Raw genomic sequence first — 140,364 nt, 5'->3', positions numbered from 1 at the left:
GCCGTACCTGGAATTAATCAGTCCACAGCACAAGAGTCAGGAAAGTTCTCTGGTTTTCTCCCCAGATATCACTGCTTACACAGGGGCCTGCCATTTCTTGCCTCTGGCCACATTCTCCTCATCCGCACTGCACATAAGGGAGGCGGGGAGATAAGCCAGACTTCTCCAGGGGATGAGGTGATGCACATGTGGAGTGGGCAGGACAGGACCTGCGCAGCCCCTCCCTCTCCCCACATGTAGGCCCTCCAAGGCTGGGTGTCGAGCAGTCACAGCAGTTTCTGGTCAGCTCCTTGCCTGTGGTATTGTAATAAGGGGGTGGTTGATGCTCTGGGGAGCATCTCCAACCCCTTCTGTGCCCAAGGAGCATACATCTTAAGTTCAGACCCGCAGAAGGTTCTGGAGCCTGCATGCCCCATCACAACAGCCCCACCCCAAGGAGCCACAGAGATGGAGCTCCTTACACTGGCCCGGTGCTCTGTGGACTTGACCGGCTGCTCTCCATATTGCACCCGCTGCCAGTCAGAGCCTTCTGACCACTATTTCCTGGGATCTCAGTTACAATGGAGGGTAACGCATGGCTTTTTTCTTTCAGCAATGGACAACCTGCAGGAGAGAGCTCTGCACATCCGGAAGGTCCTCCTGGTCCTGCCCAAAACCACTCTGATTATCATGAGATACCTCTTTGCCTTCCTCAACCAGTGAGTAGATTTCCCAGGGAGCAACTGATTGGGCCTTAGCTTCGGTCACTGGAAGTTTACGTAGGGACCTATGTTGATTCCTCCAGCCCAACAGATACTTACTGAACACCTGCTGTGTGCTGGGCACGGTCATAAGATGTAAGAATACATTGTGAAATAAGAGACAAAAGCCTGGATACCATTTAGCTCGTGTTCCAGCAGAGGACACAGACAATTGCAGAAACATGAGGTAGTAATAAGTGCTTAGAAGAATAAGGAAGTGTAAGTTAAGGGATCGGGGCAGAGGTGAAAGAGGGAGAGACACTGCGGAGGGGCCTTCAGCAAAGGCCTCTCTGGGGAGACGGTGTGTAAGCAGCAGGCCTAAATGAAGTGAAAGAAGGAGCCACGGGGATGGTCAAGGTCATCAAGCCCCAAAGTCATGGCAACAATAGTTTAGATTTGAAGAAGCCATTGGAAAGTTTTAAGCAGAAGAGGGTTGTGATCTGATTTTGTAATATATTTTTGAAATCTGCTTCATGGAGAAGTTACCATAGAGTAATGTGGAGAGAAGCGGGAGAGACCTCACCAGAGCTTATTGTGCAGTCTCGGTCAGGAGTGGTGGTGGCTTAGACCAGAGAGGGAATGGTGGAGGGTGATGAGGGGTCAGGTGTAGGATCTATTTGGAATACAGCTTTGATAGGACCTGCTGATGGGCAGGATATAGAATGTGAGGACAGAGAAAAATTCTACATTTTTGACATAAGCAGCAGGGAAGCCGTGACGCCATTTGTGGAGCTGGGGAAGACAAGATGTGGAAGAAGCAATCAGGACAAGGTGCTGATGTGGCCATGTTAACTCGAGGTACCCGTTAGCCCTCCAGGTGGAGAGTCTAAGTAGGCAGCTGAGCATAGGAATCGGATGCTCAGGGAAGAAACCTGGAGCAGAGATACAGCGTGAGGTCATCGTGTACTGACGGTACTTAGCTGGTCAGCCAGGGAGTGAGTGTAGCTAGAAGAGAGGTCTGAGGATCAGAGGGGCCTTGGGCTTAGCCAGAGTATTTCTCCCTGTCTAAGCAGTGTGTCCTCACCGAGGGCAGGCATGGAGGGCAGCAAAGATAACAAGCAAGGACATGCTTCTCCCCTTAGGCGCCTCTGTCTTTCCACGTTGCTTTCACTGCAGCATCTCCCTCAACAGCCTAGGCCGAAGTCTATCAGTGGGCAACCCGAGGGCCAGATAAGGCCTATAGATGTGTTCCCTTTAAGTCCACTCTGTCTTGAAAACATTGAACCATTTAAATATTGGGAGATTTTACTCTTTAAAAAAATCTAGATTTCTAGCTTCTCTCGAAAACATCACTAGGTCTAGTAGCACTGGATCTGCATGCCCACATGGCCGCAGTTCCCTGTGGAGTACGGGCTGCTGCCTAGATGAGGCGGTCAGTCCCCAGCTCTCCCCGAAACTCCCCATTGCTGAGGCTGAATTCAGTTGCCATTATCATCTCTCTGGCTTTATGGCTTTTCATTGAGTGGGGAAACATTTCTTTAGATCCATGAATCTATTTTTTTTAAAAAGGGAAAACAAAAAGTAGACCAAGGAGCTAGGGTGTTTTAGCTCACATTGCTTTGTGAAAATGAAGACTCTTCCTAGTGGGTTGGTCCCTACTTCAAAGAAATACAAGTTCAGGGGCCGTCTCAGCCTCTGCTTACAGACCAGAGTCAGCCTGACCTTGAGGCATCTGGGCTAGCAGCCCCCACCTGAGACCTTTCAGGGGCCACCACACTGTCCTCTAGCCCTGTTGCTGGCCCTGCAGAGTGACAGAGGGTCCTGGCCCAGCAGCCTGCTGCTTCCACGTGGCTGTGTCTGCACCATTCATTAGCCAAGCCCTGACTCAGTGCCACAACTGCCTTTAGTTGAGAACCCCCTCATGACTCACACAGGGTTTCACAAGCTGCCCGTTTTAGGCAGACGGAAACTCTGGTAATGACTCTCAAGCCAGTCGGTCCCCTCAGGGCCACCAGGCCTTGTCTCCCCTCATTGACCGATACCTGCCCTCAAAGAGCCTAGTCTGCTCCCGCAGAGCGAGGAACATGTTGGTCGTGGGTAAACAGGCAGGGGAGCAGGCAGGTCCTGGGGTGACTGTATGTGTAAGTACAATGGCCTCATCCTGCCCACATTTTCCTCCTGCTAAGTGGAGGGGTGAGGGAGTTTGTGGGTGGGGAGAAACGGTAGAGGAAGCATCATAAGAGCTGGAGAGGGTGGCCACTGTCGAAGGAAACATGGAAAACTGCACCCATTCAAATGATGACTTTTGTTTTGTTTTGTTTCACTTCTTTTTCTGGTTAAAAAATGATTAACTTGCTCATCAAAGTCTTTCATTGAAAAGATGCAGCATTAATAACCACAGTGTTTCCTAAAATAATAAATGGAGTGCAGGACACAGGCGATAGAGAAGACCACCTGCCCACACAAGAAGGTGACAGGTGATAAGTATGCAGACTGGGCCCAGTCTGGAAACTCTCCCTGGGCCCAGACTTTTAGGACCCCTCTCCTTTGCTGTTACATGTCCTGACAGTGTGTACTTTATTTCTGGCTATTGTCTTTTTTGGGGTTGTACATATCCTCCATCTCAAGGAACCCCCAGAACTGAGATATATGTGTGGAACTCCTTACACAGTGCACCAGTGCTGTGTCGACTTGACCTGGTTCCACATGTATCTATATAGCTAGTGTTCAATCCACTCCATGAACCTTGGGTACATGCCTGTCCAGCAGGCCTTGTTAATTGTTAATTATTAATGTTATCCTTTCTTAGCATCTGCATTGATGATCAATTGCTGTGTAATAAATTACCCTAAAACTCAGCAACTTCAAAACAATAAGCATTTATTTTTATGTCACAGTTTCTGTGGATCAGGAATGTAGGTACAGCTTAGCTGGGGCCTCTGGCTCCAGGTTTCTTGAGGTTGCAGTGAGTGTACTGGGGGCAGGGCTGTAGTTTCTTCTGAAGGCTTGACTGGGAAAGGATCCACGTGGTGTTGGCAGGATTCAGTCCCTTGCAGGTTGTTGGACTGAGGGCCTCCTTTCCTGGCTGGCTGTTGGTCAGAGGCCTCCATCAGTTCTGCACCACATGGGCCTCACCATAGAGCTGCTCGTGACATGGCAGCTGGCTTTGCTCCAAGCAAGTGAGTGACAGAGTGCCCAAGAGAGCAGCCAGTCTTTGTAACCTAATCTCAGAAGTTACGTCCCATCACTTCTTCCATACTCCATTCACTAGAAGCGAGTCACTAAATCTAGCCCACACGCAAAGGGAGAGAACTACACAAGAGCATGAATACCAGTAGGCAGGGACCATAGGGTTCATTTTAGAGGCTGCCGGCCACAGCATCTGTACTACTCAGTGGGTTTTCACCCTGAAACAAAGTGCAGGTAGCTCCCCCTCACTGCCGCTGACCCTGCTGCTTGCCTTTTGTAACCTGATTTCTTCAGATGTCAAACAATATAGACTTTTAGTCTCTTGCTAATCAAGCGAGGTCCATAGACCAGCAGCATCAGCATCATCAGGGAGATTGTTAGAAATGCAGAATCTCAGTTCCTCCCCCACCCCACCCACAATGACCCATGAATCAGAATCTGTATTTTAACAAAATCCCCTGCTGAGTCATAGGCACATGAAGGTCCGAGAAGCATCACTCTACATCCTCAAATATTGCTCCATAATCTGAAAGAGGGAATTGGTGGTGCTTCTTTCACTGTTAAGGCACCTCAGCAGCTCTCCAGAAAAGCTGAGTCTTCCTCCAAACTTCACCATCTTAGGTGCCTCCCAGTTTGGAAAGATTCTGTCTGTGCTGCTCTTCTGACTTTCACAAGGAGTGTTTTAGCTTCTGTATGAAAATGGACAAGTAGAATTGTGGCTGGATTGTCCTAGAGTCTCACAGATGCTCATGTATTTATTCACTTATTTATTTAACATGTATTTTTTAAGCATTTACTGTGTGCTAGGCCCTGTTTTAGTTGCTGGATATCTAAGATTGCACCCAACAGTCAAGGTCTCTGCCCTCATGGAGCCTACATAGCACATAGAACTGGAGGAAGACAGGCAAAACTGCTAAGAACACATGTCATGGGACTTCCCTGGTGGCACAGTGGTTAAGAATCCACCTGCCAATGCAGGGGACACGGGTTCAAGCCCTGGTCCGGGAAGACTAAGCCCATGAGCCACAACTACTGAGTCTGTGCTCTGGAGCCCACGAGCCACAACTACTGAGCCCACGTGCCACAACTACTGAAGCCCACACGCCTAGAGCCCGTGCTCTGCAAGAAGAGAAACCAACGCACTGAGAAGCCTGCTCACCACAACAAAGAGTAACCCCTGGTCACCGCAACTAGAGAAAGCCTGCACACAGCAGTGAAGACCCAACACAGCCAAAAAGAAAGAAATTAATTTAAAAAAAAAAAGGCTTCCCTGGTGGCGCAGTGGTTGAGAGTCCGCCTGCCAATGCTGGGGACACGGGTTCGTGCCCCGGTCTGGGAGGATCCCACATGCCACGGAGCGGCTGGGCCCGTGAGCCATGGCCGCTGAGCTTGCAAGTCCGGAGCCTGTGCTCCGCAACGGGAGAGGCCACAACAGTGAGAGGCCTGCATACCGCCAGAAAAAAAAAAAAAAAAGAAGAACATATGTCAGAGGATAAGGGCTGTGGAGAAAATTAAAGCATGTTATGGGGGTGCTTCCCTGGTGGTGCAGTGGTTAAGAATCTGCCTGCCAATGCAGGGGACATGGGTTCGAGCCCTGGTCCATGAAGATCCCACATGCCACGGAGCAACTAAGCCCGTGTGCCACAACTACTGAGCCTGAGCTCTAGAGCCCACGAGCCACAACTACCGAAGCCCACGTGCCTAGAGCCTGTGCTCCACAACAAGAAAAGCCACCGCAATGAGAAGCCTGCGTACCACAAGGAAAAGTAGCCCCTGCTAGCCACAATTAGAGAAAGCCAGCGTGGCAGCAACGAAGACCCAAAGCAGCCAAAAATAAACAAATAAATAAAGCATGTTAGGGGACTGGAGAGTGTAAGGGGTGGGTGTGAGGGTTTCCTCTTTAATATACAGTGGTCAGGGACACCTCATTGAGCAGGTGACAGTGGGCAGTGGTGTAGGAGGAAGACCAAGAGGGAATGGTGTCCCAGAAGCTGCATAATGTGTTTCAAGGAGGGTGTGATAACTGGGATAATATGATGACAGGTCAGCTAAGAAAAGGACTGAGAACTGATTTAGCAGCGTAGATGTCACTAGTGACCTTGATGGGCGTTGTCTTGGTGGAGGAGGAGGGGCAAAATCCTGATGGTGTCAGTTCAAGCGAGAAGGGGTGCTGATGCTGGATAAACAAAATGTGGTAGATCCGTACAGTGGGTCGTATTCAGCTGAATGCTACTGGACCGTACACTTTAAAATGGTTGAAAATGGTAAATTTTCTGTTGTGTGTATTTTACCACGATAGAGGGGTTGGGGGACCGCACGGGAAGAGAGTAGGTGTGTGAATCTGCTAGGGCTGCCGTAACAAAATACCATAGACTGGGTGGCTTAAACAACAGAAATTTGTTTTCTCACAGTTCTGAAGTCTGGGAGTGCAAGATCAAGATGCCAGCAGGGTTGGTTTCTGGGGAGACCTGTCTCCTTGGCTTGTAGACAACCACCTCACTGCGTCCTCACGTGGCCTTTCTTCTGTGCACACACTGGGAGACAGAGCTCTGCTCTCTTTTCCTCTCCTTATAAGGACACAAGTCCTGTAGGGTTTGGGCCCCACCCATATGACCTCATTTAACCTTAATTACCTCCTTAAAGGGCCTGTCTCCAAATGCAGTCATTACAGTCAAGTTAGGGCTTCAACATATGAATTGGGGGGCAGGGAGGACACAACTCAGTCCATAACAGAACCGGTAAAGAAGAATGAGAGAATCAGAGACAACTCTCAAAGAATTTTATTATAAAGAGAAGAGAATGGGACCGTAATTCAGTATGGATATGACTTAAGGGAGAATATTGTTTTTAAGATGGGTGGTATTGCTGCACATTGGCATGCTAGTGGGGTGACCCCATAGAGATGAACTGATGATGGAGGAGAGAGCAAGGTAATTGCGGGAGTGCTATTCTTGAGGAGGTGAGAGGGGATGGGATTGACTGCGTAGGGAGGAAGGCAAGTCAGTTAATAGATGTGGGAGCATGGAAGTTGGGGACAGGGGGCTTTATAGGCAAGGGGAGTGAGGGAGCACCTTTGAAGGGCCATCAGGAAGAGTCAGCCACAATTACCTTCCACTTCTTATCTCTTAAGGAGCCTTTTGGGAAAGTCTGTTAAACCATGGATTTACAGATTCTCAACCCCACGTTTTGCCTGGGGCCATGGTGAAAAATAACAATTTCTCTTCATCCCTTTCAAACCTGAAATCAACCCTGATGCATAATATGTTACCCATGGTCTGTTGGGTGTTGTGAAATCAAACCCCTGGAGGCCATGAAGTTGAAGGTTTTTAATGGAAATGTCATATGTTTAAAACAGTGTGTTCAAAGCTATGTGCTCTCCCTGAGGATTTAAGGTTTTGATTTGGGGATGCAGAGCCCTCAGCTTGTTAGATTATGCCTGTCAGGAGAAGAAGACGGTGGACACCTGTAAGTCAATTACTGCCAAACGTCAGCGGCCCTGCTTTTCCATTCCCTGACTGAAATCAAAGGTCGTGTGTCGGGCTTCCCTGGTGGCACAGTGGTTGAGAGTCCGCCTGCCGATGCAGGGGACACGGGTTCGTGCCCTGGTCGTGGCACCTCACATCCCACATGCCGCAGAGCGGCTAGGCCTGTGAGCCATGGCCGCTGAGCCTGCGCGTCCGGAGCCTGTGCTCCGCAACGGGAGAGGCCACAACAGCGAGAGGCCTGCGTACCGCAAAAAAGAAAAAAGGTCCTATGTCAAGAAGCAAACAGGACATTAAAATGACAGAAAATATTTCTTAAACATCACCTATGTGCCAGGCACAGTGCTAAGTGCTTTGCACATATTACCTTGTTTAATCTTCACAACAGCCCATCAAGGGGGCGCATAATTGCCCCCATTTTATGAAGAAACTAGGGAACTAGTACAAAACGATGGTAAGCAATGGAGCTGGGACTCAAAACCAGGTCTGCTTGACTCTAAAATTCTTGGGATGTTTTGTTTTTCTTTTTAAATGTAATCAGAGATACAAATGTGCATCGTGTTTTTTAAACATCTTTATTGGAGTGTAATTGCTTTACAATGTTGTGTTAGTTTCTGCTGTATAACAAGGTGAATCAGCTATATGTATACATATATCCCCATATCCCCTCCCTCTTGCGTTTCCCTCCCACCCTCCCTATCCCACCCCTCTAGGTGGTCACAAAGCACCGAGCTGATCTCCCTGTGCTACGCTGCTGCTTCCCACTAGCTATCTATTTTACATCTGGGAGTGTATATATGTCAATACAACTCTCTCACTTCGTCCCAGCTTCCCCTTCCCACTCCCCGTGTCCTCAAGTCCATTCTCTACGTCTGCGTCTTTATTCCTGTCCCGCTCCTAGGTTCTTCAGAACCGACAAATGTGCATCATTTAAAAGTAAAAAGTCCAGAAAAATGCATGATGAAAAACAGTTTTCCCACGCCAATCCTGATTTTCTCATTCCCCCCAAAACCCACTACACTGGACCTTTTTAAGGTGCTCAAAAGAGGATGAGTTCAAATCAATTAGGAAAGTTCACTCGTGTTATGGACAGAACCTAAAGAAATATAGTACAGTTCTTAGAGGAGATGGCATGTGTAGAAGTCGATACCAAAAAAATATTTTTTTTAAAGAGGGAGCTGTTACCAGTATTATCCATTTTAGATATTTCTTCAAAAATAAAAATCCAGTATTTGAGGTCTTATACTAGGTACAGCCATCAGAGTCTTCAAGGATTATTAGCACCATTATATTATATACAGAATTGTGTGCATTTGTTATGTGCTCATATATGAATTTCCCTGGGGAGAGAATCCTTAGTTTTTGTCAAATTCTTGAAGGAGCCTGTGTCCCTCAAGTAGTTAAGCACCATGGCTTTACCCCCAGAACTTAGGTGTTCCAGTAGATTGGAAGAGAAAGAAGGATCTTGGTCTGTATTTTAATGGGAATAAGAAATGGACCTGGACCCATGAGAAGTGGACCCCAGTGCACAAACACAGGTCCTCTCTGGCCCTGGTCATTGTAGCCACCTAGGAGTTGAGCAGTCCTTGCCTTGGAAGGCCAGGCAAGATTCCTCTTCTCTCAGTGAGCTTAGACTGGGACCCTCAGGCCTAGAGTTTATCTCCCTTTGACCACCAGGCTCCCCAGAAACTACTGCTTTCCTTGCATGTTACCAAAACGTTGTCAGATCACACTAAAGAAATGGGCTTCCTCCTCCTTGTCCCTCCATGACTCGAGGAACCAGCCAGCCTGAGATGGGCTACAATTTTAGCCCTGTGGCACCTCATGCCTCCGTTGTCCCTGCTAAGGTTCCCAAGCTAATTATCTCTCCTGTCTCTCTCCAGTTTTTATTTGACCAAGAAGTAGACTTGGAAACATCTACCAGCCTTTTCTGAATCTCTGCTCTCTTTTAACTCAGGAGCCAGAGAAGGATTATAAAATTAAATCTTTAAAACCTCCTATGAAGCAGTCCGGCCACTGAGATCCATCAACGCACACATCTCAGGCCTCCCTGCATCTGACCGGGTCCTACAGAGCAGTGGTTCTCAGCCATGACAGTTGTTTGTCACTGTCCCACTTCATTGTCCCACTTCACATGTTCTGCAGTGATTCTGTGGGGGGACCGGGGACGTATCTGAATCTTCAGGGAAGGAGAGAATCATTGAGATAGAGACCAGCTTGGCCATTTGAGTCTGGATGCTGGATACACTAGAAGTCAACTCTGCTCAGTTCTGAAGAACAGCTACTCAGATGAAGACAGCTGAGTCCCAGGCCTCTGGCTAAGCACCATGGCTTTGGTATCCTCTCAAGATCTGTCAGAATCCAGATGCCCACGAGGGAGGCAGAACCCCGTAGCAGAGCTCACATTTCTGCAGACTCCTAGGGGCGGGGTACATCCAGAACTAGCCCAGCCTTCAGTGCCTGGACAGACAGACCAGTGGGCACTCACCACTGAAGGGCTTGGGTCCTTGGCCAGGGTTGGAGGTATGGCTGGAGCAGCTGCTGGCTGGAAAGGGGGAGTTCCTGGAATAAAATACCCAATAATGAAGTCAGACTGCGTCCAGGGGAAGCCTGAGCAGGAGCTGAGCTACATGCTGACCTTTTCCTGAAAATCCTGAATGTAATAGTGGAGGAGGATATTATGAAAATGGAAAACAATTGCATTAGCTATTCCAGGAAGAAATTCACGGGCTTGATGGAATACAAAAGCTAATCGGTTGGCTATTTTTTAAAATAAGTCTAGAGCTTAGAATGGAATATCCCTAATAATTTGATTATTTTGCCATTCAAGAAGGTACACAATGCACAATGCCTGCGTCTTCTGACCGTGTCATTACCAGGGCAGCCCGAGGGGCTCCGTCTGTTCTGTCGGCTTAGTGGGTTGGTCTGTGGGAGCGTATCCAGCTCTGCAGAGTGGTGTGTTCTCAAGGCAGGGTAGATTTGGTGGATATGGTCTAGGGTTGGGGTGGGGATTGGGGAGTAAGTAGGATTTGAACAGGGAGCTAGAGAAAGAGGAGGGGTGAGATCTGCAAGGAGGGACCTCCACTTGGCCTTCTCTTGGCTCCTGAATAGTGTCCTGGTGGTCATTCTCTTCTCCCCCTACCGGCTTTCTAGAAGGGCTCTGACGCCCAGAAAACCAGGGGGCCGTCTGTGCTGCTTCTGTTCTTGCTCCTGGCAGCGCCTCCTGTGATTGTGTTTTCTGGGCATTCATGCGAGTGCTTTTCAGCTTGCCCCCTTTTCCTTCTCCTCCAGTTTATCACAGTTCAGTGAAGAGAACATGATGGATCCCTACAACCTCGCCATCTGCTTCGGGCCCTCGCTGATGTCAGTGCCTGAGGGCCATGACCAGGTGTCCTGCCAAGCCCACGTGAATGAGCTGATCAAAACCATCATCATCCAGCACGAGAACATCTTCCCAAACCCTAGGGAGCTGGAGGGCCCCATCTACAGCAGAGGAGGGAGCACGGAGGATTACTGGTAGGGGGCTCAGGGTTGGAGGAGGGGAAATGTCACCAACACGCACTGGCATGGGGGCCAGATGGCCAAGCGAGACGGAGGGAAACACCCAGATCCTCCCCACCTCCCACTCCTAGGCACTTCAAGCTGCCAGGATCGGGGGTTGCTGTAGGCAGGGCCCCACCTCGACCCAAACTACTCAGTGCCACTTCAGGCTGCCTCCTTTTTTACGAGTTCTGAGTGATGAGAGACCATTCTGAAAGATAACGACAGCAATAACAGGAACGTTAATGATCTCCGGGAAAGGAAATTTGATCAGGTTGTACACAGAACTGCCGTTCATCCGGCAGCAGTGTCTCTCTGGCTCCTGCTCGAAGCTGGCTATTGTGAGAAGAACAGTCCTGCGTCCCAGGGAATTTCTGTCTTATTGGGAAGATTTCAGTTATGAAGCGTAATTTCCTGACTGTGAGTTTATACAATGATAATTTAATAATGATCTCAGACATTTGTGATGAGAAAGTGGGGTAAGGTCCATTTTCGGCAGGTTAGGCCCAGTGCCCCACTGAAGCAGGTTCGTCATGACTTCACCTGGAAACAGAGATATAAAAGCAATCCCTAGGGCACATCTTTGCTAGACCCTTCCGTTAGACAAATAACAGATTTCCATTTTGTAGATTAAGTCATTGCAATCTAGAGAGGCCAGGGACGATCTTTGAGGCCACCCCAGTGGTGGGGATCCCAGCCCTGACCCCTTGACTGTCAGTGCAGGGTACAACCCACTGCCCCACACTGCCCCCATCGTGCCACTTACAGGGCCATTTTCCCAGTAAACGCAAAGACAACTGCCTCTCTCTTTTACTCCCTAACATCCCTTACCTCTTCCTCCTCCTCCCTTTCCCTTCTTCCCCTAAACAGTGTTTCAGCCTGGGCTGAAAGCATAAGCCAGCCCAAATCGGATTCCATCTGAATTCAACATCTGGAAGCAATTCAGCCAGCCCCATTGCTATGGACTGAGGTAGGGGAGGACAGGGGAGGTTGCTTACTTAATGAGAGGCCAGTCAGTCCATGCTTCTCCCTGATCCCCACAGAAGGAGCCTCCAGCCCAAGGAGTGAGGAAAATGCTATTCATGTGTCTGTGAACATAAAAATACCACTGACATCGCTGAGTTCGGTCTTCTCTGCTGTCCTGTAGATCCCGGCATCTGAGACTGAGCTGGAGAAATCTAGGCTCACCAGCTCGGAGAGAAAGCTTCCGGTCACTGACAGATGGCTGGTGGGGACTAGGGATGTTGTTCGAGTCTCAGCCTACTGGCTGGTGGGCTCCAGGGAGCTGTCCTTGTGCATGTGACTTGGAGAGTTGGTTTCCCTTGCATGAGTGTTGAAAAGCTGTGGAATCGTGTTCCCGATTCCTGCTTCACCTGCCTTCTCACATATCAAACCGCTACAGGCTCTGGACCCATTCCAGGACACAGAGCCCCACCTCACGGCCCGGTGCAGCAGGGCCCTGGTAGGGCTCACCGGGCACAGATGGGAGGGCACCTACTTCTCAGTTCTGTCCAAGGTCTTCTCCCAGCACAACACCACCCCCACCCCCAGCCCCATTGGTTGTGCATCTGCCATTTATTAGCAGCCTCTGGGAAAACCACAAGATTAGTCAGGGCCTGTTACTACCACAGACTGGCTGGGAGGCCAGAAGCACCCCAGGATCAAGAGTAAATGACCTTGGGTAGGAGGGACCATCTGACTGCTGGGTTCATAGCCACTCAGAAGGCTCCCAGCCTCTCCCATCAGAAGAGAGAAGTGCCAGCAAAGTGAGCTAAGATGGATGAAGGAGGGGAGGGAGGGGTGGCAAAGGGGGAGTCAGAGCCTAAGTATACTGGAGATGGGCCAGGAGACCAGAACAGCCAGGAAGAGGGAGCACCAAGGCCGCTTGGCCTCCCCGCAGCCCCACTGCACCACACTTACCAGCCCTGAAACTGGAACCCAGTTTTCCAGGACTGCCTGTGGTGTAGCATGCTGGGCTGCTTCTGAGACCACAGGTGTTAGGTAGGCTGGGGTGTGCGTGTGGAATGAGAGAAGCATAGCATTTCAGGGCTAGAAGGGACCTTATAAAGCATCAGCTTGTCTTTACCTTAGAGCAGTGGTTTTCAAAGTGGGGTCCCTGGACCAACGGCACCTGCCTAACACCGGCTGATTAGGAATGCAAGTGCCCCGACTCCACCCAGACCTAGTGAATCAGAAACTCTGGGAATGGGTGAGGCAGTCTCTTTTTAACAAGCAGTCCAGGGCTCCGTGAAATTTGGGAGCTGCCGCCTTAGCGGACGGCCAAAGAAATGAACTCAGAGGTCTGGGGAAAAGTGAGCCTTTGCCCTGCACACCCCTGGGGTCCCAAGGGTTTCCAGAATGTCACCAAACTCATTCAGAGGGTTTTGAGGCCCAGAAAACAGTGAGAAAGTGTGCCCACATTTTCTGATAAAGAGGAATCCCTGTTGATATTCTCCCATAATGTTCTCTGGGGTCTGGAGAGCCTCCTTGGAACTGCCTTGCCTCACACGGGGTGAGTTCTAAATTAGTCCCCTGGTCTTTGAGGAACTTTCTAGGAGCGAAGGACCCGTCCGCTGAGGAGGGAGAGGCTGTAGGCTCAAAGGTAGAAACTGAAGCCAGGATGTGGGGTTGAGGGGTGATGGTGCTTCCATAGAACTGCCTGGAAAGTCTCACTTGTTACTACCTACCACCAGAGGAAGAAACTTTAGAAATGAACAGGGTTTTTTCTCTACTTTTCAGGAAGTCAGAACTTCCTGGTGCCCTTCCCCACGCACTCTGAAATCCAAGAGATCAGGAGTAGAAATGACTTTCCTAATAACTTCCCTGCTCATTCTCGATTCTCCACCCTGGGTAATTTGAGGCTCCATGAATTCTGTCAAGAACTTGACCCAGCTCTCATCCGCTGCCCTCTTGCAGTGTCCAGCCCACAGCAGACTTTCTTCCCCTGCTTGTGTTTCCCACTCATTTCTATGACTCACCTCCTACTTTCTCACCAGTACTAAACCACAAAGCAGCCAGAGGCATCAAGCAAAATGAGAAAGAAGGAAAGAAAGCAATGCTTATTAATCACTCCCTCTTATTTCATTGAATCCTAACACAACTCTGTGAGATATATAGACCATTATCCTCGATTCAGAGATTAGGTATCTGAGGCTGAAAGAGATTAAGTAATTGCCCAGGGTCGCACAGCTACCAGGTGTCAGAGCTGGTATTTGGATCCAGTTGTATCCGATGCTAAAGCCCAGTGTTTCCCTTCCACCATGCTCCCTCCAGGAACTAATTCACCTAGAGAAATAGCCCTTGAGGAGCTAAGTTATTCCGTATTTTCGAAAAGATTTATAAGTTCAAATGGGGTTCCTCTTGTCTCAAGATGTTGTAAGTCCCATGTAGTCTCGAGTAGTTTTCGTAGCGGGAGCTAGCCTAGAGAATCCCGAGAGCCTTACATTTCATTATAAGCATCTGTCTGGAGTATGTGATCAGGATCTAGAGAGTCTAGGATAGATCCCATGTCCAAGGAAGCTGTGTGAAAGAGAAGACAAGAATTTTGTAAGCAAATGCTGAGGTCCCAGTTACTCTTGGTTCTGTTGCAGTGACAGCCCTCACGGAGAGACTACCTCGGCTGAAGACTCCACCCAGGATGTGGCCACAGAGCACCACACAAGTGATGACGGTACGAGGCCCCACTTGGAGTCAGTGGGACTGTGGGGTGGTGAAGCAGAAAGGAGAGATTATATATCCTGTGCTCCTGATGACCCTTCCTGTCCAGCAGTCCCCTCAAGACGAGCAGGGAGCTCTCCTGCCTCCCAGCTTCATTCCTTCCCTTTCCTGGAGAGACAGCCCACCTTCTCAAATAGAGTGGTCTCTGTATTAAACCAGAGGTGAAGAGCTAGACTGTAGCCCTTCATCCTTCACCCTTCTCGCCCCACCTCACTGCCCCTCATCCACCTCCCAGTTCTTTTTCTCATCTGGCTGTCTCACCAGCATACTGTCAGTCCCTTGTCATGGCCCAGACTCCTGCCAGGTAGCTGGAGACCAAAGGGAAGGAGAGCTCATTTGAAAAACAGAGGGCCCAGGGAATAGTGAAGCTGGGTGCCAAGAACCCGGCAGAAGCAAGCCAGAGGGGGTGGGAATCAGGATGCAGAAACCACATGCCCTCACGCCTGCCGACTGGAAAAATTGACCCTTTCCAAAGCACAGCCACGCGCTGCACAGCCTGGTGTGTGTGCGTCGAGAGCTGGAATGCGCAGCTGTCGTCCGTGGGCCTCGGCGATGCCCATGATTTATTAGGGTCTGTCCAGCCAGCACAGTCCCCCTCCTGCCAACAGTTCTACACCTCCATTTCTGGATCGCCTGGGCTCTGGAAGTCTCAGCAGCTGACAAGGGGCCTCAGAATTTTCTGGGCACAAGAACAAAATGGCACAGGCTGCAGTGTTCCCTGCTCCCTGCCTTGCTATGAATTCTGCAATCCTAGGCCAGCTTTTAAAGGAGAAAAAGAAATTAGGATTGCTGATTTGGCTCTTAAGGTCAGATGGATCAATATGGTAATTTACCACACAATGGGAAGGGATTTGGTGAACCAGGGAAAGTCGTATTTGATTAGAGCCTACGTGTGCCCAGCACTGCTAGAGGCTGTATATGTCTTATCTCTTAATCCCTAGTGAAATTGATACAGCTGCTATTTAATAGTTAAGAAAACTGAGGCCAGAGAGGTCGAGTGACAAACCCGCAGCTGTATGGAACCGACATTGGGATATTTAGACAGGCCCCCTGTAGTGAAGTCCCCAGCCCTGCCCCGGCTGTCTAGGCATAGTCTTGTTTGCAAGTAGCCTTTCTCTCCACTACTCAGAATATCTGATTTTAACCCTGGGTTCCTGATTTGTGGGAGCCTTCTTTTTGCTCTCTGACCTCTACCTGCAGCCCAGAACAGATAATGACAACGGTGACAGTAATAACAGTAGCTGACACGTGTGTAGCACTTACTGTGGGCCCACACAGTTCTGAGCACTTTTACAAATTGTTATTTGTTGACTCCTCATACCAACTTCCTGAAAAAGGCACTATTATTATCCTCATTTTATAGATGAGGAAACAGAAGTGCACACAAAAGTAAAAATACATTGCCTTTGCACACCCCTTTTAATTTTTCAAATCACTTACATGTGCATTTTTCCATGTATTGACCACAACATATATTTCCATATTTTGCTCCTTGGAAAGTTGATTGGGCAAGTTATTTTCTCTTTATAGCAACTAAAAGCTCATGTTCTAGTAGGGAGAGTATATAATGTAAATAAATTATTCAAAGTACAATATGTTAAGTGTTCTAAATTAATGGAGTTATTTTATAGTCAGAAAGGAAGTAATGCTTACAAGTACAGTATGGCATAAAGAGCTGTGAGAACACCAAGGAAGTTACTAGAGGAAGCAGGTGAAGTTTGAGTTGTGATTCAATGTGTTTCATCAGGCAGGTGACAGAGAGAGGGATTCCAAGTGGAGGGAACAGCATAAGCAAAGGCAAGGAAGGGCATACAAGTGCTTTCAGGGGTTTGCACAGTCTGCGTGGGAATACCTGCTTTATAGATCATCCGTGACTTATTTTCACACTAGGTTATCTTCCCACCACTGTAAGTTCAGCTAACTGGGCTCTTCCACCCAGTTTCCTGAGTCTGTGAGTCCCAACAGCATGTGTTTCCTTCTTTTCCACCCCTCTCAGAGTGTGAGCCCATCGAGGCCATTGCCAAGTTTGACTACGTGGGCCGGACAGCCCGAGAGCTGTCCTTCAAGAAGGGGGCATCCCTGCTGCTCTACCAGCGGGCTTCCGACGACTGGTGGGAAGGCCGGCACAATGGCATCGACGGACTCATCCCCCATCAGTACATCGTGGTCCAAGACACGTACGTTAGGCCCCCTGCACCTTTAGGGGTCCCTGGCTGCAGTGTGGGAGTGATACTTTATTTCTGGAGCCCAGGAGGATGAGGGAGCCCAACCCCTAGGGGGCGCCGACACAGTCCTGAAGTGTCACAGTTGCTTTGAAGGGCCCCCAGACTCAGAGACTGAGTGGAGAATTGTTTTTTCATCTCTCCACTCTCTACTCCCCCGCCAATCACATCTCCACCACCTTACCCCACCCCCAGTCATTTTAGAAACTTGCCAGCCAGCACTCATCCACATTTATACCTGATGAGTGATAATGAGGGATTATTATTTGACCACTTATATTTCCTTTCTGGAAAGATCAGGTTGGGAAAACATTTTGATTTCTCTGTCTTTTTTTTTAAACAACCTGATGGCACTTTTCCACTTGCAAATGAAAATGTTGAGTTCGTTTTCTAGTAGAAATCTAGCTTAAGCAACCTTGTGGAAATAACCCAGTTCATTTAACCGAGATGAGGTTGACTTGGAGAAAGACAGGGGAGAGGAGGGGAAAGGATGTCGGGGAACAAAGGGAACATGGACTGGTTCCAGAGAGACTTCATCACATGGGCTGTAGGTTGGTTCCTGCTCTTTGAAGCAATGTCTTTGCATCAGGAAGGCTTTTCCCCGTGGCCCCTCAAATCTGCCTCCCTGCCCCATTGCCCTGCCTCTGACCCCGACTCCCTCCCCTTGGATACGATGCTGTCAGTGTTTTTAGTCCTTCCCTTAATATTATTTTTTAAAGGTTGATATCCTGAATGAGTCTGCACCCTCCCAGCCTCTCCCCAGCTCGTTCTGCGGGGAAATCCTCCCTCTGTTGATAACATCGCATACCTGGTGGCCATCTGTGCGTGGACCCTCCCAAATTTAGCATTATGACTTCACTCCAGGACCGAGAGAAGATGAATTGTGGGGGAGAAGGGGCTTTCTTTGTCATCAGTAGCCAGAGGGGCCGGGAGAGCCATGGAGAGACCTGGGACCGGCTTGGACGCTCTAAGCAGGGCTAGATGCGCTACGACAGAGTGTGGCAGTGTCCTGCCTCAACGCCGGCATCTCCAGAGCCACGGCAGAGCTGACTGCCCTTGCCCAGCTGTGCTCGGGACCTGAGCACATAAACGGCCACCTGGACCTCCTGCAGGAGGTGGCCCCGGCACAGCTGCCCCGGGAAAGCAGCGAGGGGTAGAAGGCAGACACCTCGAATCCAGGAGTCCCCTAGCCCAGCTTTCGGAGGATCTGAGGACCCCGCAGAACTCAGCAGGATTATTTATCTTTATTTAAATGACCCTCCAAAGGCCCGTAGCTTTCCTTGCCTCCGCACCCAGAGCCCAGCCAGGCGTCGCTGCTGCCTCAGAACCATTGTGGGGTCGCGTGTGTGTCGGGGGGGCCATCTTGCCGATTTAACACTGCTTTTTGTGTTGTTGTTGTTTTCCCCTCCTCCCTGCCTGCCTGCCCCTTCTCCCCCAGCGAGGACGGTGTCGTGGAGAGGTCCAGCCCCAAGTCTGAGATTGAGGTCATTTCTGAGCCACCTGAAGAAAAGGTGACAGCCAGAGCGGGGGCCAGCTGTCCCAGTGGGGGTCATGTAGCCGATATTTATCTTGCAAACATCAACAAGTAAGCTCTGCTTTTCATTTTCTGCTCCCCTGAATGACTTGCGACACCCCGCCTCACCCTCTGGCCTAACCGCCCTCTCCATCCCTGTGCTGCATCCCCCCACTTCCCGGCCCGACAGCTTGCATGTGCTCGTGGCTGCTCCAAGGTGGACAGGGCCAAGGAAGCATCCACAGGCCTCATCAGCAGGCCCAGGTCTCCGGCTAGCGGCCGTCACGCTAAGGACGGGTGTGCCCCTCTGTCCCTGCAGCGTCTGTCCGCTCAGACCTTCCTGGCCATCTGACTGCTGAAAATTTGGCCAAAGCTGTAGTCACTTCACGTAACTTGGTTTTGTACTGTTTCTCAGAGGTGCCTTCTCTTTTCCAATTCTGACTCAAATAATAATCTTTGATGTCTTCCTTGGCCCTTGTCTGTCCAAAGATCCAAAGTCTCGTGCATCTTCTACCAGGTTCATGTCACCCTAGATGGTTTATTTAGATATCACATGTCTGTTTCTCCCTCATCCTGCATTCGCTCCCCTGGAGGAAAGGCGACCACTACCCCCACCAACCCCCACAAGGAAAGCTTTGTCCTGAGCTCTTTCTTCACTGTCTAACCCCCCAGCTCCCTTTTCTCTTGCCCTTTCACACCAGTAGAAATAATTTGCCATTTTTTCCCCCTATTGCTTTGGCCCTGTGTATTATCCTTCCCCGTTAGTCCCTTTGCAGATTCCCACTTCTGTCCAGCAGGCTCGTAACTGTGCCCCCCAGCTTTCACAGTGGCTGTTAGCAACATCCTGGGGTTTTAACTCCACCCACACCCGATCTGGCCGTCTAGAGGGATTCCACGCCTGTGTGCTGCTGCCTCCCCTAGAGACATTCAGGTTATTGGAGAACTAATCTCATCTCAAGGGGCCAGACACCAAGCCCCAAAGCCTACAGACCTCTTTCCGCCAGACCCTGAACCTTGGCCCAGTGCCAACAGGATGACAAGCCCCAGGGCGCTCCCGATGAATATGGATTGGAGATGATGTACAGTTTTTATTCCCCTCTGGCTTTGGAGGAATGAAATGATTTGCACATTGAAAACCTGTTAACCGTAGCCTCTGGACACTGAAACTGGAAGGAGAATAAAAGATGCTTGTTGTTTTTAAACTGCACCAGGTCGCCCAGATCTCTTGGCTTTTTTCCAACCAGACGGTAGCATGGGGAGTGTTTGGGGCACATGGTTCTTTTCCATCTCTTTCACCCTCTACTTAGTAAAGTAGCTGATTCAGCGCACTTGGTCAGTGTAGTTACAACTTCAGTCAGACCGGTAAGAAAGATCGAGGATTTAATTGATTTCCCTCCAGCATAGTGTGCCCTGTTGGGGGGCCAGCTAGTAAAAAGTTAACTGTGGGCCAATGACATTTTCTTCATTATTTACAAGTCTGCATTAATTATAAGCCTATAATCATAAGGTTGTAAGCCTGTAATTAACCCAGAAACCAAGGCGAGGTTGGTGGAGAGAGAGTTAGCTAATTAGTCGGGTACAGATTTTTAAGCCATCATATATTTGTTGCCATTTGTACAAAGGAATTGTAGCGAGTAATACCTTGAATACTCAAAAGATGAACATCTGGTAGAAAGTCAAGGCGGTTCCCGTGAACTCCTTGGTTGGTGGTATCAGGATGGGGTCTTGGAGGACGTGGTCTGCCCAGACGCCAGCTGGTCCGTGGGTGAGCAGCCGCCCCCCCGGGATGTCTCGCCCTTAGGACTGATCGGCCTTCGAGCCACACCTCCTGCCCCACACAGCTCTCCTCCCGAGCTCCTTCTCTCTCCTGAGTACCCTGGGTTCTCTTTCACCCCTGGACCTTCACATCTGCTGTCTTCTCACCTGGTCGACTCCTCTCCCTTTGAGACTCAGTCCGAAGATTTCTTTTTAGGGAAGCCTTTCTGACACCTCTGAATTCCTCAGGGCTGAGTTAGATGCCCTTATTCTGTGTTCCCGGGGCAATCTCAGGACACAAGCTGCGCTTGGATCTCCCACCGGGCTGAGCTCCTTGAAACCAGGAACTCTGTCTTCCTCCCTCTATATCCCTGGGGCCTGGCCCACACCAGCCACTCCATAAATCTGCCTCATTAGCAGTTTGGGCCTTGTAAGTCAGCCCTCCTCACAAGAAGGAAAAAGGAAATCAGCAAGGAGTTGTTAGGGTGCGGCCTCTCAGTTCAATTCCACACACTTACTGAGCGCCTCCTGTTGTGCCAGGTACGCCTGCCGCTTATTCAGGGACGAATAAGATGATCCCTGGCCTCGGAGCTCACAGTCGGGCAAGGTGAATACCACAGAGACAAGTCACTAAAAAGCGGTTCCATAGATGCACTGAAGGAACAGAAGGGGGAGTGATCAAGTCTGCCTGCCCATGGGGGAGGGAGGTCAGGGAAGAATTTTCAGAAGAGGAAAAGTCATTTCAACTGGACCTTATAAGACTCTGCGAACATCCTTTATCCACTGGAGAGTGGCTGACCCCCAAGGCTAAAGCTGCCGAGCAGGCAGCCTCACGGAGTGGCTGCTGTGTGCCAAATCCCGAACGGGGCCCCGGGCATGTATGATGAGGAAGACCTCCGCAGTGGCCCTGCCCCAAGGACCAGCTCCTTATCTTCAGGTCCTACCCCTTCCCTTCTTCCATCCTCAACTCCCACCTCAGCCTCAGTGGCCCTTAGTAGATTCAAGTTCAGAGCTGCCCAGCTGCCATCCCAAACCAGAAGTGTCATTGCCTCTTAGATTAGGTCCTATAGTATCTGATTCCAAGAGATAATGAGATTATTGAGCAGTGGGCAACACCCATATGAATAAGATTTTGCCAGACCGTTTCATCTGAGAGCTTTAGTGGTCTGAAACAGATCGACTCAGAGCCAGGGTTCAGCCCAGTGCTGGGTGACTTAGGGTCACGTTGATGTGTTTCCACCCTAGAAAATGCACAAACGTGACCCGAACTCTGCAGCATTGCAGCCTCTTGAAAAATATTCTGTTCCATGTCTGCAGAATAAGCAACCACAGCCTCTTGCCAAAGCCCCAAATAATCACTCTTGTCAGTGGACCAAGAAACATGCTAAAATTTGGAAAAGTCAACTCTCCTCTTACCAGCAATTCCCTACCTCCTTGGTGATGGTGAGACTTTTTCTCCTACCTGGGGTCTGGGGCCTGCTTTCTATGCAGAACAGGTAACGGAGGGTACCTTTTCATGAATCTGTCTCCCATTAGAAACTTTTGCTTAATCAGACATTTTTCCTGACAGCACCTTACACATTGAGAACTCAAAGCCCACGACCACCAAGTAAGTATCTATTTCTCCTTTGCCCAGGTCGGGGGTGGCAGGGAGACAAAGACATGGAGAAAGCAAGGGAAGGTGACACAGGAGAGGACATGCTCTGTGTCCTCTCCTTCCAGAAGTCCCTGGGTACCAACATCTGCCCCTCCCTCACTCATCCTAGCTTCCTCGGAGCCAGGGCTCCCTGATCAAACCGCCCTTTCTGTTTGTCATTGAAGGCAAAGGAAGCGGCCAGAATCTGGGAGCATCCGGAAAACATTTCGGAGCGACGGCCATGGGCTGAGCAGTTCCCTGACTGATTCCGCGTCCCCGGGGGTGGGGGCAAGCTGCCGCCCATCTTCCCAGCCCATCCTGAGCCAGAGTCTCCCCAAGGAAGGGCCAGATAAGTGTTCCATCAGTGGGCATGGGAGTCTCAACTCCATCAGCCGTCACTCATCCCTGAAGAATCGGCTGGACAGTCCACAGATCCGGAAGACGGTGACAGCAGGCAGGTCAAAAAGCTTCAATAACCACCGGCCCATGGACCCTGAGGTCATTGCACAGGTAACTGGGGGCTCTTGGACAAATAGCTACCACAAATCTACACTTGTCACTGCTGCTTAGTGCAGCCCATGCTCATTATGACGGCACTTGAAAGAGAACGGTGCTTTGTACATTATACACGGAGTTCAGGGACTGTTAGACATCTAGACCCGATAAGATGGCTTTCCAAGAAATTTGCCAATCCCTCTCTCCCCAAAAAGAACTTGAAGACAAAATAAAAGAAGGCAGGCTTCTTGCTCATATATGGGCTATTTGCAAGCCTGTTGTAATTTTTAAAGCCAGTAGTTACAGACTCAGTGTTTCTGATAGAATCCATTCAGCCCAATTTTGAGTCTTGAGACCCTGGTAGATTTCAGTGAAGCTGCCCGAGTGGTGAGGCTCAGAGGTAGTTCTGGCCACATTTTCATATCAATGTGCCATCGCCATCATCCCTGAGGCTAATCTTTGGTCCCTAGTGATAGATCAATGATCAATCAACAATCTGCTCCTGGTTGTGAAGGCCCCAAATTACTCTGCCACTGCGCACTCCGGTACCAGAAAGGTTTCCAGCCCAAGCCTCCAGAGGCAGTGGAGATGAGCTCCCTCGCTTGCTACAGGGTCTTCCTTCCATGTATGCATCACACTGAAGTCTCTGTTTTCCATGAAATATTAGAGATCCAACCCCACCTCTAAAAATGCGACTCTCGGGGCCACTCCAAGCAGTTCACTCAGACGTCTCTCCCAACTCTATAATTTTCATTAGACCAGGTAGGAACTAAAGGCTCATCGTTGCCCTTTTATGTCTCAACTGAGTTGAGATTCTCCTCACCCCAACTTCCAGGGTAGAGGCTGGGTGTGGCCTCTGTTGGCTTAATCGCAGTGCTCTGCTTAGGGATGGTGTACCTGGCAAGCACAGTATTAAGCTACAGGCCTGAGATGTCTTGCTTTGCTAGCCTTCTGTTTCTGTGCCTCTCCTTAAGCTCTTGGCTGCAATCTGCCTTGCACCACGGGAATCCTCCCAGCTCCCTCTTTGGCCAGGTGTTAGGAACGTCGGAATAGCTACATAACTGGGACAGACTCTAGCTGCAGAGCGGGACTGAGGAGGGATATGGAGTTCTTTCTGCACAATTTTAAGGTTTGAGAACATCAGAGGGATGAGTGACATTGAACCACTCTCGGCAGAAAGCATGGATTACCCTGTAGGGCAAAGAAGCCTTCACCAGGGGCCTTTGCTAGAAACATGCAGTCTTTCCATGTGAGTTTAATCCCAAGGGAGGAGCCCTGCGGTGGTTTGGGGGTGCTAGACACAGTGTGTGGAGAGGTGGGGAGGGATCTGGGAGGTCTCCCTGGGAGGCAGCTGGCTGCATACAAAGGGTCTTTGGTTCTGCCTTGAGCCCCTGAGCTAGGCCTGCTGTTTCCTAAGATCTGGAGTATTGCACTGTGAAACTCAGTGGAGATTCACCTACGTGGACTCTGGCTCCCCCTCCTGCTCACTCCTTGGTCCCCTCTTATGGTGATGGGTGGAAGGAAATGGCTTCATCAAGATGAGCACTCTGGATGGGGTGGAGCGGGGGCAGGGGTGGGGGGGGTGTCCTGATGGATCCTCAGGGCCAGGGCTCTTGAACCTTCCCTCAGTCCTTGAGGAGGAAGGACTAACCCTCTTAACCTTTGGCCTTTAAAGTCCAAGATAACAAAGATCATACTTCATCTGTACCACTTTTTTAAAAAGTTGTTTATTATGTACAGTTTCAAACAAACGTAGAATATGAATCCCATGTACTCATGACCAAACTCCTGGCCACCCTTAGTTCATCCACCTTTCCTGTCCCTGCTGGATTACATGTCATCTCATCCATAGATACATCCGTGCATGTGTCTAAAACCTGAGTGCTCTATTTAAAAAGCATCTCAACCACTCTGTCTGAAGGGTAAAAAAAAAAAAACCCTCATGAGAACGAAAGTCCTTTTTGCCCCCCTTCCCTCCCATTCTGAACATCCAGATGTTCAAAGATTTTGGCCAAATAAAATCATCTGGACATCTCCTTACAGTCGGTTTCTCCATGATTTGGCCCAGGTTGCTGAACTAGGACCCTGGGGGCTTCTCCCTACGTGAGCCTCACTCTCTCCTTTCTCCTGTCCGCAGGATATTGAGGCGACCATGAACTCTGCCCTGAACGAGCTGCGGGAGCTAGAACGGCAGAGCAGCGTCAAGCACACCCCGGACGTGGTTCTGGACACCTTGGAGCCCCTCAAGACCTCCCCTGTGGTGGCCCCCACATCGGAGCCCTCCAGCCCCCTGCACACTCAGCTCCTCAAGGACCCTGAGCCCACCTTCCAGCGTAGCGCCAGCACTGCTGGGGACATCGCCTGCGCCTTCCGGCCTGTCAAGTCTGTCAAGATGGCGGCCCCAGTCAAGCCGCCAGCCACACGGCCCAAGCCCACTGTCTTCCCCAAAACAAATGCCACTAGCCCCGGTGTCAACTCCTCTGCCTCCCCACAGTCCACTGACAAGTCTTGTACTGTCTGAGGGATGTAATTTAATTGTTCTAGACAAGGGGACTGGAGGGACTGACTGTTATTAAAATCTTCCTATTTAACTAGCTTGGGGACTTCAGTTGAAAATTAGGTTCTAAGTTGTTCTTGCAGGAATTAGCCTCCCCATCACCCAAAACCTTGAGAATGAAGCCCTCGTTATCGCCCAGCCCTCCCCCACCCTTCCCGCTACCTTCTGCTTCCCCCAGTTGTAATCCAGCCAGCTACAGTACATACTGTTCTTAGGTTAGCCAGAGATAGGTTTTTCCATTATCAGGTCACTGTGAAATCTGGCAAGGCAAGTCACAGGGCCGTGGGCTGAAGTCTCAGTCCCCTCAGACACAGGGGATGCCTAACCAGATGGTTGGCTGCTGACGGCCAGCTCTCAGTGGCATCTTGTTTTGGGTACTGATTATAGAGAATCACATACAGTTCATTCTCTGTTTTACACACACACACACACACACACACACACACACACACACACACACACAACTTTTTCTAGTCTCTGGCATGTGTAGCCTCTCCTGGTCCTAGATAGACTGGTCTCTTTGTAAGCTATTGTGGCAATTCACACAGGAGCCACCAGGGGTCTCTGTTTCCGTTACAAATCTCAACTCTGTCTGGGCCAGAGAACCTAGCCTTTGACTCTCTCCACCGTGTGAAATTTAGCAGGATGGGACTCAATCCTGTAAACTGTTTGGGGTTGGGGGCTTTCTCTCTGTCTTCTTTCTATTGGTGTGAATTGATCATTGGTGTTTGCTTTTGCTCTCCTCCATTCTCTGGAACTACAACCCAATCTTCTTACAGAACTTCTAAAGTTTTTCTGAATGTACAGACATTTCTCGGGTTCCTATCTTTGTCTCTGATGTACCGTTTTCCATTTAAGACATTTTCCTGTGTAAGACAGTTTTATAGTTGGTTGCTTTTAGGGTAAAGAGGCTTAAGACAGTTTTATTGTGTTTTTGGCAGGTTTGGAAAAGGTAAGAAATGGGTCCTTCCTCCCACTTTTTTGGGTACTTAAGACATAAAATTCATAATCCTCTTAAAAATTAAATTCAGCTTTGCTAATCCTAAAATTGTTCCCAAATGAAAATGTATTCTAGGTTTATCCCCTAGTTGGGTTATTCCACAAGGCCTCTCTTTAGGGACCAGTGGGGGCTTAGGGAGCCCTAGTTAGATTAAAGAGAGACATTGCTCCTTAAAACTGGTCTTCAGGGGCTTCCCTGGTGGCGCAGTGGTTGGGAGTCTGCCTGCCGATACAGGGAACATGGGTTCGTGCCCCGGTCCGGGGGTTCCCACATGCCGCGGAGTGGCTGGGCCCGTGAGCCATGGCCGCTGAGCCTGCGCGTCCGGAGCCTGTGCTCCGCAACGGGAGAGGCCACAACAGTGAGAGGACCGCGTACCGCAAAAAAAAAACAAAACTGGTCTTCATTTATCCAGACAAGCACAACTAAGAGAACTCTTCGCCCCTCGGGCTTTAAAGTCTTTCCAAGGCCCGAATCTAAGAAAATCAAAAATTGGATGCTGAATATTTTGGCCTTCCTTCGGCTATTTTTCTGGTTCACCTCCAAAAAGCAAAAATAATACCCTTGTCTGCTTTAATTTGCTTTCCAAATCTGGTGCCCATGGTCCCAGCTCCCCTAACATCATGCTATCCCAGGAGGACCAGGGCTGGGGACAGTCAAACCCCAGGCTCATGGGTCTCAGACAACTACTTGAGTTAAAGTTGAAACTCATTCCTCTTCTCTGTTTTCTGGTTTTAAAGCTGTGCTTTTTGCCTTATTTTCCACCGTTTAGGAGAGATAGCGGGTTGCCATTCAGATAGGAAAATCTGAATTTTCTTATCTTTGGCCCAGAAAATGCTCTTCAGACCAACATTTTGAAGTTGGTAGTTGGCTCTATGGAAAGCAGTAGGATTTTCCTCCTTTTGTGTGAAGGAAAAGAGAAGCTTTGTAGGAAGTTGCTAGTTAGAAAAGTAGCCTGCAACACCAGGAAAACCATCCCAAGAGCCAGGAGGGAGAGATGAAGAACTCCTTCAGTGCGTGTGTCAACCTGCGAGAGGCAACCCACAGTCCTCCGCATTCTTGGCTTTTGTTGATCTGTTTAGTGGCCTGTCCTTGTCTGTCACTGGACTTACACAGGTCCTGAGCCAATAGGGGCCTTTCATACCCAAGGATCTGTTTCCTTGCTGGAAATGAAACCCTACCCTTCACTTGACATTCCTTTTGATCCAACTGGTCAAAATTGGTGCCCATACCTGCCCTTTTCCTCCTTTTCCGGCACATCCTTCTCTAAGAAAAGAAAGGCAAAGCTCCTTAATGACAACACCTTGGGCCTGTTCTGTTGCTCCTGCCTTGTTTCTCTTTCAGCCCTGTACATGACTTGCATTCACCATCCCCTCGGTCAGTGTCCATCTGCTGATTTGCATCATGAACTGGACAGTGTGTGAGAGGTCACCTGCTACCCCCGCTCTGGGAGCCGAGTTGTCTTCCCCTCTCTGGTGCTCCTGACACCTGTGAGATGGTCCTGTCCAGAGGACTAGGAACCCTAGGAGGAGAGTCCTTCTCGGCAGAGCTCATTGCAATCAACTGGAATCTAGGTTGCACACTGTGATTTTTACACCGAAAAGCCAAACGGAGCTGGCCACCCAGGGCCTAGGGAGACCAGTCTTCCTCGGATATGCTTCCTAAACCAGCATGATGCTTCGAAGAACCCCAGTCTGCCCCTGGAGGCATGGATCCTTTTCCCGGTGTGGACTCTGATGGTCAGTCTTTGGGAAGCAGAGGTGGGGCGGGGCTACCAGCATCCCAATTTGGAAAAGAGAGGAGTTTGCAGCCAGCAGCCTGTAAACTGGAAACACTGGTCTCAGCCAACCTCCTCAGGGTGCCCTGGTTTCTCCCCAAAGAGATGAGAGATGATGCCAGCAACAGGATGAACAGACCACTGGAAGGACTGGTGTATATGTACTTCACGTTCAGAAGAGAAGTTAGATCTTCCAGGGAATTGCAATTTTGTGGCGTCTGACTTGTATGTCACGTTTGTGTAAAATGGTATATTCTTTAAAATAGTGTTGATAACTGGAATATTGTATGTATGCTTGGAGATGCTTTGTGTGAACCTAAGACTGTCACTCAACAGATGTTGGATTGGGGAAAATCCAAAGCACAACTTCGAAATAAAATACGTTTTTAGGTTTCGATGCTGCAGTTTATATCCTTTCTCCACTCCCTGAAATCTCCAATCCAGGAGTCCCGCTGCCCAGGAGGGATTTTGATTCGTCTGTGGTTACGGAGCCCTGCCTGGCAACAGAAGGAGAGTTGGGGTGACCGCAGGAGCCAACCATCTTCTCCCTCCCCCAGCAAGACAACAGCAGAGGTGCATTTAGAATGTAGATCCCCCCGCCCCCCGCACCCCAGCATTTTCCTTTAGCCCATGTGTGGAACCTAAGGGATTATGTAGCAAGTCTTCCCGCTCACCATTGGGCAGTCTGTTGCCATGAGAACCATTTCCTCCACAGAATCCACCTCCCCTGTTTTCAGTGAGGACTGTTCTCATTTCTGTCACTAGTCAGATTTCCCCATTTGCAGGAACGGAGCCTGTGCAGTTGCTTGGAAGCTTTGTCAGCCACAACTGAGGGTGACTGAAGGTTTTAGTTCCTCCACAACCAAAGCCCTGGGTCATTCTGCCCTTGACAGCCCACTGCCTCTGGAAGAAGAGCTTACCCATGTGTTTGTGCTGTGGGTGTTGAGTACGGGGGTGGGGTGGGAGCATACCGAAAATGCTTTCTCTCCCTTAGATTTTGATTCTAGCAGATCATATATTCAAGGGTGAAGTTATTCAAAGGTGATCGTTTGAAATGCATCCTGGAGCCCCTAGGGCCCACACTTACGTTTTGTGGGCTTATTCTAATACCAGAGGCCCCTGGGGTGGATCAAATCTCTCATGCCCAATGTTCAATGGTAATACAAGGAATCCTACCCCAGACACGTTACATCCTCTCCTTAGGTTTGCCATTGCCATCTGTTATTTGTATATTTTTTATTCGACTTTCTCATGCCCTTCTAATGTGTCATCTTTTCTAGCTCCCTCACTTTATGGTAGAGCTCCAGCTTGATCTTCTCTTGCTGGTCCCTTGGTCTTAGCTAAGTCAAAGCTGAGGCTGTTCTGCCGCCCTGTGCTGTGGAATGTAGGTGACGAGCTGTGAGATGGAGCTAGTGCTTAAGCTGTGAACAGAGGACCTAAAATCCTTTTCAGAGAGTCCTAAGGCAAAGGCGGGCTATCCTTTCGGGGTACTCTTAACTCATCTCATATATTCTGATGGGAGCTTGACGGAAACCAGTGACAGTCAAAACAGACCCATTCAATCCAGATAGAAACTATAAAAGGAGACCAGGTGGGTCTGAATTTAGGAAACGGTCTTGATGATGATCTAACCTAAATGTTTATATCCATAGGCATATGAAGCTTCCTTTTACTCAGGAGTTAGAAACCCTGGCATATTACGTATGCCAAAGACTCGTTCGTTAGTCAGTTAAGCCTGACCGTGTGCCAAGCACTGTCATATAGTATTGAACAGAGGAACAGATAATGGAGCTTTCTGGTTTCAGGGAGAACAGATAAATAAGCAAAATAGTGTTACTCTAAAAATGAAACGATATAATAAAGTAGTGAATACCTGGGGGAAGAGGTAGTACGGTTAGTCAAGAATTCTGCTTGGCCTGGTAAAGTTGAGATGACTATTAGACATCCAAGTGGAAATATCAAGTAAACTCTTGGATATATGAATATGGAGTTTTAGGGACAGATCATACCTGAAAACAAATTTAGGAGCTATTGCATTATAGATGTATTCAAACTATGAGATCCCCAGGAAGAATATACAAATGGAAAAAAAGAGAAGGTCCCAATGATTAGAAATCCAATGGATAAGAAGCCAGCAAAGAGGGCAGACGGAGCGAGTGACAGAGGTAGGTGTCTGGGAGAGTCACAGAACCCGGAGAAGGAAATGTTTCAACAAGGAGGATCGGCTGGCAAATGCCCATGGGGTAAGATGAGGCCAGTGAAGAAAGGTCACCCTTGTCAATAGCACTTGCCGTACAGGGGAAATGAGCTGACTGGAGTGAGTTGGGCAGCACGTGGGAAGGGGGAATCAAACTCCTGGCAGCTCATCCAAAGGCTTTGCTTTGGATGGGGAGCGTCAAAAGGGGTCAAGGGCCCAGGTTTCTCTTTTTACAATGGACAATATTGAGGCATGCTTTCTCAAGGGCAGGACCCAGTAGAATGAGGGTGAGATCACAGAGCATAGATGCAAGGGCCAGCAAAGGCTAGAGAGGAGGCGCTTCCTCATTTCCTCCATCTCAGGGGAGGGAAGGCAGGCAGTGGATGTGGGGCGAGAAGATGAGGGAGTTCCTTCTTGATCGCTTCTTCTGTTGCAGTGGAATTAATTGCAAATCCTTTAGCTGAGAGCGTGGGAGGGAATGGTGAGTAGGGGGTTTGAAGGGTTAAGAGAATGAGTGAAATACTCACTTTCCCATACCAAGAAAGACAGTACACAGTGGCCTGGTGCTGCCCTCACTGCATCTCTTCCTGCTGCCTGGGGGTGGTGCCAGGTCTGGCTGCAGTGTTTGTTCCTCCTTCCGCACCCAAAGCTCCTGGCCAGAGCTGACCTGTGAAGGCGGCAAGGAGCAAGGTTCCAAGGCCTCAACACTCAGCCCTTCAAAAATGCCTGGGCACGCTTAGTACACACTGCCCACCTCTTCCACACGCCCATTGGCCCTTGTCCTTCTCTCCCATCTTCTTTAAGGCACTGGACAGGTGAGGCAGCTGTGACAAACAGGCTCAAGCCACGTAGGGGCAGAAAAGGCACCTAGTATTTATTCAGGACCTACTGGGTAGCAGGCACTGCATCTCATTTTGGTTTTGCACCAAGTCAATGAGAAAGGTTGAGTGACTTTTTCTCAAGTCAAGACTCAGACCTCTGACTGTAAAGCCCTGCCCTTCCTATGACACCACTTGGCCTCCCTCTGGAGAAGGCAGATGTGAGCTTTCTCCCTGAGAACTACCATCAAAGACCGCCCCCCATCCCTCCCCGTGCCTCTGGTCCTAGCGCTACCTCTGAATTGTCACTTCTATTTCTATGAGTCCTCAGAGCCACTCAGGAAAATGCGGTGAGGCCTCTTATAGGCGTCCTCTTCCCCTCAGGAGCCTGCCAGGCTCCTGTACCTCCTCAGATGAAACAACGGACATGCTGCCCAGCTCGGGCCAGCAGCTCAAAACCACAGGCAAGACATTCATTCCTTTTGTCCACACAGAGGATGTGACCTCACAGAGCATGCCCAGCGAAATTTGGTCTGTCACCACACAGCAGCTCACTGCCCACCTTGTACTTCTGAGCCTGTGCCTGTGTTCCCAAGACCTGGGATGCCATACCTCTGACCCCCTCTTCTCTGCCCAACTCCCCTCCCTTCAAAGTCTGGTTGAGTATCTTTTCTTCTTGCAAGCCCTTCTTGGTCATCAGCTGCCCCTTCCCGCTGCAGTCCCCCTCTACTGGGCTCACAGAATCACTCCCTGCTGAAGTATATATCTCACAACATTCACCATGCTGTCCTGAACCCCGGCTCCTGGCGGAGGGGGTGACTAAGTCTCCCCTTTGTGTCCTCGGCACACAGTGCCTGCTTCCTAGTAGATGCTGGACACACAGTCATTGCACTCCAGGGTGCTGAAGACTCTGGGAAAGAGAGCGGGCTTGCTGCAGAGAGAGCAGAGTAGGGATGCTGGTGAGGACCAGGGAGGTTCGTCGGGCGGTTGGGCGGGGGGGTGGGGGTGGTGGAGGGGAACAAGTAGAGCTTTAGCCATAGGCTGGGTTAATGTTGAACATCCCACTGGCTTAAAACAACAAAGGTTGGGGGCTTCCCTGGTGGCGCAGTGGTTGAGAGTCCGCCTGCCGATGCAGGGGACACGGGTTCGTGCCCCGGTCCGGGAGGATCCCACATGCCGCGGAGCGGCTGGGCCCGTGAGCCGTGGCCGCTGAGCCTGCGCGTCCGGAGCCTGTGCTCCGCAGCGGGAGAGGCCACAGCAGTGAGAGGCCCGCATACCACAAAAAAATAAAAAGGGTTGATTTCTCACCAAAGCTACATGTCCCTTGTGGGCCAGCAGGGGAGCTCTGCTCTGTGGTCACTCGAGGACCCAGACTGAGAGGGCAGGCAGTCACCACATCTAACAGAATCACACTGTCACAGGGGCTGGCGGGGAGCAGGGTGTCTTGCCTTAGCAATTAAATGCTTTTGGTTAAGAAATCACATGGCCCCGCCTAATCAAGGAAATGGAATTCTACTGTATGCCAGGCAGGGGGAAAACTGGGAATCCTGGGTGAAGAACAAGAGGTCTAAGGGACGTTTCTCCTAGTCCTGCTGTCAGACACGGCAGGACAGCATCTCTGGGTCACACCCAGCAGCCCTGGCTGCTTGCGAGGAGGGGGGTGGGCACCAGTAAGTGTATCTATGTGAGCACAAGGCAGTTCTCAACTGGGCTCCCCGTTCTGGTGTCACTGTACTAGGGGTGGGGCTGCCAGAGGAAACCACCAGGTGTGGCCATGGGGAAGTCCCTCCAGCTTTCTATTGAAACATGGAATTTCCTGGCTTTAACCATTTCTTATCCAACTGCCATCTTGGAGCTGACCAGAGCCAGGCAGACCTTTTCAGCCTCCTGGGGAACTTGGTTTGAGGCAGTGAGTCCTGAATGGGCAGTTGGCACACCTGCGTTCCAGCCCCAGGAATCTCTGAAGATCACAGGCAAATTACCGAAGGTGTATGAGCCTCAGTGCCTTCTGTAAAGCACTTTCCAGTTGCGCATGCATTTCCAAATATACTGTCCCATGTCACTCACACAACCAATGGTGTCATGTTACCATTCTCATGCCTTGGGTGAGAAGAGTGTCTGGCAGGGGTCGTATACTGTGCTCAAGGTCATAGTGGAGGGCAGTGCTTGCTCTTGGACCTCTGCAGGCTCACTGGGAAGATGAGTCAGATCCAACTTCTAGAAGTGTCTGGTCATAGGTCCTGGACCTCCCTGGGACCCCTGGGTGTGGGAAGTTCACTTTCCCAGGCAGCTGTCCACTTGGTTAACTGGAGCAACCTGCTCTGTAGAGGCTGAGTCTGAACTTCCCTCCTCCAGTGAACCACGGCAGGTACAGAAATAGCATCCAGCGGCCCACCACAGCCACTCAGCCTCAGTGCCCGGACTCTCTGTGGTTCAGACTCTGGGCCTGTTGCCTCCACTTGGGAACTCAGAGCATCCTCTTTCTCCTTCCTGCCCGGGGGGGTAGTGGCGGCAGCCCAGCTGCCTCTGTCTCTTTAAGAGAGAGAAAGAACGAAATCAGGAAGTGAGAGAACTGAGAGCCGGCAGGGAGCTGAGCTGAGTGTTGGCCTTTGCTCCCAGTTCTCCCAGCTCCCAGGGTGGCACGCGGCCACTTCAACTGGCCCATCTTCAGGTTCCCAGGGCCCGTGGCCACCAGGATGCTATGGGCGCTGCCCATGAATGACAACAAGCCCTGAAAGCTCGGGGGGCGTCACGCAGTCCCACAAGCCTGCATGCCCCACAGCCGAGATGGGGTGAGTCCATGGCAGGGAGGGCGTTGAATGGGGAAGCCGGGGCGCCAGGCAGCTGCAAGACAGCACTTAGCAGAGTGCTGGGGAGCTGGCCTGTCACAGCTGCTCTCCAGGCCGGCCCACGTCCCCTCCCTGTATCTCTCTGCGGCGGAGGCTCCTCCCTACGCCCCCAGAGGTGCCCTGTGCTCCATCTCAGGTGGGCACCCTTGCCAAGGACTGTTTGGAGGCCCATGAGAGGCAAGGAAGGAGTGGCGTAGAGGAGAGCTGCAGTCCACCTACGATGCTCCCTTCCGGGGCTCTGCTTCCCAACACCCGAAGCCAGCCTTCAGCTCTGCCTCTGTACTATTCTTCTGCCTGGCTTCTTCTGGTGCCTGCCCTCACCTCTCCTGGGGTCCTTCCCACTGGCCCAGGTCCTGGGGGTGGGAGTGGCGAGGAGAGTCTCCTGGAGCTGGGGAATTGGGCTGGAAACCCCCAGCTCTGTGGGGGAGGGTGACAAACAGGAAAGGGTTAAAGGGCTGGGGCCGGGGGCCTTTGACGGAGGCTGAGAATCAAACGGCGCCCAGGGGTGCCTCTCATCCGCCTTCCTCTTTCCGGTGTAGCTCAGCTCCTGGACTTGCCACAGACAGAAAACATAACACACACTTGCTGGGGAGAGTCTTTGCCTGATCCGGGGCTGCTCAGAGCACAGGGTAAGTGCTTTTAGGTACTGCAGAGCCCGGAGGAGGAGGAAGGTGGGTGGGACTACGGGGGTTCCTGGCTCCCATCCATCCAACCGCTGCTGTAGGATAGTGAGCCCTTCTGTGCACCAGCTGCTGGGCTGGGAGGCACAGAGCATGCCGACCCGACCAGATGTGCTGCCCATCAGCTCCTAAGCATAGCCCTGGCAGGGCCAGGAGCAGAGGCCAGGGCATGCCAGCCTGGCTAGGCTCTGCCCTCTATGCCACACTGCCCATTCCTTAGACCTTTGGCTGTGCTCTGCCCCAGCACCAGCCCCGGGGAGGATTTTGAAGGTGGTGAAATCTCTCCTGGCTGGGCCCTTGGCCTTGATTTCAGGATGCTCTACCTGGTTTCACAGCCCCAGGCCCACGGGCCGATTCCTCCTCAGCCTCAGAGGGGAAAATCTCACCAACTCATTCCTGCTAAGCTATTACATTGTCTTCATAAGGACTCTCAGCCCCTCAGCTGCTTCTAGAAAATGCAAACACTAATACATCTTCTGAAACTGGAATTGACCTCTGATCTCTCCAAGTGGCCTCTGGCTCAAACAATCGACCTCCTCAGGATTTCCATTTAAAAAAAACAAACAAAAAAAGATTACAGAGAGAAGGCTCAAAGCTAAGGAACAGTGAGATTCCAGGCATGGTGACCCTAGGATTGACAACCTTTAAGGTGATGGAAGAGGAAGCAGCCCTGTCTAGTTCAGCCTTATTTGAGAGTATTTAAGGGGTGGTGGCCCTTCTTATGTTCCTCCCAGCCATCCCATAAAGACCAGCCATGGCCCTATTCTTCAGAGAAGCACCGAATGTAACTTCTGAGGCTACGCTGTCTGCAGCCAACTGCTTTAGAGGAACTGGCCTTTGGAGAGAAGAGGATGAGGGCAAAGATGGGAAACAGAGTTGTAGAGCGGTTTCAGATCCTTCCACAGGCTCCTGAGCTTTTCGATTTGATGGCCTCCTGCCTCTCCCACCCCCTCCACACGCACACACACACACACACACACTCATAAGTACACACATACATGCTCACTCACACACACTCACACTCACCCACACGCTCTCTCCACAGCAGTGCTTTCTTCTCCTGAGCAGCTCTGACCTGGCCATGTTAGCTGACAGCAGCAGGAAGTGGTGGGCCCAGGCGAGCAGTGGGGAGGGGCTCCAGGCTCGTGTTGCAATCCTGGAGATTTGTGGTGATGTGGTTGACACTGTCTAACCTGGGGCTCTTGCTTCAAGCACTATTTCTGCTTCCTGGGACAATCCCAGGCCTGGATGCCAAACCCCCCAGAACTCACAGTGCCTGGGAGAAGTGACAGAGAAAAGGGTTTGTCTCTGCAGAACGACCTGTCTGGGGAGGGCGTTGACAGGGACCTGGGGAGTCGGGACAGGTAGAATGCCCTGCAGTGGGACAGGCCCCAGCTGTGGTCTGAGGGCCCAGTGGCTGTGCTTCTTTTTGGAGAAGTTACTTAACCTTTCTGTGCTTCATACTTCCCCTGCCCCCTTGCCTCTGGAATGGCCACATGGAGCCCTTCATGGGGTGGTCTTTGGCAGGGCTACTTGTCAGGCCACCAGCGTCCACCCCAGGTCAGGGGTGGAATCCTAGACCCCAGTATGTTCTTTTTCTGAGCAGAAGGTGGCCGGCCAGCTGGGAGCAAGAGATGCAGAGTACCGTCAATTACCTGTGGCACACGGATGACCTGCTGGGTCAGGGGGCCACTGCCAGTGTGTACAAGGCCCGAAACAAGGTAGGATGCAGCCCAGCCCACCCCGGCCCCCTCGCAGCCAGGAAGTCGGCCCCCGGTGGGCATGAAAGGTGGTGTGAGATGGCTGGGCAGGGTTCTCTGACTTTGTTCTGTGCCCTCTGAAGTGGAGCAGAGGTGTGGGGATCTGAAGAGGGCTCCTTGGGATGAAGCTTCTGTCAGGCACGGTTGCGGGCTGGAGAGAAAGGGCTGAAGACACAGCCAACATCCAAGGGAGGTGGCAGCAAATCTAGGAATAGCAGAGGTGGGAAGCGGGACTCGTTTGGATTTATCCTGCCTTTATTCTGATGGAGAGCTGCACTGAATATGAGACACACTGCACTATCTTGTACTTGAGAGCTGAAGCCAGACAGACGTGACTGCTAAGGCCAAGGAGTATTAGCTGCCACCGTAGTTACTGCCAATGGCAACAGTAGCGGTAACAACAAACCACCCCCTGCAGGGTCCCAGGGGTGCCAAGCTCCTGTCATCTCCCAGTGCTGCGGGACGGGCTGTGCACCCTCTGAGGAGGGGAAGGAGCTGAGGGTGGGAGCCCCCAGCCCCAACCAGGCTGCCTTCGCTCATCCCTGGGGTTAGGCTGGCGGGAGAGGCTGAACGGAGGCCCGGGAGGGGGTGCGCTCCCAGGGCAGGGGTGCCATTTATGTTATCCCCCATGGCAGAAATCCGGGGAGCTGGTTGCTGTGAAGGTCTTCAACACGGCCAGCTACCTGCGACCCCGCGAGGTGCAGGTGAGGGAGTTTGAGGTCCTGCGGAAGCTGAGCCACCAGAACATCATCAAGTTCTTTGCGGTGGAGGAGACGGTGGGTCCAGTGCTTGGTCGGAGGAAGACGGTTTTGTCCTCGACTCTGACAGGCGGGGAAGGGTCACAGGTCACGTAATAATAGAGACTTGGGTACATGCTCACCTGCAGGTCGGCCGGCAGGTTGGCCAGAGAGGGGTAAAGGGTGCCAGGGGCCTGGGGGCAAAGTAAGGATGGGGAGTGAGGCCTAATCAAAGAAGCCTTCCTGAAAAAGGTGACCTTGGGCTCAGTTTGAGGCCAAAGGAAGGAAGGCCAGCTAGAAGCGGAGACCTAGAGAAATGGGGGCTTTGGGCTCTAGGGTGAGCCACCCCGTCTTGAGGAAGGGGAGGAGAAGCGCCCTCCTCCCCAAGCCTCCCTCTGTCCCCTACAGGGGGGCAGCCGGCAGAAGGTGCTGGTGATGGAGTACTGCTCCAGCGGGAGCCTTCTGAGTGCGCTGGAGAGCCCTGAGAACGCCTTTGGGCTGCCCGAGGACGAGTTCCTGGTGGTGCTGCGCTGTGTGGGTAAGCCCCTCCCTGACTCCCACCGGGGACCCCCCTCCCCACCTCAGGCCAGCCACAGACCCAGCCCTCAGCAGCAGGTGAAGTCCCAGAGGGGTATGGTATTTCTGGAACAAGTATCCAAACACAGTAGAACATTGGAAGCTAAGAGGCTCCCCATCCACAGACCTGGCACAGATGCTAAGGAACAGACAGAACCCAAGTGTCTGACTCCTCTAATCAGCAGTTTAAAACTCCAATTTCAGCATAAAATTTACAGGAGGTTGTACACCAGTGTTCATAACAGCATTATTCACAATAGCCATGAGGCAAAAACAACCCAAATGTCACAGACAGCCGAATGGATAAACAAAACATGGGATATACGTATGATGGGATACTAGTCAGCCTTAGAAAGGACACGCGGATGAGCCTGGAAGACATTGTGCTGAGCGAAAAAAGCCAGCCACACGAGGACAACTACCATATGATTCCTTTTATGTGAGGGACCTAGAGAGGTCAGGTCCCTAGAGATAGAAAGTGGAATGTGATTGCCAGAGGCTGGGGTGGGGGGATGGAGAGTGAGTGTTTAATAGGTAGAATTTCTGTCTGGGAAGTTGACAAAGTCCTGGAGGTGGATGGTGGGGATGGTAGCACAGCAGTGTCAGTGCATTTAATGCCCCTGATGTGTACACTTAAAAATGGTTAAAATGTAAATTTTATGTTAGGTATATTTTACCGCAATTAACAACAATAATAATAATTTTTAAAGACTGGTAGGGAGGAGAGTGCCCTCCTCTGGGAGACACAGCCGCCATTCCTCTCAGTTTCTTAGGGAACCCCAATGAGACCTCGACACCCCACCTCCTTGGGACCCCCATCCTTTGCTCTGTGCCTGTCTCTGTTCTCCTGCTGCTGCTGGGGCCCCGGTGGCCCGTGAGTTGCCACTCTCTGTCTATGTGGATCCTTCCCCCGAGATGCGCCTTGACACTGGGCTGTCCCTGGCCGGAGCCACTAGCGGTCTTCCCTCTGTCTCAGTGGCCGGCGTGAACCACCTGCGGGAGAACGGCATCGTCCACCGGGACATCAAGCCCGGGAATATCTTGCGCCTGGTCGGGGAGGAGGGGCGGAGCATCTACAAGCTGACGGACTTCGGGGCAGCCAGGGAGCTGGATGACGACGAGAAGTTCGTCTCGGTCTACGGCACCGAGGAGTACCTGGTGAGCGGAGGGCTTCCCCTGCAGCTGGCTGCCCCTCACCTTGTGGCTCTCAGTGCCCCTCTGAGGGGCTCTGTCCAATCTTCCTGTGTCCGGCAGGGTTATCTCTCTTTCACCCCCTATCCCCAACCAGAACAATTTGTTCTGTTCTCTAAGGCCGAAAGGCAATGCTGCAGCCTGCCCAGGCCTCCCCTGTTCAGTTAAGTCCTTGATAGGATACTCATGGAGGATGGAGCACTGATGGTCACCTCTTCCCTCAGGGCAGAGGCTGGGATTGGGGGGAGGGGTGCTTTGGATAAGCACATGCTTATTTTTGAGATGACAAAGGAGATGCATTCTGACGGTTCTGTTTCCTCCTGAAAGTGGGAGAAGGGGGTCTGAATGGGGTGTGCTCAGGTGCTCGCTCCCTTTCCCCTCCATGACAGCTCTCTGGTTCCCCCTCCTGCAGCACCCTGACATGTATGAGCGGGCAGTGCTTCGCAAGCCCCAACAGAAAGCTTTTGGGGTGGCCGTGGATCTCTGGAGCATTGGGGTGACCCTGTACCATGCAGCCACTGGCAGCCTGCCCTTCGTCCCCTTTGGAGGGCCCCGACGCAACAAGGAGATCATGTACGGTGGGCCGCCGGGCAGGGGGCGAAGGGGCGGACCCTGGGCCTTCCCTTCTAGTCCCTGCTGTGTCCCCTATTCTGCCTCTGACTCTGCGGTCCTCCTGGTCTGCCCCCGACGCAGGCTTCTTTTGGATCCTTGGATATCAGTCCATCAAACAAGAGGCTGAGCCCTGTCCCTTCCTGATGGGAGAACTTAGTTCAGGGCTTCCCTTGAGCACCCCCCTCCATTTGTGGCTCACCACATCTCAACTGAGGCTCCCAGAGCGACTTGGCCAAGGTTGCAGAGCCTGCCAGGGGCAAAGGGGAAGGGCAAGGACCTAGCCACCTGATCCCAGGTCCTGGCTCCCTCATGGTTTTCTGCTGTCTGATACAGAAGTAGCTGGAGACCCAGAGCAACAGAGATTTAAAGTGGATTTGCAGGAAGGTCAATGCCCCTTCAGCTCAGGGGTCAAGCTGTGACTTGGATGGGGGCTGTCAGGGTAGCTGGACTTTGGAGGGAGGGGAGGTTGGAATAGTGAGGTGGAGGGGAGACTACGGGGGCCGACCACAGTGCAGGCGCAGGTGTGGAGGCAGGTGGGCACGGATGTGTGGTGAGGGGGCAGAGGAAATGGACAGAGGAGAGAGTGGAGAACTTGACTGGGGAGCATCAGGACTGCTAGCCAGACTCTCAATTTCCATTCTCAGGGTGCCTCGGGGCAGCTGGGTGACTTGCCCCTGTGCCCTGAGCCCTCCGGGCTGAGTCCATCATCCCTTGAAGTGTGATGGGCTGGAGGCTCCTGCTGACTTGGTCCTGTCTCCCCCCAGGTACCGGATCACCACGGAGAAGCCAACCGGGGCCATTGCAGGCACTCAGAGGCTGGAGAACGGGCCCCTGGAGTGGAGCTACACCCTCCCCATCACCTGTCAGCTGTCCATGTGAGTGGGACCCTGCAGAAGGGGCAGACACAGACCCGAGTCTGGGCCGATGTCCTTCTCTCAGCGGAGGCCTGGTCCGGCGGAGCACCCTGTGTGCTGGCAGCTTGGGTACACCACTCTCCCTTTCTAGCCCCAGTTTCTCCATCTGGATGCTGGAAGACCCTTCCAGCTCTTCCTCTCCATCCCACCCCTTGGCCCTGGCTCTTCAGGACATTCTCATGGAAGGCCCCTATTACCTACTTGAGGAGGCCAACTCCGGGCCCTGGCCCCTGACAGTCTCCATGTCCCGGGGGGCAGGGGGCTGCAGAGCCAGCTGGTGCCCATCCTGGCCAACATCCTGGAGGTGGAGCAGGCCAAGTGCTGGGGCTTCGACCAGTTCTTTGCGGAGACCAGTGACATCCTGCAGCGAGTTGTCGTCCACGTCTTCTCCTTGCCGCAGGCTGTCGTGCACCACGTCTACATCCACGCGCACAACACGTGAGTGGGCGCGAGCGAGGGCGGCGCGAGCCTTCTCTCCCCGAGCACAGGGGCGTGTCCTGGGCAGTGCTCTGTGGGCAGTTTAGATTTGGAAGCTTCTGGGTCCAATCTTACTTTGGAAAAATACTAGTTCCACCAAGTTAATGTTAAACAGGCCTCCTTGCTGCTGGACTTGAGAGATTCGGCAAACTTTATGAAGCTGATGCATTATAAATCTCCTGAGGGGTGTGAGTGTGTGTGTGTGTGTGTGTGTGTTTGTGTGTATGGCAGTGCATTTCCCCAGTGTATTACTCATGGAATCCTGTATGTCTGGAGCATGCTCTGGGACTAGGTGAGTTTTAATGGAAGTGTGGCAGGAAGAGATGTGAAGGCTTCTTGAGTTCTATCCCCACTTTGTCTCCATCCACTATAAGACATGAGCTCTGTCCTTCATCTCCCCGCCCTAGAGAGAAAATCACCCAGTCCCTCCCTCTGAAAAGCAGAACCCAAAGTCTTAGCTGGGCTTCGGGTCACCCTGACCCTGTATCCTGCCTGCTGACATGCCCTCCCCTCCCCCTCCCCTCTCTCTGCCTCTGGTGTGTCTAGGATAGCCATCTTTCTAGAGGCCGTGTACAAGCAGACCAACGTGGCCCCCCAGCACCAGGAGTACCTCTTTGAGGGTCACCTCTGTGTCCTCGAGCCCAGCCTCTCAGCACAGCACATCGCCCACACGACAGCAAGCAGCCCCCTGACCCTGTTCAGCATGGTCAGTGAGACCCCCAAGGGGCTGGCCTTCAGGGACCGTGAGTAGGGCCACCCAGGCTTTATCTTTTCTCCTCCTCACATTCTCTTCCAAGGGGCAGGGGTTTATAATCCAGGATACTGATTCATTTTCTTGTGGGTGTTTCTTTGGGTCCCCAGGGTGTAGAAGGCAGATCTGGGTTCTAATTCTGCATGCGCCTCTGAAATGCCATGTGACTCGGGCTGGTGGCCTGCCCAACCTGCTTCGCAGCGTCCAAAGATCTGGGAAAGAAACTCCAATGGAAACAGGGAGATGTGGATTCAATGTGGTCTCCACAGTCTGTGGTTGGTGGGGAAGCCTCCAATAGTTTGGTTTGGAGGAAGCAGGAGCCTAAGCTGCTGGAGAGAAGAGAAGGTGGTCAGGGGTCCAGAGCTTTGTCCTCCAAGTTCTAGCAAAAATATCCCTCCTTCTCATCTGAATGATGCCTCCTCTTCAGGGTCTCCAAGGCTGGGAGGGGAATTGACCTTGAAACCCCGGAGTGTGAGGGGTGCTCTTAGCCTATTTTCTGCTGTTGAGATGGGGCCTTGGGCATGAGGCTGTAGTTCTCCAGAGTGGACACAAGGGGGCAGTGAGGGACTGCAATTGTAAAGAAGCCCATTCAGTGCCTTTAAGGCTTAGAAGGTCGGGGCTCTAGGTGAGTTGGGAAGCTTGAGGTGGCAGATAGGTGGCGAGGGCTGAGTGTGAGCTGGAAATAAGGAATGATGAGCTCAGACCTCATCCGGGGCCGGACAGGCAGCCCCCCTCAGACCAGGTCTTTATCTGCAGCTGCTCTGGACATCCCCAAGTTTTTCCCCAAAGTGGACCTGCAGGCAGATTACAACACGGCCAAGGTGAGGGGTGGCCCCCAGGTGGCAGGGAGGGGGTAGTTCATGCAGGGGTTCGGGGTACGGGACCTGACCCTGCCCACCTCTGTGCTCCAGGGTGTGTTGGGTGCCGGCTACCAGGCCCTGCGGCTGGCACAGGCCTTGCTGACAGGACAGGAGCTGATGCTTCGGGGGCTGCACTGGTTCGTGTGAGTACCCCCAAGGGCTGGGTGGGGAGGGCAAGGAGGGTGGGCAGGGTAGGACAGGCAACCCAGACCCCTTCCAACACCGCCCTGGGGCTGTGCCTATGGGCACAGTGCCCTCAGTCCCCTGGGAGAAGGCAGCTCTGACTCAGGCTCCCCTTGGCAGGGAGTCACTCCAGGCCACGTGCAGGCGGACGCTGGAGGTCACGAGGATGGCCCTCCTCTTCCTCAGCAGCAGCCTCGGCACTGAGAGGTGGGTGTTCCGTCCAGGGTGGGGGCCTCAGCCGGCATGAGCCCCGCTCAGACCCATCAGCCCTTCTCTCTGTCTGTTCCTCACCCCAATCTTTCCAACAACGCCCCTTGTCCCCTCCCACCCAGAGCTCCCGACTTCCCTGCCATGCTAGAACGGAGAGGGCGCTCCCTCCCCATCCCTGCCCCCACCAACCAGTCCCTCACTTCAGGGGGCCGGACCTGTGAGGGCACTGCCCCGCCAGGTACCGAGGCAGCCTCCCTGCCCCAGGAAGGGGCCTCTGTCCTACCAGTCCCCCCTCTGAAGATTTAAACTGCTCACCTGCACAAGGCCCTGGAGCAGGGCTCTGGGAGAAGCACTCACACTCGCACACGGTCCCCTGGACTTGACAGGATGGAGACCTAGGCGGTCTCATCCTCCACACACCTCCTCCTGTTTCCTCTGGGCCTGAAACTGTCCCCGCCTCCCGGGATCCCCTGCCCTAGTCCTTGGAAATCCACACCCTCCACTCCTCTGACTTGGGCTAATTAGGCGTGATGGGTTACAGAAAGGGAGAGACTGGGGAGGAGGACATCAAGCTGGAGGGTCTGGAGATAAGCAGGAAGACTCCACTGGCCAGCGCGCTGCTGAGAAGGCGGCAGGGGCTACGGTACAAGTGAGAGGTGGGAGCCCTGTGGCCCAGGGAAGCTGATGGTGGCTGGAGCCTCTCCCGGTGACAGGTGGTGGCAGAAGAGCAGAGACTGTGCCAAACAGGCCCGGTGTGCTACCCGTCACGTCCCGCAGCCCTTGTCCTCAGGAAGGTCCTGGGAGTTTCCCAGGAGCAGGGCGACTCACTGCAGACTTGCCCTCCACCTGGTGCTCGGCAGCAGCGACACTGACCGTAGGGTAGACAGGGTGGTGGCCAGGCAGGGAGGAGAGTCTCCAGATGAGTCCCTGGCATGGCTGAGCCACCTTCAAATAGGGACAGAGAAGAGGGGCTGCAGAGGGCAGGATCCACCGGCAGCGCTGTGGTGGAGTCCCTCTGAGCAGACATCTGCCCAGGCACAGAGCGGGCTTCCAGGGCTGGATGTGGCCCCAGGCCTGCAGACGGCCCTGGAGGACAGCCCTTCCCCAGCATGTGCGCATGGCAGGACGGTTGGGTAAAGAGAGACGAGAGATGGGCAGATGCAGCCAGGAAGACCCGGAAGAAGGGAGGCTGTCAAGGCCAGAATGTGAGCAAATACCTGGGGTGGGAAGGCCCTATGCAGAGACGTGATGGGAGGGGTGGGGAGGTGCTGCTGAGGTTTGCTGAAGCCACAGTCATAGTGGAGCACGTCCCAGAGTGGAATTGGAGAGGGACAGAGGGAAGAGGAGAGTGCAGGCAGGTCCTAGGGTCCAGATGAGAGGTTGGACCTCGCTAACATGACCAACAAGGATCTATTCTAGGTTCTTGAATGAGAAAGAAATGTATAGAGAGAGCATCTGGTTGTTTGCCCGCCTTCCCTGGGCTGACGAGTGTGGAGAGCGACAGGCTAGCCCCAGGGCTGGAGTCCCGGGGTCTGCTGGCCGCTGTTTCTCCCGTTCTGGCTCCAAGACCTCCTCTGAGGTGTGGTGGGTGTGGAGAGCTCAGGGTCAGGCAAGTGCCTGCTTTGAGGCCTGTTTCATTCTCCCACGAAGAAGAGCACTGGGCCGAGGGTCAGAAGGCCCGGCCCAAGCTCTTCATTAACTCACTGTTAGCCTCAGACCATTGTCGCCTTTCCTACCTGGGCCTCTATTTCCTCATTTTCAAAATGAGGGGACTGGATTACCTCGGAGGCCTCCCAGCTCCCATGCGTCACAGTCTCATTCTTTTCTGAACACGCTCAGACCTGTCGGTTCTTCTAAGGTCTGAAGCCACTAGCTCCTCCCACAGCGGAACCTGAAATTTTTTTTTTTTTTTTTTTTTTTTTTGTGATATGCCGTCCTCTCACTGTTGTGGCCTCTCCCGTTGCGGAGCACAGGCTCCGGACGCGCAGGCTCAGCGGCCATGGCTCACGGGCCCAGCCGCTCTGCGGCATGTGGGATCTGCCCGGATTGGGGCACGAACCCGCGTCCCCTGCATCGGCAGGCGGACTCTCAACCACGGCGCCACCAGGGAAGCCCTACTTGCTGTTTTATAACCTGCTTTTCTCAGCTTATGATCTCTGCCCCCTCTGTGTCAAAACATTCCATCTCCTCTGTAGTACCCATCCATACTCAAATTTGGTAATCCCCCAAGTGTTCTTTTCTAGCTGTTTTCATCCCAACCAGGATCCAATCCAAGACACACTTGGTGTCTGGTTGTCATGTTCCTCACGTCGATTTTAACCCTTCCCTCGAGGTTCAGCAACGTGGCTGGGGTGCCTGAGATCCAGGAACTGAAGAGGGCCGCAGAGCTGAGGTCCAAGCTGCGGACCGTGAGTGAGGCTGGGGTTGGTGAGGGGCTGTCAGGCGTAGAGCGGGCTGCGGGGAGGCTTCCCATCGGAGCCTCCAGCTGAGGCCCCCATGGGGGTCTGCCTTTGTGTCCCGCAGTTGGCTGAGGTCCTCTCCAGATGTTCCCATAATATCACAGAGACCAAGATGACCCTAAGCAACCTGAGCTCTGAGCTGATGAAGAACCGGGATCAGGTACATGCGGACAGAAGGTCTGTGGGATTTTCTTCTTGGTGGGGGGGTTTGGGGGGTGCACAGAGCACAGAAGGCCCAGTAGCCTCTTTAGGAGTCAGCCTGCCTTCTCCCTTATCTTGGCAAGGATGCTGGGGCCTGGGGCTGGGGGTAGGGGATCCAGGAATGTACAAGACCCTCCCATGAGACTGGCCAGAAGGAGAAAAGGATCTGGGGTCTCGCCTCCACCTGGGAGTTAGAGAGTGAATTACAAATATTAGCAGGTGCAATAGTTCTAAGTAAAAGAATAATTGAGTTCCCTACCTCTTCTGAACCCTTGCTCTGCGTCAGACCCTCGAATAGGTCCTCCTACTTCTACCATTTAATCCTCAAAACAATAACGATACTACTACTCTTATGCTCCTTTTATAGGTGAGGAAGCTCACTCAGGGAGCTTAGTTTGCCCCGAGTCACAAGGCAATAAATGACAAATGACAGACATAAGGCTCCGGCTCAGGTCTGCCTACCTCCAAAGCCTACGTGCTTGGCCTGCGCCAGGGATTTTCGAGCTCTGAATCCCCAGTCTCCCTTTAAACAGACAGAAAAATCCCCAGCACCCCTGCCCTCACAGCCCGGTGTGTGGAGCCCCTGCCTCCCGCTCTGCTCTGACCTGGACGTGGTCCGGCTCCTCAAACAGCCCCATACCCCCCGCAGTCAGCGCCCTTGCAGAGCTGGATGCCTGGTCCTCAGTTCTGAATTCAGAAAGCTCTGAAAACCACAGGGTGTTTCTTCGCTGTTTTGGCTGTAAAACCTGACCTCAACTGACACGAAGCCCTTCCTAGTCTTTATTTATCTCACTTAGGGTGAATATTCTTTCAGCTCTCTAAAGACTTGAGGGTATGTGATGAGGGAGTACTGCCCCAGACCATGCCCTCCGAGGGAATTCCACAGTATAGTGTATGTATACTGGACCACCTGTCTCAAATCAGAAGATAGTTCTGAATTTAGAATACATCTGGCTCAAGCCCTTTGGATAAAGACTGGACCTGGGGTCTTGTCCACCCCAGGTTCCAGGAGGGCAGGAGTCTGGGGTCCGCAGAATCCTGGGAACACGCTTGGGCTGTGCCCCAAGTCCAGCTTCAGAAATAGCTGAGACAGGGTCCTGGGAGGAGCTGCAGGGAAGAAGTGGAGCTAAATAGGCCCGAGGATGAGGGATAAACCCCCACCCACAAACACCCCCAACATCTCAGACAAAGTGTTTGTATCCTGAAAAGGGGAAGGAAGAAACAATAATGACCTTAAACCCCAGGCCAAGAGGGCAGAGAGGTCATGTCCCGAATTCCCCTGCCTGCAGGCAGGACCAAAGACCGTGATCCGTTCTTGTTTTAAACAAGGGTTGTTGATGCACGATTGAAGTCCCTTCTATGTACCGGGCGTTGGGTATTCTCAGAAAGCACGACTTCTGCCCTTGCCAGGTGACAGAAGAGACGTTCCTATTCTGCTCCCACACGCAGCTGCCACCACCAGGCTCTCCTGTTTCAGGGTCCAAGGCTCCTTCCCGGAGCCGGTTCTCAAGCCCTGTTGTATAGCAAAGGCCACTTTCCTGTCGCCTCTCCTGCTTGGCTTCTTCCTGTGTGTGTGTGTGTGTGTAAGAGAGAAAGAATAAACACAGGAATGAGAGGTGACTGAATGGCTAACCCGAGGGTACCTCAAACAAGTTTAGAAACGGAAGAGTCACCCCCACTCCCAGATTGGCCCCCAAAACTATGGCAATGAGGCTTCTATTGCAGGGAGACAGCTTCCCTCCTCCCACCGCTATCCCTTCCCCTCCCTCACCCCTTACCTGTGCTGTTTGATTCTTCCATCACCTGATCCCTGTCTCATGCCCACAGCATCCAGCAGATTCAGTGCTGTTTGGACAAGATGTATCTCATTTACAAACAGTTCAAGAAATCCAGGATGAGGCCAGGTGAGCCACAGGGAGAGCAAAACACTCCTCATGCTCTCCCCTCCCTCCCCCCTTCCCTCCCTTGGGTTAGCTGGCTGTCCCTAACACTCCATCCAGTGGCGCTGCTGGAGGCCCACTACGCGGGTGGTGCTCCGTGGTGCCCGGGTGCCGCTGGTCTAGGGCAAGGTCGCTGCCTGCACACCAGTGAGGGACGTGAAGCCTTTCCACCTTTGCCTGTTGCCACATCGGGGCTCAGCTGAGGCCTGGATGCTATAGACGTGGTGGCCTTGAAAGAGACCCCTCACCTTTGCAGGGCACTTTACAGTTTAAGGAGTGTTTCCCTATCCGTTGTGACTTTGGCTCACTGAAGCGTTAGTCAGGCTTTGCAGAAAAGGGAGGATCGGGAGAAATACCATAGAGTCATTAGTCCAGGCACTTGGCCCGCATTATCTACGGAGCGTCACAAAGACCCTCTGGGCAGGGGCAGCTCATTTACAGGCCCAGGGATGGGAAGCTTCTCGTCCATCCTGGGCTAGGGGAGGGTCAAACCCAGGGCTGGGGCTGACGGCAGCGGGGGGGTTGTGGGGGGAGCCTGGGGAGGCTCCAGGTGACTCTCGGGGTTGGGGAGCTAACACTCCAGGAACCGACCACCGACACTCTCGCCCACCCATGCCCCCCAGCATTTCCTAATGTGCAGGAAATCCATACTTGAGGGCTTGCGCCTGACTGCAAATTCTCTGCTGTCCCTAGGATTATCTAAAAAGCCCTGTCCCATAGGAATACAATGCCAGGCACGTTTGTAATTTTAAGTTTGCTAGTAGCCAAAATTTAAAAAGTGGAAAGAAACAAGGGAAATTTATTTTAATAACATATTTTATACAACGCCATATATTCAAGTTGTCATTTCAGCACGTAATCAATAGAAACAATTATTCAAGAGATATTTTACATTCTCTTTTGTGCCAAGTCTTCACAATCCCACGTGTGTTTTACACTCATTGGCCATCTCTATTTGGAAGCTCATTTTTTAACAAAATGAAATGTAGTCTCAGCAACATAATAAAGCTGTGTTTGATGGGGAAAAAACATCGTACACTGCTTCAGGTTTAAAATTTAGTCGAATTCATTAAATTAACATTAAAAATTCGGGTACTCAGTCACATTAGCCGTACTGTCCACATTTCAAGTTCTCAGCAGCCACATGGCCACCACATTGGACATGCAGATTCTAGAAGATGGGAAACTCAGTCCCGCCTCTGGATCTGACCTTGGAGGGGGAGCGTCACAGGAGACAGGAGAACTGAGACTCCCATGTTCCCTGAAACCAGGGGGACCTTGGGCTCAGGAAGCCTGGCCTAACACCCAGTTGGCCACCTTTGCTGTGATTTTAGGAGACCTTCAGAGGCTTTTCTGCCTCCGTCACTGGAATTCCGTCATCCTATGACCATGACATTTCTGAGCACCTCCCATGTGCTGGGCACAGTCCTATGGGCTTTGCATGTCCTTAATTTATTTAATGCTCTAGACACTGTTACCCTCCCCGTTTTATAGATGAGGAAACTGAGACACAGGAAGGTTAAGTAACCCAACCTAGGTCCAGGTGCTTTTAACCACCCCATTTTACAGCCTCAAAAAGAGTTTGATTTGTATTGGTTTGCAAGAGTCCTTTATTAAAGTTAAAAATGAACCGGGAAGAATAACACTTAACCGCCAACACTTGGGGTGTGGAAAGATGCCATTCTGGAAAATGCTCCATCGTTTTCAGGGCACTTTCTCACTTTACCCTCACACCCATCCTGTGTGTTACATGTGATGGATGAGGCAAAAATCACTTGCCTATAGCCTCCCGCTAAGAGGGGGCAGAGCTGGGCCTCATCCCAGATCAGTCGCTTGGACTTCATAAGTCAGCTGCCTGAGCGCAGGGCCCAGGAACAAGAGGCCAGGGAGGTGATTCTGCTATTAGGGGAGGGGTGGGGGCAGGCAGCAAGGTGAATCTCCTCATCGCTTCATCTTGGCCTGCAGAGGCCATTCCCCTGAAGCCCAGCAGGGGGCAGCATCTCCCTAGCGCAGAGAGCATCAGGAGAAGCCAAGGTAGTGAAAACTTCAGCCCTACTGGCAAAAGTGGCTGCGCTGAAAAGTGGAGGTCGAGGGTGGTGGCCTGGCTTATCCAGCGCATTGCTGCAGAGCCCAGGTGGCTCTGCCTGCAGCCTGGATATTCAGGGATGGGGTCAATAGGCTGTAGGCATCAGCCACACTGGGAAGGGGATTGGATGAGGGGTCAGGGCTGACCACACATCCTTCAAGCCCCATCTCATCCACCACTGTCCACCTGAAGTGTTCCCCGAGCACCCATCCCTCCACTCCCTCCACTGCGGGCTTGCCTGGCCCAGGTGGACCCCTACCTGGTCATAATGCAGTGTCTTGGGCTTGTTTCCCTCCGTTTGTCCTTCCTGGCTCCGCTGGGCTGTGAGCTCCGTGGAGCAGGGCCCAGGCTGCTGCCTTCGCTTTGCAGTTGTTGCCAACCCTTGCGCCATTCGGTTCTGTTGACTGCTTGAATAGGTGACCTTGGCCCTGTCTGTTTCCTTCAGGGCTTGGCTACAACGAGGAGCAGATTCACAAGCTGGATAAGTGAGTGCCTGTCCCCCTGGCAGGCGGGTGAGCGGGAGGGTGGGTTTCACCAGGGCAGAGCGAGTCTCTGTGCCAGACAAGAGGTGGTAAAGGGCCCTGGTCCCAGGCCACAGCTGGGCAGGGGGAAAAGGGGTTAACTACCTCTGGGGAAGGTTATCTGGGGCCAGGGGAGAGTGGTGTCTCAGCAGCAGTCTTGATGGAACTGGATTGACTTCTGGTATGAACACGATTGTTTGAAGGATTTCTTTCCTTAGGTGTCCTCGCTGACTTACCACCTACTACTTTCTGCTTCTGGCCTCTGCCTGGGCTCTCCTTTGGGCTTCCCTCTGCTCCTCTGTCTCCTGGACACTCTATTCTTCCAGGAAGTCCTCCATGATTTTATGCTTTTTTGGAGACTCACTCCCCCAGTTCTGCCCCCACCCCTGACTCCACACACACACACACATACACGACCATCTCTCCTTCCCTCTGGGGGCTGAGCTCAAGAGTGTGTGTGTTCCCTGAGGTCCATTGTCCTTCTCCCACATCCCTCTGTTGGAGTTGCTTTGTGCCAGCCACTCTGCTGGCCATGATGCACATTAAGTGGGATAGGCGCCTTGGGAGAGGCGGCCCTGCTGTGGAGCCAGGGGCTGGACATTTGGGTGAGGAAGACCCAGGGATGCTAGGTTTGTGCTCAGGTGGCTCTGGCTTCTCATCTCTGTGCCTCTGTTTCTGTCTTTTCAGGGTGAATTTTAGTCATTTAGCCAAAAGGCTCCTGCAGGTGTTCCAGGAGGAGCGTGTGCAGAAGTACCAGGCATCCCTGGCCACGCATGGCAAGAGAATGAGGTAACATTGGCCCTCACTCTTGAACTCATGGTCCTCAGGGCCCTCCTGGCCTGGCCCTTCCTGGCTTCAGACAGCCCTGGGCTTTGCAGAGCCCCAACTGAGAGGGAGGTGGTAGTAAAGGAACAAAAGCAAAAAAAAAAAAAAGGGGGGGGTGGTTTTTTGGCCCTGGGTGGACCAGGTAGTATGCTGGGTGATTTCTATACATTAACTCATTTAATCCCGCAATGTCTACCCTATGCAGTGGATACTGTCACCCCATTTCACAGATGAGGAAACTGAGGCTCAGAGAACAGGTTGCTTCCTTAATACGACACCGCTAGTAAATAGCAGACCCAGGACTGGCATATGGGTATGACTGCCTCTAAAATCTAGATTCTTTCCATGTCCCAGGTGGTTGTGTTCAGAAGCCCCCTCTCTGGGGAAAACACAAGATCCCTCTGGGATGAGGACAAGTGGTCTGGGAAGCAGGGACAGGCAGAGGCCCTTATATAGAATCCCCCTTGCACACTGTCCCTTATAGGAGTTTTGGCTTCTGCCTCTCAGACAAGCGCCTTCCCCCTTCCCGTCCTGAGACAAGAGGACAGTTTCCCAGGTGCTGCTGGTTCTGTGGCCCACGTGACCTGTGGGCTTATTATGGGGCTGAGACTCAAACACTCACCTACCCTTACATTAAAATACCGTTTCCATCTCCCCAACCCAAGCCACCCCAAATTCTGACTTAATTGGTCTGGAGTAGGGCTTGGATGGCAGTATTTAAATGCTCCTTGCGTGATTCTAATGTGTAACCAGAGTTGAGGATCGACCACTGGTAGAACCCCTCCAGGACTTGGTGTACGTTCTGTGCCATGGGGCGATGTTCCTCCTCTCTCCCTCCACTTAGAGAGAGAAGAGAATTCATAACAGAGTCTTGACTTTGATCTGCCCTGGAAATGGGAACGTGGGCAGTTCCCGTTTTAAGTGTCCCAGTGCAGGCGGTCCCTGCCTCTCCAGAGCCTGACCCGGGCCCTTGCTCACCCTCGCCGGCTTGTGTGGCCCGGCCTGAGGCAGGTGTATTTGCAGCTCCCACTGTGGTTCCGCCAGGACCCTCACTAGCCCCGGTCAGAGTGCTCATCAGCCTCCTTAGCTGGGACAGGTGAGGGCTGAGGGCACAGCTGGAAAGGCAGAGGCAGCGAGGGAGGCCAGTGCCTGGCACCCACCAGCTCCAGCCTCTGCCACCTGGAAAGCCTCTCCTCCGTGTCTGTGTGGTGACCGAACTGCCGGGTGGGCCCCGGTGAGAGTGAGTGGGCCGGGCTCTGACATTTCTCTGCTCTCTTGAGGGTGGTGCATGAGACCAGGAACCACCTGCGCCTGGTGGGCTGCTCCGTGGCCGCCTGTAACACAGAAGCCCAGGGAGCCCAGGAGAGCCTCAGCAAGGTGGGGAGCTTCGGGGCCCCGGGGCTGCTGAGGAGAACTGGACCAATCGGGCACCTGGAGGGCATCCGGGCCATTCCCCTGCCTCGGGGCAGAGCTGCCCTTGACCAAGTCCAAACACTTTGGTGTGGATGGGAGGTCTCTGATCCACCAGTGTGGACGGCAGTTCCTAGTGTTCTCAGACTGAAGGCCACTCGCTGCAAGGGCAGAGGCTCCAAAATGCTGAGACGTCTCCCTCTCTGCCCTGTGCAGCCTGGGAGGCTCCCTGAGGGGGGCGATATGAACGCTCCTTGTCTTCTGATCTGCTCTCCTAGAAGAGACCAACTCAGGCCGCTCTGAGAAGCCACTTGCTTTGCCATCAGGGACAGAGAAGGGCTGTTCTTCAAGGAGCAAGGCCCACATGCTCTTCCCCAGCCCCCAGCACAGGGCACATTCTTTCCGAGACGGTGCTGGGCTGCCCCCACCCCTTCTCCGCAGCTCCCGGCTCCAACTGTGTCATGACAGGTGCAGGTCAGACACAAACGGGAGCTTGGCAATCTGCACCCCTAAACACAAGCACACACAGTGATGGTGCTTGTGCCAGCTGTGCTCCCAGGATGAGAAGGAGGGGCTTGTGGGAAATTCCTGACACTCCAGGGATGCGGGCTGGGGGCCATTGTATCACGGATTTCTTACCCCTCCCCACACCTCCGCTGCCCTCCACACATGAGCTGGCTTATCCTTTCTGACTAACGTGTGGTTCTTTCAGATCCTTGACTGGCTATCTCACCAGCTCCTGCAGGACAGAACAAAGGAGGCTCAGGCCTCACCACCCACTACAGCTCCTTATCCTAGCCCTGCACTAAAGGACCTGGTTTTCCAGTAAGTGCCAGAGAGAGGGGTGTGTGTGTATGTGTGTGTGTGAGGGGCTTCGCCTCTTGCCAGGCCCAGGAGGCAGGAAGGAGGCTCGGTGGGGCTGTGGAGGAAGGGGGGCCTCCCTGGAAGGGGTCTGGGCAGAGCGACTTGGGCCTTAGCCACCGCCGCCTCTCTCGCCTCTGCCTTGGACAGCATGCAAGAGCTCTGCAAGGAGATGAAGGTGCTGGCGTCTGACCTCCAGGACAACAACCGCGTCATCGAAGGGTGAGACCCCGCTGTGCGGGCAGTGGGGAGGCTGGGCCCTCAGACTGCCCTCGCCCCTGGGGCACAGGCCCCGTGCATGCCCAAGCAGGCTTGATGACGGGGGCCCATATTCCAGTCACATCAGGGCCTTGTGCACAGGTGAGTCGGTGTCCTCACCAGGTGTAGGCTTTCACCGTAGTCTGGAGGACATGCGCCTCGGTGCAGTCAGAGATGGGGGCTGGGAGGCACGTGGATTTGCGGCTGTGTCCAGATCTCTGTGAACATGGACTCTGCCTCACGCCCCATGCAAACCGGCTCCTGTCACCTTTACGACCATCCTCAGAATGGTGATGAACCAGGAAACGAAGCACAGAGCTGGGGAGAACTGCGCAGGGCTGCAGGCCCAGTATTAGAGTCTCTGCATCATCACCTGATCGAGTCCCTTCCTTGCGGGGCAGGGGGAGCGGGCAGGTACTGGGGAAGATGCTGGCGGATGCAGCAGGGCTCAGCCTTTTGGATTTTGTACAGCAGTAAAATTCACAAAAGAAAACTGGAAAATGACAGAGTGACCAACTTCTCATATTACGCAGTAAGCAGAATTGAAAGGGAAAAAACCGTGCCATCTAGAAGTCCCCCTTTATAAGGTGCATTTTAACACCAAAGAGAAGGAAGAATACAATCTCAGAATCAAGGATGGTCCTCGCCCTGAAAGTCAGCCCTGTTTACACATATGCACACTCACGCGTGCGTGCACGCACCTCCCACATCCTCCCCATCATCCTTATGTCTGTCACTTCCCCGTTTGGGAACCAGTGGCACGGTGGAAAGAGTCTGCAGAGATTCCAACAGGGTTTGGCCCTGACTCTGCTTCTTACAAACTGTGTGACCCTGGGAGGTTTGTTTTGCTCTGAGCTGAAAAATAGGCCTAGTGATTCCTACCTCATTGTGTTAATGCAGGGATTAAACAGGATGAGATATGCAATGTGCTGGGGCGGGGAGGGTGCACAGAAGGGGGACTCACCAAATGGTAGGTGCTCCCCAGAGGTCACGCCAGTCTGGGGTGCCAGAATTGGGGCCAGGAGGTAGGGAAGCCAGGAGCAGAGCTCATGGTTGTTCCTAGAGTTTCAGAGGGTCCTTGGGTTGAGGACATCCCATGTTCCATTCCAGCAAGGGGAGAACCCATCCTCTTAAATGTCTGCAAAGAGGAAATTTGACAGCTTCTTAGAAAAACTTTCCAAATTAGCCCTCAGGGGCAGGAAGTTATAATTTTAGTGCTGACATAAATTTCTCTCGCTGTGATTTGTAGTCTATTTACAGATAGCTCAAAATTTTATTTTAGTGAATTTTTGCTTCCTTGTTCAGAGCTGTAACCAAAGAGCCTAAAGAAACAATTTGAATTCCTTTTCCCCTCCTCTTAACCCTTGGCTGCGTTGGAGTCACCAAGGGAGCTTTTAAAAGTACAGATGCCTAGGTCTTGTCCCCAGAGACTCTAGGTGCAGCTTGGATTTGGGGATTTTTATAAGCTTTCCAGAAGATTCTAACGTGTAGTCAGGGATGGGAACCAGAGAGTTCCTGTCGGTGGACACAGATGCTACAAGAGGAGAGCTGGGGATTCGAATGGCTTGGTGTTCTGGAAGTTGATTGTGTTGGGCCCTGGAGTATGGTCTGCAGGCTTCTCTACCTGGGCAGAAGTTAACCTGAGCCTCTCTTTACAGGTTAAGTAGGGTCCCATCGGCTCCTGACATCTGAACTCTGGGGGGTGCACGAGGAATCCTGAAGCATTAGAATCGTTCAGACACTGCTCTCCTGCCTGCACTGGGGGACCCAACACAGGACGATACCTGGTCACATCTCATCAGCCTACCTCTCTCCCGCCTGACGGCCAGGAGATTTTGCCAGCATTACCTTCCACTGCCTCTCTTCGGGAAGCAGCACAGCAGGACCTGGGGCACCAGGCCATCTCTGGATCCTGGCCCCACTGCCCAGGCTGACCTTTGAATCTTACGTAGACTCAGGTACAGCTCCTCTGTTGCCCTGGCCTGTATAGCTGAACCTGGCCGGGCTGTGGGGAGAAGAGGCTCCGAAAGCCCCTCCCTCCCACCCCCTCTGGTTTATAGGGCTTTACTCCTCAGGGAACAGAAGAGGAGGCCTCCTGGGGTCAAACAACCTCATCTCAGTCTTCCTTCCTCTTAAGGTGTTCTACATTGAACACACAGCCCTCTCCCTGCTCCCACGATATCTGAGGGTTACCACACGTGGCCCCAGGCATGACAGAGCCCAAGTTCCCTTCTCCTCTGGTCTGGCTGAGCCTAAGGCTGAGAAAGCAGGTGGTCGAGGCCGGATGCCAGTGTCTTGGGGACCCTTTCCCCTGTCCCTCTGAGGCACCACCAGGTTCTGGGGTTTGTAGCCAGCAGTCTCAACAGTAGCCGTGCCAATTAGCACAGGCCCGTAAGTCCAGAGCCCTGAGGAAATCAAGGCCTGCATCTTCAAGAAGTGAAATAAACTTGACATTCTTTTCTATTTGAGTGGCTCTCACGGGCTGCATCTGGGAGGTGGGAAAGGCTCGTCTGGGTGTGCTTGGCAACCAGTCAGGCACTGCACAGGGTGGGGATCTGTGAGGGGGAGGATTGGGAAATGGGGGCAGGACTGCTCGCTTCCTGATTCCTGCCTCCCCCCAGATGGGCCCTGATTTCAGAGAGGAGCCCAGGGACCATGCCCTCCTGCTGGGAGGGCTTGCCTTCCCACTCCTTCTCTTTTTCTGCTCCCTGTCATCTGGGGAGCTCTGTGAGGGCCTGGAACTTACAGAGAAGGGTCTTTTTCTTTTTTTTTTTTTTTTTTGCGGTACGCGGGCCTCTCACTGCTGTGGCCTCTCCCGTTGCGGAGCACTGGCTCCTGACGCGCAGGCTCAGCGGCCATGGCTCACGGGCCCAGCCGCTCCGCGGCATGTGGGATCTTCCCAGACCATGTTCCCTGCATCGGCAGGCGGACTCTCAACCACTGCGCCACCAGGGAAGCCCCGGGTCTTTTTTTTTTTAACCTCAAATCCACCATCTAATTGCCTATTCCTTTCCCCCCACCCCCCGCTCCACCGTTCAAAACATAGGCTGTGTCCTAAATGTCAGGTGAGAGTAGTACTATGGGTCGTTTTGAACATTCCTCATTTTGCCTAGAAGCTAGAACGATGCCGGGGTGAGGCATTCAGATTTGTGCAGGTTTAGTCCTTCCCCTGCAATATATCCAGCTTTCCCTTAACCAGGGCTGGACTACCCACCTAGCCTGGGGATGGGGAAAGGGTGATGCAGTAGAGTAGCCCCACCGTGGGAGCGAAAAGAGTGAGAAGCCCTACTTTGTGCTTTGAAACATGAAGACAACACTATGCTTTACCCCCAGATAACCCTAGAAATCCTTCCTGACAATGTTTTTGGAGCCTTCGCATCCTCAGAGGCTGTTCTAATGGCCCAGCAGGGCAGAGGTGAGGAAGGCTGGGTCCTGGAGTCTGACATCCTCAGGGCTGCTTCTCTATGGAAAGATCAGCGCCCTCTAAAGACCCGGGGGAGGGTTGCTGGGTTTGCTTGCGTCGGGCCTAAGTGGCTTCATGTGTGCCATTTGGGCCTCATGCCCATGGGTCACTTAAGCCCAGTGGGTTCAGGTTCGGGGTTCTCAGGAGCCAGCTGCGGCTCCCATGGCCCTGGACACTGGGCCACCTCTGGGCGGCTCCGCCTGCATTCAGTTCAGGCTGACACTCACGGCTCTTCGATGGCCCTGCAGGGAAGTCCCACAGTGGACTTTCCCTGGCAGCTGAGGCTGCTTCTGGACCCCACATGCTTGGTGGAGCTCAGCAGAGGAGCTAGGGGACCCCTGAAATCCAAGTGCAGATTGGCTCTGTGATCTCACCAGCAAAGCCCAGCAGGGGACATACTTGAAAGCTTCAATTTGTTCCTGTGCTGCAGGGCCACTGACATGGGTGACCCCACCGCCCCCCCAATAGTTCTGCAGAGCTTCTGATGCCATCTCAGTAGGGAGCAAGGAACTGGACCAAGGCCCATGACCTTGTCCAGTTCCTCCAGAACCTTGTAAGGTCCTCACGTGTCTGACAACCTCTGTTCTCTGTAGTGATTCCTAACATGACACTTAAAATGAAGAGCCCGTTCAGCTGCTCAGATGTGAACCGGGCACCTGCAGTGTGCCAGGGCCCGGGCGAGGGGCTAGAACTACGTGGGTGACTAGGGTGCCATGCCTGCCGCTGAGGAGCTTACCTCGATGGGGAAAGGCCCTTCAGTATCATGGGCGCGTTCAGAGATAGGAATGCACAGCTCAGGTGTGGGACTGCGTCACCACCCTCACAGGGGAGGGTGCTCAGGGCGCCGGGAGGGGGTCAGGGAAGGACTTGGGGAGCAGGCTACTCCAGAGTGGGGTCTTGGCAGGTAAGCAGGGTTACCTAGCCGAGAAGGTACGGAAGGCACCCCGGCAGTGGGAACACCACCAGCCCAGGCATGGAAAGAACCACAAGTGTGTGCGTCACTGGAGAACAGGTTGAAGTGGGAAGCGGTCGTTGGGAAGAGGGAGGGGCCAGACCCAAAAGCTCCTTGTGGGCCACACGAAGGAACCTGGGCGTTACCTCGGGGAATCACAGAAACGGGTTTTAGGTGAAGTCCAACTGGTATTTTAAAGACAGAACTCTTGGGTGCCCGTGTGGAGGGTGGATTGAAACTCCATGCCTCAGGTCCTCATTTGTAAAATGGAGATGATATCTTTCAAAGTTATGGGTAGGGATAGATTCTGTACTTCCACAAGGGGCCTGAAACACCACGTGGGTTCTCTGCACACCCTCCCAGCCCCACGTCCCAGGGCTGAGGCCACCATGCAGGGTGGATGGAGAAACAGGAGCCCTTGTCTCAGAAAGGCTCAGTCGGTGGCTCAGATCAGTCACAAACATCTGGGAAGAGTCCACGCAGCATTCAGATTCATGGTGCGCATGCCCTTAAAAACGGGCCGGCTCCGTTTAAAGGGGCCCAACTGGAAGGAAGCAGGGGCACGTCGGGCTCCCCGGGGGGCTCTGGAGGGGCTGGTGCCTCTTTCCGTGCCCTGGAGCCTCAGGGCGATCGTTTTTGCATCTCTCTCAGCATCTACGCAGTTCCTTCCCCCTCCTTTTTTTGAAATTAAATTATTTATTTATTTATTTTTGGCTGCGTTGGGTCTTCGTTGCTGCGTGCAGGCTTTCTCTAGTTGTGGCCCGTGGGGGCTACTCTTCATTGCTGTGCACAGGCTTCTCATTGTGGTGGCTTCTCTTGTTGAGGAGCACGGGCTCTAGGTGCGTGGGCTTCAGTAGTTGCAGCACACGGGTTCAGTAGTTGTGGCACGTGGGCCCTAGAGCACGCAGGCTTCAGTAGTTGTGGCACACAGGCTCAGTAGTTGCGGTGCATGGGCTTAGTTGCTCTGTGGCATGTGGGATCTTCCCGGTCCAGGGATCGAACCCGTGTCCCCTGCATTGGCAGGTGGATTCTTAACCACTGCGCCACCAGGGAAGTCCCTACGCAGTTTCCTCTTTACAGACAAGCATTCTGGTTCAAAATCCAGATTCTGTGACCCCACCCACCTCTTGATTTCAATTGGTACGGGTGTGGCCCAGGAACTGGCATCATTGATGAGTTTCCCCAGTGATTCTTCCACAAGCTAAAGTTCAAGGATACTGAGGCAGAGTTTTCCGTGTCCAGCAGAGGACATGTGAATACCCAGTATAGACCTGTGGGCAGTGGGTGGTACACTGGACCAGGTGCCACCCCCCAACCTGACAACTGAGGCCAGGGAAGCCAGTCTAAGGGATAGCGACGTGCCCTCCCTCCTCCTGGGCCCACCATTTGCTTTCTGGGGCCTCCTCACTGCAGCAGGGGCAGCCCCAGAGGATCACCACAGCTGGTCATCAGGGATTCACTTCCAAACTGCTTCAGTGATTTTGTAAAGGGTGGAATTCCTGACTTCTTTTTCCTTCATCTCACAAAAAACTACATAATCAGGCAACCCCGATGGGAGGTGGTAAGGAATGGGCCAGTGTGACCTGAAATAGCTTCAGTTTATTCTCCTTGGAAGCTCAGAATTCCAGGAGCCACTTGAAGCAGTCAATCCTTTCCCTGCACACTTCACGAGAGAGAAAAAGAGAGAGAGAAAGAGGGAAGAAGGGAGTGAGAAGAGCTGCGAGTGAGGAAAGGAGAGAGGGTAGGAGAGAAGGATGGAGAGGAAGGGAAAGATAGAGGGATGGAGAGGGAAAGACAATGGGAGGGGAGGGGGAGCAGAGATAAGAGGAACAAGACAGAGGCCCAGAAGAGAGACAGGCGTATCGTGTGCATGCACTCACACATGCTTCTAGTGGGAGGTCGTCCAGGCCACTCTGCTCGCACTGGTCTGTCACTGCTCTGGTCCATGGCCGCCTGCCACAGCGATGGCTTAGTGCTGGAACGTCCGTGGCTGTGGCTTGGAGCCTCCCCTCTGGCTGAGGGCAAAAGCTGCTGACAAATCTGCCTGGAATATCTGAGTTTTTCCAACACAGAAAGAAGAAACACACACACACAAACCAGTCTTATCATATGCCTGGCAGCTGGGGATGGAAAAATTCCATAATTGAAATGCAGATGGAGGAGGCACCACTAAACGGCTGGACCACAAGCCCCACCCCACCCCCCTTCATGGTGACACCGTTCCAGCAGCCCTCATGTCCCTGATCACATTCTCACCCTGGTTTGCCCTCTTGTCCCCAGGCACGGTCAAGGACCTAGATGATCCCCATAAGAGCACTGGTGTTGGGTGACACACAACCCAACCCTCTGAAAGGAGAGATGGTACCCTACCAGCCCTCACCCTTAGCCAGTCACTAGCACATGAAGACAGGAAATCCCCCCGCAGTGACCAGCAACTTTGGAGGATGTTCATGAGTCTTAAATGGAGCTCCCAACACCACCCCACTTCTACCCAGCCCCCTCAGGGCTTTGACTGCCTTCTATTCTTCCTGAACCAGACAATTCCTTCATCTCCCCCTCCCTGGGTACAGAAGCCATAGCTTGAAGGGATATTAAGAGATAAATTCTGTATTAGGTACAGGTTGGGAGCCTCCAGCTTTCATTGCACTAAACATTTGATGAGCACCTCTTATTTGCCCTGCACAGTGGGATCAGAAAGACTGACAAGACCTAAGTGAGGGAAGCAAAAATGTACAAACTACATTTGTACAAAATGTGAATCCTGTTAGGACGATGTGGATGCCAAAGGCACAAGCAACTTGCTGTGGGATCTTGGGAGAAAGAGCTGTGAATTAGGTCTGGGTGACTGTGGGAAGGCTCTATGGAGGGCCTGGTATTTGGATTACACTTTGAAAGTTGGACAAGATTTCAATAGAGAGAGGAAAATGGGGAAAGATTTTGCTGTCTTCAAACAGCACCTACAAAGTGAGATCAGAGATTTTAAACACTGCTGTTTTTACCACACCCGCTGGGCAGTGCAAAGGCAAAATCACAGATTGCAGTCCAGACTGTGACACCTTTGGGGGCCAGTCACATGCCTTATCTGAGCGTCAGTTTTCTCATCTGTAAAACGGGAATGCTGACCACTTCACAGAGTTGCCGTGAAGATGAGGTCATTCGAGCCGAAAGTACCTGCCACATGGTAGGTACTCAATGTGTGTTCCTAGAGTAAATACGTATAACACATAGCAGGTGGCAAACATTTTAATTCCCCGACAATGTTTTGTCACAGTCCCGGCTCACAGTCTAGCAATGGAAGGTATTACTGACTTTTGGTGGGGGGGGGGGGCGGGGCTGAACTCCATATGCCAAAGCTGCCCAGGCGGGAGAGGAAGCAGCTCAAAGAGCTGTCATCCTGTAGCTAACAAGAGTTAAGAGCGTTTTTCTTCGAATGTCTACGAAGGGGCTCACACAACCCCACTGCCTTGGTCCCGTTTTCAAAGCGTGGTCTGTGAGTCACATTCATCAAACTCACAGAAAATACAGGCCAATATCCAGGCTTACAGAATCAGTCTCTGGAGGGAGGGTCTGGGAATACATATTTGGAACAAACTCATATTCACAAAGTTTGGGAGAGTCTGGGGGCTGCTGTGCCCGCTGTTCCTTCGTCCTGGGCCACCTTGCTCAGATAGACAAAGGGCTGACTCCACTCAGGTCTGTGTTTAGATGTCTGGTCCGCAGAGAGGTCCTTCCTGACACCGCCCCGCCCCAATCCAATACAGTAGCCCCTGTTGCTTTCTATCCCTCACTGTACTTTGTTTGTCATCCTAGTGTGTGTGACCTGAGGCTCTATTACACTTAGGTTGGTGTGTTTATTACCTGGCTCTCCCACTAAACGTAAGCTTCAGGAGCATGGCTACTTCACTGTTGCATCTTTAGTGCCTAGAACAGCACCTGAGATATAGCGGATATTAGGTAATTACTTGTTAAACGAATGATTGCTCTGTGCCCTTAAAGACTGCAGAGAATGGTGCTGTTCGTCAAATATTTCCGGCTCTTTCCCCATTCTGAGCACATGGAAAGAATACACTTCCTGCTCCCCTTGTGGAGGGTGGGCTATAGAACTAGTTCTGGCCAATGAGTTGCGAGCAAAAGTGACTGGAGCTTTTCCATGCTGGTTGGTGTAGGAGCCTCCGGGCTCTCTCGGTTTTCCTCTGGCTTGGTGATGGGCAACATTCAACGTGGTAGCTGCTCGATCAGCCTGGGTCCCTGCGTGAGTCTCATGACCAGAGTCTCCCTACCAACAGGCAAAGGACATGTAACGTGAGTGAGAAAGAAGTCTCTGGCTTACAGGCACTGGGACTTGAGGGTTGTTTATTACTGCAGCGTAACCTAACCTGTCCTGACAGGTCCATTGATCCCAGGCAGATAGTCGTACTGTCAGAATCACTGGGAGGTCCCTAAATTCCTTGGGGATTTCAAGCAACTTCCAGTGCCTCAAAGCCAAACAAACCCAGAAACTTCCCCTTTAGAAGGTCAGGCCACATTCTGTCCTCCCCTTTTCCTTCCTACTGGGAAGCTCCCCGGGGGTGAAGGGATAGCCTTGAAACAACTCACCCAATAAGGGACCCGACAGCCTCTGGGACCACCTCTGAAGTGACCTCACACACTGACCACACACTCAAACTCACTGTCACCATCCTTCCCTTTGGTCAAAAATAAAAACAACACACCCACTCTTCTGGGAGTGAGTCACAAACAGAAAAAAAATCAATGGTTCTGAGCCAAGAGGATCTGCTAACAAGGGGAAAAAACTCCCAGTGGAGGTATCTTAGCAGACGCTGTGGTCTCACCCCCGTGGCCTGCTTGACCAAAGACCAGTCCAAACAATTTTGAAGTTCAGCCATCAGACATTATTACCCCAGGTCCTAACCCTACAATAAGACTGGAGTTTATTTAGTACTTCTTCCCTGATGAAGGAGGAATGGGTTGTGTGTGTGTGGTGGTGGTGGGGGGGTGTGTGTTGTGGGAGGGGATGCTCTTTTGGGGAAGAAGGAGACTGGGCTGGGAAAGATGACATCAGAAGAGGCAAGTTCCAAGCAGAGAGCCTCCTGCTGGGGTTCAGAAAAGGCAGCTGCCTCTCCGACCTCAATTGCTTGGCTCAGGGAGATGAACCTTAAGATAAACTTGATAAACTTTTTGGATTGGTTACATGAAGTTATGTTATCTCCATTCCCAACCCAGAAGCCAAATGTAGGGCTCTGGCCCTGCTCGATCTCCTCCCCTCTGCAGTGCTGACAGCAGCTCGTATTACTCCTCCAAATCAGGGCTGGAGCAGGAAAACAAAACCAGAGCATTTTTCTGTACAGCTCAGGCAACTGGGAAAAAGGGGTTTATGCCTGATTATTCCAGATGGTCCTCAGTTTCCCAGGGCCAGAGGAGATACTCATCCCATGAGCCTCCCTCTCCTGGGAATCTGGGCTGAGCTCCCCAAACTCATGCTTGGGGGAGGGGGATACAGGACAGAGATGGAGATTGTTGGCAATTTCACAAATGGCATTTCAAAACTGGCCTTCCAGGGATGCAGTCTTTGCCAGGTCCCTTCTTCTTGCCACACCAAGCTGTCACCAGAGCACAAGCTTGGTCCACACCCTGGACCTCACCCAGCCCACTGCTCTCCCAAAGTTGGAGGGAGTGATCTCCGAACAAGTCTCAAGCCTGTGAAAATGGATGGATAACAGAGGGTGGATACAAGCAAATATTTAGATGCGATACAGGTTTCTGCAACAAAACCGCTCACAGAAGAAGTGGGAGAGATGGGAAAAAGAGACCACAAAGGCGAACTGTGCTTTCCTCTTTCAACGTTCAGCAGAAAGCATTGTACAATAACACCCCATTGGGTTTTTTCTCGCTTGTGTCCCACTGAACTTCAGCTGCTCTGTGGAGCAAAGAGCAGAGAAGCCCATTCTCTTATCACCAAATCTAAAGTAGTGGGGTCCTGGGACCAGCAGCATCAACACTGCCTGGGAACTTGTTAAAAATGGAAAATCTCAAACTATTATATAGAGAATGGGTAAACAACAAGGTCCCATTGTATAGCACAGGGAACTATACTCAACGTCTTGTAATAAACCATAAGGGAAAAGAAAAAAATGCAAAATCTCAAACCTCAGCTCCAGACAAACTGACTCAGAAACTCAAGGGGGTGGAGCCCAATAATCTGTGATTTAACAAGCCCTCCAGGTAATTGTGATGCATGGCAGCTTTCGAAAACCACTGATGTAGAGAAAGCAAGGGAGACAGGGGAGAGGAGAAGTGGAGGGGGCGGGCAGAGGGCGTGGCTCCGGCTCACACTCCCCCATCTCAACTCCTTCTGCTTCTTAGCACTGTGCTATTGGCTCCTGGGGGTCATTCTTCTCAAGTACCCAGAAGCCACCTCATGAGGTGAGAAGCTCCAGCCTCTGGTGAGACCCAGGGGACCAGAGGATTCCATGATTGTCACCACCATGAGGGAGAAGCCATGGGCCAAAGCAAGTTTGGAATTCCCTGACCACTGGACTCTTGACATTTTAGGAATTACCTAAAAATTACCTCCAAGGGGAAATCGAAAAGCAAAAGTGAAGATTCCCCTAGGAGACACTAGGGGGAGACCCATCTCTGGTCTGGGAAGAGGAGGGAGCAACTCAGGTCTAGAATTTAGGCTGCGTATTTCCAAAGTGGATTTGCTGGTGACTTCTTGCTAAATCAACCAAACTGAACCCCAAGTTTTGAGAGGACAGTCAGTGATCACTGAGTCAGAGTGGTGGAACCGGAGAGGATGGGAAAAGCATCTACCTGTCTCCCCACTCCCAGACCAATTTACAGCTAAGGACACTGTAGAAGCTAGAGCGGGTCCAGGGTCATACAGTGGGTCTGACGGGACACACACAGGTTCAAAGATCCAGCAGTCCCGTTTCCCCATCTATGAGAGATGGTCAGGACGGGTTACGCAATGCGTGGGACCCAGTGCTAAAAGAAAATGCTGGCCTTTTGTTCAAAAATTATTAAGGTTTTCAAGGCGGTAACAGCAGAGCATTAAACTCGAGAGGAGTGGGGAGGTTATGAAGCTTCCATATCCAGGTTACCCTGGATCTGGAACTGATAGATGGGGATCGCTCTTTGGGCCCCACAGGTGAGCTGTCCATACCGGATACAAAATAAGGCTTTTGCGGTCGGGGGTGGTGATGGTGGATGTATTTCCACAGTAATGACTAGAACAGCTATGGGGAGAGGCGGGTTTGACTTAGGAAGAAAAGCTCTCCCAACCCAGGCGCGCTGGAGCGTTCTCACAGTCTAGGACCCAGGACCACTATAACTCCAGTCTTCCGGGAAAGGACTATCCTACCCGACAGAGCTGCTGAGAGAGGGGAAATCCAACCAGAGTGAAAGTGGCGCGGGGACAGCCTTGCGCGTCGCGGAGGCGGCTTCTCGCCAGCAGCGTGGCAAGCGTTCCCCGCCGCGCGTCCCTCCGCGCCAACGGGACTCTGAGCTGCTGCGGGCCCGCGAGCCGGAGCCGGGCATCCCCTACCCACACCTGGCTCTGCGCGCAAGGGGACGGCGAACGGCGGAGAGGGGAACAGCAGGGGAACAAATCCCTCCGGTCGGCTAGAAAACCGGAAGGGTGGCGGGCGGACACTGAGCCGGTGGAAATCTTTCTAGACCCCATCCTCAGCTAGCTCCTAAAGCCTTCCCCTCGGCCCGCTCCCTCCCCTGGGTGTGTTGGGGTGCGGGTTGCGGGGGATCTGGCGTTGGGGGAAATGATGAGAGAGGGAAGGAGGCAGGGCTGAAGGCAGGCGACCCCCAACAGAATGCCTCTGCTGAGTTGTCCTGTATAGAGCCTTTCCCATACGCAATCCTTCAGCTGCCCCAGCTTCCTGAAGACGCCCCTAAATCCACACTTGCTCAGGAGCCCCCCGCCGCCACCCCGGCCACTTGGTCGGGTCGGTTGTTCCTTCGGGTCTTCCTTCCTGCCTCTCCGAAGTCTCCCCGCCCCCGCCCCGCCCTGCAGGCTGCGGTCCCTTTAAAGGCACGCTGGGCTGGGGCCTCCCTTCTCTCGAGGCGGACTCGGGAGCAGCGCAGACGCCGAGAGCTGCCGGCGCCGCCGCCGCTAGTCCGGCATGGCCATGGCGTCCCCGGCCATCGGGCAGCGCCCGTACCGGCTACTCTTGGACCCAGAACCGCCGCGCTATCTACAGAGCCTGAGCGACCCCAAGCCGCCGCCGCCGCCGCCGTCCCCGGGCCGGTCCTCGCGCCGCTGCGCCCCCGCGCCTCTCTCCACTGCGCCCGGGGCGCACGAGGGACGCGGTGCCAGAAGGGCTGCCCGGGGGGACTTGGAGCCACAGCCCCGGGCTTCCCGACCCGCTCGCCCGCTCCGGCCTGGTCTGCAGCAGAGACTGCGGCGGCGGCCTGGAGCGCCCCGGCCCCGAGACGTGCGGAGCATCTTCGAGCAGCCGCAGGATCCCCGCGTCCCGGCGGAGCGAGGCGAGGGGCACTGCTTCGCCGAACTGGAGCTGCGGAGTGGCTGGGGCTGGTGTGACCTGTGCGGACGAGAGGTGCTGCGTCAGGCGCTGCGCTGCGCTAGTGAGTGTGAGGGCAGGGTAGGGAGGGGCGCAGGGGAAGACCGCAGTCCATGGGCGAGCAACTGCGAGGGGGCTGAGGCAGGCAGAGAGGGGGCACTGCCCTCTCTGGCTCCAGGGGAGACCTCGACTTTAACTGAGGTAGGTAAGTCTTGGAGACGCTCTGCGCCTTAGTCCCCTGCCCGGTATCCTCTAGTGACTGCCTACTGCGCAGGTATGCTTATGAGGTCTTTAACAAATACTTCTTCCCCAGACAGGTGCGCGCCTCGCTCCTCCCCAGACACATATGTACACACACAGACACACACCTGTAGGTTGGGGTAGATACCTGAAGCTACAAGGTCATTACCTAGTCTCCCGTGCACCTTCTTTCTTTTGTTGTAAGTTCTTGTGAGTGGGTTGTAAGGGCTGGTATTGAGATGACCGTTTGCCCCGTGCTTATTAGGGTAATGGCAGAATGACTTGTGCGTCTGCCTGTGGTACAGGCCCATGGTACACGCCTGCCTGTGGTACACCCCTCCTCCAGGGCGACCTGTTGGGTTAGGGAGGAGATCTGGTTAGGCTATGGATGGAAACAGGCTATGAGGTTGAAAGAGCCTGAGGTGACTCTGGATCTGTGCCCTCTCCTGCCTTCCACCTCTGGCCCCTCAGACCTTTGGACTCTGCTCTGATGTTTGGCTGTGCCCTGCCTCCTCCTAGGTCACTGGTGGAAAATGACCCAACTACCTGCCCTGTCCCTTCCTCCCCAGAGTTCTCAGGTCCCTCCAGCCTCCTCCTCAGCCATACTCTTCTCAAAGCCTGACTAAAACACTGGGCATCCAGTGTATAGATTTTCTGAGCAAATTTGCAGTATTCTTGAGGGTTTATTATTTTTCTCTTCCGACAGTTAGGTGTGTGTATTTCTTTAAGAGATGTCCTCTTCCTACCCCCCACCCCACCCCACATTTGCTGTTACCATGTTTGGCAGAGGATATCCATACCCATGTGTTTATACAGATAGTTTAAATATCTGGAGCACAAAGCACAGACAATGGTACAACCTCTAGAAAGCATCCCTGGAAATGGCTTGTGGCTTGCATCTTTCAGCAAAGCCTCTTCCCGCATGACAGCAGCCCCACAGCTACCACCCAGCTCCAGCATTGTACAGCAGCAACTACATCCGCGTCAGGAAAACCCGACCTTGCCTCTCTCTGTGGCCAAGGCTGTGCAGTGTGCCTCCCACTGCAGCTGGCTTCAGGGAAGGAGAGCTCAGACTCTAAGCCAGGGTCAAGTGGAAGAGGACGATGGGAGGGGAAAGTGGTTACTGCTCCCTCCACCACCAGAACTCAGTTCAGGTGCTAATTAAAAAGGAAAGGGCTGGGCTTCCCTGGTGGCGCAGTGGTTGAGAGTCTGCCTGCCGATGCGGGGGACGCGGGTTCGTGCCCCGGTCCGGGAGGATCCCGCATGCCGTGGAGTGGCTGGGCCCGTGGGCCATGGCCGCTGGGCCTGCGCGTCCGGAGCCTGTGCTCCGCAGCGGGAGAGGCCACAACAGTGAGAGGCCCGCGTACCGCAAAAAAAAAAAAAAAAAAAAAAAAAAAGGAAAGGGCAAAAGATATAGAGGTGTGTGACGTGGGTGGAAGGGCTGCTGTCACTTGGCAAATGTCCCCGACCTTCAGTAGAATCAAATGCAACTTTCCCACAGATGTGTTGGCAGCTTTTGCCCTCTCAAGGGTCCTGGGGTGCTTTACTGCATCCACCAACCCTGTCAACACAGCGAGGGGCAGTATCCTTGTTGTAATGGGTTTTAATGTGCCGGAATCCTGGGAGAGCCGCTTCATTGGAATTCTAGTGTGTATGAAGACATTGGGGGAATTCCCTGGCCGTCCAGTGGTCAGGACTCCGAGCTTCCACTGCAGGGGGAACGGGTTTGATTCCTGGTTGGGGAACTAAGATCCCGCATGACGGGCCACGAGGGAAAAAAAAAAAAAAAAACTTTACAAGCAAGAGCGAAAAAGATATTGGGGGACTATTTGGCCTATAGTTTTATGATTTGGGGGGTGTTGTGGATAATGGTGTCCATGTGTGTGTTTGTATGTGAATATGCCTGATTCTCCATAATTAAATGAATTTATGCCCACTTCACATTAGATAGTTTCTGGTGGCAGGAAGCACCAGATGCACGGGCATGTCCTCTGACTTTGTGTGTGACTTGGTGGTCCCCAGCCAGGTGGGTTAATACCAGCCAGGGATGTCTGAACACCAGAGAGGGAGCAGAGTTGGAATCAAGGGGCTATAGAGAGGAGCCTCTGTTTGTTGTTATTAATATTTAACTGTGGACCTGTGGCTGGATGGGAACAGTTGAGAAATGTTCTGATGGCTGGCAGGTAGAGACACAGCCCGCCAAGCTCACCAATCATCTTTCTTTCCGTTGAAGTTCTAATTCCATGGTGGGGTTGGTTTGTTTCATCTTTGTTTCTAAAAGCAAGGGTCAAAACCATGACTTTTGAAAGGCAATACTCTGCAGTGCCTAAGCGAACGGCCTGGACCCAGAGACCTAGGTTTGAATCCTGACTCTGCCTCTTGGTCTCTGTGTGACCCTGGGCACCTCTGTGTTCTGCTTCCTTGTTTTAGAAAATGGGGATGATTGGGAATTCCCTGGCGGGCCAGTGGTTAGGACTCCGTGCTTCCACTGCAGGGGAAATGGGTTCGATCCCTGTTTGGGGAACTAAGATCCCACAAGCCTAGCCTCGCTCCCCCCCCAACAAAAAAAAATAATAATGGGGATGATAACATTACCTTCACGATCGTGTTAATGTGAGAATTAAATGAATTAATGTATGGAAAGGTCTTAGAACAGTGCCTGGCAGAAGGCAGTATAAATGTTTAATGCAATATGAGTGGTATTATCCCCTCTCCTCAAGCAGCTGTAACAATTTGGGCTCCTGACGCTTCTTAGGTTCACCTTTCCACGCAGTGAGTAGTTTTCCACCTCTGCTTGGTTGCTGAGCTGAGTGGGAAAGAAGGTGCCTTGAGCATCCCAGGCAGTGTGGACGCTAATCGTCCTCTAGCATTGCCACTCCTGCCTGCTGAGGCTGACAAGCATTACCCATGGCTTAGAGGTCACGAAGACCCAGGCGCCTTGTCTTTGTACCACTTGGCCCCAGCACAGCACAGTCTCAGTAAGTAGTGGTTGATGAGGGTGGTTGCCTGTTGTTACCATTAAATCTCCCTGCTCTTGGAAACGAGCAGAAGAGCCGTGGGTATATACGTGACATCTGTCTGAGCAGGAGGCTGACACTGGGTGGGGGCCGTGTTGGCAAAATGGGCTTTTAATAAGGGAAGCTTTTAGAAAACTGTCTTCCCACTGTCTGCCTGCCTTTTTAGTGAAAATCCCTCTAACTTAAGCTTACCCCTACTTCAAGGTCTGTAACTGAGCTCTGGTTAATGCTGGATTTGCCAACAGGAAAAGTTCAAAGTTAATATTCATTTCCAGGATTAAAGAAGTCATGTTTGTTAGATAGAGAAGGAAATCCAGTGGGGATTGGGAGGGGGAGAGAGAGGTAGATTGTATGAATTCGTGTGTGTGTGGTGTGTGTGTGTCTTGGGGTGGGGGCAGTTGCAGCAGGGAGAGCCCATTTCCAGCCTTCCAGGAGGGATGGTCAATAACAAACAACCCTTAAAACTCTCACAGGCTGCCCTATGGCTTTGTTCTCAGGGAATGTCCCTTACAGGTTGTGGACCCTTTCTTCTATAGAAGGCACATGGAGTTGACCTTTTACCTTTCATCACATTTTGGTGGGTATGTTAGCCATCCTGGATCAAGGAATGCTCTGGAAAATGGGGAAAGCTAAGTCCAACTCAACATTCAGGGAGGGATGTTTAGACATGCCTTGCACGTTGCTAGTGGAGCCGGTCCTCTTTCGAGAGGGTGCCATTCAGAGCTGTGAAGTGTTACGTGATTGGGATTATAGGGTGGAAGGGGGACCCTGGGGCTCATCATCCTGACCTTCCCCTCCTGTGATAGACTTGAATTATGGTGTGAGTATGAGGTGTTTGCCACGGAGCCCGCAGGGATGGGGACAGGGGCCTTCTTGGTGAGCGAGGCTGGTATCTCACAGAGCCCCTTGTCCAGACGTTGTAGCTCTGTCTCGTCGCTGCGTCAGTGGTTGAGCTTAACCCACCTCTCTGCACAGACTGGACCCACTAATGTGACAGCCACAGGCTCCTACAAACCCACCCCCTGTCATGGGTTCTTTGTAGGAGAGGCTATGGGGACATGGACATTGAATGTCCCTGCGGCAGACCCAGGAACCTTGGGCACTTGGAAAGTGTTTTATTTGTCCAGGATACTAGGTAGCACTGAAGTATATGACTTGAAGTATTTTCATTAATTCAGGACCATGTTTGGCTTTGGAGGTTAGGAAAATTAAGCCCTGAAATGGTTGTTTTCTTGTTAAGAGACAGTGGAATCCCCAATCCCTCCCCTGCCCCTGGCTCTGATTAGGGTTTTCTTCTTGGGGAACGTCCTAGTGGAGTGGGTTGCCGGGGGACAAGGGAGGACAGAGAAAGGACCTGGAATGCTTTGACAGAGGCCGTTTGAGCTCCCCAAGCTGTTACTCTGTTTCCTCTCCTCCCTGCTTCCTGTATTTTCAAAAGATGAAAGTGAAAGGATTAAATGTGGGTTTAATTTTTTCCCCCCTATTCATCAGAGCATGAAATTTTCTGATTATTCAGAAAATTACTTATTCGAGTAAGAGGGGCTCGAATCCCAGGTACAGTCAAAAATGATTAATGCCACTTGTCTGCCCGCCTAATTAGACTTGGTAATGAACGTGCGTGCTCTCCTGCTGATCCTGCGGAGTCATTAGGTGGAAGTAAATTGACATCTCCCCTCAGCACTGCGGATTTGAGCCGGTACCCTCTCTCTTTTCCCCAAGTTTACCAGTGAATTCAGCCGGTGCCAAGCCTGGCAGGTAGGCCCTGAGTGACAGGGAAAAGAGAGCCCCCAGCTGAAGAGCCCTTCCTAGCTGGTGAGGTGACCCTCCTGCCTCAGGAAGCCGGCTTCTGCGTGGTGACAGGGGCCAAAGGCTCAGGAGAGCGGCTGAGGCTCAGGGCAGACCCAGCCTAGAGAGTGAGCACGGCAAGAATTCTTCGCAGGTCCACGGTGCCTTTTCTCTGAGGAGCACAAAGCGTTTGCATACTGCTGCCACGCTCATCCTCAGAACAGATTCATGAGGTCAGAATGCCGGGAGGCTTCTGCCGAGGTCTCACGTGGAGAGGAGTCGCCCGTCCATCTGGCCAGGGGCAGGGGAAGGTTAGACCCTCATGTTGGGCAAACCCGACTGGCCTTGAAGATGGCCTCTGACTGTCTCGGGCTGTCAAGCCATTTCCCTCCTTTGGTCCGTGCCCAGCACCTCTGGGACAGGGGCCGCCCCCCGCTGGGCCGGCCGTGGGAGCGTCCTGGGTCTTGCTTCCCAGGTGCTCTCCCACGGGGCTCTCGCTGGCTCCCGACACCCACCCCTCCCCCCTCAGTCTCCCCGTGGAGGGAGCTGCGTGCCGCCTTTGCCCTGCCTGCTGGGGTGCTATGAAGGCTGATGAGGAAGCTGGAAGCACATCTCTGGCCTGACCAGGGGCCCTTCCTGTTTGCATTCCTCTGATGACAAGGTGAGAATTCTTTGGCAGGTGAGTATTTGTGGGTGTGCAAAGCATGCAGACAGAACGTTCCGCCTCCCTCCATCCCGGCTTCCAGCAGCACCAGCTCGTGTAGTCCTCTCACCCACCATGGGCTTGCAGATCTGCCGGTGCCCGTGGCAGGATGCTTTCTGACCCTCCAGAGGGCCTCGTCCCACCCTGCCACCCACTCCTCCCGCAGGCTCTGTTCGGCTCTCCCCTGGCTGGGTCGGGAAGTGGTGGGAGGCCGCCGACCCTGGGAAGGCCAGCCCTGACGGGAGAGAGAGCTCTGCATTTAGTCACTTTCGGTTTTTTTCCAAGAGTCTTGGCAAGTTTCTCTACATCTTCAGGGCTGGATCTCGGGGCTAGGAGGAGAGCAGAGCCAGCTTTTAGGCTTTGGGGAATGAGCAAGGAGGCCGAGGTGATGACGTCAGGCAGGGCAGCAGGCTCGGTTCCCGGGTTGAAGTGGAATAACATCGGTACCAGGGAGGAGTCAGAGGGAGAGCCACTCCAAGGTCAAGACTGTCTTGACTCAGACCTAGGGGGTGATATTTGGGTGTCCTTTGAGGTACCCCAACACCATGCCGAGGAGACATGGGCAGGGCCTGATGGACCCCGAGAACTCTCCATGGTGTGGTGGTGTTGGCCAAAGTGGCCAACAAGTTCATGCAGGGCCTGTTCTAGCCCGCCCGTGGTTCCTGGCATGGAGAACATTCTTGAGAGATGCACCCATAAGAAAAGCTGTGACATTTGGTTCTCTTTTGCCTTTTTGGAGAGGAAGGAGAAAAAGCAGCAGGGGTCTGTCCTGGCACAGTTGCCCTGTGCCCAGCCTGCTGGTGGAGAGTACTCTGTGCTAGCTGAGGGGTCTGTGACCCCTGGTTGCTGTAGTGCATCCCAGATTTTCTTCAGGATATTCCTACCCACCCCTATTGCCCTAGCCTCATTGAGGGCATCAGGGGGAAAGCACAAGCGGACATTGTGCTGCGGCTTGGGAAGAAGGGTGGTGTTGGAAAGTTCAGTCAGTTCCTGTGTATCACTGGGTGGGCAGGCAGGTGACCGGTATGTCCCTCACCTGTGACCACAGTGAGACTCTGTCATGTTTACCCTTCAGTGGAGGGCCTGCACACCACCTTCTGCTCCCCATCCCTGTTTCTTTCTTTCTTCTTTCTTTCTTTCTTTTGCGGTACGCGGGCCTATCACTGTTGTGGCCTCTCCCGTTGCGGAGCACAGGCTCCCGACGCGCAGGCCCAGCGGCCACGGCTCACGGGCCCAGCCGCTCCGCGGCATGTGGGATCTTCCCAGACCGGGGCACGAACCCATGTCCCCTGCATCAGCAGGTGGACTCTCAACCACTGCGCCACCAGGGAAGCCCCATCCCTGTTTCTTGAACAAACACTTCCAGGGCAGAGCAGATCTCACCCAGATGTCTACAGTGGCTGTTGGCTAGCGCTGCTAGAACGTGAAAATGTGGCTTACGTGAACCTTTCCGAAATCAGACCACAGGTTCAGAAAAGTCAGCCTTGAAAGAAGAGCGATGTTTCTCGCCCATTTTGTTTTTTATCCTTTTATGGTTTGTTTCTACCGGATGCTGGATCTGGGAAAGAATTGTCGTGTTTGCTGAAGATACAGATTGGTGTTCTGTGAGCCTGCAAGGATGGAGATATTCATGTGGAACAAGAAATACTGAGAATGGCCAAGAAGTTGTGGGAACAGAGATTACTTTTATCTCAGAGATGACTTGGCTGTATCTAAAGTGTTTTCTTGCCTACTGGCTCTGCTGTGCCTTGCGGTGCCCTTGTGAGGCAGGCAGGGCTGGGTGAATCATGGCCATCTCACAAATGAGGAGAGAAGTCACTCCCTGGCATTCAGGGAGTCAGTGACTTCTCTGCGATGACCTGGATCATTAGCAAAATCAGCACCAGAACCCGACATAGCATTTTGCCCCATGAGCTAATGTCATTGAATATGCACGTTAATGGAGTTTCCTCATTCATCTGCTTCCCTTCTGCCAACGAACGCTGAAATGTCCATAAAAAGAGGTACAGAAAAAGAGGAGGGTGAACCAAGGGGCGGGTAAGCCATGTGCAAGCTAGAGGATCAGTCAGGTCCTGGACAATTGAGAGCTGGCGCACTTCAGCCTGTTTTCCATGTGGGGTTTTTAAATAGGTTTTCAGCATGTATAAATCATGAGGTCTTGAAACAAGAGGTGAAGTTTTTCTTAAATCATAAAAGAATCAAGTGTGTCTGTCCCCTCCCCACCCCACCCTTTGGTATTAGGTGTGTGTAGGGGAGGTGGGCGTGGAAATGCAGGTTGAAGACCTTTTCCTGGAACTGAAAAGATCCTCCTTGTCAGGACCCAGGGTTCATGGCATAGGACTAATCATGAACCAAAGAAAAATTAGGTTGTGTCTCAAAGGGGACAGCTACAGGGCAGAAGAGTTGGATCGGGCCTGGAAAATAAACTGAGGTTTACACGATGGCCCTCCGCCCTGTCCCAGGCAGTGTTGTGGCTGAGCGAGGGGCAGCAAATCTGGGGAGAGCCCCCCACTCCCACCCCAACTCTGTGTGCCTCCAGGTCAGGCTCACATTTGGGTATCGTCACTTTTCTTGCTGACTTGGAGGAAGCTGTTTTTTCCATTCAAGTTGAATAGAAGCTGAAGGTTTTGTGGTTTCTGTTGAAACAATTATGTCCTTTCTGCAACTGAGGAAAGTATTAAAAATCCAAAAATAAACCTCAGAGATGCCTTACTATTCAAATGGAACAAAAGAGTCCAGCTGTAACTTGAGAGTTTTTAGAAAAAGGGGTTGAGCGTACTCTCTGTAAATGTCTATTCTAGTGATGAGTGTTTTAAAAAGCAATCTGGGAAGACCTTTATATGAATAGAGTTTCAAGGTGAGAATATGTTGTAACCCCAGCACTTAAGATGGTGAAGCCTGTTTCTTCGAGTTAGGTTCGCCCTGGCTGGAGGTCAGAGGGTCAGTGCTTAGATGTTGGGGCACCAGGAGGTCACTGTGTTCCTCCTGAAATATCCGTACAGCAGAAATTCTATCCAGGTTTTCTAAAAGTCAGGAGTGAAGATTCTAGAACCTCCCAAAGCCCCATCTGGATTCTCAGCCAGTTCTTTCCTGCTGGCTTCCCCAATGGCTTAACCTGTCCACAAAATCATCTCTGATGAGGAAAAGGAGAAGTGAGATCAGTATATCCTCCAGCCCAAGTGGGGCATTCAGAAGGGATTTTCCCCCGTGACACATGACTCATGATTTAAAGTTTCCCAGCATGTGCGTGTCCTCCTCTGTGAGCATGGGAGTGGGAAAGCCACCCTTGCCTGTGCTCAAGCAGGTGGGAGTACCTGGGCCCTCGTGAAGATCTCATGTCCCAGTGGGGCCAGGAATCTGGGCTCCCAGCTTCACGTGGCGGCCCCGGTGTCATCTCAGGACCTGGACTCACGAGCCTCGTCTAGGCAGAGCTCCTGGGTAAGCTAGATGATCACAAAACAGACCACTGGCAGCCCAGTCCCCCCCACCGCCCCGCCGCACCAAGGAAGCATTAGGGAGAAAGACCCAGTGTCCCAGCCCGAGGAAGGCGGCATTTGGGGGCATCTCTCTATTAAATAGATGACTTGTAAACAGTGTGCTTTATTGTTCCTGCACCAAGGACTGAGGGCCTCAGCAGGGAGGGGTGATCTAGCTGGGGCCTCCTGGCCAGAGATCCTGTGAGGGGGCAGGTGATAGGGGAGCCTATTTGGAAGGTCAGGTGCAGCTTGGGTTTGCTCTACCGTTTTCTTCTCTCAGTGGCCTGAGGGCCTGGCCTCTGGGATAGGATGCCGTTCAACATTCTCTGTGGCCTGGGGAAGAACCACAGCACAAAATGGTGGAAGCAGGTTGGCAGCCGCACAAGGGCCAACAGGGCTCACATCTGGACTCATGAGTGTTCACCTTCTGGACCCAGCACTAGGTGACCAGCCCCCAGAGGTGTAAATGCAGCTTCATCGGCCCTCTGTGGTGCCTCTCCTCTAAAGGACAGCGCCCCGGCTTCATCTGAAGCTGGCCCCCAGTGGCGGTTGGCGTGTGACTTTTGGAGTCTCTGGGCAGCGTGGGAGCAGGCTACCCTCTTCAGCGGTTTTCCTGGAAGGCTTTGCTGCCTGTCCAGTGCCAATCGCCCGTCTTGGCCTGGGTGACAGGGCCTCTGGGAACTTCCCCACCAGGACTTGGTTGCTTCTGGGAGTCACTGTTTAGGGGACACCCTGTGAGCCCCATGTTAGGGCAAGAGAACAACCTTTCTGTCCTCTTCATGAGAGACTCTATTCTTCTCTTCTCTTTCTTATTCCTACTCCTGTTGCCTCTTCTCTGCGCAGGTATCTGCTCTCAGATAAGTGGTCTGACCCTCTTAAGGCAGCACCGCTTCCTATGGGCCTGGGCAGCTGAAAGCCCTTCCCCCGTCCTGGGCTTAGCATAGGAGGATGTGAATTAGTGCGGTTGTCCCTTGGGAGCCTGTACAGCTGGTAAAGCGTTATTAATCCGACATCCCCAAAGAAATCCATTAAGGAGTTCATGGGCCAGGCACCAGCGTGAGGTAACGGATCACTTCTGTCGTCTGTTGAAACTTTGGAGACATTGATTTTCAGACTCACAGGCGCTCCTGAGAAGTGAGGCCCAGGGCAGGCTCTTTCTGCAGCCTGTTTGGTGGGGGCATGTTTATCTTATCAAGCTAAAAGCCCCAGGAATAGAAAGTTTTCCGCTGGGGGGAGGTGGAGGGGATAGGACCTCAGCTGGGAAGAGAAGGCATCGGGCAGGCTGGCTGGTGCCGGCCCGGGGTCCCCAGTGCCCGTGACTTACTTCGGAGGAACAGGGAGGCTGGGCTGATTTGAGCAAAGCCTGGCTCACACGAGGCCCGGAGTCCTCCCCGGGCCAGTGACTCCCCCCTTCATCACTCTGTCCCTGATGCCAGGCCTGGAGAGAAGCTATTGATATCCCGTAGCCCAGCGGGATGACCGAGGGCCGGGCTGAAGAGGCGGCCTCCACCTGCTTCGGAACGGTCACCTCACGGCTCCAGCGCCTCTTCCGCAGGCTCCCTAAGAGTCATTTGGGATCAGTAAAGCTCCAGGCCCTCCAGAGGTTCCATCCCAAGGCCCGGCTTCCTCGAGGTAGGTCTAAGTCATTCCAGGTGGGGGTGCTCAGGGGGGGCTTGGATTCGGAGGCCAGGCCTACCTAGTGGCCTGTCCCATGGACAAGGCAGTGCAGGAGGCCCCTGGCAGCCCGGTACTTAATGCTGCGCTCAGCACCACTCCTTGGCCCCCCTGACTCCCCAGGCCCAAAGCTCAGGTGCTGCCACCCTGCCAGGTTTAGGTGGAACTTCAGAAGCCTGTGTTGGCCGTGGGCTTTAACAGCCTTTCCCTGACTGAGAATTAGGGCCAATCAGTCATCCTAATCTGGTCCCTGAGCAGGCAGAATATAGATGGGCATCTTGGGTGGCCACTCTTTTCCATGCTGCCCATCCTGTAGCTCCCAGGGGCGTCACACCTTGCGAAGCTGCTGAGCCAGCCTTCCGAGGACCCCTGAGCAGTGACGTTTCCTAGGCAAAGGCATCTCACCTGCATGGTTAGTGGAGGTGCCTATGGGGGGCACACAAGCAGACTGTGTGGGGCTACAGAGGCTGCAGGCAGAACACAGCTGGACAGGAACTCCAGCCTCAGGCAGTGACTGGGCTGCAGCCTCCTTCCCGGAGCACTGATTAGGGTGAGAACAGCCCTTGCTGGGGAAGGATAACGGGACAGTGTGGGCTGAGTGAAAGGTGGGGAGGAGAGACTGTAGCAATTCAATTTTCATAGAATCTGAGGTCACTTACTCCTTTTTTCAAACGAAGGAGGCTGAGGCCAACAAAAGTTGGTGGCAGCTCCAGGACCAGGGTCTCGGGCACCTGCCTTCCAGCCTAGCATTCTTCCTGCTGGATCAGACTAGCTACAGCATCTTATATTTCTGCAGTGCTCTTCTGCTAAAGATACAAGGGATTTGTGTTTGTTTGGGTTTTTTATTTGTTTTAAATATCATTTATTCCCTCCAGATCTCTGTATGTTAGGGGTGGGAAAAGGGTTATTCTGTTTCACAAATGAGATGGCCCAAAGAAGTCAGGCCCCTGGCTAAGGCTTAGAGCTGCACAGTCAGAACTGGAACCCCTCACTGCCAGGTTCTACTCATCTTACTGGCCTCTAGCTGCTTCTCTCTGATGGCTGGATCTTTGGAGCACATCAGCTTTCCTTGGGTTCCTGGCCCCATTTGTCTCCGTGCTGTTCTCACACACATTTGGGGACAGGTGGACATTTGGGTGGGTCCCAACACTGAGCCTTAGGGATGGAACTAAACTAAAAAGTCATCTCTGGGTTAAGTTTGTGAAAGCAGCGTTTGAAAGGCAGTGTGATCTTAACTGTGGAAAATGTAATTTTCTTGATTGCAGTTTTACATCTTGAAAGGTGGGAATTTCACTTCCACTAGATCTAATCCCCATTTGGAGACAAATACTGTTTAGCCAGCCTGAATACTTTATCCTCATCAATAGCCCGATACATACTGTGACCCTCACGCAGAGGACAGCTGGAGACTGAGTTCCTCGATTTAATGTTCACTCGTGTCTTCATGTCCATCCTCCCTCCTGAAGAATTATTCAACAGAGCATTTCCTTTGCCCCTTTGCTCTTCAGCCCAAGGAGTTACAGATTTAATGAAATCAATCAGGCCTGGAGTGGCAGCATTAAGGTCTGGGTAAATACTGCACCGCAGCCTCTGCTCGTTTAACTTATGTTAGCATTTGGGTTGAACTGATTGGAAGAGGAGGGGTGAGACAGGATGCTCAAAGATGATGGGAGTGGTAGGCTGTGGACTGTGGACTCTGCAGTAGCTCTGTGAGTGACCTGTAATGTAGCATTTAAGAGAATGGGCTTGGAGCCAGGTCAAATTTTTAAAAACATTTTATTGAAGTATAGTTGATTTACAATGTTGTGTTTAATTTCTGCTGTACAGCAAAGTGACTCAGTTATGTATATGTATTCTTTTTCATATTCTTTTCCATTATGGTTTATCACAGGATATTGAATATAGTTCCCTGTGCTCTACAGTAGGACCTTGTTGTTTATCTATTCCATATATACTAGTTTGCACCTGCTAACCCCAAACTCCCAATCCTTCCCTCCCTCACCTTCCCTCCCCCTTGGCAACCACAAGTCTGTTCTCTATATTTGTGAGTCTATTTTTGTTTCATAGATATATTCATTTGTGTCGTATTTTAGATTCCACATATAAGTGATATCATACGGTATTTGTCTTTCTCTTTTCTGACTTACTTCACTTAGTATGATAATATCTAGGCCCATCCATGTTGCTGCAAATGAGCCAGAGCAACTTGAGCCTGGACTGTGGATGCCAGGTGGTAGGGCCTTCCTTGTACAGATTAACCTCTCTGAGCCTTAGTTCTTCCCATTGTAAAATGGAGCAAAGAATCCCCATCTCAAGCAGGTGTTGTGTGTTAAACGTGACATTGACGGAAACCATCCGACATGATGCTGGTCACTGAGCAGGCCCCTCGTCGGCAACTGCTCCCAGAAAGACTTTTTTTTTTTTTTTTTTTGCGGTACGCGGGCCTCTCACTGTTGTGGCCTCTCCCGTTGCGGAGCACAGGCTCCGGACGCGCAGGCTCAGCGGCCATGGCTCACGGGCCCAGCCGCTCCGCGGCATGTGGGATCTTCCCGGACCGGGGCACGAACCCGTGTCCCCTGCATCGGCAGGCGGACTCTCAACCACTGCGCCACCAGGGAAGCCCCCCAGAAAGACTTTTAATGATGGCTCACACTGGGTCATCCGTGCAAGCCCCCAGCACGCTGTCTGCTCTTCTGTCTTACCTGGGCCAAGGTGGGCCTCCCACGTCTCAATGAAAGAGATAGGGTTTGAAGGTTTGCCCAGGCAGAAATAGAGGAGGAGCACAAAACTCTTAAACACATTCTCTGGAAAAATTCCCATCATTGAGTTTACTATGTCACTTAATTAACAGGCAGGGGTTGGATTAGCCCACCGGGCGTCATTAGGAGCTAAGCAAGCATGCTGGCAAGGAGCAAGTCGTATGTCATTTTAAAAGGCTGCTCGGGGGTCATTGGGATACAGGCCTGGCTCTCTCCAGAAGTCTCTGGTGGTCCTGGCTACAGGGATACAGCTGTAAAGAAGCCTTTGTATGTCTTCTGCAGAGAAGGCCTCAGACGTAATCTATTTACTTTTCTCCTCCTGCAAAAGTCTCCTTTCACCCGGTTGGTTGATGGTCAATTGATGATTGGCACTCTGAAATCAAATGACATCAGAGCAGGTGTGGAAAAACCAGTTGGATGCAGCAGCCTGGCTGTCCCATAAAGGACTGAACCTCTCTGCTCCTGGCCTCTTGTGACCTCCCGGCACTCGGATCGGGCGTACCTGTGCGCATGCACCTGTGTGTGCATTCACATCTGCACACCTGTCGAAGCTTCATCCCCTGCCCTGTGGTCTGCAGATGCCGAGGTGGGACTTCTTGCAAAACTATTTGGCTGTCCTTATCTTTGGGGTCTGTGGAACACTACCAGAAATATACTCAAGCTTAGCAAGAGGCTAGGCAACCCTTTGCCCCCTCTCTAAGATGGTGTTTGCTTTAAAAACAAAAGCTAAAAACCAAAAAAAGCCTTCACGTTCCTCACTCCACCTCTGCCCCTCACTACTAGGCCCACGTCCTTTCTCTGCCAGCTGCCCAGATTCCTCCGTGTGTCTCCTCAGGGGCCCCAGGGATGGGTGCAGGGGGCTCTGAGCCCTGGAGAGGGGGACCCCACCTGCTTTGTCTCTCCTACACCCAGAGCGGAGTGACACATGCTTAGAGGGAGCGGATGCCCCTTCTGAGGTGACCTGAGCCAAGAGGGCATCTGGCAGCTCCACACTGGCCTTAGTTTTCATGGGCTTGTTGCTGTTTGTAAAATTCCCTTAAACCCAACTGTCTACAGTGTTTTATTTTATTTTTTTAATTTCTATTGGAGTATAGTTGATTTACAGTGTTGTGTTAGTTTCAGGTGCACAGCAAAGTGAATCAGTTATAGATATACATACATCCACTCTTTTTTAGATTCTTTTCCCATATAGGTCATTACAGAGTATTGAGTAGAGTTCCCTGTGCTATACAGTAGGTCCTTATTAGTTATCTATTTTATATATAGCAGTGCGTATATGTCAGTCCCACTCTCCCAATTTATCCCTCTTCCCTGCCAACCCCCCCTCCGCTTTCCCCCCTGGTAACCATAAGTTTGTTTTCTACATCTGTGACTCTGTTTCTCTTTCGTAAATAAGTTCATTTGTATCATATTTTTTAGATTCCACCTATAAGCGATATCATATGGTATTTGTCTTTCTCTGTCTGACTTATTCACTCAGTATGACAATCTCTGGGTCCATCCATGTTGCTGTAAATGGCATTATTTCATTCTTTTTTATGGCTGTCTATAGTGTTTTAAAATATTTTTTCTTAAGGTACTCTGGCAATAGGATTTATCTTTTCCTGTGGTGACAATCAAAACAGGATTTTAATATCTGTATTAAAATATATAACTTTGAGTATATATAGACATATATGTATATATGTGTGTGTGTGTGTGTGTGTGTGTGTATATATATATATATATATATATATATTCCTTTCATCCACTTGTTCCGTTTACACAAGCCTTTGGATATAACTGGCTGTCCTTTGGAACAGTACTTGACCTCTGGTAGGCCCCCAATAAATACATGTTGAGTGGATGCATGCTTGCACACATGAAAAACTGACTAGTAATTAGGTAGGTGTGGAAAGATAAGAGACATAATTGTCATAAAAAGGTTTAACTCTCTCTCTCTGAGTATGTGTGTCCTGGTGGGTGCACATACTTTAATTGTCCCTGTTCAAATATTGTGCCATGTCTTTGCACTTCTATCTTCATGGTCACACCCTAAATACAACTTGGACCTTTTTGGATGTGGTGTCAGAGGGTCCAGATGACAGGTCTCCTACAGACACTTGCATGTGAGGAATGAGGTTCATTTGGCTTTCCCACCCTGGACCCCACCTCATGTCATTTACTTGTACATTTTTCCAAAATCTGTTGCCTGCTACCACTATCAGCCAAGGGGAGCTTTTCAGAGATGCTCTGTAATATTGCACTGAGGGCCTGCAGACTCGCGTATCTCTATTTTCTCCATCCACATCTCCTGATCATTTTCATGCATAAGGCCCCAGCACCACAGTATCAAAATGACAATAAAATGGGGCACATCTCTTTAAGGTGCTTGAAGCATCATTGGCAGACATAAGGCATACAAAATATAATACCAAAAATTTCAGTCAACTAAAAGAATAATTAAAATTACAAATAGTTTTGCTGTTGTAAAAAAATGGAATTAATTTAAAAGTAGAGTTAATTTTAGACAACCATGCAATTTATAGTTACAACAGAATGTAAATATCATAAACATTGGAAGTGTAAATAATATAATAGAGTGAAAATCAGGGCGTGTGGGCAGCGTTGACAGGAGGGAGAGTTCTAGCGTAGTCCTGGCAGGGAGTTAGTTAATACTATCTAAAGTGGAAGCATGAATTGTTAAAAGTAGATTCAACCCTATTAATTTTTTTTTTTTTTTTTTTGCGGTACGCGGGCCTCTCACTGTTGTGGCCTCTCCCGTTGCGGAGCACAGGCTCCGGACGCGCAGGCTCAGCGGCCATGGCTCACGGGCCCAGCCGCTCCGCGGCATGTGGGATCTTCCCGGACCGGGGCACGAACCTGTGTCCCCTGCATTGGCAGGCGGACTCTCAACCACTGCACCACCAGGGAAGCCCAACCCTATTAATTTTGTTTATAGTTTTAAACATATATACACATCCACACAAGACAGGGTGAGGGGCATGGTTCAGGGTGTAGCGCCCCCAAAGAGTGAAGTGGCATGAAACAGACCACACGGGAAGGTGCCCTGGGGTCAGGCCCTGTCCCCTGCCTCGCTGGTCACAGGGCGGACACACCTGACACTTCCTTTGCTCCCTGCATCATCCATCTGAACTTGCCGGGAACTGTCCTGCCCTCCCTCCCTCCCCCAGCCCCTTGCACTGAGGGCCGGCGGACTCGCCTATCCCTGTTTTCTCCCCCACCCAATACTTTTGGCCTGGCATGACCGCAGTGGCTTCCCTTTGTTGGTGCTTTCAGCCTAGGGGTGTGTGGTTGTGTTGGAGACAGATGAGTAATGGGCCTGCCCGAGAGGCACACCCACCCCCGTGGGGCAGGATCGTGCCTCTGCAGGCCAGCTCGTGCACCAAGTTTGGGAAGAGGGTGCAGGGGTCACATCTGGCCTGCTTAGAAATGTGACCACCAAGAAGCCAGGCTCAGGGAATAAAGAACGGACCCTTTAGATCCAGGGACCAAGGCCCCAGGAAGAATTTTAATACCTGCTTTGGCCCCTGAGCAACAACTCAGCAGGACCTTTTGCCTTTCCCTTGAGTACAAAAGGGTGGCTTGAAAGTGCATGTCACCCCTCCAGCCCTGCCACACGCAATGCTGTTAGGTGATTTTGTGAGAGAGTGTGGCCCAAGGTCTCGGGGTGGCCTCATGTCCTCAATTCATTCAAGGCTCCTCAGCACCACCCTCCCCGGAGCACTTTGTCCCTCGACCTGCCTGAGCTGGGCGCCTGCTTCCCATAAAGCCCACCCATCCCCGCCCTCCATTTTACCTGGGGACCCAACATCTGATCAAGACTTGAGCGCGTTCAGCAGCATTCCCTTGCGGCTCTTTGCACAAAGACGACACCCCGGTGAGTCCAGCCGTCCACAGGAAGGCTGGCTTCTCTGACCCGGGACATGGGCCTGGCTTCCAGGCCACTCCTCTACCATAACATTGACCCTTCCTGTTGGCTTCCTGGCCTGCCTTCTGTCACAGTCTGTAGGGTGTGTGTGTGTGTGTGTGTGTGTGTGTGTGTGTGTGTGTGTGTGTGAAGTGTGCGCAGGGGCAGTTGTGTGTCTCCAGGCCCTCCAGGCTGGGGTTTGGGGTGCTGGGTGCCCTCAGGGTTGGCCTGTCCTCTGAAACGATGAACTACATTATATGGTCTCCCTAGAGCTGGGGTTCAGGCTCCTTCCTGGAAACATAAAGATGCAGATGTCCTGAGCTGGATGTCTGACCCCAGGAGTGGGGAGTTTCCATTCTCTTGCTGCCAGCCTCACTAGAAGTTTAACCAGGAGTATGAAAAATGTATAGATTGTGTTGATTTTGGCAATGGCCACAGCCCTCCAAGCTTGACGAATCCGTCTGTCTACCTTCCCTCCCTCCAGCATGACTCATCCTCTTGTGTCTCTGCCTCACTCCCCTGGGCCATCAAAGGCAGGGCTGGAGGCAGGTAGGGGCAGGTAGGAGGAACTTAGGTGAGCAAGAAAGTTCATGATTCTTCTTAGTTAATACGTTGGAAGAGGACCCCAAACTGAGAGATTTGAGGGCTAGCATCACATGCTAAGTCGACAGGAATCCGGCTACCCAGACTCAGGAGTCCCAGGGTTGAAAGTGACAGCTACCATCTGGTGCAGGCACTGTTGGATACTTCACATTCACTCTCTCTAACTTTGGCAACACATCCGCTGGCAAGGAAGATATCATTACTTCCATTTTGCAGATGAGGAAGTTGAGGCTGAAAATAGATTCCATATTTTACTAAGTTAAGTAAATTGTCCAGGCATCTCATACCCAATTAGAAACAGGGCTTGCATTCAAACCCTGATCTGTGTGGCCCTGGAGGCCAGATTCTGTGTACTCCGAAGCTCCTGATTTAGTGTTTTGCCACTTGCACCCTTTCTAAAAGACCTCTATCATGCACATTAAACAGTGTGCTTCAGGGGCCACACGGCCTGTCTGAGGATGCCTGACTTGACAGATGCCAAGTGGGTGCATTTTGGTGCTCGGAGCCTCTGTGCATTCTGAACTCTCCCACCATCCTCATCTCTCCACGCGATGGGGCAGGTGGCTCTGTTTGGGTGTCACGGGGAGCAGAGTTGCAGAGGCTGGGCCTCTGCGTGGGGAAGGCCGAGCGCCCACTACTTGTGGCGCTTGACCTTGACTGAAGAGCTGGCCTTTCTGGTGCTCTGAGGAGCTCAGCGCAAGAACCTCCGACTGCTGCCCAAGTAGTTCATAGTCTCCCAGAGATGAAGGGGCCATGGATGGAGGACCAGTCCAGAGCAGGCAGACAGCCCATGTGGGTTCTCCCAGGCCGAGTGGCTTGGCTGAGCTGGGACTCAAGCTGTGAACTGGCACTTCTCAGAATGAGGCAGAGGCCTTGGGGAGGGACGTTCTTGCTGTTACCTGCTGGGCCGAGGAGAAAGCACTCCTTGCCCAAATCCCTCTGACCCATGCTCTCTTCCGGCCTTGGGCCCCCTAACCCCCATCCCTAATAAAGCCCATCCCTGGCCTCAAATAGTGCATGGTAGGGAGGACCAGGACCAAACGGAGGAGATGGTTTCCCAGAAAACAGGGCTATTGAGAAGCAGCCACGTGTGATAGATTTCCCTTCGCAATTCTGCCACTCACCAGCCGTGTGGCTCTCGACAAGTCTCTTAACCTTTCCAAGCCTTAGTTTCCTCATCTCTAAAATAGGAGTAGAAGAATGGAACTGGAAACCTACATCCACGTGAAAACCTGCATGCAGGTGTTTACAGCAGCTTTATCCATAATCGCCCGCTCTTGGAAGCAACCAAGATGTCCTTCATAGATGAATGCGTAAATAAACTGTGGTCCATCCAGACACTGGAATAATATTCAGAACTGAAAAGAAGTGAGCTCTCAAGTCATGAAGAGATATGGAGTTACCTTAAATGCGTATTCCTAAGTGAAAGAAGACAATCTGAAAAGGCTACATAGTGTATGATTCCAACTATGTGACATTCTGGAAAAGACAAAACTATGGAGAGAGTAAAAAAATCACTGGTTACCAAGGCTTTAGTGGGGTGAGAGGGATGAATAGCGCACAGAGATACTTAGGGCAGTGAAACTATGCTGTATGATACCAAATGGTGGATACATGTCATTATATATTTGTCCAAACCCATAGAATGTACAACACCAGGAGTGAACCCTAATGTAAATGATGGACTTCAGGCGATAGCGACAGGTCAGTGTAAGCTCATCAGAAAAATGTGCCACTCGGATGGGAAATGTTGGTACAGGGGGAGGCTGTGCACGTGGTGGGGGGGCAGAGGGTATACAGGAACTCTCTCTATACTTCTGCTCAGTTTTGCTCTAAAAAATAAAGTCTACTTTTTAAAAAACAGGGGTAGAAACATGTCATACAGGCATAGTACTGATAACGTGAAGTCATGTATATAAGCTGTCTAACACATTGTAGGTAGTGAATAATGGTAGCCGCTGTCACCACAATGTGGGTTCATGATTTTTCTTTGTACCTTTAGTAAAGAATATATATTCATTATAAAAGAATATATATTCATTATAAAATATATATTAGTAAAGAATATATATTCATTATAAAATTATAAAGAATAAATATTTATTAGGACTCCCCTGGTGGCACAGTGGTAAGAATCCACCTGCCAATGCAGGGGACACGGGTTCGAGCCCTGGTCCGGGAAGATCCCACATGCCGCAGAGCAACTAAGCCCGTGCGCCACAACTACTGAGCCTGCGCTCTAGAACCCATGAGCCATGACTTCTGAAGCACGCGTGCCTAGAGCCCGTGCTCTGCAACAAGAGAAGCCACCACAATGAGAAGCCCGCGCACTGCAATGAAGAGTAGCCCCCGCTCGCCGCAACTATAGAAAGTCCGCGCACAGCAATGAAGACCCAGTGCAGCCAAAAATAAATTTAAAAAAAACAATATATTATAAAAATTTAGACTATAAAGAGAGGAAAAACACTTGAAATCCCATTACTCAGAGCAAGCATATCACCTGCCTTCCAAATTTCTCTCTATGCATAATATATATGTAAGTATGTGTATGTTTTTATATAATTAGGATCACGAAACACAGCCTTTTTCTCTTTCAGTAATATGCTTGTGGACATCTTTCCAAGTTGACCAATCTACATCATCTTATATAATGGCTAAATATACCATAATTGTAGCTGGCCCCCTGTAGATGGGTGTGCAGTATTTCTAGTATTTTGTTGCCATAAATAACTGTGTGATGAACCTTTTAGTGGAGACGTATTTAGATACAAATAAATACACACTGAGGATAAATTCCTGCAGGAAATTGGTACCACCAATAAGGCAAGAACCTTCTCATTTACCCACATCCTCTTTAATACTGGAAGTTATCAATTTTGGTTAACAATTTTCTTTTCTGAAACTAGAGCAAGATTTTAGAAGTTCAAGTATTGGAGGGGATGGGTAGGAAGGCAGAGAGGAGAGACATCCCAGGTGGGCAAAGGTGCCTCTCCGAGGTGGGGGAGAGTTGCCCCTCACCTGGCTGCATACACACCTGGCACCTCACCTCTGCAGGGAGCCGAGACCAGGGGCCTCCCTTCCTCAGACTGGGGAGAGGGGCTCAATGGGGTCTGAGGATGCATCAGAGCCTTTTTTATCAGGACTCAGTGGAGGTCTGGAGAAAGGTCAATGGGCAGTGATGGGATGTGCACAGACGGGCTTCCGGGATGAGGATGCCAGATGCTGTGGCTACTGGTGAGATTGACTAGGATTTTAGCCAGTTAGTATGAATAGCTAGTATTTATTGATCTCTTAGTTTGTATCAGGTGTTGTGTTATGATTTACGTAATTACCTCGTCTAATGCTCTTAGCAACCCTGTGAGGCAAGTACTGCCATCGGCTCCATTTAGAGAGGAAGCTGAGGCACGCAGGAGTTAGGACACTAGCCTAGGGGTAGGTCAGCACTCACACTCTGGTCTCTCCACTTCAGCAAAAGGCAGAAGACCATTCATTCCTGCCTCTGTTCACTCAACCAATTCATACTAACCCCCTTCCAAATGCTTAATAGTGGCTGGTCCTCTTGAACACTGAGCAGGGTCCAGAGCAAAGGGCTGGGAAAGGGTGGACTTCAGGAGCTGCAGCCCTGGGGGCTTAGAGGGGCGTGTGGTCGCAGAGGACACTAGAAGGCCTGAGGTCCGAGGGGAAATCTTGGACCCATGTGGAGAGAGGTGCTTCTGGCTGGGGGAGCAGGGGGTGTCGAGGTTGCTGGGTGCAGTGGGGCTGCAGGTGGTGAAGCAGGGCTGGGCCGGCCTGGGACAGACAGGCACAGAGAGCATTCTAGGTGGTCTCTGAGTGGACATGGTTGGTCTTGAGTGGAGGGACCCCCAGCACAAGAATGGAGGACTCTTGAAGAAATATCTGAGAAGGGAGCCAAGGCAAGACTGAGGACTGTTCCCACTGACTTGCTCGGAAAGACCTTACTCCTGCTTTTTAAAAACTTTTGTAACATTGTAATTTTCCAATACACTTTTTTGTGTGTGTGGTGGTGGTGATAGTGGTTTTTGTTTGTTTGTTTTTTAATTTATTTTAAGTAATTAATTAATTAATTTGGCTGCTCTGAGTCTTAGTTGTGGCAGGATCTTCATTGTGGCATGTGGGATCTTTAGTTGTGGCATGCAGGATCTTCATTGTGGCATGCGGGATCTTTAGTTGTGGCATGCGGGATCTTTAGTTGTGGCATGTGGGATCTAGTTCCCTTACCAGGGATCGAACCTGGATCCCCTACATTGGGAACGTGAGTCTTAACCACTGGACCACCAGGGAAGTCTCTTTTTTAATTTTTTAAAAATTTATTTTATTGAAGTATAGTTGATTTACAGTGTTGTGTTAATTTCTGCTGTACAACAAAGTGATTCAGTTATATATATATATATATATATATATATATATGTATACATTCTTTTTCATATTCTTTTCCATTATGTGCTTTTTCAGATTTCTCTGTAGTGCCTAAGAACAAAATTATTTTAAAACTAATCTATTTGTGTGCTTGGTTTGGAAACGGCTAGCTAGGGGGAGCTGGTGAGACTACAGATGACCCACCAGCAGCTCGGTGGGGCGGGAAGGAATCCACACCGCAGAGTAGTGTTGGGAGAGGTGGGATGGAACATTAACTGGGGGCCTCTGTTCCCAGGCCTCCTGTGCAGTGCTTTACCTCATGGACCCCATTTAATCCTCATGGCAGCCCTATGAACAGGCTATTATTCCCACTATATAGCCGAGTAAATTAATGATCCGAGGAGTTCAATAACTTACCCAAGGTCACAAAGCTGGTTGAGCAGTGAGTGGAGGCCAGGCCTTCCTCCCAAGTCCATCCTCTTTCCATTTTCCCGTAGCACAGGCCAGGTCCTGAGGGGGAACGGGGGAAGTGGTAAGTTTGTTCTGAGGTTGACCTTGTCCAAGAAGGCCTGGGGTACCCAGAGCATGGACACAGGGCTCCTGGATTCAGAGGCTGTCATGCTTCCCCTTGGGCCTCAGTAGTGGCTTTGGCCATGCAGGGTGAGAAGCTGCTCTTCACTGACCTGGGAATGACCGCAAGGGAGGCCTATGAGCTCATTGTAACCCAGGCTCTGAATCCTGGGAACCTGCCCCATCCTCACCCCACATCCTGGCTTCAGCTGGAGGAGGGGGAGAGTGAAGTGGAGAGGGCCACACTATCTTGGGATCTTGCATACAACCCTGGGGTGAAAGGGCCTTAAGGGTTCCTTATCAACAGAATGCCTCTGGTTCAGAAAAATTAGCCTCTTTGTGTGCCTGTGTGTGTGTGTGTGTGTGTGTGTGTGTGTGTGTGTGTGCATTTGGCAACTGGGGTCAGGCAGGAACTAACTAGGGCAGCCCTGGGGACTAAGGGGAGGTTTGTAGCTTTTGCATTTTGGAAAACAATCTCCTAGCACAGTTCCATCTGCTGAATTCACCTCCTCTGGGCTGAAGTGGAAGAAAGACTGTATCTTTGGACATAGGTTGCCATGGCCTCTGGGCCTGACTTCCTTGTTCGAGATGGTGCCTTTGGTGGTGACCTTCAGGGACCGAGAAGGCCAGGAGCAGGGCTAGTAGAAGTAGGGAGGTGGTCCTGGCCTCAGCTCAGCACTTCCTGGCCTCCTTCCTCTGCCAGTCTGCTGCTGACCTCTGGAGATGGTGTCCATGAGAAACCCGCATCCGTTCGAGACTAAGGGCTCTGGGTTCCCAATATGGCCCAGGGTCTGTGTTATGGGTCGAATTGTATCCCCCGCCTCGCAAAAAAAATATATGTCGAAGTTCTAACCCCCAGTACATCAGAATGTGACCTTGTTTGGAAACAAGGTAGTTGCAGATGTAATTAGTTAAGAAAAGGTTGCACTAGAGTAGGATGGCCCCCTAATTCAATATGACTGGTGGCACGTGAGGATGACCATGTGAAGACACAGGCATACAGGGAGAAGGCCATGGAGATGGGAGTGGTGCAGCTGCCAGCCGAGGACAACCAAAGACTGCCAGCAAACCACCAGAAGCTGGGAAGAGGCAAGAAACGATCCTCCTACAGGCTCCAGAAGGAGCGTGAGCCTGCTGACAACTTGATTTCAGACTTCTGACCTCCAGAACTGAGAGACAATAATTTCAGGGTTTTTTTTTTTTTTTTTTTTTTTTGCGGTACGCGGGCCTCTCACTGTTGTGGCCTCTCCCGTTGCAGAGCACAGGCTCCAGATGCGCAGGCTCAGCGGCCATGGCTCACGGGCCCAGCTGCTCCGCGGCATGTGGGATCTTCCCAGACCGGGGCACGAACCTGTGTCCCCTGCATCGGCAGGCAGACTCTCAACCACTGCGCCACCAGGGAAGCCCCAATAATTTCAGTTTTAAGCCGCCTAGTTGGTGGTGCTTTGTTATAGCAGCGAGGAAACCAATACAGCCTAGGTCTGAGGGTAGCGCACAGGAGCCCTCTCTGCATCCTGGCATACAGTTCCCTCTTTGAGAAGGGCCCCTCTGTGCTTGTGTCTCCATCATTCCTCCTATCTTGAGGGAAAGATGGCCTGTCTCCAGTGGAGATAACCCTGCCTTGGCAACCTCATGAATGTCCCCACTCAGAGCACATGAGGCCTGCAGGCTACTGGTTGTGGCTGGGGGGGCTTGCTTCTGTGTGTGGAGAAGGGATGGGGACTGTGACCTCATCTCTGCTGGCCTAAAAGCCCTGGGCTTAGCATTTCCAGGGGCCAGGAAATATCAAGACGTGCTTCAGTGGTTTTGCTACAGTCTGTGATTACATGGTCTGATGGGACAGGCTCATTGGTGCTCAAATGTGCTTTTTATAAAATCCCAAACCACTCCTCTTGGAGTCTTCTGTTCCCCCGCTCCGTCCAGCTCAGCGTGAGGCTGTAAAAAAAAAAAAAAAATGTTCCTGTGGTTTTGGTGCTCTGTGTGTGTGTGTGTGTGTACACGCGCACGCATGTGTGTCAGCGAGAGGCAGAGCACAGAGAGACAGACAGAAATGGAGAGATTCAGATGCACAGGTGGACACAGAGTGCCTGTGTCTGCAGCACACAGAGTTGAAATAGGAGACTGGAAGACTTCTTCCTTTCTCAAGACGCTCTCCCCTTTGGGAGCCGGTGGCAGCTCTCACTTGAGGTAGAGCTGGCGAGTTTCCACTCCTTGGCAGCCCCGGAGAATTCTTCATCGCTCAGATTGGCCAGGAGCTGGATAGGTGTGTCCCAGGAGCAGAGCCCAGACAATGCCTCTCTGTGTGGGCTCTGGCCTCTGTGCTCCCTTATCAAAGCTCTGGCATTTCTGGGCACTGCGGGCAGGGGAGATGCGGTCTGCACGCCACCTGTGCCCTTCACCCCCACCAGGGGTGAGGCCGTCCTCATGCCGGGCAGAGATCTCCTACTGGGGGAGCCCAGGAATGCGTGTGGGCGTGGGCGGGGTTACGGTGCGTGGCTCAGAGTGAGCTGTACCCATCCCCTCTCCAGGTGAGAGCATAGCTCCTCCAGAGGAGAGCTGGGAATGCCCAGAAGAGGGTGGGGTGTGAAGGAGAGGATGTCGCGTGGGCCTCACCTGCAGGCACGAGGGAGGTGAGCAGTAGGGCTTCTAAATGCCATCCCAGAAAGGTGGTCAGGACTTCAGACCACTGAGTCAGAAGGTTGCAGGCTTCTGGAATCTCTTCATGTCCCCACATTTGCTGGGTGCTCCCCTGCAGGCATTAATGGCAAAACCTGTACAAGGAGTGTGGTCCAGGTGCTCATCTTTGGGGATGTAAGGGAAGGGAGCGTGGGGGTCTCTTTCCAAAACTCCCCGAGAGCGTGGGGAGAAGAGGAGACCCACCCCTGCCGCCACCCCATGACGGAGTGCGCTTCACAGCTTTAAAGATAGTCCCAATGTGCCGAGGTTTTGGAACTTGTTAAAAGGAAGGAAAAGAGTGTCAGGAGGCTCAGCCCTTATCAGCCAAAAGTTGTCCCCTCGTCCCCAGGTTATACAAACAAGTCCAGGCTGTCGTGTCCCCTGCCGCATCCCCATGCACCTGGCATCACAATCGAGCAGCCTTCTCATGGAGACTCCGGCGGCCTCCCTCAGCTGGGCCTCCTGGCTGAGCTGTGGCACCTCCGGGACAGGTGACCCTGGCGGGCCCAGCAACTTCTGTGAGAACCGACCTCAAATCTGAGCATGTTGCCTGCTGATGGGCTTGTGTTGATTTCTCTTGCTGTCCACCTTTTCTTCACTCCCATCCTCCATACACACTCCCCTCCCCTTGCCTGCCCCAGCCTCTCTGCCTCCTGCGCCCTTCAACTTCACCTCCCTTCTGCCGAGGAGGCTCCAGAGAGAGCCCTGAGGAAGCTGGAGACTGCTCGCGGCCTTGGCTCTGCCACTGAGCTGTGTGTCGTTGGGCCCCTAACTTTACCTCTCTGAGACTCAGCTTCCCCATCTGCGAGGTAGTCCCCCAGACTCTTTGCAACTCTGATCATTAAGTCTTACTTCCGTGGAGGTGAACATTGTCTAGGAAATAAACGTGTGCTTTTCCCCGAAGCACCTAGTTTTGGACGTTGTCTGTAAGCTATGTCAGCTGGGTTAGAGAAGCCACCCCACATTTCTAGATGGGGCAGGGTCAGAGACAGGTGACAGCCCTTCCTGTGGATAATAATGCTTTTGTCCCTGGAGGCACCTCTAATTTATTAAGACCTGTTCTCCCCTATAACTATAAACGTCCTTGTGCACTAGGCAGGGTACTTAGTACCTATATTTTACAGACTGCAGAACAAGGCCCAGAAAAGTGAAGTCCTTCCCCAACGATCCGTGACCCCTGGTGATTAACGTAAATTAGTAGAAAGAGAGCCAGCCAGAAGCCAGATGATCTGCCCTTAGAAAATCACCAATATCCCTAAGTCCCCAGTTTCCTGTCTATAAAGTGGCAGTAATAATGGTTGCAGGGTCACGCACAATAACAGAGGTGCAAATAGTTTGCAGACTCTAAAGCACCTGTTCACCTTCACCATTCATGGTGGCGCAGAGAGCGGGTGACATTCTCACGGTGTTCTCCCCCCTCCGCTTCCCTCCTGCGTGCTCTTCCCTCCAGGAGATACACGCCATCTTCCAGGGTATTTCTCTGGGCCTCCTATCTGGCCCCTAATCCCCCTATGGTTCTCTCCCTCCAGACTGTAAATTCACCTGCCACCCGGAGTGCCGCAGCCTGATCCAGCTGGACTGCAGTCAGCAGGAAGGCCCCTCCTGGGACAGACCCTCTCCAGAAAGCACCCTCACTTTGACCTTCAGCCAGGTAGGCAGCAAGGGCTCAAGGACCAGGCTGTGAACAGCCTCCGAGGTGTCCCGGGCTCCCCTGTCCCTCCCAGGAGCTCTGGTGAGCGGGAGGTGGCATGAGTGTTCCACATACACTGGATGTTGAGGTAGGTCCCCTTCTGGCTGGATGGGGTCCACAGCACACGCTCTGATTCTGCCCCCAATTCTGATGTGGGGGGCGAGGGTCCCACACCACCAAAGCAATCATCTGACACCCACTGGGTGTCCTTCAGTTCACCTCAATAATGGCACTATCTGTGCGCCTCCCCACCACCACTTCAGATACCAATTGCAAGGCCGTGTTGTCCCCTTCTACAACTCCCTCCTTGGGTTCAATTAATTTGCTAGAGCAGCTCACAGAACTCAAACATTTTACCTACTAGATGATCAGTTTATTATAAAAGGATCTAACTTAGGAACAGCCAGATGGAAGAGATGCAGAGGGCAAGGTGTGTGGGAGGGACACAGAGCTTCCATGCCCTCTCCAGGCGCCACTCTCCCTGCACCTCCACGTGTTCACCAACCCAGAGGCTCTCCAAGCCCCAACTTTTTGGGTTTTTATAGAGGCTTCATGACACAGACATGATTGATTAAATCATTGGCCATCGGTGATTGATTGATCCTCCAGCCCCTCTCCCCTCCCCAGAGGTCAGGGGCTGGGACTAAAAGTTCCAGTCCTCCAACACTTGGTTGGTTCTCCTGGCAACAAGCCTGCATCCTTAGGTGGCCTCCGAAATCACCTCATTAACATAACAAGAAACACCTTTGTTGCTCTCCTCACTTAGGAAGTTCCAAGCGTTTTAGGAGCCCTGTGCCAGGAAAGGAGACAGAGACCAAATATATATTTCTTATTAAAAAAACACAATATCACACACCTTCTTCCAGGTGGCTGGGGGGATGGAACAGAATCGGTGACACAGGGAAGTCTGTCACTATTGAGAAATGCCCTGTAGTCCACCCCAAGCACAGAGCCTGCTTTGGCCTAGGGCTCCAGCCATAGGTGTGGGTATGGGTAGGGGTAGCGGTGGGGGTCCCAGAGAAAGCTCCTGAGGATCCTCTGAGGCCTCGTAGCCCTGGGGCAGTGGGGATGCTGGGGCTGAGGCTTCTCAGCACATCATCGTGCCTGCCAGTCAGCCAGCCAGACCAGATCAACTTCAGAGGGACTGTGCAAATGTTCTTTCCCTGTGTCAAAGGACCAGGAAGTTAATGCCCAAAGCAGCTCTTGGTTCTGGGCTTTGCCAAGCCACTTGAACTAGGGTGTGTCTGACCTTTGATGTCGAGGATTTGGGAGGGAGACAGGAGAGCGTTGTTTTTAATTCTTGCATTGATGAAACATTGATTATCTACTATGTGCTAAGCACTGGTAAGAGTGGGGATAATAAATGATACATCATAGTTCTGGTCCTCAGAGAGCTTACATGCTGGCAGGGGAGGCAGAATACAACCAAATAGTATATAGTGTGATGCATGTTTCAATAAAAGTATGAATGAAGCGTTTTGAGTATGTGGTGCAATTGTTTCTGTTGGGAGAAATCAGGGAATACTTCCCAGAGGAGGTGACATTTGCTGTAAGCCTTAGTGTATTGGTCAGATGTTGCTGGTTAAGGAAGTCAGGAGTGTCCATCCTTAGTGTAAGGACATCGTCCATTTATTAATTTAACAAATGTGTTTTGAATGTAGAGCATGTGCCAGGCCCGGGAATGCCAGGGACTTAGTGATGCAGTAAAGTAGGGGAGCAAGACTTTAATTAAACCCCACGTTTCTGAGAGAAAAGCCCTGGGTGCTGTGAGAGACAACACAGATGCTGAATGACTGGTTATTTCCTCAAGAGAATACAAGTGGGCCGGTGGAATCAGGGTCCAGTCCCAAGTCCCCAGACTAGCCATCCACACGCTTTTTCTGACCATGATGTACATGTTCAACAATGTTCAGTCACCTGGTCCACCCATGGGTGCTACCGGCCTCCCTGCTGTTCCCCAGGCCTTTTTCTCCCACTGGGAAAGTAGTACTAGAAAGCAAATATGATGTGTATTTTTATAAGAATGATATTGAATTCGTTCTAAAAAATATATTTTTTAAATTCTGTGCATCCGAAAGAGACTTGGAGCCGCCCCTCTCCACTGCTCCCGCGCCCCGTGGCCCAGGCCTCACTGAGCCCTCAGACACCCTGGCCGTGGGGCGGCCTGGGCCATCCGCAGTGTGAGAGCGGGCAGGCGGGAGGCATCGTTCCAGCCTCGGGCCCGGCCACTGCTGCCTGCCCCGGCTCCCAGCATCATGCACACAGCCGTGGAGTTCCACATCCGGCACAACTACCCCTGGAGTAAGCTGCCAGTCCACGTGAGGCAGCGTCTTGGAAATTCACAGAGAGAATACGAGAAGCAGGTTGTCCTGTACATTATTCGCAGTCAGTTACAATATAGAAATACTTAAACATGTCAAGAAGGTGAACCCAAGTACTATGGGGAACTGTGCAGTCGTGAACATCTCATGCTGTACCCTTGCCATTTATCAGATATGGTAAAGGGCCTGAGGATAACACCATGTTCGTATTATCCACCATATTATCCTGGGATCATGGATGACATTATGAACAGTGAGAAAACTTATGATTCATTGCCCAGTTTTACTGCTGCTGCCTGCCTAAGGCTTCTTGGCATAGGAAGAAACCAGTACATTGATCTGATGAACCCGTGTAGATCATCAACATTTTTTTTCACAAGGAAAACGGCCCATGATCTTTTACCAGTAAAGCCAATGGAAATTGCCATAGAGGCATGCTGAGTGGTGTAGCCTGGCTATATCACAGAAGATGACATAAAGATATGCAGTTTGCCTGAGAAATGTGCTATTGATAAGGTCATTGATGCAGGCCCTCAACTCTCTGGGTCACTAGATTACAATGTAGTACATAGTTCATATAACACAGGATTTATTTATCTGGATGTGCTAAAATCTGATGACAGCTATGTAGTAGTTCCTCCTCTTGCAGGTTTTGTAATGAATCGAGTGAAAGGTGATTGTTTTGAAACTCTGTATCTGTTTCCATAGATGAGCATACTAGTATTGTGGGTCTTGCAAATGCACTTGAGATAGACCTATCCCTGGTTAAGGATGCTGTGTCATTCGGGGTACTGCTGATTGGGGTTTGCCCACAAGATAGGACTTCCCTGGCGGTCCAGTGGTTAAGACTCCACGCTGCCAACGCAGGGGGCGCGGGTTCGATCCCTGGTCAGGGAAGTGAGACCCCACATGCCGAGCAGTGCAGCCAAAAGATTTAAAAAGAAAAAAAAGGACAAGCAATAAATTTGGATCAACTTCGTTCATCGTGGAGGAATGCTCCATCCGTAAACAGAATAAAGTAACTCGTTTATTTACTATGAGAAAAAAATTATGTACATCCTCCACACACTTTGGAATTGGAACTGTTTATAACGTAGTCTGGATGTAACCAGACCTCTTGGGAGGGCCTTGCCCTGTCCAGAGTGAGAAAAGGAAGGGAGACAAATCTGACCCCCAAAGCCCTGGTGAATGATGCAGATTTTTGCTGAAGGTTTTCTTTAGAAGATGGAGGAGGGAAGTTACATAGCACACCATATAACAACATTTACCAAAAATCTTATTTAAACGACTCTTTATTTTCCCAATTTTCTTTCCCATTGGGAACTTCCAAGTCTCTCTTCTTTCTGTTCCCCTCGAGCCTACCCATCCTCCATCCCAGAGCCCGCTCACCCCACTCCATCCTGCATTTCTACTTTGGGTCTCTATTTCTTCCTCTAGAGCAGCAGGTCTCAAATGGGAGGGGGTGATCTTGCTGCCCTCCACCAGGTGGGACATTTGGTAGTTACTGGAGACATCTTTGGCTGTCACAGCTTGGAGGAGGCTACTGGCACCTAGTGGGCAGAGGCCGGGGATGCTGCTAAACAGCTTCCATTGCACAGAAAAGCCACAGCCCCGCAACAAAGATTCATCCGGCCCTAACTGTGAGCAGTGCGGAGGTTGAGCAACCCTGCCCTAGAGTGGCTTGGCCAGCTCTCACGTGGGTGGGAGGGAAGGCCCCAGAGCAGGGCCTGGGGTTTGCTGCATGCCTTGTCTCATTCCCAGAATTTCAACAGTGAACAGGTGTTTCCAGATCTGAGTATTGGAAGCAGAGTGACTCCCTTCCCTCTGTTGGAGAGATGAGTCAACCTTGGAATTTTCTGGCAAGCTAACTCAGGGCTGTGTCTAGAGCAGAACCACCACTGAAGTATAGAGGACACATAGAAGAAGCCAAGAGTCCCTCGTGGGTACAGCAGAGCAGCACGCCCACCGGCAGCCAGCCTGGAATGGGGTTTGCTCCCGGGCCGGCTGGGTTGGGCTGCAGTGTTTGCCTTGGACAGGCCTGGCTGCATGCTTCAGGCACAGCTGGGACAGGACCTAGCCTTCTGTCAATAAAACCTGGGCCCTGCTCCAGGCTAACTCGCCTTTCTCTAAAAAGCTTGTTTGTGCTGATTTCTGCCTTGGCTCGATTTTCTGTTGCATACCCGGATGGAGCTTTCGTTCACCTTGACCTCGTCACCTGGTCTGAGCTAACCAAATGTACGAGTGCCGTTTTCGGGGTGGGGGTGGGCATTTGTTGTGGCCCGGGCCCTGGTCAGAGCTCCGCTAGTTTGGAGGCACATGGCTGTTAGGAGGTCTCTCCGCTTTGTTCTTTAAGAAAAAGAAAATCATTGATCTTCCTCCATCCAGAAGGAACCACTGTTAGTTAACATTTTTATATTTTCTTCCTGTACATTCATACATTTTTCAGTTGAGATCATCCTGTAGGTGAGTGTTTGGCCTCAACCTTTGAAAAGCAGTAATCCCAAGGTTCTGTCTGTCTTCTCTCTGCCATGCCAGACAGGCGGGGAGGGAGGAAGGGGAGGGCGTGTGAGGGGGCAGGGATGGGCTCAGAGCCCCAGCTGCACTCACAAGGTGTGTGGTTCGTGCATGTCTCTCTCAGGTGGAGAAACAGGAAGAGTGGATGGGAGTTGCCTATGTTTTTGTCAGTCTCTGCTTGGAGATCTCAGAGGTCTGTGATGTCTGGTTTTTCTCCTGGGCACCCATGCTGACCAAGCAAATCCCCTTCAAGTCTACCCCAGATCCCTTCTTCAGTTTAAGCCTGTTTCCTAGAGGACATGGTTGCCATTGGCTGAAGATCACAAAAGAGCTGCAGTTCTTTTATTTGGGGGCATGCTCCAAAGATGTTATACTTCAGGTGGTCCTAAAAGTGCTCTTATCCTGTCACCCCTGTGACAAATAAAACTCCCAGTAGCTCCCCAGTGCCCTGGGGATGAAGTGAGACCTCTGCTGGTTTGGTTCAGTCCTTGCCTTGCCTTTGGGGAAGCAGATCCCAAGAGAGGAAGCCCTTGCCCACAGCTGTCGATGTTCATCGTAACCCACGGCAGACCAGGGGGGTCCTGGCAGCTCTGTTCCACAGGCCTTTGGTGCCACTTTTCTTGGTACATGGAATGCACAAATGACAAGACCAAAACATAAGCACTCTTCCTTCCACTCAGATCACTTGCAGCCAGGAAATGAATCTTACATCCATCAGGCCCCGATTCCATCCCCTCCTCCTGACCCTCCAGAACCCAGGAGCAGCATTTAGAAACCAGGCTCCCAGGTCCCCGCCTGCCAAGTCCAGCCCCTCCCACAGCAGTTCCCAAACTTCACTTGGGCACTTTCCACACTTGAGATTCTGGCCATATCAATATTCCACCTATGCTACTATTTACTTAATATTTCTCTTTACATAGATTTATTTGAGTAAACTTAAACTGTGTTAAAGGAAAAATTCTAAATCCTTCAATCACCATTGATGTACTTAAGATTTTTTTCCTGACACACATTAAATTAATATTTAATCTCTAAAATTAAAAACACAGTATGGGGCTTCCCTGGTGGCGCAGTGGTTGAGAGTCCGCCTGCCGATGCAGGGGACACGGGTTCGTGCCCCGGTCTGGGAAGATCCCACATGCCGCGGAGCGGCTGGGCCCGTGAGCCATGGCCGCTGAGCCTGCGCGTCCGGAGCCTGTCCTCCGCAACGGGAGAGGCCACAACAGTGAGAGGCCCGCGTAACGCATAAAAAAAAAAAAAAAAAAAAAAAAAAAAAAAAAAAAAAAAAAAACACAGTATGCCTAAGGACTGTCTCAGATTCCTTCCACACATAGTTATGGAGCCAGGCATCGTTCTAAAATCTTTTCAGGTGCCCTCAGTGGGAAATGCTTTTCTACAGAGGCTGCACTCTGGTCATCTGGTGCCCTGACTACCAGGGCACTGGGTCCAGCCCCTTCCTAAGGCGCACCGTGAGCAGTGGTGAGAGCCGCGGGGATGCCGGGAAGGAAGTTCCAGCCACCAGCACTAAGGCCAAGGTGCTTTACAAAGGAGGGATGGATCTGTATGTACTGACAAGGAATAGTGCCAACAGAGACAAGTCACCCAGTGGTACATGCAGGACAAGCCCATTTATACTTTGTACATATGTGTGTATGTGTGTATGCGTGTGTGTCTAAATGCAGCGTGAGGGCCTGGAGGGCGCCCAGACAACTGTTCGAAGGGATTTCACTTTGGGAGGGGGTGGGAGGTGATGGGTAGAATGAGAGAACTCTCGACTTTTGCTGTTTGCTTCGGGGCTGTTTGAATAACCAGATGCTGTCATGTGTTTCTAGTGTAACATTTCTAAAAGGCAATACATATTTTCTTAAAGAAAAGAAAGAACCCTGGCCTGAGTGACAGGAGAGCTAGGCTCTAATTCAGTTTGTGTAGATGACGATCTTGGCGTGTGACTGGGAACAAGCCTCTTAGTTTCTCTGAGCCTCAGGTTTCTCCTCTGAGAAATGCTGGTTGTGTGGCTCCGGTGAGAAGATGTATGTGAAAGCATGTCAGTATCACCGGGTGACATTCCAGGGCCGACTCTGGTGCTTCCAACAGCCTTACTGGATTTTTTTTATCATTTCACCCTGTGATGGAAACCCTCAGCGGCTTCCTGTTACCCTCAAAATCAGTCTAAATCTGGATTAGCACACAAAACCCTTCATGGTCTGGCTCTGCCTACTCTCCACAATACCAGAAAGATGGATTACTCTCCTGGATATAAAGCCAGGACACTACAGCTTTGTGGTTTGGCGGGTACTTGTTGCTACAAGACTTAACGATTATCCCCTCTTCTGCGGCCTGAGTTATTGCTCTACTCTGTTGATAAAAAGACTCAAGACCCTGTCCCCATTCACCACAGGGACAGACGGCTTCCAGGGTGGGTCAGCCCGGCCTGCTGGTGTTTCAGCCCCACAGGTCAGGTCGCTGCTGCCTTTCTGCCTATGCACCCCACCTCCACCCCTAGCCCACCGCTGTCATTCCTTAGCAGGGCCCCCGCTGGAATCCCCTCCCTCAGCCCCTGCAGCCACTGAGCAGTGACTCAGCTGGAGTGCAGAGCCGAGTTTCCTGGCTCCCAGCCCTCCGCAGCCACACCAGTGTCACCCTACTGGGAGCTCTGCTTTTCCAGAACCCTCCAAAGGAGGAAGCGACTGTGACCGGTCCTGCCCCGGTCCTGCCCCGGCCCTTCTCCCAACGTCACGGGCTAAACCCAGAACTACCACACGGGGGAGCCAGGGAGCCGGGAGGGGAGAACCTAGGGAACCAGGTCTATCTCTGCAGAGAGGCTGGGGTTCCCTAAGGAATGCTCTTTTTTTTTTCTTTTGCAGTAAGTCTATTTTTCTTTTGAGAGGGTCACTCAATCCTTTCGCGTCCCTTCTCTGTCATGCTGTCTGCAGAAAGGATTGAGCTTATCATATGGCCTGCATGAAGGAGCTTACTTACCTTCACTCCTAATATTATGAATTGTAGCAAAGATTTTTCATCTTAAAACAATATAATAATATCATTACTATTAAGCTAAATGCTTTAAAGTCACAAAACCCAATAAAGCATTACAAGATGTCTTCTATTTAGCACTCAAAGCCTTCTATCCTGGTATGCCATTTCTTCCTTTCACCATGATACACTTCTAGTCTGATTTATCATTTCTTTGTGCCTATAAATTCACAACCTTTTCTCCTCTGCACAGGGATTCTGATAATGACGCCTAAGTAACACTCTTGATTGGTACCTGCACACCTCTCTGGGAATTCTGGTCCTGGGTCTCCTCTGAAATGCTTGATAAAGGTTTATCAAACTGAATTGTGACTGATAACAGTAGCTAACATTTGTTGAGGCATACCATGTGTTCTGTCTGCTTGTTTTTTCAATTATTGAGAGAGGGGTGTTGAAATCCCAAATATAATTGTGGATTTGCCAATTTCTCCTTAAAGTTCTATCTTGTATTTTGAAGCTCCATTATTCAGTGCATAAACATTTAACATAATTACATTCTCTTGATTAATTGACACTTTATCATTATGAAATAACCTTCTTTATCCCCGGTAATATTCTTTGTTCTGAAATCTACTTTGTCTGATGTTATTATAGCCACTCCAGCTTTCTTTTGATTACCATTAGCCTGATATTTCTTTATCCATTTTTTTTACTTTTAGGCTATTTGTGTCTTTATATTTAAAGGGCATTTCTTACAGACAGCACATAGTTGAATCTTGTTTTTCTTAATCCAATTGGATCATCTCTGCCCTTTAATTGGGTTATTTAGCTCATTTGCATTTAATGTGATTATTGATATAATTAGATTTTAAGTCTCTCATCGTGCTGTTTGTTTTCTATTTGTCGAATCTGTTCTTTGCTTCCTTTTTCTTTTCTTCCTTCTTTTGGATTAATCAGATACATGTTATGATTCCATTTTATCTCATTTTTTGCCAGCCCATCCTCAGGTGCCAAAGGAAGGAGCCGGTCCCCAGCTGCTCTGCTCCACTCTGGCTATATCTGGTACAGTTGCTCCCCCATCCACAGATTTCCCTCCACGCTCTAGAAGCCAGGAGTGCTGGCCAAAGCTGTCAGTGATTCGACTCCACTGAACAGCTGCCTCTAACGGGAGCTGCCCTAAGGCCTCTCTCAGCAGCCCAGGCCAACCCACAAATGCCGCTCTCAGGACGGAGGGTGGCATTCTTAAGATTCACCCCAGAGAGGACATCTGATAAAGGCTGCTTCTGAGAGGCACCGGCAAGGTGGGGGAGGTGTGGTCGTGGTTGGTGAACGTGTGTCAGGAAGTGGGAGGACACAGGAGGATTTTGACAGGCAGAGGAAACGGCAAGACCACAAGAGGGCGGGGCGGCTGCTGGGAACGTGAATCAAATGTGCGTGGCTGTAAGGAGGGATGCGTGATTGTGGCTGGAGATGGGTATGACCTGTTGGCTGGGCACATGCTGTGAAGGACCTTGAAGGACCCACTCTGGAGTTCAGGATATCGTTGTAGGCACTGGGGCGTCACTGGAGGAGGGACAACTGTGATGAAAAACTGTCAGACACAGAGGCCCTGGGTTTGAAATCTGATTCCACCATTTACTAGCTCTTTGACTTTGGGCAAAGTGAGCCACCCTGAGCCTCGGCTTACTCATCTGTAAAATACGTTCTTGCGGGGTTGTAAGGATTAAGAGAGAGAGAATGAAGTGTGTGAGAGCTCGGTAACTCCAATATAATGTCTAATTTCACGTCGTTCCACTACACTGGCCGTTATGAGAAGGGAGGAACTATGTCTTCTTCAAAACATCCAGTCTAGTACCTGCCATATAGAAGGTGCTTAGTAATTATTTGTTGAATGAATGAATAAGCTTGATACTAGGTCGTGAAACTCAGTACTTATTCAATAATTATTAGTTGACATCTGAATGGAAAGGTTTTATGATAGAACAACACTGATCAGATCTTGGTCTAGAAGGGTAACTTTGGCAACAAGGCAGTGAGGAGTTTGGAGGAGGCAGAGATGGGAACAAGGGAAACTACGGGAAGGCTTTGCAATAATCTATGTTGATGGCACTCATCAAGATAGGAAATTCTAGGGCTTCCCTGGTGGCGCAGTGGTTGAGAGTCTGCCTGCCGATGCAGGGGTCACGGGTTTGTGCCCCGGTCCGGGAAGATCCCACGTGCCGCAGAGAGACTGGGCCTGTGAGCCATGGCCGCTGAGCCTGCGCGTCCGGAGCCTGTGCTCCGCAACGGGAGAGGCCACAACAGTGAGAGGCCCGCGTACCGCAAAAAAAAAAAAAAAAAGGAAGATAGGAAATTCTAAAGGGGGGGCAGCAGGTGGAGGGCGAGGCAGGGAATATCAGCTCAATTTGGACCTGTTGAGAGTGAGGCTGTAGCGGGGAGAGTTGGGTACCCAGCAAGCTGCTACAGGTATTCATCTGGAGCTACCTGGAAGAGAGAGAATTATGAGACACGTGTGTATAAAGTACAGTTGATACCATTGGCCTAGGTGAGACTAAGCTTCCAGGGAGAGCACGGGCACATGGAGCGGGGTGGAGAAAAGAGTCAATGGCTGAACTCTGGAAAACCCCCAGGAGCCAAAGGGAAGACAGGGTCATAGGAAGACTGAGAAAGTAGCTCCTGACTTGTTTGTGTCGGACTGCGACTTCAGGCAGTGTGGCAATTCTGAGAGCAGCCAGGATAGATGCTACATCTCTGCAGAGCCTTCAACAGCTTGGGGTCTGGAGTCAGACCAGCCGGGCTGATTCAGCTCCGCCATGAGCTAGCATGTCTGACTATGTGCAAGTAACTTAACCTGCCAGAACCTCCTCTTCCACTCTGTAAAACAGAGATAATCACTGTAGCTTCCTCGTTGGTATGCTGTAGGGATTAAATGGAATGAAGCACATAAAGTTACTAGGACAGCGCCTGCACAAGGCGGCTAATGATGATTTCAAAACAGGTTTCGGGGAAGGGTTGGCCCCTCCCCCCATTTTCAGCCTCTGAATATGTTGGTCGGTCATGAGGCCCCCAGTCTGATATCTGGACTCCTCGGTTGCTCAGATGAGGAGACCTGAGGTCCAAAGTTGCTCACGATCCCACAGCAAGCTAGAGTTGGAGCTGGGCCTAGCATACCCGCTCCCGGCTTCCATTTTTGTACCACAGCTTTTCTGGAACACAGACCCACAGGGTGGATTTAACAAGGGGATCTGGCTACGTGTCAGGATGGCATTTGAGAGAGGAAGACAGCTTAAAATAATGTCTTTCATCATCTGACGCTCTGTGACAGGGAAGTCGCCCATCTACCATTTCAGTGGGGCTTTCTGAAACCCACCCCGCAACCGTGATGCCATGGCTTTGCGGCTCCGGAAGCTGCATCTTCAGGTCCAGACTCCTCTTCCTGGGACCAGGGACAAGAACAGCCAGTTCCTGTCCTTGTGTGTTCCTGTCCTTGAAAGGCTGTTGCCCGGGCTCTTCCTGCCACCTTCCCTCCTTCCCTGGTCAGGTTACCACTACTGTTGATTATTCATGGGGAAGAGGTACAGACAGAGTCACTGGACACTGAAACGAATCCAGTCTTCCTCCTTTGGGGACTGTGGAGCTTCTATCTGGAATTTTCCTCCTGGAGGCTGGCCAACTTATTGTATCGTATGTGATCTTTGCTGGGTTCAGGAGCATCCCAGGGTCTTCGCCAGCACAGTCTCCCTTTTGCGGGCGTCTTACACGTGGCTTCCTTCCACGCCTAGACTCACTGACAGGTGGAGTGGGGGTAGAGCCAGAGACACTAACTAGGCTTTGAGAGCGTGTAATGAGCTGTGATGGAACGTGCTGCTTCCCTCAGTTTCCTCATCTGTAAAATGGGGGTAAAATCTGCTCTCAAGGTTGTAGAGCAACCTAAGTGACGAGGTAAAAGGGCTTTGAAAAGCTCTATTCAGATGTCAGTTTTCATAATATTTGGACTGGCAGGGAGCAGCACCCTAAAAGAGTGCAGCGTCACTTAGACCTTTCCTGAGTAGGTCTGGCATCTAGTGTGCCACTCACAAGGAGAGACTCATGCTGACTCCTGGGGTGCTTTGGCTTGCGGCTCAAAACGCTTGTTATTAGCTGTATTTTAAGATTGTACATTTAAAATGTGTAGCACTGTAGCTGTTCTGCAGAGGTCACTTGTGGTTCCAAGGACACAGTGTGGCCAGAGAATCTGGGGCCTGCTTTTTCTTTAAATATTGGATTCCCAGTGAGCAAGGAGGTCCTTTTATAAAGAAACGTGCGTTCCTTCCCTGGCTGAACAAAGCAGGTAGGCTGTTACGGATGGCCCAAGGGTCACGCAGGTCCCCCCCTCCCTGCAGCATTCATCATTCTGGCATTGGCCTTGGGGGTGCTGCTGAGGCCAAAACCTTTGCCTGGACCACAGTTTCTGGGGTAACCCCCCCCCAAAAAAAACCAGCCTTTAAAGTATTCATTTGAAGAAAAGATTGCTCTAGACAAAGCCAAAACCTACTTCCAACCCCAGTAATGTGAGTTCTTCCCTGGAAACACCCCGTAGCTCACCTCAGCCCCCACCCCCAGCCGTTTACCTCCACTTATCTCCCTGCCAAGGTATCTCCTAGCTACCAGTATTGACCGTTCTCCGGAGCTGAGGCTGGTCAGCCGGCTGGGGCGCTGGCCTGGCTCTCAGCTAGCTCATGTTCGTGCCTGCCAGGCACTCACTGGCTTCTGGAAAAAAAGACTGTGTGGGAGGATGGAGCCAAATTGGGCTGCAGTTTGAAGCCATCCTGAGAGCTGACAGATTTGACTAAGATGGGGGAGGAAGAGGGTTCCTCACAAAAGTAGCCGGAGCTTAAAATGGAGTTGGCAGCTTGCAGTCTGGGGGCTGAGTCTAGCCCTCCACCCAGCTTGTGCCCCAGGACTCGATTGTTTCAGAACTACAGGAGACACAGACTTGGAGAAAGTCCTGATAACCCCTCTCAGCCACTCTCTGGGGTGCTCCCAGGGTCCCTCTGGGGTCCCCAGGCCATCAGACTCCACAAGCATGGTGCCCCTGGCATTGCCAGGCTCTGAAGGCTTGTTTTTTTTCCTGAGACTCCAAGCCCCACTCTGTTGAAAGATGTCAGCACGCACACCAAATCAGTGCCATCCCTGCTGAGAGACTGTACGTCAATCACAGTGGCTAGAAGCACAGGCCCTAGAATTGCACACACCTGGTTCTGAGTCCCAGAACACGCGTAGGAACACGCGTCCTACGGGTGTCTATCTCAAGGCTATTGGGAAAGTTAAGTGACAGACTGCATGTAAATCACCAGGCATAGGCTGTAACTACTGTGGATGAAGGATCTGAAGGATTCAGCCCGTCAAGGGAGATGTTCCTTCATCCAGTCTGATGGAGAAATGTAATTGAGCTGTCCTTGATAGGAATCACAAGATCTAGCAAAGACCCCTCTTGGCCAGACCACCAGGAAGATGCACCAATAACCTGGGTGGTGTCTGCGGGCTCCTTTATTAACCTGAGGCTTCCTGAAGGCCAAGTTCCCTGTGTGGGTGGAAGGGCCTGCTTGCTCTGCAGTTTGCCATAACTTTGCATATGATTCGCATATGCTTTGGGGGGGCCCCTGCCGTTTCTTCTGGCATTTCCGAGTTAAAATATTGCTGCTTCTCCAGACAGGCCCAATATTGATTTTCTTCTAATGCAGTCACTTCTCTAGCTCTGATTGACCTGGCTCCTTCACCCAGTGAATGGGGAATGAGAGGGTGAGGTGCGGCATGGATGGGGGGAAGGGAGGAGGGACACTGTCGACCTTAGAGCACGTGCTACTTCTGAACCTGAGCCATCCTGGGCGATGAGAATGAGCTGCTTCCAGAAGGATGAAGAAAGGAGAGAGGGAATTTTCTCCCTCTGGTCCATCCTAGTCTGCTCCTGCCCTGCATCCCTAATCTGACTCGTGATGCCCTAGGTCCACTTGCCAACGTGGTCCAGAGGCAGGGTGGGGAGGCGCAGACCTGGGGCGGGAGGAGGGGGAGGGGCGCCGCGACAGCCAGCGGCTTTGAGGAACCTTGCGAGAGGAAGTGGCTTCCGAACTCCTCTGCGTGCAGTGAGAGGGGCAGGAAAGGCGCGGGAGGCGGGGGAGGTGTCGAGATGGCGCTCGGCGCACGGGGCGGAGGGGGGAGCCGGCGAGGAGGGGCTGAAACCGCAGATGCCTAGTGAGTCGGAGAGCGAGGTGAGCGCAGCGGGGTCCAGGTCCGACCCCCGTGCTGGCAGCCGCTGGGGAACAGGTTACCCCGCCGCCCGAGCCACTCGGGCCCCGGTGTAAAAAACCGAGGCAGCCGGCTCCGGGTCTGCCCGGCCCGATAACGGACTCGCTCCCCGGCGGGGCTAGAAGCTCACGCCGCGGCCGCCTGGGGAGGGATCCCCACCTCCCTCCGCCGCATCCCGAGAGCCTGGCCCCATCAGATGCGCCCGCTGCCTCCGGCCGGAGCTCCGGGCTAGATGACAGTGGACAGCAGCATGAGCAGTGGGTACTGCAGCCTGGAGGAGGAACTGGAGGATTGCTTCTTCACTGCCAAGACCACCTTTTTCAGGAATGTGCAGAGCAAACATCCTTGGAAGGTAAACTTAATAATACGAGAGACTTTCATTGTGGGGAAATAACCTCTGTGGTCTAGAAGGGAAATCTTGCACCTGGCAAACAGGCAGTCATGTCTTACGGGCGTGGGTGGGCAGTTGCCCTGCGCACCCTCTTGAACTTGTTGGCCGAGGAGACCACGGGTTGGATCTGGAGCCCTTTGGGGGCCCCCGGCAAATGCTCCTTTCGGCATTTCTTGTCCCTGGACCTTTTCAAAATGGCTCTCTAGGATTTGGGGACAGCGCTTGGCTGGTGGTTTGGGGACATGCTCACCTGTGCCCGGGAGGGTGACCTTCCCCCAAATCCGAGCTTTGAAGCTCTCGATGGCAAGTGGATGGCACCCAGTCCCTCATTAAGATAATCATTAACAGGTTGAGACTTCCGTATTGCAAATGGCCAGAAACCATCTTAAAACACAGTCCCGCAACTTTGAAGAAGTCTAGGGTGTTTTTAGAAGCAAACAAAACTTCTCTCCTAGGTCATTGTCCTACTACCATTTTGACTTCCTGGGTTAGTTGGGGATAGCCTAAAGGAGTTTGCATGTGTTCCCTAATGGGGCTGTATGTGCTAGACACCCAGCTTGCCTGAGTCCCCTGACCTCGCCCTCCCAGTGCGGCCCTGTATCTGCCACATACTTGGTGGGAGCGGTGGTAGAGCTCCGTTTATTTATTTGTTTTGTTATTTAGATGAGAGGGCTCCGAGCCAGGTCCTTGCCTAAAAGGGCCTGTTTGTAGACTGAAGTGAGCTGTTAACTTTCACAGGTGTGTGCAGGCCCATCATTAATTTCCTACACCCAGTAGAACTAACCAAAAACTTCCCCAGGCCTGACTCTGGGGCCTCCGTGGTTAATAATTCATGTTGCCCGTAGGGCCCGCATTGGCTGGGGTCTGACCTTCAAATAAACGCCCTGGACTTTCCAATTGCGAGAGGACGCCCAAGAATCAGAAGAGAGGTTTTGATTTTAGTGTTTGAAGGATCAACTAAAACAGGCCCCTGGAACCAGCACCTGTGTTCTGGGGCACCCCTTCGAGAAGCTGCCCTTGTTCTCAAGGACGGGGGGCTGGGGTAAGGAGGCCTCATGCAGAAAGCATGGCTGCAGAGAGGTGTCCAGCTCTCTCTTGGGGTTCCCGCCTCATTGTGAGGACCCCCACCCATACACATCCACATAAGGGCACTCCAGCTATCTGGGGTCTTTATTTAGACCAGTGGTTCTCCACCTTAGTTGCACGCTGGATTTACCTGCTGAGCTTTAGAAAATGTCAATACTTGGGTCCCACAGCAGGGGAGTCTGATTTCCTTGGTCTGGAGTGAAGCCTGGGCATGGAGATTCTGAAAAGCTCCCCGGGTACTTCTGAGATGCAACTGAGGTTGAGAACCATTGCTCTAGAGAGTTTTGCTGCTGCCTGGGAAGGAAATGGTTCCTGTTTTTAGAACAGAGTTTAGCTGCTGCCCTCACTCCCGCCAGGCTGTAAGCCCTCGGTCCCAGAAGCTGGGTTTTTTGCATGACTGGGTAGAGGAAGGGGCATTGCAAAGCTGAGGTTTCTTTCGGTTGGCAAATGAAAAAGGTGTCTGTTTCTGGTATTTCTTGGGAGAAACAGAGATATTTGACAATAAGATATGCTGGGGTGGGGTGGCAGTGGGAGAGGTGACTTGTTCCGTGGCCCAGAGAGCCTCCTCTCTTCACTGTCCCCCCAGATCCCCCTGCAAGCATCACTCCTGAAGATGCACCTTCAGTTTGGCACACACATCAGCTCTACTTTGTCTGGTTCTTGAATTCATTGCATGTCTTGAGGCCTCTGCATAGCCCTCTACCTCATTTTGCCCAAGTCTATAAGCCCTCAGAGGGCGAGAATCCCTTCTAAGAAACGGGTTTTGTTGAACCCCACACAGGGTGATAAGGATACATGCTTCAAAGAAGGACAGAGAGGTGGCCACGGCCCCTCTTATCCCCGGCCTCTGCCTGGCTGCAGTGTGAGAAGAGTCTTGACGGAGGTTCAGAACTGCTGTCGGGGACTGTTTTTCTCAGCACCAGACTTGCCATGCGCACAGCCCTCTCCAGGGGGTGCAGGGCTGCCTCTCATCGGGGAGCACGCACTGGGGCGGCCCCCGGCTGTGACGGGGTGTGTGTGGCTGACTCAGGAGCTGGCGAGCTTCATCCACATATTTCAGTCTCTGGTCCTTCTGGGTGTTTTCCCGCCTTTAATAACATTTTAGCTCTCTCTTCTGCCTTGCAGCCACTTCTGGAAAGGGTTTCAGAGAGATCTGCCATCTCCTGACCCCATTCTGACCCCTAACATTGCTTTTTTCCTACCCAAAGAGAGATCGCATCTGAGCTCCTAGGAGAATTTCTCCTTCCTGTCTCCAAGGAAAGGCGTTTATGTGCTTCCCGGTCGCTGAGAGACTGAGGGCCGTATTCGGGAAAGGCCAAGCCGGCTTCTATAATTAGCCTCGTCAGAACAGCCTGTATCTGCCGCGTGCGCGCCCCTGGCTGGCGCAGAGCTGCGGGGGGCCTCCTGCTGTTCTAGGAGCCTTCCCTGGCCCGGCCTCCGAGGAGTCCTGGAGGCCTCTCACCAGCCCCTTGGGCAGGATGTGGGAGGGTGGGGAAGGGCCCTCATTCACAGAGAGGAGGCCCTGAAGAGAGGCAGCAGCAGAGGAAGTGGGCCTAGGCCCTGGGCCCCGGCTTGTTCTCTCCTTTCAGAAGACAGCTGCTTCCTGGGGCCTAGGGCCTTCTCTGAGAGGGGCAAAGAGACCCAGTTTTCAGTCTTCGTTTCAGGGGGCTGAGGTGGGGCCCTCCCCCTTGGCTGCTGGGCGTGATTAGATTGCTTACCCGGGGTCACGTGTCCAAATGGGGCTCTTGGTGGCTTGGGGGAAGCCCAACCTGTGTGCTCAGAGATGCAGACCAAGCTGCTCTCAGGAAGGTGCACACACGGTCACTCAGTCCAAGACACTGGAGTTGGGGTGGGAGGGTCATTCGAGGTCACACAGAAAGTTCATGATGGACCCAGGGTTAGAACCTACATCTCTCATCTCCCAGCCCAGAGGTTTTTCTGCTTTAGTCCCACAAAGGGCAGGTTTCGGTGATGTGTGGGTCTGGTGACTGGGACCTCTGGGCATCCCTGCCAGCTGCTCCTTTCTTCCTGTCTGGGATCTGACTCTGGAAGTGAGGCCAACTTCCACTCCCATCGGTTCCCCAAATGCCTGCAGAGGGTGGCAGTTTAGTCCCCCTGAGCAGGGACACGGGCACTCTGAGCTCTCTCTGCATGTTCCACAGGCTCCGGGACCCCAGGAGCCATCCAGAGCATCAGGGTGAACGCTCTGGGGACACAGAAAGCCCGCTGCTTGCAGCACGTCAGAGCTGGAAGGACCCGGATCTGGCACCTCCCTTTACAGATGGAGAGGCTGAGGCCAGAGAGGCGCGAGGACTTCACCAGGCCAAATACTGGGCTGGGTGGTGCCAGGGCTAGCACCCCTCTTAGAAACCTTGTTAAGAGCTCTCCTTGGTCTTTTTCGCTCCGTGTGTGACAGGGATGAACTGCAGTCCTTGTCCTCTCAGAGCCTTCTACAAAATGGAAAGACCCAAACAACCTCGGGCTAGGAAAGAGCTGCAGGGTCCTTACATCCCTCCACTGCATAAGGCCCTCACCGTCCCTGCGTTCCTAAGGCACAGCGGCCCAAGAAACAGTCACTCTACACTTGACACTAGCAGGGGTCCTTCTCATCAGTCCCAGAATCTTACAACTTTACAAGTCCTTCTTCGTGTCTATCCTAGAACACTGCTTGCTGTACCTTCATCATGCGTGTTTTCTTTGTGGATATGGAGGTGCACGTTTGGCTCCATCTGTGGTTAAATATTATACTTAAACACAGCTGGCATACTTTCCCATGCCACCCCCCACCCCACCCCCCATACCCAGGCCCTCCCTGGTCTACACTGACACCGTTGATTCTTGAAAAATTCAAGGAAGACGCAGAGAGGAAGGCGTGGGGAGCGGGGGTCTCAGAGGTCACAGTCCGAAGCCACTCCTAGTTCCGTCCCTGCACTTGGCCCATCTCCTCTTGGGCCTCTGTGGCTCCAGGGACGTCATCCAAGCCTGAGAGCCCTGGGACCAGTCAGGGAAATCCCCATCTCTCTGCCAACAGCAGGAACACCCAGGTCTCGGGCTCAGCACCTGCCCCTGACCTTCTTGGCATGAGAGAAAAGAATACTAAAAATAAGTAGGTTCCAAATTTGAGCAATAAAAATTAAATCTTCGGAACCGTTGGACCACATAACTGCTTTTCTATGTGCTTTCTCAGAAGGCTGCCCAGCTCAAGACTCACCTCAAAAGATTCTTCACGCCAGCGTAGCCACGCAATAGCCTCCCTTTGGGGCTGGAACCTGTATTCCCCTCCTGTGGAATTTACTTCTCGTTGCTTCTCTGGCCCTTCCCAGTGTTCCTTTCCTCCGTGAAGATGGTAAACCCTGTAAGACCAGAACTCGCATCCCCTTCAGGTGCAGGGCCACACCAAGTACTGGTTATGAGAGCAGGCGCTGGCTAAATGCTGGTTGAGTTTAGTTGCTGCCTCATCTCTCTTGCATCCTGTGTAATCAGGGTGGACCAGCTGTTGTAACAAACAGCCCCCGTTATTTTCAGTCATTGATATAATAGAAGTTTATTTCCCTCTTTAAGTAAAGTTACATTGGCAGGTGGGGCTCAGGATAACACATGAGAGGTTTTGTGGGCCAGGCCCGGAAATGGTGTGTGTGTTTTACACCCACGTGCTATTGGCCAGAACTCAGTCACGTGGCCACACCTAACCACAGGGAGGTTGGGAAATGAAGTACAGCTGTGAGCCCAGGCAGACGAGGAAGCTGGATGTGGTAAACACTTAGCTGTCTCTGCCGCACATCCTCCTCCTACCTCTCTGCCCAACCACCGCTGGAAGCTCTGCTCTGCTTTTTTGGTGAAGGGCCGTAACCTCTGTCTCTTTGACTTTGTACCTCTCCATCTGTCACCAAGGATGTGCTCTTCCTGGGATGGGGGTGTGTGTCCTGTCTCCCCCAACTACACTGGGAACTTTTTGAGGACAGATGCTTTTCCTTACTCAGCACTGCCCCGGTTCCTCTGTAGCATCCGAAGCCTTCAGTGGTGCTTACGAGGTTTGCCCTGGCTACTGACATAAGAATCTCTCTTTGGATCACTCTTTGAAAATGGAGTGTCAAGGGTCCACTCTAGACTTCTTGGCTCCTGAATCTTTGGAGGTAGGACCCTCAAATCTGCTTTTTTAATACTTCCCCCTGGTGATTCGCATATATACTGAAGTCTGGGAACCACCCGTTTAGGAAATATTTGGTAATTGATGACTTCAGTTGGAATTCAAGATGAGCATTTATCACAGATGCCAGAGGGCCTCCTAGGCTGGAAGCCCAGAAGGTAAAGGGTTTTGTCCCTGGTCACACAGCTAAGTAGAGACAGACCAAGGACTCAGAGCCCCTGGGCCCCTGCTCAGAGCGGTCCCCATTACTTTCACCACAACGTGCTAGCAGGGATGTTGAGGGGACGGCCCTTGGTGATCGTGACCGATGCGTGATGTAACGGAAGCAGCACAGAACTGTAAGCAAGGTCCTGGCTTCTCATCTCAGCTCCAGCTCTTAACTGAGGGGCTGTGGCCAAGACACTTCAACCCTCCAGACCCAGGCGCTTCATCTGGTCCTTTTAGTGAGTGCGATACGAGCCTGTCCTTCTTCTTTATCTGAGAGTCCCTCACCACTTTGCATGGGAGCAGAGCCTTCTTACCGGTTTCTCATGGGACTGGCAGGGATAGATCCTGACTACCAAGTCCTCTAAACTGTAAGGACTTCCCTAGGGTGGGGTCAGGAAGGGGGCCTGAATGGCTACATGAGCCCCCTCTCCAGGACCACCTGGGACTTACCCAAGACATCCTCACCTTTGTGTTCCGGATTCCTCCCCTCCCACCCACCCTTCTCTCTTCACAAGTTTAGACTGTTTATCCTGACTCAGCTGGCTTTTCCCTCTAAAGCAATTCCAGTTATAGCTCAGGGCACATGCAACAGCCATTCACCCACGCAGTTTAGGGAGAAAGGAAGATTTTACACTGGTATCAACCTTGAATCCTAGCTCTTAGTTTACAGCATCAGGTTAGACTCTGGATCCAGCTTCCACCCCATGAGCTTGAAAGGGAGGCATCGTCGGGCCCAGCCTGGGTGCCCAGCAGCCTGTGTTCCCGTCCCTCTGCTGCTCTTGACTTGCCAGGTAACGCACACCTGTGTGCTTTCCAGCTTGGGGATCCTCCTGTGTGGAGGACTCAGACCTGTCTTCATTCAGGGCCTCGGTCTCCCCTTCTGGATGGCTCAATCTACCCATAAAGTAGCATCCCGGTCCTGGCATGACATATTCTCTGCGGATAAGAGGCCCAGATGAATTTGCCAAAAATCAGGAGCATTTAAGTTCAGGGCCGGGAGGAAGAAGGAAGCTGTAGTGGCAGAAAACTTCAGGTTTCCCTCCCTCAGCCTGTGGCTTCTGTCCTTGGTGCTGTCCTGGTCCCTGTCTCTTCTTTTCTCCCACCCCACCCCAGCTTTACTTACCACTCCCCAGCCTACATCCCCCATCTCACCTCTCTTCTTGGCTCTAGAATACACTTTTTTTTTTTTGTCTGCTTCAGGTCGTTGAGGCACGTGGGGTCTTTTGCTGCGGCACACAGGATCTTCGTTGCGGCACTCGAGCTTCTCTCTAGTTGTGGCGTGTGGGTTTTTTGGGTTTTTTTCTCTCTCTAGTTGTGGCGTGTGGGTTCCAAAGCACGTGGGCTCTGTAGTTTGCAACCCTCAGTCCCTCTCGTTGAGACGCGCGAGCTCAGTAGTTGTGGCGTGCTGGCTTAGTTGCCACTTGGCCTGTGGGATCTTAGTTCCCCGACGAAGGATCGAACCTGCATCCCCTGCATTGGAAGGTGGATTCTTTACCACTGGACCACCAGGGAAGTCCCTAGTATAGATTTCCTATAGCCTATTGGAGGTCTCCCATGCTCCTCAGGTGCCTAAAATTTAGTATGTCCAGAACCAACTCGTAGCTCTGCCCATGACTGATTTCTCTCCCTGTCTCTACCCCACCCTACTAGTCCCCTCCCTACCTTTGAAACCTCAGGGGTCTCCCCGCTCATCCCTTCCATCCAGTCTGTCACTGTGGCTTCTGCCTCCACAGTGTCGCAGATGTCAGTCTCTCCTTTCTGTCCCCCGCCCTGCCCTATGTTGGGGGCTTGTCACCTCACCCCTAGATGCTCCAGGAGGTCACCCAACCAGTTTCCATCCTGTTTCTTCTCCTTCTATATATCCTGCATTCGATGGCATATCGGTCTGGTGTCCTGAAGCCTTCGGAGGCCCCATTTGCTTCCAGAGCAAAGCCCGCACTTCGTTCCTGCTCCTTATGTAGCATCCAGGGCCCCACAATGCCTGGGCTCAATCAAAATGTTGTGTTTTTAAGTTTCTTATAGCACCGAGCACTGGGGTGCTGGGAGACACAGAGGTGGATAAAATGCAGTCTCCACACTTAAAGACCTATGGCCCCAGCCACGTTGTGTAACAGACCCTAGTTGCCCCCCTTCCCCACCCATGAAGTGTCTGGATGGGGGCCCCTGAGCAAAGGGTCATCCTGGGGGAAGACACGCTGCATCTGCCCTGTAGCCATGTGACTCTCATCAGGACCTGGCAGCAGCTCCCAGAATCAGAGAGCCTGGGGCATAGCTTAGGAGGGGGCTGGGGACAGGCTGGCAGTGACAGAGCTGCAGCAGCCGCTGAGAGGGTTGGAGGAGATTAACTTAACCTCTGAAAAGCAGAGACTCCTGGAGCTGGAGGAGACTGTCAAGGGTCTTTACAGCCATTCCCCTGCTTCCGAGCAGGCCTGCATATAACTGATACAGGCAGGGAGGGAAGCTGTGCTCGTTACCACCATCCTCCTCCAACCCATTCATCAGTCCTCCCTCGTCCACGGTGCTAGACAATGACTCCAGCTGGGTGGATCCCTGCTGTGTATGAGGCTACAGTTCGAGGCAAAAAAAATCAGGGAGGGCGGTAGCAGAGCGTGTCCGCCTAACAGACCACACTGGCAGAATTTCTATTGCTGTCAAGCCGAAAGGTTGGCATGTTCAGTGAGGTAGTATGTGAGAGGGGCTTAGCCAAGGGCGAGGCCCCCACCCCACGCTCACCCGACCCCAAAACACATGCTCTTCCCACCACACACATGGCATCTCGGGTGAGAGTCAAGTTCCGAAAGGCTCCAGCTAAGCTCAGATCTCCCAGCTCTAATCTGGTGACCTGCCGCAGGAAGCTGTTTTTCTCATTCAGCCAATTTCCTGATGCTAAAATCCAGGCCGTTTTTCCCTCTTCTGGTCTTGGGAAACCTGGTCGCCATACTCTGCCACCAGCACCTCATCAGCCTCCAGTCCGTGAGCCCCGCTGTATCCTTCTCATCTCCTGGCTCTCCCCCAGAGTGAGGAGTGGTGTTGGGCTGTCCCCCGCGCCGTGATGCAGGCGTCACGGGGAACTGGGGCCACAGGGCACCAGCCTTGCGGCGGAGAGTATGAGAGGCAGGGCCCTCCGTTGGCCAGAACACGTGGAGAGGCAGTAGGCAGGCGTAAACTCCGGAGTCCCACATGGCTGGGAAAGTGTGGGTTAGCGAGGAGGATGTGGGAGCTGATGGGTCCAGGGTGTTTAGAGAGCATTTCCGGTTGCAACTTGATGCTCCCTTCTTTCTGCTCCCAAAACACTGGTGTACCCTTCTCCCCTATCTCTCATTTTGATGGGCTGTACTTTTCTGGAAGAAGAACCAGATCTTGTTCATCATCGTGTCCCCAGCACATGGTAGGCACTTAATGCGTGTTTGATAAAAGGAGGAGGGAGCTTGGAGGTTCTTCCTCAAAAAGTTTCTTTCCCTAAGAGGCAGCGGGGGCTCCCAGAGGACACACACAGCACTTTAGGCAAAGTATGTGAAAACGGATCTCAGGACTGTGAGAAAGGGAAGCTTGCTGAGATTCTGGGTGAGGAATGAATGGATTTTTCCAGTGACTCTGAAAAGAAAAATCTCACTGAGTGAGCAGAAAACGCAAGGACAGCTTTCCATCCACCCCATCTGTGATTCCTCAGCTATTTGCCTTGGAGGATGAGGGCAGGCAGGGCTGGGTTACTAAGCAACCAGGCCCTGGCACATGCTGGCAAGTGTTGGTGCGGTCCTTCCTCAAGTGGGGCCTCCCTGGAGCGGCTGAGGCAGAGGGGTCCATGTGGGGAGGCGGGAGAGTCCGCTTTGATGGATTTCTCCTGTCTGCCTTTCAGCCATGGGAATGGCAGGTTGAGGGGGGAGGAATCAATACACTTCTCATTTGTTTAACTTTCCCAGTTTAACTCTAAGCAAGTGAAGATCCCAGTTTGGTGACCCCAGTAATCTGAGTATTCTCAGACAGCCCAGGTAGAGTGGGCGGGGGCCCCAGGCCCTCAAGTGGGCCCAACACTGGGCCTGGCAACCCAAGCCCTCAACCTTCACTCTGGGTGACCTCAGGAAGCATATGCTCACTGCTCTCGGTCTCCCTTTCTCCTTCTGTAAAATGGGGAGACTTGCCCCTCCAGTGGAGACTAATTGCTAAAGAGGGCCCAGCATCTGGCTGTGAGAATGGGTGGAGAACTCCCGGGCCTGGGATTATAAAGGCTGTTTCGAGGAATGCAGATGGATGTTGAATTGTGGCGTGAGGTGAGGTTCTTGATTGCGGTGCGTGGAGGTATAAGGTTCTGTGCACAGAACAGAGAAAGGGCAGGAGCTAGGGTTCTGCTGGGAAATGGTTAGAATGTAAAATAGTAATAGTCAGTTCCTGGGCCTTGATGTGTGCCAGGCACTTTTCTAAGTGTATAGACTCATTTAATCCTCACATCATCTACAGTTGCCGCATGAACAACACGGGTCTGAACTGCATGGGCCACTTATATTTGGATGGTTTCAACAGTAAATACTACTGTAGTACACGGTCTGTGGTTAGTTGAATTCGCGGATGCAGGATACCAAAGGCCCACGGTACGTTATATGCAGATTAACCCCAGCATTGTTTAAGGGTCAACTGTGTATATGGTTTCCATTTAACAGTGAGGAAACTGAAGCACTGAAGGGGTTCAAGGGTCACACAGTAGTAAGGGGCAGATCCAGAACTTGGGCCCAAGTAGTCTAATGCCAGAGCTCCCAGGCCCTATGCTATGGTGCCTCTCCTGTAGCTCTTTCCAGAATTACCCAAGTAACCGAAGCCCCAGCCGTGAGGCCAGGAGATGCTCACAGATGCAGCCCCATGTCAGCAGCATTCGTCTTGGAGTCACTGAGGACAGCACACTTTACCAGGCCATTTAGGAGACAGGAAACCAGATGTCCCTGCCCCTGAGCCTTTAGGATACAATGAGAAGACACACACGTGGAAAGACTCTGAGCTACTCAATGACCAACTAAGACACGTTTCAGTATCACAGAGTAATCCCGGAGCACCAGCGTGGGCTGGGTTAGCGGGGCAGGCAGGCAGCGCAGGGACAAGAGGGCGTGTGTGGGCCAGTGGCGAGGCTCCAGCACCCAGCACCAGCCCAGCCGGCAAAGCTGAAGACACAGGCGGGGCTTCCAGTTAGAGGGGAGCCGAGAAGGAGCCACTCCCCGCAGCAGGGCAGTGCCACGGGTGTCCCAGCCGCCCCTCCCCTGTGAGCGAGCGTGGCAGTGCAGGGATGCGGGGAGCTGGCACTGGCTCCCACGCGCCCGCTCACCACCTCGGAATTCTCTGAATCATTTACAGAGGCTCGGCCGCAGCCGGAGCCAGCACGTGGTGGGAGAAGGTGCGCCTGCTGTCCCGGCACCCACGGCCTGTGATTAGAACACACGAGCTGGACTCCTAGAGCCGCCCATCTCTCACGGCCCCGTGACTCTGCAGGGCTTGGCTTGATGGCTCTCAGAGCACGTGGGATCCTAGAAGCTGTGGGACCCTGTGGTCAAAGCATTCTTGTGCAGAGATGTCCACTAGGGTGAGAGTGAGGAAGGGATTCGGAGGTGGGGATGGAAAACTCTGAAGGCAAGCCAGTTGCGAGCTCCCAGCTCGGCGACTTCAGCAGAATTCCACGACTCCGTGGCCTGCACAGGAAAGATGAGACAGTGTTGCCCCAGATCTTCCTTTTGCTGTCGCATCCATTTCTCTAGGATGTGTGAGGTTGGAAAGCCGGGGTAGCTCCTTGCTCGTGGCCAGCTGTGACGGGGCGCGAGGAGAGCATCTGAAGCAGGGTGGGAAGTGCCCACTGCTTGAATCGCCTAACGATTCAGGTTTCTGCAGAAGGTGGGTGATTGGACTGTTCGTCTCAAGGCCCGTTCCAGATCTCTGAGCCCAGGCTTCCGAATTGCACCCGAGCTCCCCTCTGGAGGGTCGTCTAAGAAGCTATAAGACCCTCTCCTAGCTGCAGCTGTTCCTCTGAGCCAGGCCGGGCTGTCCAGATCATCCCTAGGCTTCAGCCATTTCTTAGTGCACCTGGCAGGAGAGTGGCCAGGCCTAGGAAAAGAGCCTGGTCCTGGAGGTCCTGGGATGAGGGCCCACTTGCTTAGAAGTAGGATCGACTCCTCACTTTCCCAGAATATAGAAAGTAAGGGACACTCCCAACTTTACGGGAACCAGGTGAATCCATGAACCTGGTTACATGGCCCCCAGGTTCCCCTGCCCTTGGAATCTTCTTTTTTTATTGTAAGAAAATATATATAATGTAAAATGTACCATTTTAACCATTTCTATGTGTATGGTTCTGTGGCATTAAGCACCTTCACATTTTTGTACCACCATCACCACCATCCTCTCCAGAACTTCTGCATCTTCTGAACTCAGCACCCATTAGACAATTAACTCCCCATTCCCTCCTCCCCACAGCCCCTGGCAACCACGATTCTACTTTCTGTCTCTTTGAATTTGATTACTCTAGGAACCACATATGAGTGGAATCATAAAATATTTGTCTTTTTGTGACTGGCTTGTTTCATTTAGCGTAATGTCTCCAAGGTTCCTCCATGCTGTAGCATGTGTCAGAATTTCCTTCCTTTTTATGAATGAGTAATACTCCATTGTGTGTATGTACCACATTTTGTTTATCCAGTCATCCATCAATAGGTTGCTTCCATGTCTTGGCTATTGTGAACAATGTTGCTATGAACATGAGTGAACGAATCTCTGTTCAAGTCCTACTTTCCCTTCTTTTGGGTATATATCCAGAAGTAGAATTGCTGGATCATATTGTAATTTCATGTTTAATCTTTTGAGGATTCGCCATACCATTTTTTTATAGCAGCTTCATCATTTTCCATTCCCATCAGCAATGCACACAGGTTGTTATTTTCTGTGTCTTTGAAAATAGCCACCCTAATAGGTGTGAGATGGCATCTCACCATGGTTTTGATTTGCATTTCCCTGATGACTAGTCATTTCAAACAGTTTTTCATGTGCTTATTGACCATTTGTATATCTTCTTTGGAGAAATGTCTATTCAAGTCCTTTGTCCGTTTTCAATGGGGCTGTTTGTTTTTTTCTTGTTGAGTTCTAGGGGCTCTTTTTTTTTTTTTTTTTTTTTTTTGTGGTACGTGGGCCTCTCACTGTTGTGGCCTCTCCCGTTGCGGAGCACAGGCTCCGGACGCGCAGGCTCGGCGGCCATGGCTCACGGGCCCAGCCGCTCCGCGGCATGTGGGATCTTCCCAGACCGGGGCACGAACCCGCGTCCCCTGCATCGGCAGGCGGACTCTCAACCACTGCGCCACCAGGGAAGCCCTCTAGGGGCTCTTTATGTTGATATATTCTGGATCTTGATCCCTTGTTAGACATATGATTTGCAATGGAATCCTCTTTAAATTGAGTCTAAGAGAGCCAAGTCTCACGTTTGAAGAGACTGGAGTCTAGGATGAGTTATTGGAACCCACTCACTCACCCTGCCCACCATCATCCCTAATTCACTCCACAGTGCTCTGGTCCTGGGTTCTCTGGGAATACAGAGATGGGAAAGGTACAACTCCTGGTGTTGGGATGCTCATGGTCTAGTCAGGGAGACATGCTGTCTAGTCATGAGACAGCATGAGACACAACTCATGCTACTATATAGAGGATGAAACCAGTGCTGGAATAATATTGGGGCGTAAGCTCATGCTGTCGAAGAGCCCACTAATTCTAGATAGAAGTGGTGGATTAAGGAAAGTATCCCCAAAAGATATGTCAGTTCCAGGGGGCAAATTCTCTCGGATGAGGAGGAGGACGTCTCAGACTGAATGATCAAACTAAGATGTCAGGGAGACTGAAAGGAGACGGGGACCTAGCAGGAAATCCAGTGAGGAAAACTAACCTGAAAAAAGACCTTCTTGGGCTTCCCTGGTGGCGCAGTGGTTGAGAGTCCGCCTGCCGATGCAGGGGACATGGGTTCGTGCCCCGGTCCGGGAAGATCCCACATGCCGCGGAGCGGCTGGGCCCGTGAGCCATGGCTGCTGGGCCTGCGCGTCCGGAGCCTCTGCTCTGCAGTGGGAGAGGCCACAACAGTGAGAGGCCCGCGTATCGCAAAAAAAAAAAAAAAAAAAAAAAAAGACCTTCTCGTGCCCTAGAAACTCTTGAGGGCACAAGAGAATGCCCCAAGGTAAAATTCCTGTTGCCACTGCAGTAGAACAGGTGTCACCCTGTTCTGCTTGGATTCACACTTTAGACCTCTGAGCTAAAAAGTGGGGGCTTCGTAACGGTCCAGGGGAGGGGAGAACAGAAATGGAAGGGATCTGCAACATCTACCCTCCGAAACAGTCAGAGTGCTGGAGTCTCCTCTGATCTCCAGTTACTGTCTCAGAAGTAGATGGGTGCCATGGAGCAGGAACTCTATAGGACCCTTATACAATTCTGGAACCTTTCATTTCCATAGATTCGATTTTGGGTTTCGTGTGTGTGTGCATGTGTGCGTCTTATTGCTTCTTTGTGTTTTATTCAGTTCATTAAGCAAACGTTTAATGGCCCCTCCTGTGTGCCAGGCCCTGTCCCGGGAACTGCGTCAGTGAACAAGTCTTTCTCTGCCCTTGGGAAGCTTCTATTCTATGCTCAAGCTGCAGGGATGTGTGCTGATCTTGAGAGGCAGCCAGAGCACCTGTGTCCAGGCCACAGCCAGGCTGGGGGTGGGGTGGGGGGAGGGACCGTCAAGAAAACCTCCAGGATAGAGTACAAGGATGCAGTTTTACAGAGGAAAGAAGAACAGGCTGTGCCCTGGGGCCTGCAGTAGACAGAAAAAGTGAGGGCGGGTGTCCGTCTAGGACTGAGAGGGGATACCTGGGGCTACTAGAGTAACCACACGTGCTGGTTTGCCCAGGACTTTCTGATTTGGGCACTGAAAGTCCTGCATCCTGAGAAAACTCAGTCCCAAGCAAACTGGGACAGCTAGTCACCCTACCTGGGACTCAGAGCTGAAGGCACTGCCTACTTAACCATGGGACACACAGTGGGTATGTAGTGCCAGGGGCCCACAAAAATGTTTTAATTTCTTTTAAAATCAGGAGAAAGAAATGAACTTTTAGGTTGAAGAAAGTACTTTAATATATGACATTTATATATTTGTTTTTATACCAGTCATAAAATATAATTTCCAGGACTTTTTCATGGAGAAAGGGGCCCACAGCCCTGAGGGTGAAAGTGCATGAACAAGAGTCATAATGTGGCCCAGGCTGAAAGGCCTGTCAGGGGCCAAGGTTAAGGCGAGAGGACTCCCGCATGGGGTCAATACCCACCAGTCAGACTTCCCTTTGCCAGGTGAACGACCACTGAGGCTGCTGGTGGTTACCACGGCGTTTATTGACCGCTTGCTGTATACTTACATTGTGCTAAGCACTTCCAGATGTGCAGTCTCATTCCGTCTCTGCAATAAATGTATAAAGAAGGCCTTCTTATCTGCGTTTCGCAGGCAAAGCATCCCGAGTCTCAGTGAGGCTGACTTGACCACGTTCACAAACGACCAAGGGTAGGGCCAGCAAAGGCCAACCTATGGCTGGACGTGCAGGCAGCGTGGCCTAGTGGGTAATAACATACCTCCATCATTGAGTTATTTCGAGGATTAAATGAGATTGTGACTGCTAAACCCTGCGCACGCCTGGCTGTTGAGATTTTTATCATGATAATGAGGCCCTACAGGACCTGAACTTAAGTGCGAAGCTCCAGGGCCACAGGGCTCTCCCGGCCTCCTGCGTGGAGCTCCTGCCACCCCAGGTGACGTGCTCCTGCCAGTAGACAGAGGTGGCCAAGTGAAAGGGTGAGGGACGCCATTCCCAGGCTCCAGGACATGCTGGCAGCCCAGAGAGTCCACAGACATGACGCCCACACACGCGGAGCTGGGCTGGGCTGCCTGGGAAGCCGCCGAGGCTGGTCCCGGGTTGTGCCGTGCTTATCCCAGTGTCCATGTATGTGTGTCTCTGTCTTCCCTCCTCAGATAACCTGTGAGCTCCAAGGACAGGAACCACACCCCATGGGTTTCATGTCCCAAGGTGCCTTTCACAGTCCCCAACCCATGGGCAATTCAGTCAGTTGCTGTTGACTGTCTACATTGACCATGCTCCATATTTTTGTCTTTAGGGACTTCAGTCTCTAGTTTTCATGGCTCCTCCTCTACATCCCCCCAGAGCAGCTCAAATTCCACGTGGTTCTGCTTGTATGGATGGCTCCATCCTTCCTCTGCTGGGAATAACCTATCAGGGAACACAGTTAACGAATTTGATTCTTTTATTTCGGGACATTGGACAGGAGTCCCATAGAGGGACTTGTGGGAATCAACACCTTCACTGCCCTGGGTGGGGCTGGGGAAGCCATTCCAGAACACGGCCGTCGGGACTCGGAGGGGGCCCTGTAGTGAAGCCCCATGGGGCTTCCTCTTTCCCATCTGGTTGAGGCCATCACAAAGGGGCCAATGAACCCTGAATGTGATCTGAGCATCAAGCAGGGTGTGCCCAGCCCGGACAGACGGGTGCCTGCCCCTTTCCTTCAGAGAGTCCTACTTAGGATGGGCCAAACAGAGACAGCAGGTGTTTGGGTCAGGCCAGCTGCTGGGCAGAAGGCATCTGCAGGTGGTCATTCTCCTGCAGCCGATGCCCAAGGCTCTCATCCCAGACAGAGGCCTGGAGATGCTTCCCACCCAAGGGGCAAAAGAATTGCTGCTGACAGATTTGCTAAGAGCTAAGAAAGAGGAAATGTGGCAAAGGCTCATGGTGACCAGCTTCCGGGATAGTTTTTGTTTTGTTTTCTTGAACTGTGTAAGTTGAGAAGGTATGGACCTTACTTGAGCTTGGCCAATGTGGGGTCTGGCGGACGAGTAGAGAAAGCCAGTGGTGAGTAAGGAGCAAAGTCAAGTCGAAGAGAAGCATTAGGCACGTTCTATAGACCAGTTGTCACTGCTGCAGTGCAGACCTGCTGAGCTCCCAGCTCTCCCAGAGGCCCCCATCCCCACACCCAGTTCTCTGAAACAGAAGAGGAAGCAGTGATAAAGGAAACCACCCTATCCTATCTTCTGTGTAAAATCTTAGAGCTGCAGAGGGGCCTTAGAATTCTGCTGGTCTCGCTTCGTGATTTCACAGATGAGGAAACTGAGGCCCCAGGAGTGAAAGTGAGTCACGAGAGGTCACAGGTCATTGGATGGGCTTGCATTCATTCTCACCAAGAAATTGCAAAGAGCTGAGACAAGGGACGGGCTTCCAGCCAAAGCCCACAGCCCCACACAGCCCACACCTTCTCAGCCTCTGCTTCTTGGGGTGCAGGTTGGTATGAGGTGCTCCTGGACCTGACTGCTGTCCACGCTGGGCTCTGGGCTGAGTATCACCTAGGCTGGTCCATTCTCTCCCTGCCACCCAAGCAACAGGTATTTTTCTGACACGTCCTTGGAGGTCAGCCCAGTTCTCCGCTGAGCCCTGCAGAGGGTGCAAAAGAAGAATAATCCTCAGATATCCTGTCTGACTCCCTCCAGGGAGCATCTAATTGGGGAGATGGGATTGACACAGGTGAAACAATAATTAAACAGTAAAAGGCAGCATATAGTCAGATGCTAAAGGTAGCCATACAGGCTGTGAAGGCACCTCCATAGGTCCTGGCAGTGGTGGAGGTAACATTAGCGGGCAGCTGCGGAGGTCCATGGCACGTGGGAATTTGCAGCTCTGCTATGACAGGAATCTGAGGGTTTGAGGCCATGGGGCTGGTGTTTGGAAATGAGTCCCTGAGCTGGTGAGTGAGCTTAGCTGCCCACCTGCATCCTTCCTCAGGCAGCTTGCTGCCTCCCAATTAGAGAAGGGAGGAGAGAAAGCAGAACTCCAATGAAGTGATAAAGCTTTTGTCTACTTGTGAAAAGTGTCCATTAAGTGAGAGTGAAGTTACCAAAGGCCCATCCACTGGTGGTGGGAGGAAATACATAGGAAGCACCTGATTCTTGATACAAGTATGATATTAGGAGAAAGGCGGGGACCAGCACAAACCTGTATACTGTATACCTTTCTCCATTTGGGAATTAAAATGCCAGGAACCTAAAAGATTAGGAGAGCAGAAAATGAGGAGATTGCTTTGGGCCAGAGGAATTTTCTCAGGAAGCTACACAGAGAAGATGGAACTAGAGGAGATGGGGGCTGTGTATTCTAGGCAGGAAAACTGCACAAATGACAGTGTAGAGCAGACGTGGGCAAACTACTGTTCGTGGGCCAGAGTGCACAAATAAAGTTTTATTGAAACACAACCACACTCATCCTATGGTCGCTCTCTGCTACAGTGGCAGAGGTGAGTAGCAACAGAGACTGGATAGCCTACGAAGCCTAAAATATTTGCTCCCTGGCCCTTTACAGAAAAAGTTTGCCAAGCACTAGTGTAGAGAAAAGAATGAACAAGCCCTATGACATGTGAGCCAATCCAGAGGAAGTGCTCCAGGAAAGTGAGAAATGAAATTGGCTAACAGAGATAGGACTTTGTATGCCTGGAGTGATGGTTACATACATGCCTTTTAGGGGGGTTCAGTCATTTCCAAAATACCCATTATTTCATTTGATTTTACCTTTGCATCAATCCTGTGAGGCAATAAAGGATTTTTATAGATGAGGAAACTGAAGCTTAAAGACACGATCCAACTCTCTCAAGATCACTTTGTTAGTAATGGGAGTCAGAACCTGAACACATGCTTATGTTCACCCCACAGGTATTGCCTGAGCCTCTACCATGTGCCAAGCTGGAACTGAGCTCTGGGACCCTGTGGTGGAGCAGACAGGTGCTTCTCTCACAGAACTCAGTCCAAAGGGCAGTCCAAGACTTACTGCACTATAATTCCCAGCAGAAAGCAAGATCATTTTTCTCCCCCTGTAGGCAATGGGGAACCACTGAAGGTTCTTGAGAAAGCATATGTATTATCTGCTTCATGCTCAGGGCCACTGGGCGTGGAGAAGAGATAGAAGTATGATGTAAGTCACTAAGGAGCTTCAGTCTAGTTAGGAAGAAAAACCAAGATGGATGGTCTACTTGGAGGTTAATATTAGATGGATGTTTAAGTGCAGGATAGTATAGTGTTATTTTGGATGTAGGTTTAGCTCTAACCTTGCTGGGGCTCCATTTCCTCATCTGTGAAATGGGCATAATAATAGTACCTTCCTCATAAACTTGTGGTGAGGATGAAATGAGCTGATACATGCTAAGTGAGTAGAACAGTGCCTGGCACATAGTTAGCCTGTTAATAACAGTCAAGGATCATCGTCCTCATCACGCAGGGCTGAGGTGGTCAGAGAGGCCTTGACCGGTGAAAGATTTCAGATAGACAGCAGTAAGATGATGAAAGCTGTGTGCAGGAGGAAGAGGCTGACAAGTTTAAAAAGGGGAAAAGTGAAATTTCTTTTTTTTTTTAATATGTATTTATTTGGCTGCATCGAGTCTTAGTTGTGGCACGTGGGATCTTCATTTCTGTGTGTGAGATCTTCGTTTCGTCACATGGGATCTTTTAGTTGCGGCATGTGGGATCTAGTTCCCTGACCAGGGATCGAACCTGGGCCCCCCTGCCTTGGGAGCACAGAGTCTTAACCACTAGACCACCAGGGAAGTCTCAAAGGGAAAGTGATATTTCTGGCAAAAGTGAGGTTTGTGTGATTTAGGTCCAGAAAAAAATGGGCCCGAACATATCTGATGGTTCCAGCACATTCTCCTCAGCCCACTCCTGACCCTGGGGGTCCCTCTCATCACTGGAGCTTTCATGGGCTGCCTTGAGCTCAGCTGCGGAGACTAAAAGCCACAGGCTTCACTCAGGGTCTCTTCTTTGTTGGGTCACTTCCCAATAACCGAAATTAAGACTTTACACATGTCATTGATTCGGATGCAGAATCAGCCAGTGTTTGGATTTTTTCTTAAAATAAATTAAAATTCAACTTAGGGTAAATCTGCTCTGAGATAGGCCGCAGACCACAAGAGGTTGGTCCTCTTTGTTTTGGTGTAATCGTATTTTAATTGAAAAGTCTGAGGATCACTGTCACAAGGGCCATCTCTGCTCTGACCCCTAGCGCCCAGCCCTCTTCACTTGGCTGCATCCCAGTAACCCTGAGAGTTAGAGAGGACACAGACCTTTCCATGGCTTAGGACCTGTGAACACAAATCTGCTTCTCACCAGTGCCCCGGATGTGCTGGCTGCATTGGGAACAGCTCCACCGTCTGCCACCAATGCCAGGAGCTTAATCAGAGCAGATGCATCCCATGCCAGATGCACTGAGATGTATAAGCCTCCTAGGAGAGACACCTCACAGGGCAATGCCTGTTACCTTTAAAATCACAACAGAGTGAGCTCCCCGTTCTGTCTCCATCTTGGGCCACCCCAGGAGACAAAACTCTGTCTGGTTTCTAGCTTTGTACCCATAGATGGAGACAAATCTTTCACTCTGAGAACTTGAGAATCTGGCAGGTGAATAGAAAGTGGGGTCTTTGACTTATCCTCTGAAGATTGCAATATTATTATTTTTTATTTATTTATTTTTTTTGCGGTACATGGGCCTCTCACCGCTGTGGCCTCTCCCGTTGCGGAGCACAGGCTCCGGACGCGCAGGCTCAGCGACCATGGCTCACGTGCCCAGCCACTCCGTGGCATGTGGGATCTTCCCAGACCAGGGCACGAACCCGTGTCCCCTGCATCGGCAGGCGGACTCCCAACCACTGCGCCACCAGGGAAGCCCTGCAATATTATTGATCTGTTCACACCCTGGATACTGCCTTCTCTGTTAACCTTTGGGGGCAGTGCGTATCTGTGAGTGCAAAAGTGTTAAGTCTGCAGCTGGATGGGGACCCCTGAGGTCTGAAATTGCTTGGGAGGGGTCTATACCAGTTCTTCTCCAACGTTGCTGCACATTAGAATCACCTGGGAGATTTTTTAAACTCCCTCTGCCCAGGCTGCACCCCAAACCAATTAAATCAGGTCTCCAGGATGGAGCCCAGGTGTTGTGTTTCTCAAGATCCCCCAGAGGAGTCCACGTGCAGCCAGGTTTAAGAAGCACTGGTCGAGGTTTTCTACCATCTCTAGGATGGGAAAGAGTGGACTCCCGTAGCTATGGCTGGCTGGCTGGCTGGCCTGCTTTGGGAGGTGATTCATTCAGTCCATGGTCAGATCTTGTCTGCCAGATCTGGTGCGGGCAGCAGCCAGGGGTGCTGTCATCCCAGGGTGGGAGATTCAGTGTGCTGGCCAGACAGGTCTCCTGGCACTCCCAGACGGGATGGAGATCAGGATGGCTGTTTTCTGCGTGAGTCCTGCAAAAGGTGCCCACGGCCACTTGCGTCACTTCCCCAGGTTTGTGGTGGGAAGGGGGGAATAGATGGGTTATCTGCTGAAGGAAAAGAGAACAGGAAGAAAAAACCTTAGGTTAAGGCAGCTCTGACTCTTACTGTATTCAAAAACAGGCTGGAATACTGGCCTTTGAAAGCCACGATGCAGCTGCCTTTTCTTACCGGGAAATGGCTATAGCTCATTTGGAAACTATGAGAGATCTTCCAGGAGCTTCTTTTTTGTAGATAAGTATGAGAAAGCTGTTAACTCCTAAGGAGCAACAGCCTGCATGTTTCAGAGATGGACAGAATGGAGTGTATGTAATGGTAACGGGATACTGGTCTTTCTGACTGGAAGCTCCCAGAGGGCAGCAGGCACATCTGGTCCCACAGAGATGTGCCCAGTGGGGTGGGTGCTGGGGGCGGGTTCTCCAGGAACTAAGCGGGGAGGGACGAGGAGTGAGAAGTTCCACTGTGATGGTCCCTGGGTGAATAAGTCGACAGCGAAAGAAGACCCTCTGTGTGGCTCACACCACTTGCTTCTCAGCTCAAGAAGATGGCAGATGCCTTGGGGAGTACTTGCCCTTGGGTGGTCCTCAGTGGAATCAGGGTCCTGTTCCAGAGACCCGAGTGACCACATAGGAAAAGAGTGGGCCCTGCATCCTGGTGCCTGCCTCCTCCTGCCAGAGGCTAGAAGTCCCTCCTTGACATCTTTATAGGTGACACGGTGGCCCCAGGTCCTGAGGCTTCTGGGGACCCACTGAACGTTTCACAGGTCACGTAACTTATAGGTCTTGGTGTAGCGGCTGCTCATCCCAGCCCCGTTGCATGGAATTTCAGTGATCGCTATGGGAGTGGCTGAAGCGGCTGTCCTAGGGTGACCACATGGAATTGAGAAGAGCATGAGTTCCAGACTTTGATGGACTCGGTTCCAGGCCCAACGCAGATGCTTACGAGCGGTGGGACCACAAGCGTGTTTCTTAACCCTTCTGAGCCTCTGTCTGTAATCTGTAAAACAGGAATAACGTACGTAGTATGTAAGGTATGTGAGTGTACAGTACTGTTCTGGTCGAGATCCTCAAGGAAGAGCACATAGGGGAGCAGACAGGCCAGCGGAAGATGCTGTGATGGAAAAAGGATGTCAGCTCGTTTCCATGCTGAGGGGTGGGTGTGGGAGGCCACGCCCACTCCCCTTGGCAGCCACAGAGCTTGACATCTTATCGGCTCTGTGGGACTGGAAAGTGGGAGGGGGGAGTGAAGGCATTCTGCTGAGTGTGACTTGTCTCCCGTGGGCGGGCTGGAGGGAGGAGGCTGGACAGCTCTGCCACGGGAGCCTGACACGTTCAGCTGGGTGGTGCTGTGACAGCAGCATGGCTGTGAAATTCCCCAACCAAACCAGACACCCACAGGGCAGTGCTGGGTGACGTCAGCCTGGAGAACACGGTTGCCCCACCACTCTGGGCCTGTTTCCTCATTTGCCAAAGGAGGATCCTGACCCACCCTGGGTCCGCTAGATTTCTAAGACCAGGCAAATTCTTGGCAGGTTTTGACTGACCTATTTATTCCCCCAAACTGTGGCTCCTGCACTCCCGGCCACACAGGACAACGTGAAGACAAAGCAGGGAAGGTGGGTGGCAATGGACTTGAGAGAAACCCAGGGAACTGACAGACGGACAGGTTTGCTTAGACCCCAGAATTCTCCCCTGAATTCTGTCCACAGTGTGAACAACATCGACCTGAATCTCCTTGGCTTCCTTCTTCCTAGAGGGGGTGCGGGGGTGGGGGGTGGGGGGGTGGTCAGAAGAATAAATTGTGATGTCATGGGAAGAACACAGCAGAACGGATTGGCATCCCTTTTAGTTCTGCAGAGGCTGACTGCAGGGCTTTAGGCACGTTCCTAAACTCCTCTGAGTCTCCGTCATCGTGTCACCCGTGAAATGTGGGTAATAAACTCTTATCTTGCAGTTTGGATTCTGAGGATTAACTGAGATAATGCAAGCCAAGCACTCGGCACAGAGGAGGTGCTGAGTGAACGCTGGCTGTCCCTGTGCCCCAGTGGAGATTTATCCCCTCAATTATCAGGGAAGGCTACAGCCCCCTGCCCCCACGAGTTCATGCATTCATTTGATAAATATGTATATGTGTGTGTGTGTGTGTGTATTCTTACTATGTGCAAAGTGCTGTGGCCAGTGACATGGGGCCTGGACTAATGTCCATGTGCCCTTGGTCCTCTCGATCTGGGAGAATCGCTGTCATTCCCATCAGCATATACCGAGATCACGTGTATGTTCCTGTCTCTCCAGCTCTATTGTTACTTCCTTGAGGAGATGACCATGGCTTGCATTTCTTTGCATCTCCCATAGCATCTAAATGGACACCCTCCATAAGCAAAACAGCTCTGCCGATTCACCAGATTCATACCCAGTGCCTGTGTGCCGGGCCTCTTCACCTTGGTCTTGCAACAAGCCTGAAGGGTGGGTATTGCCCCCGTTTCACAGGTGTGGAGACTGGGGCCGAGAGAGATTGAAGTCACTTCCCCGGGGTAGCTGGCTGCGCAGGGGTTTGACTTTCTCAGGCTGAGTCCATCCCATTCACTGCGTGAGGCTGGTGCTCACTTATTCTCGGTTGGAGAGGCCTTTGGGAGGACGAGGTCATTTCCTTCCTCATCCTGAGAGCCACTGTACATCCACCCTCACATCTGTGTCTGTTTCAGAATGACTGTACGCCCGCAGAGGAGCCGTGGCGCCCGCCCACGCTGCAGGAGATCAAGCAGAAGATCGACAGCTACAACACCCGGGAGAAGAACTGCCTGGGCATGAAGCTGGTGAGGGGGCCTGCCCCGCACTGTCCACCCCCATCCTCTCTCCCCCTCCCAGCTCCATAGCCCCTGCCGGTGTGGCTCCCCTGCTCTCCCTCTGCATTCTGGGGGATACCCCCACCAGGGCCCTCCCCTTTCTTTGGGCTCCTGGAGGCCTCCAGGCTTGTGTGAAGCTGAGAGCCTGGGTTATCAGGGGTCTCTGTGTATTTTAGGGAAATAAAATGGGCTTTAGAATAAGATCCACATCTAGTCTCTGGCTCTTCCTGTTTTTAACTTGTGGCTTTGGGAAACCTTAACCTCTCTGAGCTTCAATGTAAAATAGAGATATTAGTTCCCATTTGTCAAAGCACTTGTGGGAATTAAATGATAATACAAGTGACTAAGGGCCCAGGAGGCCCTGGGCAAGGGGAGCTCGCAGCAACTCCTCCTCCCCTTCTTGGTCATTACAGCCTGTGTCTGGGGAAGCGTCCTTAGACTGTGCAGAGCTCAGAGAGGGGAGGGCACCAATTTTGTGCCAGGTTTGGAAAGGCCATCTTCAGTGGGGAGGGGAGGAGACAGTAGAAGAAACCTGCCCCCTGCTGGTGGCTGGCAGCAACTGGCTCTTTGGGGCTTCAGCTGGGTGGGGCGCTAGAAAACCTAGTCGCAGATAGGCCTGGGTTTAAGTCTTGCAGACTGCCGGGTTTTGGAAAGAGATGCAGGAGAAAATCCAGTGCGCTGGTTCTCCTAGGACCTTATTACACAGCCTTCCTGTTCCTCCTCGGTTTGGAGGGGCAAACTAGAGAGGCCACTCCAGACCCTGCCTCTTGGCCTGGGGACCCACCAAAGGCAGTCGGCATCTGCCTCGTGACAGGGCATTTGGGGCAGGCAGCCTGAGCCTGTCGGGAGGGTGTTTGACTGGGATGGCACTGCTGTTAGGAAAGGCCTCTGCAGCCCACCGGATCTGGGGCCACGGCCCAGAGTGGCAGACAGGATCAAGCAACACAGACCCTCCCGGACCCCACATGACTTCCCCCCCCACCGCCCCCCACCCCGCAGAGTGAAGACGGCACCTACACGGGTTTCATCAAAGTGCATTTGAGACTTCGGCGGCCAGTGATGGTGCCTGCTGGGATCCGGCCCCCGTCCATCTATGACGCCATCAAGGAAGTGGACCTGGCAGCCACCACGGACAAGCGGACATCCTTCTACCTGCCGCTGGACGCCATCAAGCAGCTGCACATCTGCAGCACCACCACGGTCAGTGAGGTCATCCAGGGGCTGCTCAAGAAGTTCATGGTCGTGGACAATCCCCAGAAGTTTGCACTTTTTAAGCGGATACGCAAGGACGGGCAAGGTATGAGAGAGCTAGCTCCCACCCAGAAACTACCTTTCCCAGGTCCGTCTGTGCTCCCCAACACACTGGAGTGGGAGGATTGGGCTTCTCGTGGCACCTCCGTCCAGCCATCCATGTGGCATTAGGTCTGTGGAAGGGCCACACGCACATTCCGCCCCGCTCTCTGTGCCCCTCCCTCCACGTGTGACTTCAGGAAAACCACACCCTGGGCTCTCACTTCCTAATCTGTGGAATGGGACGGAACCCGCCCACCACTCCTACTAATCTTTTAGGGGATGAAGTGAATGGAAACATGCTTCACACTCTAGCAGACACCGAAGATAAAGGTTGTTACCCTATTTATTCTTGTCAGATTCATTTCGTTAGGTTGAAAGGATGGCCACTTGCATTTAGAAACACCAGCCTCTGCGTTTCCAATCGGTCCCACCCATCCTGAGCCCCTGCCCTTCTTTTCCAAGATGAGTGCCCAGCCCCCTCTCTTGGTTTGCAGTGCTCTTCCAGAAACTCTCCGTTGCTGACTGCCCCCTCTACCTGCGCTTACTCGCTGGGCCTGACACGGATGTGCTCAGCTTCGTGCTAAAGGAGAACGAAACTGGAGAGGTGGAGGTAGGTCTGGGACCCTTTGTTTGGTGCACAAACCCAGCCTGCGGGGCACGTTGGGCAGGGCGCGGGTTATCCTCACCACCCAGCACAGCAGGAAAATGTCTCAAGGCAGTTGGGCTGGGGTGAGTGCCGGCTGAGGTTCAGCATTTAAGCCAGGATTGTAAGCGCCCTGGGGTAGCAAGTCAGGGCCTGTGTCTGGCAAGGCCTGTGGAAAGACGGGACTTCATGCGCTTTATTTCTGAAAACTCAGGGTGGAGGGGCGCTGAGAAACTCCCTGTGTTCCACCCAGGTTCTTTTGCTCTAGGATGGCCTGAGACCCATCAAGCCCCATCCCTGGGCTCCACTGGGCATGGGTATTTTTGAGTCATTTGTCTCTCCCTGGTTCTTCAAAGCGGACCTCGATCCCCCAAGGGAAGCTCACCGGAGCCCAGTCTGTGGTGTGAAGTGAGGTGAAACCAAGCTGGTGGCCCCCGCGGCCTGGGCTGCGTGGCAGGTGGGGTCACAGAGGAGTGACCGAGAACAGGGTGCCTCTCACAGAGTTTGTCACACTGCATTCACTGGAGGCCTGGGGTTCGGGGAAGCAGTCTTGGGAGCCACTGTGGAAATCTGGGGGGTCCAGGCAAGCGGGGCCCTGTCCTTTCCTGGCCTCCACCAGGTAGCTCTGCTTTCCATCTGCTTTATATAGTGGAAGATTTCGTTGGGAAAAAGTGTTCCGCTGAAGCTGTTTGAACACTGCTGGCCCGTGGCAAGCTCACGGGCCTGGGGGTTTAGAGGCCTGGCTTCTAGCTCTAGTTTTGCTGCTATAAGCTTTGTTATTGTGGTGCTTGTGTCTGTGATTGTGGTTCCCTCTGTGGACTTCAGTTTTTTCATTTATCCAATGTGGGGATTAAACCAGATAAACCTTAATGTTCCTTTGTGCTCGAAGAGCTTAGGAGTCGAAACCCCTGGCCCCATGGGGGCCTCAGTTCCTGGGTCAGCCTGAGAGAAGTCAGACTTGCCTTCTTTCCTGAGAGGCCAGGTCCCCCAGGCCCACCAGGCTCTGCAGAGCCATGCAACAGACTCATCTCATCATCTGCTCTGCCGGCCAAGGGAGGCAGATACCCTAATTCCACGGCAGATGAGGAAACAGGCTGAGAAGGTGGACTTATGTGCTCAAGGCCACACAGTGGAGCCAGGCTGACACCCAGTCTCCTGAGTCCAAGTCCCGCTCTCCTCCAGGTGCCACTTGAGGGTCCGCATGTCGCTGGTCACCCTGAAGCAGACAGCTGGGTCCCAGGCAGCTCCCGCATCACTGTTAAGATCTCAGCGGCTACAGAGAGATTTAAGATTGTTGATTCTCTGAATAACAGTGTGGCTTGTGGACTAGTAACTCTTGGCCACGAGATGCCAGGATTTGAAATTCTGTTGCTGGTACGGCACGGAAGCCCCAAGCTTTATTTGTCACATCTGCCTACTCAGTAGCAAACCATGTGCAAACTGTGTGAAGAGTGGGGACAGCAGGGGCCCTTGGATCAGGCGACCACTAACCCGTCTCCTGTTGTTTCTCCCCCAATCTCCCTCTCGCCCCACAGTGGGATGCCTTCTCCATCCCCGAGCTCCAGAACTTCCTAACAATCCTGGAAAAGGAGGAGCAGGACAAAATCCAGCAAGTGCAGAAGAAGTATGGCAAGTTTAGGCAGAAACTGGAGGAGGCCTTAAGAGAATCCCAGGGCAAACCTGCCTAGCTGGTCCTGCTTCCTCTTCTCTTGATGCCCACGGATTTGTTTTCATTATGAATTATTATTTTGCCACAGACACTTTTTCTCAGGACACCTCTGTTGGGTGCATCTGCGCCCGCCCAGCAGTTCCAGACGTGGCACAAAATCTCTGATGGACACGTGTGTGCGTGGAGTTGGGGCCTGCCCACCGTCACACTGTGCCCTCTGCACACTGCCCAGGAGCAGCGCTCGCCCGTGTGAAAGATCCGCCACGTCCTCTCACCATCGGCAGGCCTTTCACAAACCAAATAGTTGCCTCTCTCCACACCAGCCGGCAAAGGAAAGAGAAAAGATTTTAGAGATATATGTTCTTTCTCTGCCTTTTATTCTTTTTCAATTTCTTTCTTATTTGCCATCCACGGTTCCCTTATTTATGAGTCCAAGAATTGTAGCATATTCCTTTAGCAGGTCTGAGCTGAGCCCCTGAGAGACAGCACGACAGTGCTCATAAAAGGACTGTCCCCCACTTTCCCCAGGTGCCCGTTGTTCATGCTTAAGGGAAGGTCATAAAGCCACTGGCTCGGGGCAGGAGCACCGGAGCTGAGATTGCCTGAGAAATTTCCAGAGAAGCTGCAGCCGGCCCTGGCCCTGATGGCCCAAAAGTCTGTGCACATGTAAACCCAAAGGCATACATATCTGTGTATGTGTGGTCTTCAGCCATATCTTTGTCAACAGCTCTTTGTTTCTGAGTTACAGTTTTGAATTTAATATTGCCATCATCCTTATGTGTTTCCACCAAAGGGAAACCAGCCATTTACCATTTTTAAAGTCTCCTGCTGAGTATGGAAATCAGGCAGTCAAAGCCAAAACATGTTGCAGATAAAGGTGTCCAAGCTGTCTTCAGCCTTTCCCGGGCTAGAGAGCAGAGGAGGCCTGGCTGCCTTGGTTTCCCTTTGGCCTCCAGCACTGCCTCTCTCCTCCCACTGGGACTCTGGGATCTCCAGATACCGCCAGAGGAGCTGCCTTGAGTACAGAGGGGGGAACCTCCAACTCAGCCAACTTGGAGACCTTTATGTTCGAAGAATGGCCAGCCACGGGGCTGGCCTCCTGCTGACCTCAGTGCCTTTTTGTTTTCAAAGAGGGACAGGAGCAGGGGCATTTGCTTGAGGCTCTGCTGCTGGCTTGCTCCTGCCAGGAAGTGGACCGCGGCAGTGTGGGAGACAAGGCCAGGAGAATCTTCCCTCCAAGTATGGGACGAGGGTCGCAGACCTCCTTCCCGTCTAAGGTCCTGGGCTCTGACTTCCAAGAAGTGAGGTCAAACTGCCTGGACAGGGCGGATCAGATTCCCAGCTCTACATGTGTACTGGCTCCTTGCTTAGGTTCAAACTTAAAACTAGCCAAACAACTCAAGCCAGTAGCCAGGACTACAGAGACACTCCCGCACAGAGGGAGAAGGACTCTGGACTTCCAAAGCGAGGCCAGTTTTCCAGTGCAGCCTCTGAGAGACCACTTCTTCGTCAGCCTCTGAGAGACCATTTCTTTGTCGTCCTCTGCCTTCCCAAGTCCCTGTTGGGTTGGTTTGAGCCCAAGCTTCTTTGTGTAGCCTCAGCAGTTCCCTCCCTCCCTGACCCTCGCTGAGTCCAGAGGCCCCTGATCACAGAAGTAATGCAGACCCCTCATCATGCAAACACTTAGTCTTCAGAGCTGCAAAAACAGGACGAGTTAAGGAGCTCAAAAGAGATTTTTTACACCATAAAAACCCTAGTTATCGGCCATCTCCTGCTCGGCCTTATCACGTGTGTGTCCCCCCCCCCCCCCCCCGCTTAAAAAAAATCTCTCTCCCTGCTGTATATCGACAGCGGTGGGTGCAGAGTCCTCTTTTCTTCAAGCTGCATGTCTGTAACATGAATAGAAGGCATGGATCCTATGCAACCGCTGTGAATGCTGCTGAGAACCTCCCTCTGATGGGGCGGCTATTTTATTTTTGAGAAAGAAAAGAAGTCATGTACATATATACATAAAGGCATATTGCTATATATAAAGAGATAGTGGTGTTTATGAAATAAGGAAACTATGGGAAAATTCAGACTTTCTCTAAAGCACAGTTAGACCAGGACCCAGGCTGAGGCCCTACCTCCGAAACAGTAGTGTGTAGGGAGTGTCCCTTCCCTCCCAGGGTGGGCATGACTGCTGGAGTGCCTTCTACTGTTGTGTTGCCCAGTGCGTAAAATGTTTGTTTTGGGGACGTTTTCTTTTTAAATGTCTGTCTTATATGGGTTTTAAAGAAAGTAATAAAAGCTGGTTGCAAAAATCATTCAGACCAGAGACGTGTTCCTTGAACTTCCCCATCTCACGGAAATCGGGAGCTGGGAGAGGGGGTGGGAATAGAGGAACGCACACTTTGTGTCCAAGTCAGATTTCCTTTTGCCAACGAACGGAGGAATGAAGGCTACTGTTCAAATCAGCTTGAGAAAACCGTCCAAAGGCATGGGCTGGGGGTGCTGCCTAGGTGCCTGGCTATTCTACATCCGCACAGAGCAGGAGAGGAAAGGGGACTTACTATAGAGAGGAGGGGCTTTCTGGAGCTAAGGATGATTGAACACCAGAACAGGCTACTGAGTTAAGCAATGATTCTTCTATTTTCAGAATTATTTAAAAATTAGATAGGAATGTGTCTTTGAAAGTTTGAGATCATCTCACCTGGAGGAAGGGGGCTAGATGACTAAAACAGTCCCTTGACCTTAGCTCTGACGTCCGTCAAAGGAACATCTCGGTAACCGTGGTAATAACCACGTAAAAGTTATTAGAAAGAAATTCTCGCCTGCCTTCCGGTATTGATCACACACAGTGCAATGAATGGGGGCCCCCCGAGCTCATCCAGTCCACTCCCAGCCTCCCTCTAGGAGAGCGCCCCCTGTCCAATAGACATTCTTAAGTGTCCAGGAATGGGGCACATCTGTAATGTGTGCTCACCTAGACCTCCAAGAAGTGTATTTTTCAATAATTTTGCCAAAACCCAGAAATGAAAAAGTTTCTGCTTTTCACCGAAACTCATTTGGTTACGACATGGGATTAAGTTTAAAGTTGTACATTTGACCTTGGTATAGATTATTCAGTTTAGCACACAGAAAAAGGAATCCTTTGCACAGCCTAACTCTCCCCTGCCTCCTCACATGTACCTATGTTATTCACAAGGAGGAAAGGGAAGATGAGTCATTGCAAACGTGTCACCATTACTGGAAAAACCGTTCGAAGCACAAGTCCTGACAACACTGTTTCACAGCAGAATTCTGGGTCAAACCACAGTGAAGAGTTGGATGTTCATTTTAGATCCAGCCTCACCATCTACTGGCTTGTGTCTTTAGCAGGGATTAACAAGGCAAGACACAACCTCTCTCTGAAGGCAAGGAACCTCACACACACATTTTCATACTCATCCCCTTCTTCTTTTTCAAGCCCCAGGTGGGGAATTTGTGAATACTGTAGATAGTTTCAAGCCTTTATCTTGGTTTAAAAAAAACAAAAGTGGTATGACCAAGGGAAAAAAGGAAGTAAACTGAAGTGTGTTCTTTTGATGGTCAAACCAGAGAACTCTGCAGTTATTCAGCTCAGCCCTTCTTCCTATCATACAAGGAGAGCCCTGGTACAGAAATGACTGCCACAAACTGAGCAGGGACCACAGCAGGGGTTCTGAACCTTTCTGGCATCACATGATCCTGCTGGGAATTTGACAAAAGCATGGTAACCTCTTTTAGGAAAATGATCGTACAAAATCTTGCACACTCTTTCGGAGAAGTTCGTGGGCCCTCTGAAGATCAACTGAAGACCTCGTCCATGAGCCCCAGGTGAAGAAGTTTGAGGCTAAAGAAAGCATTTGTTGGCTAAGACTTCACTGCAGCAAAGCCATCATCTTGCAGCCACGTCACAACTTACGGCTGTTAGTGGCAGTTGCCAATGTTGGGGAAAAGTCATTGTTGTACAGAATTCCATGTCCTAATACGCTTTCACTGTTTCTTATTTCTGTATAGCCTAAACTTTGCTATAACTTAAGGCCAAGCCTTCCTTCCTTTGCTTTGATTGATGACAAATATAAATATCTATATAAAGATATTTCTTATTTCTGTATAGCCTAAACTTTGCTATAACTTAAGGCCAAGCCTTCCTTCCTTTGCTTTGATTGATGACAAATATAAATATCTATATAAAGAGCCCTTTAAAGAGGTGAAGGAGTGATTTTGGGCTAGGAGGTTAATTAGGTAGTAAGAATACCAAGAGGCTGTTGAATATTTGGTAGAGGGACTTTAAAAACGGGAAGGGCCCACCTGCCTGAACTCCGGATGGGCTATGCAGCCTGGAAAGCAGAGGACGAACTAAAATGACTGAAACCACGTGAGTGGAAAAGGCACGCCACGACGGCCTCGAGTGTCCATTTAAAATGGCTTCTGATCTGAAAACTTCGTACAACATTGTAGCTAAGTGGAGGAAACAGGAGGGAAATCAAATTTAGATTAGAATAAAAATTTATTTTGGTAAAGAATTATATATTTTTTTAATTTGCAAAAGCAGAAAATACTCATATAAATTACCAGCCCACAGCTTGGATTTCCTCTGGATCAACCACATGAAACAAGAGTCTGTCACTTCTTCTTGCCAGGTTTGGGGGCCTTTTCCAGGCCCTGGATGTGTTTTCGAGGAAGCCGATACTCTTCTACAATCCAAAAGGCAGAAACTCCTCAGTGAGGCATGTGTATGCTCTCCTCCCCGCAACTCCTTCCCCTTTGTCTGCAATGACCCTCCTTGGCCTCGACCTCCAAGGTCCCCAATCTGCACAGCTACCTCCTGGCCCTCTTGCCCCACTGTGTGCTCATTCCTGCTGTCAACTCTCAGTTCAAACCATTTCCATCATATGACCTGCTCTTCTACACCCAGCTCAAACTCAACTCCAATGGGAATGGACCATTTATCCTTACACCTCGAGGATGAAGTGTGTATTTCAGCAATTTTCACGTTGATAGCTACCTTCTAGGTGTACTTCAGGCATTTATAATTTTCTCACAAGAGAGAATGTGTGTGTCTGAGTTCAGTCATGTGTTTATTTTTTTTCCTCTGTATTTCGTATGGGGTTTTTCACTTAAAGGGGCTCAACTGTAAAAGTTAACTGCTGTGTACTGCCTTAGACCATAAAATAAATTTGCTTATTGAGCATTTACTATGGACCAGACCCTGGGCATGAAAAAAGGATGCAAAAGGTAAGGTCTCTGGTTCAAGAAGTTCAGTCTAACAGGGAGTTCAGACAA

At 51.7% G+C, this 140,364-nt stretch overlaps 4 protein-coding genes across 8 annotated transcripts in view; 3 read left to right on the top strand and 1 right to left on the bottom strand.

Annotated features, from left to right (window-relative positions):
- Window positions 1-24,918, top strand: part of SRGAP2 (SLIT-ROBO Rho GTPase activating protein 2) — a 227,962-nt gene extending 203,044 nt beyond the window's left edge. Inside the window, exons 16-22 of one of the 3 annotated variants that reach the window (XM_065895453.1) lie at window positions 593-698; window positions 10,643-10,867; window positions 14,482-14,561; window positions 16,605-16,785; window positions 18,269-18,415; window positions 21,920-22,244; window positions 24,367-24,918. In XM_065895453.1, the coding sequence (XP_065751525.1) occupies window positions 593-698; window positions 10,643-10,867; window positions 14,482-14,561; window positions 16,605-16,785; window positions 18,269-18,415; window positions 21,920-22,244; window positions 24,367-24,750 (1,448 nt within the window). In that variant the 3' untranslated portion in view covers window positions 24,751-24,918. Of the gene's footprint in view, window positions 1-592; window positions 699-10,642; window positions 10,868-14,481; window positions 14,562-16,604; window positions 16,786-18,268; window positions 18,416-21,919; window positions 22,245-22,896; window positions 22,987-24,366 lie in introns of those variants that run through there. The other 2 variants (XM_065895460.1, XM_065895467.1) reach the window with 2 other exon arrangements.
- Window positions 24,919-35,738: 10,820 nt separating this feature from the next.
- On the top strand, window positions 35,739-54,628 carry IKBKE (inhibitor of nuclear factor kappa B kinase subunit epsilon). Of its 2 annotated transcripts, XM_065879584.1 has the most exons (20): window positions 35,739-35,825; window positions 36,500-36,640; window positions 37,010-37,139; window positions 38,154-38,335; window positions 38,781-38,941; window positions 39,745-39,855; window positions 40,153-40,332; window positions 40,918-41,114; window positions 41,879-41,943; window positions 42,034-42,125; window positions 42,286-42,372; window positions 44,708-44,783; window positions 44,899-45,011; window positions 46,863-46,939; window positions 49,507-49,546; window positions 50,270-50,371; window positions 51,688-51,784; window positions 52,530-52,642; window positions 52,829-52,900; window positions 54,595-54,628. In XM_065879584.1, the coding sequence occupies exons 1-20, from the start codon at window positions 35,739-35,741 to the stop codon at window positions 54,626-54,628; spliced, it is 2,157 nt and encodes a 718-aa protein (XP_065735656.1). The 2 variants fall into 2 exon arrangements, with proteins under 2 accessions (XP_065735656.1, XP_065735663.1); XM_065879591.1 differs by lacking the exons at window positions 52,530-52,642; window positions 54,595-54,628 and having other exon boundaries at window positions 52,829-52,870.
- Window positions 54,629-65,486: 10,858 nt separating this feature from the next.
- On the top strand, window positions 65,487-135,094 carry RASSF5 (Ras association domain family member 5). The gene is made up of 6 exons (XM_065889899.1): window positions 65,487-65,949; window positions 93,205-93,326; window positions 131,330-131,440; window positions 132,470-132,767; window positions 133,258-133,373; window positions 134,942-135,094. The coding sequence occupies exons 1-6, from the start codon at window positions 65,487-65,489 to the stop codon at window positions 135,092-135,094; spliced, it is 1,263 nt and encodes a 420-aa protein (XP_065745971.1).
- Window positions 135,095-139,569: 4,475 nt separating this feature from the next.
- Window positions 139,570-140,364, bottom strand: part of EIF2D (eukaryotic translation initiation factor 2D) — an 18,645-nt gene continuing 17,850 nt past the window's right edge. The window contains exon 15 of one of the 2 annotated variants that reach the window (XM_065879285.1): window positions 139,570-139,775. In XM_065879285.1, coding sequence (XP_065735357.1) covers window positions 139,705-139,775 — 71 coding nt within the window. In that variant the 3' untranslated portion in view covers window positions 139,570-139,704. The remainder of the gene's footprint in view (window positions 139,776-140,364) is intronic. The other variant, XM_065879294.1, reaches the window with a different exon arrangement.

Source organism: Phocoena phocoena, chromosome 1, assembly GCF_963924675.1.
Source record: "Phocoena phocoena chromosome 1, mPhoPho1.1, whole genome shotgun sequence".
NCBI lineage: Eukaryota > Metazoa > Chordata > Mammalia > Artiodactyla > Phocoenidae > Phocoena > Phocoena phocoena.
Note: the sequence above shows the minus strand (reverse complement) of the source record. Positions and strands in the feature narration are given on the sequence as shown.

Coding starts and splice junctions, on each gene's coding strand:
- IKBKE (XM_065879584.1), top strand. CDS start 35,739: ATGCAGAGTACCGTCAATTACCTGTGGCACACGGATGACCTGCTGGGT. Junction 45,012..46,862: donor CAGGTACATGCGGACAGAAG/GTCTGTGGGATT, acceptor TCATGCCCACAG/CATCCAGCAGATTCAGTGCT. Junction 52,643..52,828: donor CTAAAGGACCTGGTTTTCCA/GTAAGTGCCAGA, acceptor TGCCTTGGACAG/CATGCAAGAGCTCTGCAAGG.
- RASSF5 (XM_065889899.1), top strand. CDS start 65,487: ATGGCCATGGCGTCCCCGGCCATCGGGCAGCGCCCGTACCGGCTACTC. Junction 131,441..132,469: donor ACTGCCTGGGCATGAAGCTG/GTGAGGGGGCCT, acceptor CCCACCCCGCAG/AGTGAAGACGGCACCTACAC. Junction 133,374..134,941: donor ACGAAACTGGAGAGGTGGAG/GTAGGTCTGGGA, acceptor CTCGCCCCACAG/TGGGATGCCTTCTCCATCCC.